The sequence below is a fragment of the Carcharodon carcharias genome, chromosome 16 (genome assembly GCF_017639515.1).
Source record: "Carcharodon carcharias isolate sCarCar2 chromosome 16, sCarCar2.pri, whole genome shotgun sequence".
Taxonomy (NCBI): Eukaryota; Metazoa; Chordata; class Chondrichthyes; order Lamniformes; family Lamnidae; genus Carcharodon; species Carcharodon carcharias.
Genome location: NC_054482.1, coordinates 105,172,491 through 105,316,669, shown reverse-complemented (window position 1 = coordinate 105,316,669; position 144,179 = coordinate 105,172,491). Strand labels below are relative to the sequence as shown.

The 144,179-nt window shown below is 40.9% G+C and overlaps 1 protein-coding gene across 4 annotated transcripts; it reads left to right on the top strand.

Moving 5' to 3' along the window:
• The first annotated feature begins 33,058 nt into the window (after nt 1–33,058).
• LOC121289062 (serine/threonine-protein kinase N2-like) lies at nt 33,059–142,069 on the top strand. Of its 4 annotated transcripts, XM_041208036.1 has the most exons (23): nt 33,059–33,239; nt 33,564–33,680; nt 86,083–86,380; nt 109,762–109,907; nt 113,091–113,220; nt 116,125–116,273; nt 116,365–116,578; nt 122,265–122,450; nt 123,573–123,682; nt 124,635–124,778; nt 124,858–124,933; nt 125,060–125,228; nt 128,838–128,958; nt 130,227–130,363; nt 130,536–130,611; nt 130,711–130,802; nt 131,626–131,802; nt 133,908–133,970; nt 135,993–136,069; nt 137,031–137,173; nt 137,259–137,366; nt 138,223–138,303; nt 139,846–142,069. In XM_041208036.1, exons 2-23 carry the CDS (start codon nt 33,660–33,662, stop codon nt 140,047–140,049), a joined length of 2,922 nt encoding a protein of 973 aa, XP_041063970.1. In that variant the 5' UTR covers nt 33,059–33,239; nt 33,564–33,659; the 3' UTR covers nt 140,050–142,069. The 4 variants fall into 4 exon arrangements, 3 of the variants coding, with proteins under 3 accessions (XP_041063970.1, XP_041063971.1, XP_041063969.1); XM_041208037.1 differs by lacking the exon at nt 33,059–33,239 and having other exon boundaries at nt 33,541–33,680; nt 116,128–116,273; XM_041208035.1 differs by lacking the exon at nt 33,059–33,239 and having other exon boundaries at nt 33,541–33,680.
• Nucleotides 142,070–144,179: the final 2,110 nt, after the last annotated feature.

The following is a 144,179-nucleotide window of genomic DNA, read 5'->3' as shown; positions in this document are numbered from 1 at the left end:
TGTGCAACAATAAATGATATTTTGCCAATTGTCACACGTGTTACAAGAGGATATGCCAAATACAAACTAAACTCCAAATGCCTGCAAAACACAGAGCTGAGGACAAAGGTAGTTATTGTAATATAAGGGTCTGGCACATAAAGGGTTAACGTGGGACTGAGAACATTGCCGCTCACACGGTGATGTAAGAAAACACATGACTCACACCTCGGGGTCAGCAGAGTGTTGGACAGAGCCGTGTGTAGAGGTAAGCGTGGGTACAGCTCTTAGTTTGGACTTTTACTGCACCTATGTGTTGTTATGACTGAGTGAGGAGGAGTAAACTGGCTCCCCTTCTATTCGGCTCCCTAGGTTGAAATTTCTCTTCCCCATAAATGCCTTTTCCTATCTAAATTTATTTATTTGTTAATAAAGAGCCAATCAAACCAGGTTTCCTTGAGTCAAAGAAAGAGTAGGTTTATTAGTTACTAAACCCAAGAAAAAATAAGGATGCAATCACACACACACACACATACACACGGATATCGGAAGTAAGAAAGTTAGAAAGGTATACAATTAAGTTCTTTGCTTGGCTTTGAGATGTAGGCTGCTGAGTATTGCAGCTGTTTGAAGTTAGTTGGTTTCCTGTAAAATTCTGGAATTGACTTGGTTCAGCTCTGTGCTTTGTTGAAGGCATTCTTTTAGTTTCAGAGAGAGAGAGATCTTCCCTGCCATTTTCCAGCAGTGTTTTTAGATGACTATCATGTTTCTTTTCTTCCTGCTTTTTCTCCTTTCTTCCTGCTTGGCAGAACCAATTTTTGAACTCCTGTCTGGGAATTCTCAGAAAAGGAATTTGATTAGCATGTTTCACATTCATTATTGTGAATCTAGTAATCCCATTTTTTTGATATTTTCATCTCCAAAACTTTTGACACATTTCAAGATAGAAATTAACAGAAGGTGGAGTTATTTCATCATCCACAAGGGGTTTTGAGTGTCTGACAAGTATCTGGCTGGTTAGCAGATCCCACTGTCTTGACAGAACTATAGCGGATCAAAGTCCAGCACTTTGTATTATTAATGCCTTCCTTTCAAGAATGTCTATGTTTGAAGTGGACCTTGACACCCCATAGGTGTGAAATGCCTTGCAACAGGTCTGCAGTGCAACTTATAAGAGTTATACAGGGATCCCTATGTTTTTAGTAAAACCAAAGGTCAGCAGAATTCTCCAGGCGAACCTTGTACACCATAGGGCCGATATTAGCAGAACTCTCCAGAATGATCTTGGGGAAAATAAGGGATTGACTGGATAGGAGACAGAAGTGCCAAGGACCGAGCCAGGCTAGAACAAGATAAAGAGATTGGAATTTGAATAATGCGATGTGTACGTGACTAGTTGTGTATAAAAAAGATGGTTTTCCTGTAATTGGTAAAATTCTGTTTTAGCCAGTCTAAGGCATACTCTCCCTGCGCTCACTTGAATAAAATGATCATTCACCTGTATCTAAGTCTCCTGTGGTCGATTCTTAGAAGGCACCACAACAAACTCATTTAGAAACTTTCCAGAAAGGTGGTCAACTTTACAGTATCCGCTGTCAGCTGACTCGTGGCAGCTATTTTTTGATCAGTGACTTTTCTTGTATTTTTTAAAAATAGTTCTCCTTTAAGCAGTTTAATATGTCTGTGGTTAGCTGGTGACGTTGTAGGTAGCTCTCACACAGTCACAATTTCCTGTTGTAAAAACAGTATATAGTTTCTAGTAGTTATTAAATACTTACTGTTGAACTACCTAAGACTGTGAATAGATTTACATAACCCACTGAACTACCCCCAATACCTTACAACAGTTATGAAGGAATTAGTGCAAAATGAGTGTCACACGATATAAGAAGAGCTATGTCTCCTTAAGATGTTAGATAAAATTATCATGGATTAATTTACGGATAATTGTTTTGCTGATTCATTTTCTGATATACTGTTTTAAGGATAGTACTCTGCCTTTGGTAATGCAGTAACCTGAGTAAATTTTAAAGATGCAGTAATTCAAGTAGTTTTAGAAATGCATGACTGAAGTAATTTTAAAATGCAGTATTTTGAATCATTTTAAAGTGTAAACTGCATATCTGAACAGACCTGACTGTCAAAACAGAATGGTGGTCTCAGGAAAGTGCTTGTGATTAGTAACTAAAGCTTGTGAAACACATCAGCAATTATCTGTAAAAGATCAATGAATTGATGCAATAATGGATAGCTGTTGGTCCAAACTAAGGAGGACCAGCAAAAATAGGACACCCTAACAAGATGTTGGATAGCAGCAGGAAGTGACAATGTATAATTGAACTAAAGATGTACGAACTTGCTACATAAACAGGAAAACCAGAGTTTAAGCTTGTGTGGACAAAAACGATTAGACTTGTTGAATCCGATGACGAGCACTTTGGGGTATAAAGAAGAGGGGTTTTGAACAGTCAGATACACCAATTTAGGATAAGGAGAAGCCACGTTACTGTGTATTGATGGTAGCCTAACACCTAGCTAACTAAAGGATCTGGACTAGAAGTAGACAACTCTGTCCAGTGAACTAACGGTTGATCCATGACCTGCTGAGAATTGTAAACTTCTGCTGTGTGTCAATAAAGTTTGCTGTAAACAATTGGTATCAAGTTTTGACCCCTAGAATTCTGACACCTGTAATTGCCACTCCCCCAAGAGCATTTTTTATCCAAGATCACCCAGGTATTTGAAATATTATAAAAATAAACTGAAATGTTTTGCTTTGGAATAGAATGGTGACTGGGATATACAGCATGCTGCCTTCTGGGAAAATAAATCTTGCTGTTAGCTGCACATTTTTCATTCACTAGATGGCCAAATGCACAGCATGCACTTAGATGTGGCTGAGCTGGGACACCAGCATTACCCTGAGGTTGAAAGTTCACCCTAGTATGTTGAAGGCAGGTCATATTGGCAACCTCAGCTACCTCTAAAACACATAGCACAAGTACACATGCCACATGGTGCAGACAATCCTGACCTTAGACTGCTTGATCAATTCTGGCAGCACGAGTGGCTGAGGGCCTATAAAGAATATTGACTCCCATCCCCGCTACCCCAATTTGTTTCCTCAGACATTGAGACTTGCAAGTATAACGATCATTCGAATCCTAAATGGACCGTTAAAGCATGATTTTAAGGTCATAACCTGTGGAACATCGCTAAATCTAACTGTATAGTTGCCATTAATTTCCAGGATAGGCTGAAGACAGGGAGGACATTGTTCTATATATTTTTGGCTGTGCCCTCACATAACAAGAAATGTTGAAAAGGAATGTCAACTGCCACCTGCCTGACATTCCACCGCTCACTCCATCTGGTATCCTGCCAAAGCATCTTTTGTAACTTCTGTGAATCTTCAATTCTGCCTCTACTCTCTCCTGATGGCATTGGTTTCTGTGGTAAATTTTATATATTTGATTTGTCTCAAAGCGATGCGTGAAATTTACATAGAGTTTTACACAATGCTTTAAAATGTCTACTTCCTTCTTCTAGCTCAGCCTTCCTCTAGCTTCTGTGATGGCTGTTTACTTAGCTCTAAGTCAACACCCAGGCTCAATCAATCAAGCAAGGTGAGCATAGATTAAGGCCCACATAATCAAACACAGAATAATTAAACCATTGAACACTGCAGTTTCCAGCTCTCTTAAAGCTGAATGAGTCACTTTGCTGTTCCAATTCTCCTCCTGTTGCAGTTGATAAAGAATCTCAAACATTACTCTATTCTTGTCTGACATTATGAGCAGCATCAAGTTTCAATCTACCAGATTTGTCAGATCCTCCACTCTCTGGAATCCTTTCCATCATCCTCTACAGGCGGCCCATGTCCCAAAATGTACCCACGCCTTAACTTGTTCCTATTATGTACCTTAAACCCCTTCCCATTGAAAATGTCTTCTTACTCTGTCCTTAAGAAAGGCTGATCTTTCTTTGAGGTGATATCACTTCAAAGGGAATTCATTAATGATACTAAAGACACGTTTAAAAAAAGCAAGCCCTTTCTTAACCTTCAAAGTAACCTCTTGGTCCTTATGATGGATACTTAATACTGAATAGAAGCTGCAGTTAAACATCAAGTTTGGTCACTAGAGAAAAACATGAGATTGGAAGAGCAAGAGTGAAGGAATACAAAGAGAAACTGATGGAGTGAGTAAGCATGAGAGAGTGAGAGAGAGAGAGAGAGAGAGGGTGAAATGTGTGATTGAGAGAGAATGGGTGAGAGAATGAAAGTTAGAATGAGCATGTGAGAGAGTGAAGGAGAATATGGAATTATAAAATCATAGAATGGTTACAGCACAAAAGGAAGCCATTTGGCCCATTGTGTCCATGCTGGCTCTTTGCAAGAGCAACTAACTTAGTGCACTCCCCTCCCTTTTCCCCTGAGTCCTGTCAATATTTTCTCTTCAGATAATTTCAGATAATTCAGCGCATTCCATTCACTCTGTAAAAAAGATTTTCCTCATGTTGCCATTGCTTATTTTACCAATCACCTTAAACCGGTGCCCTCTGGCTCCTGACCCATCTGTCAATGGAAACAGTTTTTTCCTAAGTACTCTGTCCAGATTTTGAACACTTCTATCAAATCTCCTCTTAAGCTTCTCTTCTCAGGGGAGAATAGTTCTCTAGTCTATCTACATAACTAAAGTCCCTCATCCCTGGAACCATTCTCATGAATCTTTTCTGCATCCTCTCACCCCTTTGCATCGCCATGTTGTGCAGTGCGCAACATACTATGATGATACGTGAGACCCTTACTGGTTCATAATGTAGAGGTCCCTGGAGCGGTCAAGGCAATGAAGCACATCTTCAGAGTACCTATGGTTTTCTCTATAATAGCCCTTCTGGAGTCATGACTGGCATCGTATCTTTCCTCAGCCTCACTGAAAGGGCTCCTGATGGCCATCATCAGCCATATCCAAAGATTACCAAGGATCCATCCCTTCAGCTGTGGATGCAGGATGCAGCAAGTGTGGCACCTGCAAGTCATGAAATACATAGGCATTGAGGCTGCTGCTTGGAAATCACGCACACATGTACATAATGTGCTTCCTGTGGTTGAATACAATCTTCATGCTGAGTGAATAAAAGCCCTTCCGATTAATGAATGCCTCTGGCTGGTCTGATGGTGCTTGGGTGCAGTCAATGAGACCCTACACACACAGTAAAACCAGCCATGGCAGTAAATCCTATGGACCTCTGGGCCTGGTTCTCTCAGTCTGTATTTGATGAAGTCTCTTGCACTCATGAATAGAGCGTTGGTGATCTCTTTGATGCAATGCTGGGTGGCTGCCAGGAAGACCTTACAACTGAATGCTGGAAGGATCCGGAGGCGTAAAAATTGAGACCTGTTGTGACTTTAAGTGCCACCGGTGGCCACTCTCTGCCTCTCCCCTGCTGTCTAGCTGCCAGGCCTTTCAGTGGGAATAGAGATCAAGGAGGCACAATCTTAAAATTAAAATGTATCTCTCCAGTAACAGTACGTTGGATGTCAAAATCAACCATCGCCTGGCAAAAGCAAGCTTAGTGTTTGGCAGGTTCATGCACAGACTTTGGAAAGAGCAAGGAGTTTGTCTCAGAACAAAGATCAAAGTCTACAGGCAATGATTCTTACATCGCTTCTTTATGGGTACAAGACTTGGACAACCTACCAGCATCGCATAAAACAACTAGAAGCATTCCATCTTGAACATCAGAGATCCGTATGTAACATCAGGTTTCATGACAAAATCCCCAACACCAAGTTCTTGCAAAGCGTTGCATACCTGGCATCGAGAGCATGGTTATCAGAGCTCAGTTTCGCTGGGTCGGTCATGTGATTCACGTGAAGGATTCCCGCACACTAAAGGCAGTACTCTACAACCAGCTCAGCATGGGAACCCACACCACAGGACATCCCAAACTTAGATATAAAGACGATCTGAAAACCAAACTCAGAGCTTACAAGATGGATCCCAATACATAAAAAAACTACCTTGGACAGACCCAAATGGAGAAGTCTGTGTCATCAAGCAATTTTGATATTTAAGAAGACAGTCGAGTGCTTTCAGGACAATTGAGTGTGGTATAAAGCCTAATGCCCCCATCCATTCCTCCAAAACTGACTTCATATGTAATATTTATAGCTACAACACTGGCATCTACCTGGCTATGTGGAAAATTGTTCAGGTATGTCCTGTACACAAAAAGCAGGACAAATCGAACCCAGCCAATTATTGCCCCATCAGTCTACTCTCCATCATCAGTAAAGTAACGGAAGGGGTCATCAGCAGTGCTGTCAAGCAGCACTTGCTTAGCAATAACCTGCTCACTGACACTCAGTTTGAGTTCTGCCAGGGCCACTCAGCTCCTGACTTCATGACAGGCTTGGTTCAAACATGGACAAAAGAGCTGAACTGCAGCGGTGAGGTGAGAGTCACTGCTCTTGACATCATGGCTGCATTTGACTGAATGTGGTATTAAGGAGCCCTAGCGAAGTTGGACTCAATGGGAATTAGGGGGAGAACTCCCACTGGTTGGAATCATGCCTAGCACAAAGAAAGGTGGTTGTAGTTGTTGGAGGTCAGTCATCTCAACTCCAGGACATCACTGCAGGAGTTCCTCAGGGTAGTGTCCTCGGTCCAACCACCTTCAGATGCTTCATCAATGACTTTCCTTCCATCATAAGGTCAGAAATGGGGTTGATCGCTGAAGATTGTACAATGTTCAGCACCATTTGTCCACCAACTACAAGGCACAAGTCAGGAGTGTGATGGAATACACCCCACTTGCCTGGGTGAGTGCAGCTCCCACAAAATTCAAGAAGCTTGACACCATCCAGGACAAAGCAGCCCACTTGATTGGCACCACATCCACAAACAGTCACTCCCTTCACCACTTACGCACAGTAGCAGCAGTGTGTACCATCTACAAGATGCACTGCAGGAATTCATCAAGGGTCCTTGGACAGCACTTTCCAAACCCATGACCACTACCACCCAGAACGACAAGGGCAGCAGATAGATGGGAACACCACGACCGTCTGGAAGTTCCCCTCCAAGTCACTCACCATCCTGTCTTGGAAATATATCGCTGTTCCTTCACTGTCACTCGTTCAAAGTCATGGAACTCCCTTCCTAACAGCACAGCGTACCTACACCACATGGACTGGAGGGATTCAAGAAGGCAGCTCACCACCACCTTCTCAAGGGCAACTAGGGATGGATGATAAATGCTGGCCCAGCAGTAAAGCCCACATCCTGTGAATAAATAAAAAAATAAATAAAATTTGCGATCGGTTATGCAAATCGAGATTCAGCCTAATATCACAAGAGACAATGTCAACCTAGACTGTCAACCAAATTTTTTTTTCACTTACTGAACACTCGTCCATCAAAACAATGGAAGAATCCATCAAACAGTTAGAATTCCTAAAAGGGTTGACCCTTTTACTCATGAACCTGTGATCCAACACGCCATTGGACCTCAGAATCATAGAATGGTTACATCACACATGCCATTCAGTCTGTCAAGCCCAAGCTAGCTTCCTGCAAGAGCAATTTTGCTAGTCCCACTCCCTGGTCTTTTCTCCAGGGAAAGCGGGGACATGTCAAAATTTGGTTTTGTTATGAGACTTCACAAGGAAGATGATACGTGACACTTTGAAGAGACGTAGTCAAGCAAATGAAAAGATCTACTAGAAATGCTTCAAGGGATCTCCTGGTGAATTAGCAGATTAAGGTAGTGAGTAATTGATTCATGCAGACCAGATTCAATCTCCAGCCTGTGCAGACAGAGTTGATTTCAAATAGGGCAGCAGAAACAATTGAATCTTTGACATCTGCACCCAAATCAAACTGGCCTTCCATTCCTGATTTCTATTTAAGCCTTCTCTCTAACTTGCTGTCCCCTTGCTCCTCTTTCTTCCTTGTGAGAAACACTTGCACAAACAATTCCGACACCTTCTGCAGCTGGAGTCTCCCTTTAAGAGACATAGTCTGGCTTTAAGAAGAACAGGCTAACTTTAGGGTCTTGCAAGGTCTCAAGCAGTCCAGTGACCTGTTCTCCAGCTGATTACTAGGGTTGCTGAGGCACAGTGGGAACCTGCTGTCCTCTCTCAGGATGACAGCATTTGTGTTCCCCTCCAATGCCACTGGGCCAGTACCCTTGCTGTTGCCTCTCAGCCAGCCAGTCCAGAGTGCTGCTATCCCACACTGAAGTGGTGCAGCCTGAATTCAGGCCCCATAACCAGAGCTGCTGATGTCATCCTGCAAGGCCATCTGCAGTCTCCCCACTGAAAGTCAGCAACCTTCCACAAGCCATGCTGCAGCCACTGGGGTAGCGCAACATAGGAGAATTGGGGTAGACAAAGGCACCAGAAGTTAGGCACTGAGGGAAAACAGAGGGGTGAATGGTTAAATTTTGCATGCATTATTAGAAATGTTCTTGGATAAAGTTGTTATGCAACGGTTCTCCTGTGGTGGATTTTGGTTCAGCATTTTGACCATGCACCCAAAATCGCCTGACTGAGAACAAACTTTCTGCTCAGGGACATTCAAAATCCACTTAACTACTTGCAGGGATCCAACAACTCATTCTTCTGACTGAAAGAACTTGTGTGAACTCCTCCAAAAAGACATTGCACAATGCTTCCACTAACTCTGCAGCAAAAGTCAAAAGCATCTCACCTGAAAGTTAAATGATGATTCCTTTAAATAGCTCTGGTTGGGGGTAGGGGCGGTGTTGAGGGCAGGGGGAATCCTCTTGTGCATGTTCAGCTGTGCATATTTAATAGAGGGTGTCAACAGGACCAACATCAGACATTCCTGCTCCTCCTGACCCACCATAAGTTCTAAGACAGGCAAATTTTTAAAGCCGACCTTCTCTTCTGGCCAACAGGTCCTCCTGCTGTGTTGCTGTTGCCATGCAACAGACTGGATGGGACATTACTCCCCTCACCACCCCACCGTGGTCCTTAAGGTAATGTCACCACTCTGCTGCTCCCATCAGGTTGCAACTTTTGCATATTAAGTAGGCTCCCACCTGCTTTTAGCAGAAGCATTCTCCAGAGCCTGACACCCAGAGCTTAGCAGTCTGGAGTCAGGATTTTGGATTTTAGGATTTTAACCCCTTGTGAGGGTTAAAATCAAGGTGAATGTGTGTAATTCTATGTGCATTGGTGGAAAATGTAATGCCCTAATGTCAAAGCAGATAGAAGCAGAGACTGCCAGCAGTATCCCATCATGGATCAGACCTTGTCCAGGAAACCACTTCAATAACATTTTTCCTTTGTTGTAATTTTACTCATCCCATCTTTTCCTTCCACAGCAGATTGTTACTAAAGCTATAATCATTGATCACAAACACTGATTATCCAGTTGATTAGTGAGAAACCATTTTTTAATCAGCAAATTGTCACAACGTGATATCAGAGTGCTCTCTATTGCTTCAGAAAAATCCATCCCTATCCCGATTCCTTCTCTGACAATTATGATTATCTGATTTAATTTTTCAAAATGTTATAGTAATCCTTTAGCCATTAAACTCTGGATGTCATGCAGTTCCACCACATTATTGGAATACAGCACAGGAAAGAACATCCGTGTAGGACACTTAATCATTCGCACCACACAAGTGCCCAGACAATGACCATCTCCAACAAGCGAGAATCCAACCACTGCCCCTTGACATTTAGTGGCATCACCATTGCTGAATCTCCCACTATCAACATGCTGGGTTACCATTGACCAGAAACTAAACTGGACTAGCCATATAAATACTGTAGCTACAAGAGCAGGTCAGAGCCTGGGAATTCTGCAGTGAGTAACTCACCTCCTGACTCCCCAAAGCCTGTCCACCATTTACAAGGCACAAGTCAGGAGTATGATGAATACTCGCCACTTGCCTGGGTGAGTGCAGCTCCTACAACACTCAAGAAGCTTGATACCATCCAGAACAGTGCAGTCCACTTGATTGGCATCCCATCCACCACCTCCAACATCTACCCCCTCTGCCACCAACTCACAGTAGCAGCAGTGTGTACCATCTGCAAAGTGCACTGCAGCAACTCACCAAGGCTCCTTCAATAGCACCTTCCAAACACACAACTACTACCACCTAGAAGGACAAGGGCAGCAGATAGATGGGAACACCACCGCCTGCAAGTTCCCCTCCAAGCTACTCACCATCCTGACTTGGAACTACATCGCCGCTCCTTCATTGTTGCTGAGTCAAAATCCTGGAACTTCCCCCCCTAACAACAGTGTGGATGTACCCCCACTGCAGCGGTTCAAGAAGGCAGCTCAGCGCCACCTTCTCAAGGGCAATGAGGGGTAAGCATTAAAAACACTGGCCTAGCCAGCAACTCCCACATCCCATGAAAGATTTTTTAAAAAATTAATCACTGTATCAGATTAGATTAGACAGTTAAAATCAAAATAAGATTAGTGCTGTCATTCAAGATTGCTCTCAAGGTCGCTGGACAATGGATGATATTACCACTAGATGGCCTCACATCTCCTGGTAAATGGTGCACTCTCTCAAAGGAACATTTGGTGAATTCTAAAGTATTGACTGTACTTCAGAATAAAAATAATGCAGGCAAGAAACCACAGAGGTGTGAAAGATAGATTTGCTAGAACGGATTGTATGTACTGTACTGGTTACCACAGGAAATGCATTGGTTTCTGCTATCAATGCATAATATCTTTCTGATTTCTATACTTCAGTATAACCACATGCACTGTAATGGCAGTTTATATGGACCCTAACCATTGGCCTTTTCAAACTGTAACTCTGGCTGCAGAATTGGTAAATACACATTAGATTATGCTGCTCAGCGAAAAATGGCATCACAACGGAAACGAATTTTAAAAATGTACTGAGATTTTTCCACTGCTGGCACATCAGAAGTTCAAGAACTGCATTCCTCCTGGAATACTTTAAAGCCTCAGTTAGATATTTTTTATCATAGTTAGGCACTGACAGAGAACTTAAAGTCACGGCCTTTTCTCTTGCACACAATGTTTACAGTGCTCTTTGAAAGAGCTGACACAGACACAATGGGCCAAATGGCCTCCCGCTGTGTTGGACTATTCTATGATTTTATGTATGTTTAGTTTGCAGGTGGCCTTGTCTTAAACAGTGCTGCTTCATTCTGATTATTTCAAACTCCAGCAATTTCAACCTGTCCTCCGCTACCTTAGCCATTATGAACACGTTGCTACGTAGGCTCAAAATGGACATTGCCATCTGAAACAGCAATGCTAAAGCTTTGTGAATAAGAAACGTCAAAAGCCAAATTTCAGGAATATCAGCTACGAAACGACAACCACTGGAGATGCACCATTTGTTAGGTATTATCCACAAAGTTCCAGTCAATATTTACATTCCTATAAACTTGCTCGTGGCGTTTAATCACAAAAGAGAGCGTAATGGCTTTTATCAAGTAAGCAGTTGGATGTGGAATGGGTTCAGCTGGGCCTCACAGACCTTGATGATTCCTGGAATAAAACTGCTGGAAAAACTCAGCAGGTCTGGCAGCATCTGTGGAGAGAGAAACAGAGTTAACGTTTCAAGTCCACATGACTCTTCTTCCGAGCCATAGCCCACCAGGACACGTCCGCAGAAAGGGGAAGAATGTTATGGTGCAAGTGAATTAAAGAAAGGAAAAGAAGGTGGAGTAAACAGCTTTTCCACTTAGATCTTAGAGTCACTGTTTTACATTAATTGCATAGAATTTACAGCACAGAAACAGGCCATTCAGCCCAATCATTCTATGCTGGCATTTATGTTCCACTCAAGACTCCTCCCATCCTTCCTCCTCACTTTCTTCATAACCTTTATTTCCTTCTCCCTCATGTTTATCTAGCTTCCCCTTAAATGCATCTCTGTTATTTGCCCCAACTACTCCCTGTGGCAGTGAGTTCCACATTCGCACCACTCTTTGGGTAAAGAAGTATCTTCTGAATCCCCTAATGGATTTAGTAGTGACTATCTTATAAAGATGGAATCTGGTTATGTCCTTCTCCACAAATGGAAACACTCTTTCTGAGTCTACTCCTCCTCCTTCAGGTATCATGCCCTAAAAAGGCATTGGAAACCATGGTCCATGATTATGGTGGCAAGGTACTGCGGTAGTTTGCCATTGTCTCCTGCAGTATGGCCAGGAAACTCTCCCACTCTTTACCCCCTGACATAAGCATATTGGAAGGATTTACAGGCTAATACTCACCCTGTTTGCCCACACTATGCATGCACCTTCTGTGGCCATCAAGTCCACAAGTGAGGCTTGAGCCCAGGGGTAGGGATGCTACCCACTGCGCCACAAGACCTCCTCTCTTTTGACCCTTTCAAAGTCTTTCATAATGTTATTAGAGCTTTATTTGGTTATTAGAGCCTTCTCCTTTGAAGAGAAAAGAGGCCCACCATGTTTATCCTTTCCTGATAAAAGAACCTTACATTTCTTGTATTCTTACACATTTGTAAATGGAAAGATGCCCATTACCACCAGGCATTACTTCCACATTCTTCAGTTTTAACTGGCCATGTTACTTCATTTCTCTCGCATTGTATGGCTTTAGCTGTGCTAAAACAAAAGGATGTTAAAATTAACAGTATTGTTCTCCTGTATCAGGGCTCTGGAAGAGAAAGTGAGACAAGGGGATTCTAACTGAAATTATCTTGGTGACTCATAATTTAACATAACGGATCTCAAACATCTAACTTCTGACCACAATTTGTGCCAATATCAGTGAGGCAATGATTTGCTTATTCTCCCCTACACTTGCACTGACTTTTTCTGGTAGTCCGTGCATATGGACATTAAAGTAAGGGAGTATCAAACTCAACCGTGAAATCCTCTCTGAGAAAAATAGTCTGTAAGATCTTCTTCTTAGGCAGTCCCTCGGGATCGAGGATGACTTGCTACCAACCCGGTTCAACAGGTTCTGAGATGGTGGATCAGTCCAATGCGCTATCTGCCAACCTTGCCACATGCGGGGCAGGTGGAGCTTGAAGGGTCAGGGAGATGAGTTGTTTGGAGATTTGTGCGCTCCCTCCAAGGCATCAACTTAGCCTCTGCAGGTTCCCAACTAAGTCTCTTGTTGTGCTCAGTACCTTCCCCAAAGAGCCTTCACCATTTTGGTTCATCAGAAGCTAAGGACGCCCATGAGTTGGTGAGGATGTTTGACCTCTTCGGGGATGCTTTGAGGAGATCCCTAAAGTTGTACTCCTGTGTGTCTCCTGCCGTGACCAAGTTCCAAGTAATGCAATTGCTTTGCGAGTCTGGTGTCAGATATATGGATTACATGTCCTGCCCATCAGAGCTGGTTTTGAGTGATTGGCACCTCGATGCTGCACATGTTGGCTTGGGAGAGGACGCTGCCATTAGACGATCTTTCTTGGCACTGGATTTAGAGCATTTATGAAGGCACCACTGGAGGTGCTTCTCCAATGCTTTGAGGTGCCTGGTTGTCCAAGTCTCCGAAGCATAGAGGGGAGCAGGGATCATTGCTGACTGGTAAAACATGACCTTAATCTGGAGTTGAAATCTTGGTTCTCAAATACTCTTTTCCTCAGACAGCCGAAGGCTGAACTAGCACAATGGACACAATGATGAATTTCATCGTCTACATCTGCCTTCGTTGATGCTCACAAGATATGTAAAATGGTGCACATTTTCCAGGATCTTACTGTTGATCTTAATCGATAGGGGAAGGTGTTGTGGTGTAGGAGCTGGTTGGAAGAGGACCTTAATGAAAGGTCCATTTTCTCACATGTGTCAGAGAAGGAGTTAACAATGACCTGGAGCTTGTTTTCTGAGTGAGTGCACACACAAGCGCCATCCACTTGCTGGAGCTCTATGACTGAAGTTGGAGTCATTTTGGCTTTGGGTTGAAGACAGTGTAGGTTGAACAGTTTAAATCATTTCCACTCCTGTGGGTATTTCACTGGATGTGATGTGCAGTATTACGGCGAGGAAGTTGGAGAGGAGGGTTAGTGTGATGACACAACCTTGTTTGACCCCAGCCTTCACTGAGATAGAATCTGTGGTGGTTCCTTTGGTGAGGATCACAGCTTGCATATCATCATGAAGAAGGCAGAGAATGGTGACAATTTTCTGAGGGCAGCCAAATTTGAGGAACATAGACCATAAGCTTTCTTGGTTGACAGAGTCAAAGGTTTTCGTGGGGTCGGAAGAGGCCATGTACAGCAGCTGTTGCTGCTCCATGCATTTTTTTTAGATTTGCTGTGCAGCAAAGATTATGTCTGTGCTGCCTCTTGATTGCAATCCTCGAAGGATTTCTTTGGCCATTGGGAGAAGGTGATTGAGAGGATCCTGGCAATGACCTTCCCTTTGGCAGACAGCAGGAAAACTACTCTGTAGTTACTGCAATCAGACTTGTTTCCCTCCTTGAATACAGTCACAATCACAGCATCCCTGAGATTCCACAGCATGCGCTCCACTTCCCAGATGAGGAATGTGAGGTTGTACAGTTGTGCCAGGAATGTACCTCTGCATGTTTCAGAATTTCAGCAGAGATTCCATCTGTTCCAGAGGCTTGTTGTTTCTCAGCTGTTGAATGGTTTTTTCAACACTGCTGTGGACCAGGGTGGCGCCATGACTGAGCCGGACAGGGTATTGAGGAATGGAATTGAGGGTTTTCAAGTCGAAGACAGGGTTTCGGCTGAGGAGTACTTCAAAATGTTCTCCCCAGTGAGTGCTGACTGCCTCCACATCCTTGGTGAGCTCTCCTCCATGCTTGGCTCTCATGAGTTTCTTGGGTTCTTGGGCCCTAGATCATCTTGACAGAGCTTAAGAAACCACGCACTTCGTTGGTGTCTACGAGTTGTTGGATTTCCCGTGCTCCTTCAACCCACCATTTGTTCTTTATGCCTTATGTTTTACAGTGCACGTTTGCCTTCAGACGTCTGTAAGACTGCTGCTTCTCTCTTGGGCCATGGTGAAGTCTCCAGTTTGCGAAAGCTTTGTGCTTATGCTTGATTAGGTGTTGTATCTCTTAGTTGTTTTCGTCGACGTTTCTTGGTACAGACCAAGATTGTCTTTGCAGGTGCTTGTTCTGAAGAACAGGCACTATGTGCACACTGCAAGATATGACCATAAAGGTTCACACAATTGCCCTCTAGTACCTCACCCAAAGTGGGGCCCACTCATGCAGTTTACGTCAGCGGGCTAACCAATTGCAATAGGTGCAAGTCAAGCCTGCTCCTGTTATCAACTGACATATCTGGTACAGCCATGATGGACTGAATGGCTTCCTTCTGTATTGTAAGCTTATATAATTTTATCCACACTAACATTCCAGACAGGCTCATGAATAGTGTCCAGGAGCAGGAGTGATGCTTAATTAGTTCCTCTCCCCTAGCCGAAGGACACTGGCATTTTGAATGACTTAACCAATCACCAGAAAAAACTCACTTAGCTCTTGATGGAGTCTATATTTGAGCCTTTTTTTTTCTTGAAATCAATAATACTCCCTCAAAGAAAACAGCAGAAATCATTACCGAGACATTAAAATGGAAAGTTACTGAACTTAATTTAAAAATTTTATTTGCCTTCTGCTCACATTCCAAGTAGTCAATCATCTTACAATCACACTGCTCATCAAATATCAGAATGAACATTTATACTTCAAAGTAATTCATTGCATGATGTGCTTTGATGTGGTAAAGTGCTTATAAACGCAAGTGTTTTTTAGTTTATTTTGGTAAGATCTGAATACAGGTCACACATTCCAGATTTCTTCCGTGACCCTTCAGAGTGGGATGAAGTGGCTATGGAAGGAACTTCAGCTTTGAAGAAAATTAAGTGCCAATGCAAACAACCTAAAAGATGCTTTTTGTCCTTTATTTGGAATATCTAAGTGGTGATTTGCGTTAATACCATATTTTTTCTTACACACTGTAGTTAATTTAGCTAAAAGATTGTGGGGTTAGGCAGCTTTAAGTAGAGTAGACTATAACAAGAATTAAAGTAAGAGTATCAATTTAATTGATTTTATAATGCGAGTTTAAAATTACAGAGCTTGTATAGTCAGCCTGACTGGTAATTGAGGAGTCTTGTCTGGGAGTTACAGTGAAATGTATTGATCTCAAAAGCTGCAAGGATTTTACTCAAGATGAACCAATTTGAAAATTGCCTATAGGCCTCCAATGGCTTGTTATTTTCAGAAAAAAAATGTTATGTTATAAATTCTCTCCATTATAAATTGTGAATTGGTTCCAATATAAATTATTTAATTAAGATAATTGGATTGAATATTATTAACAAACTGGTGAATCTCCCATGGCACTTTTTAAATTTATTCTTGGGATATGAGCGTCATTAGCAAGGCCAGCATGCATTATCCAACATGAATTTCCCTTGAACTGAGTGGCTTTGCTAGGCCATTTCAGAGGGCAGTTAAGAGACAACCACATTGCTGTGGGTGTGGAGTCACATGTAGGCCAGACTGGGTAATGCTGGTGGATTTCTACAACAATCTGGTGGTTGCATGATTTTTATTGGTGAGACTAGCTTTTTTTTATTTAAATTCCAGATTTACTAATCATTTGAATTTAAAATCCCTCAACTGTCCTGGTGGGATTTGACTTCATGCTGCTGGAATGCTAGTCTGAACCTTTGGATTACAACTCCAGTAACATTACCGTGATGCTACCGTTCTCCTGCTCACAGTGACCCAGAGGATGTGCTATTTTATACCAATAGCGATGTTGCATCTTGAGGAACTGGCCCCAATTTTAACTCTGGACCAGTTTTCAACAAGTGAGCAAAAACTCAGCTGCTTCTTCAGAAGTGCAGCCTGGGATATATTGACCCTCATTTAAATCCAGCTGGCCAATTAGCCACCTGCTCAGGCCAGGAAGCTGCAGAAAATGGCACAGCGTGAAGTCCACCTGATGACACGAACGATGCCCTCCTGACTGAACAGGAGAAGTTAAACCGTTTTTAAATGTGCCCTGGCAGCACTTCATTTCCATAAGACCGTAAGACCATAAGACATAGGAGCAGAAATTAGGCCATTCGGCCCATCGACTCTGCTCCGCCATTCAATCATGGCTGATAAGTTTCTCAACTCCATTCTCCCGCCTTCCCCCCGTAACCTTTGATCCCCTTACCAATCAAGAACCTATCTATCTCGGTCTTAAATACACTCAATGACCTGGCCTCCACAGCCTTCTGTGGCAATGAATTCCATAGATTCACCACTCTCTAGCTAAAGAAGTTTCTCCTCATCTCTGTTCTAAAAGGTCTTCCCTTTACTCTGAGGCTGTGCCCTCAGGTCCTAGTCTCTCCTACTAATGGAAACATCTTCCCCATGTCCACTCTATCCAGGCCTTTCCATATTCTGTAAGTTTCAATCAGATCCCCCCTCATCCTTCTAAGCTCCATCAAGTGTAGACCCAGAGTCCTCAAACGTTTCTCATATGTTAAGCCTTTCAGTCCTGGGATCATTCTCGTGAACATCTCCAGGGCCAGCACATCCTTCCTGAGATACGAGGCCCAAAATTGCTCACAACATACTAAATGTAGTCTGACCAGAGTCTTATAAAGCCTCAGCAGCACATCCCTGTTTTTATATTGTAGTCCTCTCGAAATAAATGCCAACATTGCATTTGCCTTCCTAACTACCGACTCAACCTGCAAGTTAACCTTAAGAGAATCCAGGACTAGGACTCCCAAGTCCCTTTGCACTCCAGACTTCTGAATTCTATCCCTATTTAGAAAATAGTCTATGCCTCTATTCTTCCTACCAAAGTGCATGACCTCACACTTCCCCACCTTGTATTCCATCTGCCACTTCTTTGCCCATTCTCCTAACCTGTCCAAATCCTTCTGCAGCCTTCCCGCCTCCTCAATACTACCTGTCCCTCCACCTATCTTTGTATCATCTGCAAACTTAGCCAGGATGCCCTCAGTTCCTTCATTTGGATCATTAATGGATAAAGTGAAAAGTTGTGGTCCCAACACTGACCCCTGTGGAACTCCATTAGTCACCAACCGCCATCCTGAGAAGGATCCCCTTATCCCCACTCTCTGCCTCCTGCCAGACAGCCAATCTTCTATCCATGCTAGTAGCTTGCCTCTAACACCATGGGCTTTTATCTTACTGAGCAGCCTCCTGTGCGGCACCTTGTCAAAGGCCTTCTGGAAGTCCAAGTAGATAATATCCATTGTCTCTCCTTTGTCTAACCTATTCGTTACCTCCTCAAAGAATTCTAACAGATTTGTTAGGCATGACCTCCCCTTGATGAAACCATGCTGACTTTGCCCAATTTTACTATGCACTTCCAAGTATTCTGAAATTTCATCCTTAATAAAGGACTCTAAAATCTTACCAATATCCAAGGTCAGGCTAATCGGCCTGTAATTTCCCATCTTTTGCCTCACTCCCCTAAACAGGGGGGTTACATTAACAATTTTCCAGTCCTCTGGGACTTTCCCTGACTCCAGTGATTCCTGAAGGATCACCACTAACGCCTCCACTATCTCTTCAGCTATCTCCTACAGAACTCTAGGATGTAATCCATCTGGTCCAGGTGATTTATCCACCTTCAGACCTTTCAGTTTTTCTAGCATCTTCTCCTTGTTAATGGCCACCATACTCACCTCTGCCCCCTGACTCTCTTGAACTTTGGGGATATCACTCGTGTCTTCCACTGTGAAGACTTACGTAAAGTACCTATTCAGTTCTTCCGCCATTTCTTTGTTACCCACTACTACTTCTCCAGCGGCCCAATGTCCACTTTTGCCTCTCTCTTACCCTTTATATATCTAAAAAAAACTCTTGCAATCTTCTTTTATATTACTGGCTAGTTTACCCTCATACTTAATCTTCTCCCTCCTTATTTCTTTTTTAGTTATCCTCTGTTGGTCTTTGTAGGCTTCCCAATCCCCTGGTTTCCCACTGCTCTTCGCCGCATTGTATGCTTTCTCTTTAGCTTTTATGCTGTACCTGACTTCCCTTGTCAGCCGTGGTTGCCTCGTCCTCCCTTTAGTATGCTTCTTCTTCCTAGGGATGAATTTTTGCTGTGTCTCCCAAATTACTCCCAGAAACTCCTGCCATTGCTGTTCCACTGTCTTTCCTGCTAGGCTCATCTCCCAGTCAATTCTGGCCAGCTCCTCCCTCATGCCTCTGTAGTTGCCTTTATTCAACTGTAATACCGTTACATCTGATTCCAGCTTTTTCCTCTCAAATTGCAGGGTAAATTCTATCATATTATGGTCACTTCCTCCTAAGGGTTCCTTCACCTTAAGCTCCCTTATCAAATCTGCCTCATTACACATCACTAAATCTAGAATTGCCTGTTCCCTAGTGGGCTCCACCACAAGCTGCTCCAAAAAGCCATCTCGCAGACATTCCACAAATTCCTTTTCTTGGGATCCACTACCAACCTGATTTTCCCAGTCTACCTGCAAATTGAAATCCCCCATGATCACTGTAACCTTACCTTTCTTACACACCTTTTCTATCTCCTGGTGCATCTTGTGCCCCACATCCTGACTACTGTTTGGAGGCCTGTACATAACTCCCATTATGGTTTTTTTCCTGTGAGGCAGCCCTGGAGGAATATCAATGCCACTTCCCATTCAGGCCACTGAGTTAAAATTGCATTTGGGTCCAAATGATGCCATCGACATCCCATGTGAATATGTTAAAAAGGACTGGCTTTGGACAGGTGCCATTGACGCCTGCTCAGTTGTGTAATGAAGTTGGCTGTCAACAGCTGCAGGGTGGGTAAGTAACTACATAGTTACAACACAGAAACTGGTCATTCAATCCACTGGTCAACGGCTGTGTTTATGTTTCATACAAGCCTCCTTCCTCTTCATCGAAACCTATCAGTATAATATTCTAATCATTTCTCCCTCATGTGTTTATCTAGCCTCCCCTTAAATGCATCAATGCTATTGGCCTAACTCCCCAATGTTGAGTCTCACATTCTAATCAAACTCTGGGTAAATAAGCTTTCCCTGAATTCCTTATTGAATTTGTTAGCGACCATCTCATATTTATGACCTACGTAAAGATTCACTGGCATTTTTCATACAAACTGTGCCTTATGAATCTGTGGCAATATTATTGGAGGTGATAATGCATTGTATTGCATTTTACACTGACAGTGGGTTTCTGCATTGATAGCAGATATAAAAACTGCCCAAAAGTACCTAAAATTCCCAAAGAACAAAGAGTTATTTCAAGCCAGTAATTTAACATTGGGATTCAGGTAATAGTTTTGAAAATGTTGAGGTTTTTATTTTGCAAGGAGTTGGGTCCTCCCACTGTTTGGCTGTAGTTCTGATATAAGCAGCAGGGCTTACAGAGACTCAAGGATAGTGCAGTCCTGAGAATGTATCTACTGGGGTTTAAGACATCAGGTGCTTGAAAATTAATGTAAACTTCATGGCATAACATCTAAGGGTAAGCTAGATAAACATATGAGGGAGGGAGGAAAGAATAAAAGGTTATGCTGATAGGCTTAGATGAACTGACTCCATGCACTCTGTTACGTAGTAAAGTCCAACACATAGCTGAGGTTGGCACCTGAAGACCAAGTATAAAGGTTGTCGAAAATTACATCGAGATTACTCTCCCCAAATAGAAACAATAAATGTGCCAGTATTATAAATGCATCTTCTTTAAGTTTTGGCCTTACAGTTGTGCCACCTCCTGTATAGCTGCCACTCAATATTTAACTTGATAAATCAACTAGCTGCATGACCAGTACAATATCAAGCATCTGCTACTGCCTTCAAAAGCTCCTTAATGGGTGTTCTAATTAACATAGGAGGAGCGAACCACCAACACTTTAAAAATGAACTGACAAACTAAACCTATGTTGTTATAATTTATGGTATTGTTCTACAGCCAGCTCCACCTAATGCATTAGAATCAGAAAGAAACTTGTAAAGGATCAATCTTTGGTTAGATGTGGCAAGTTAGTACAGTACCAGCACCAGTTTTAGAACCATGTCAGGGTTCATTGGTATTTTCACAATGACAGTGCTCTATGTATGCAATTAAGTTACAAAGACCAGAAACATCCCAAGTTCAATCCTTTTTATTGTGCTGAGTTTTCTGATCTCAGCTGGGGTGACATTGGGAACTATAATTCAGCTCACTATCCTCCAGATTAGGAAAGAGAGCAAATAAAACTTCATCTAGGGTTCCAATTTTATCTTCTGACTCATTTATATCAATAGTATATTTGCCTTTATATTGTTATTATTTTTTTGGTCTTTATTATTTCAATGTGGGTGGCTAAGCCCCTCCCCCATCATATCTGAATTATCAGCGGTGCCACTTCCTATTATTAGAGGAACCTCTTAATATATTCCCACATGACTGAGCTTTGCCCAATCTCGATACAGTTAAAATAGGGAACCTGTGTCTTGTACATTTCAAGCCAATCAATTCAGGCGGGCTTGCTGTAAGTAGGAACAAGCACACAACCTTATCAATGGGATAGCGAATAAATCACATTATGGATGGCATGAAAACCAGAATGACTGAGATTCAGGTTTGATCCTGAATTAGTCAGTCTCAGTTTAGGCAGCAGTAGGAATATTTTCAATTGACTTATGCATCAATGGGCTAAACAAGAAAAAAATCCAATGAGAGTGAAGTCATTTGTGAATAATGGGTGACAACAATGTTCAATTCTGGGGTGATTATCTGTCACAGATTGACCAAGGTTACTCATGTAGAATGGCTATTTTTTTTAGAGGAACTGGAAGGTTGTTGGTGAGCCTAGAACAGTTCTCCAGCCTTAAGCACTGTCTTCAGGATGAACAAGATAAATCAGGGCTAAGTTCTCAACCAATTACAATTGTGTGATAAAAATATGTAAGACATAACAGCAGAAGTAGGCCATTGGCCCATCAAGTCTGCTCCACCATTCAATGAGATCCTGGCTGATCTGATAATCTCTCAACACATTTAAAAACATAAGCAATTGGAGCAGGATTGGGCCATTGGACCCTGAGTGTCTGCTCTGCCATTCAATGTGATCATGGCTGACCTTCTACCCCAACATCACCATCCTGCATTGTTCCCATACCCTTTTTAGTTGCTTAGCATCTCTGTCCTGATGTACCCAACAACTCTCTTGTATAGGGAGTTCCATAGATTCACAATCCACTGAGCAAAGAAATTTAAGAGAGGCATGTTGCCGCAGCTTTTCATCTTGCACTCACCAGGACAAGCTCAAGGATGCCAAATTTTAAACAATCGCAACAATGTATACTACAGGAGAAAAGGGTGCTGGTTGGAAGACAAGTTGACCCTGATTGGCCAAGGTGTTGCCATGGAGAAAATTACGGAGAATTATAGGCTCCTCCAAGCTCTTGGGTAATGCATTTACGCTTGCTAGAAGCGATATATATTCACACAAAGGCACCCGTTCTCTGCAAAGAGAAAGAATATGTTCAAGGCATATGCCTTTTTTGAATTGCCAGAGTCAGCTTGTCAACCAACACCCTTTTGTTCTACATTATAAGTTGTTGTGATCCATTGAAATTTGGCATGCTTGTGTTTTTCCTGATGAGCACAAGATCAAAAGCTTCAGCAACATATGCCTCTTTTCAGCAATATTCAAGTTCTGTACTACCAAGCGACTGAAGTCTAACTCCCAAGTGTCATTATTCCAAGAGTGTGGCCTCTAATTCTGGTTAACCCGTAGTTAAATAAACCATTCAAGTCAAACTTCACAGTTGTTATGCTAGCATCTTTTTTTAAGACAATACTGGGTGAGAGAGGACCGTTGGTCAGGACAATTGCAATTTGTTGTGATTCAACAATTTCCACAATGTTCTGGAGCTGGGGCAGGCAACTAAAAACACTGTTACCTTTATCTGTACAACATTTCCTATTGCTATTCAACAATACTGGAAAATGTGCAAACACTGAGGAGAACACAATCCAGTAATAAATAGTTTGCTGATAGCTGAGCTCAGACATAGAGATTGGGCATTTGAACAGTGGTGGGTTGGGGGTGGGATGGTGGTGCAGGCAGTGGAATTCTGGAGAGTAGGAAAGGGAGTTTTAAACAAAAGAGAAATATAAAATGAATCTGTTTTCTTGTTTAATTAAACACTGCAGCACAAATTATTTGCATTTATGTCAAAAGCACCAAGAGCCAGTAATAAGAAAAAATGTAACATCTGACTTTCTGTTATAAAGGGGGTAGAAGTGCAATTTTAAGTTGTTGAAGAAAACACAGTCACGACATTGGAAATATACCAGAGATGCCAACTTTAAATCCAATTTTGTCAGTTACATTTCCAAGTGCTGTAATCTACAAATTGCTACATTTCAAAAAGCAATTCATCCTTGTACTTGATTAAATTACATGCTGTATTATTGGAGCATTATTTGTCAAATTATGTTTAGTTTCATAGATACTGATGTGTGAAACCCCAATGCTCTCCTAGCCATGGTTTGTAGGTTTCTGTCCTGTCCTGAGTTTTCATCATGAAGATCTAGGCTGACCCTACCATCCAGTATTGGGGGTCTTGCTGCAATGTCAGGTATGCTGTTTCCTAGAAGAGATGTTAAGTTAAGGCCCCTGTCTGCCTGTTCCTTTGGTCACCTAAGTAGATTGAAAAGATACGGTGGCACTGCCTAAAAGGGAATAGAGAAGTAACCTTGGGGACTTGGCCAACATTCCTCTATGACATCACCAAAAAACAGATTAATTGGTTATCCATTCCATTACTGTTTTTGGAATGTTGCTGGCACAAGTTAGCAATCTTATGGAGCTACATACAACAGCTATGAAATGTTAAACCAATGTCCTGTCTGCCTGTTCAAGTGGATGTTTAAGATCCCATGGCAACTACTCAACAAAGAACCGAGGCATCCTCTTGATGTCCTGGCCAACATTTATCTCTCAACCAACACCATGAGAACAGATTACTGGTCATTTATCTCATTGCTGTTTGTAGGACCTTGCCATCTACAAACTGGATGCTGCATGTGCCAAAATTACAATAGTAATTATGCTTCAAAAGTAATTTATGGGTCCTGAAATGCTTTGAAATACTCATTCCTAGAGTATGAAAAAAGCTATATGAATGTACATTTCACCCCAAATGCTTCTCCAACATTAACACCTCTGGGAAATCTGTGTTCTTGCAATTTTGGCCTTTTCTGTATCCCCAATTTTTATCGCTCTACCTTTGGCAGCTGTGCCTTTAGCAACCTAAGGCCTAACTACTAACATTCCCTATTTAAACCTCTCTGCCTCTCTACCTCTCTCTTTTCCCTTAAGCTGTTCCTTAAAATCTACCTCTGACCAAACCTGATACCTCCTTTTGTGGCTCAGTGTAAAATTTTGTCTGATAACATTCCTGTGAAGTGCCTTGGCATAAGTTAACCACATTAAAGGTGCTATATAAATGAAAGTTGTCATTGTTGTTCTTAGTGACCCTAAAAAGTATTTTGTTTACGTAAGAGTGAAGAGAGATACTGACGCAAATGCATTTTGTAAATGCAAACTTATTATTAAGTCTGAATAAGTATAATCAGCTTGTAAACAGAACAATTTGCAGAAGTGATCTTTTAATTTATATAAACATCGAATAAACATTTATTGAGTGTAATTCTTATGATAGAGGATACCTGATAATATTTGCATCTAATACTGTAAATCAGCATGTAAAATACATCCTGCAACCCACTGTCAGCGCACTACAGGCGATCCATTATTTTGTTTTGTAAATGAATGCAAAACTGGAGATAATTGCGGTTTGACTTTCACCAAAGGATGATACAATACTTTCCATTGGCTACTCTGGAATTGGTGGCACCCAGGTGAACTTTAGGTGTCGTGACAGAGGTTGGCCAGCATCGATGAAACTGTCTCCCAGTTTGAATTGGTACTTTCAGGTGAGGAGAACATTGAGGAGGAAAATATCTTGGAGTACTTTCTCCTTTACAGTTTTATAGGATTTATGGGACACCAAATGAGTTTCTCAACCCAGAATCTGACTTGTAGCTAGAAAACAAATTATTGGAGATTGAGAATTTATTTCAGGTTTTTCAATACAAGAAAGAAGCTCAAAAAGAGACAAGAAGTAAAAACTTACCTTTGCAAAGTGAGATTCAAATATAATTAGTTTCTCTGAGATAATACACTCAAAAATTGTTCTTACTGTTGTTTATAATGGAAGACCAAAGTTTTTAAAAATCTTTTGAGAGACATAATAAAATATATAGTCTGCATCCATCTCACTCCAGACTTCTGCATCATTATGGTGGCCCCAATAACCTGGATTTGCTTATTAAGAGCAGTGCTCTTTAAAGGAATCGCTGGATTGTCAGCTATTCTTCACAACTGTGCTTCAGATCACCCATTAACAATGCCGTAGAAGATCCGCTAATGATACATTCATGTCTTGCCGATAGGAGAGTTTCAAATTTTCAATCAGTCACACTTTTCTGATTAGACAAAATTTACCCTGACTGTTTCCTGGAAAACATTTAAGTCAAACACTATAGACACAAAACAAATACTCAATTTTATCCCTAATTACAAATGTGGGCTGATTGAATTTCTTATGTCCCACTTGACATGATGTATGCCACTTCCAATATTGAAAGTAAAGAGTTTATATTTTTCACTTTAAAATATTTATCCAGTTAACACTCTAATATAAAGAACATTGATACAGGAACATTTGATACTTAGGAAGCAACAATGGAGGATTCATTCAAAAACTTTATTAGAATGTGCTAGTCCATCAAGAACAACTTGCATTTATGTAGCACCTTTAACGTAGTAAAATGTCCAAAGATGCTTCATGAGAGCATTGTCAGACAAAATGTAATACCGAGCCACATAATGGGAAATTTAGACAGGTGACCCAAAGCTGGGTCAAAGGTTTTAAGGAGCATCTTAAAGGAGGGACAAGCGGTAGATAGCTTTAGGGAGGAAATTCAAGAGTTTGTGACTAGAATAATGAAGTCATGGTCGCCAATGTTGAGTCAAAGGAAATCACATGAGGCTCAACAACACATTGCCTAACCCACTGAAGAATGCAGAGTTGTAGTTTTGGGACATTTCATTATGTTAAAGGTACTATATAAATATAAGTTGTTGTTGTTGAGGGTTAAAAAGAGAGGATTTGTAACTGAGTGCAAAAGTCTGGTAACATCATTGTGGTAGGAAAATAACTTTGGTCTGTATATGGTTACCATGGAGCGAAGATCTCTGGAAGATGTGGGAGGTCACTGAACACGCTCAGACTGGGCAGAACATTAGATGGAGGAAGGTTGCAAAATATTGTAAATATTAACTGTAATTGTAAATGTAGTGAGTAACATATTGTATGGAAAGAAACTGATTTGGTTTGCACCTTATGTATTGTCAACTTTGAATGGTCATGTAATGCCCTGTTTTAAATTTTATGAGTAAATTTATCTTTGGAAAAAAAGATTTAGACCAAAATTTTAGAGACTTTTTGGATCAGGAATTTAATAGTTTTAAAGTATGGGAACAGTGTGAGCTTGCAGTTGAGGCTGTCAATAGATGACCTTTATGAAGGTTAGTTTGTGCGGTACAGGGAGCCAATGAAATGCAGCTCTGTTGGTTACTAATGATGGGTGATGCACTCCCTGTGGATTTTAAGCCAACTGAGCGCAATTTATGATAAATCCTTATCATATAAAGATTTTTTTCTGTTAAATGTCACTTTAAAATGTTTACATTCATGAAACTAATTGTTACCTTATGGCTGTCAACCCTCCAGCACTTAAACAACTCCTCCAGTTTTTTCAAGCAGAGTTTCCAGGATTTAAAAAAAATTATAGTCCTTTAGCCTTAGGGTCGTCCATTTAAGACAGAGATGAGAAGGAATTTCTTCTCTCAGAGGGTAGTGAATCCATGGAATTCTTTACCATAGAGGGCTGTAGAGGATGGGTCATTAAATATATTCAAGGCTGAGATAGACAGATTTTTAATCAGTAAGGGAATCAACGATTATGGGGAAAGGGCAGGAAAATGGAGTAGAGGATTATCAGATCAGCCATGATCTTATTGAATGTTGGAGCAGACTCGATGGGCTAAATGGTTTATTTCTGCTCCTACGTCTTATGGTTTTATAGTACATGCTTATTAGATTGTAATGAAATTTTGGATGGATTCATGGAGGCAAAATGAAAAATCCTGCATTATTTATCAGTAAATGCTGTTAGCTCTTTTTGAATGGATAAGTTGGCATGCTCTGGATGTCCTTCCTCATCCATAACTATATTGTGACTGCCCAGAAGTGCACACGTGAGAGAGATAAACGAACTCCCAAAGGATTTAAACGGCCCATTAAGTTTTATAAATGTATGACACTGTTACAATGAAACTAATTTTATTCTGCTTTCACTTTTTTCTGACAATTGTTCTCTTCCTCTTGTTTTTTCTTGAATCCTTTGACCCCTTAATGTGTTGCAGAATTCTGAATACCAGATGCCTTCCGGTATCTCATCCAAGTGGTTATCCTTTATAAATGATTCATGAAAGTGACCATTCCTGGGCCATTGTTCAGGGAAGGCACCATACATAAGCTGCCCCTCTCCTTACCAAACTATCACTTGTGTATACACAATTCCAGGGGAAATACTAGATAGCAATCAATAACATTGTGCATTTATCTAATGCTTTTAACATAGTGAATCATCCCAAGGTGCTTCACAGGAATGTAATCAGACAAAAAGTGCAACAGATCAACAACAAAACCCTGATCACATTTGTTTCTCCTTGACCCAATGATGCTGAGATTAGCTGTAGTGTACCTGCAGCCACCCTACTTATAATCTCATCATTTTTCATAGATTGGGGATCAGGTGCGGGGTTTTCTTAGTCTGTAATCTCACCTAATCATCAATTAAATTCACTGAGAAATTGTAAATTTAAATACATTCATACAGAAAATGTAATGTTACATGGTGGGGTTAATTATTCTACAACAATGAGACTGCCCTGACCAAGGTCCCAAATGAAATCGCCTCTGCCTGTGAGCATGGTGCAATATCCCTCCTTGTCTTTCCCTATCTTCTTGCAACATTTGACATGGCTGATCATGCTGTCCTCCAATCTGCACCATCTCTCTCCATTCTCTAGTTCATTGGAACTGCATTTATATGCCTCCAATCCTACATATTCAGATACAAACAATAGATCTCCAGCAATGCCTTGTCTTCCCTTCTCTACACTGCCACCTCCAAGGGTCTTATCTTGACTCCCTTCTTTTCTTCATCTTCATGTTGCCCCTCTTTAGCATCATCCAGTGGCACAGTGCTTGCTTCTATATGTATACCAACAACATCCAACTCAACCTGTTGCCCACTTCTCTCAACCCATAACAGCCTCCATTCTCCCTGACTAGCTGTCTGATATTACATACACTTATAATTTACAGTATAGAAACAGGCCATTCAGGCCAACTAGCTTATGTTCCACACGAGCCCTCTTCCAGTCATTTTCATCTAACTCTTTCAGCATATTCTTCTATTTCTATTTCTGTCATGCATTTATCCAACTTCCCCTTAAATGTATCTATACTAATTGACTCATCTACTCCTGTGGTAGCAACTTCCACATTCTAACCACACTTTGGGTAAAGAAGTTTTGTCTGAATTCCCTGTAGGGTTATTGCTGACAATGTTATACAGGTATGGATGAGTTACAACTTTGTTCAGCTTAGAGTAAGGAAGACAGAAGCCATTGTTCTCAGCACTTGCCACAAACTCTGTTCCCTTGATACTAATTCCATCTTCCTCCATGGCCTGTCACTCAGGTTTAATAGGATCCCTCCACACTATCTCTGCAAACTTGTTTAACCTTTCCTCCTGCACTCTTTCTTCATTTGGTCTCAACTTTGAGCATGTCTCCTTTATTTTACATCATGATTAGCGTCAGAGCTTTTAATATCTAAGCCTTGCTCTTTGGTTTCTAAACACCCCTCTGCTTCTCCTTTAAAAACCATCTTAAAATCAGTCTGCTTGCTCAGTTGTAAAGTTTCCCTTACCCTTGACATTCCATTCATCTCAACACTATTCCAAAAAGTTCTTTGGAATATTTTGTACTTTAAAGGCATTATATAAATGTAAATTATTGTTCTATTTACTGGTTTATCTCAGTTCATTTTGTGCTTTTATACTACCAGGCGTAAGCAGACTAGGAGCAGATGTGTTCTGGTGAATCTCCTCAGCAGTGACAATTGAGAGTACTGTCTGCATCATCTGCTCATGGTGTCACTGAAGAGGGCAATTTTGCATAAAATGCCTTCTTTCAGACAGTCTTTTGATAGCAGTCTGAAAGCACAGAACAGGTCAAGACTGTGGACTTAAATCAGCGATAGCAGAGAGAATGTTTTTAACTCTTTGCAATATTTAGACATGTAACACCATGCACTAATTCAGGAAATTACTTCTTTTAAAGAGCAGTAAGGTTTTATTTTGACAAATAAAGATATAAAATGGTGACTGGGAATGTCTTTTTTGGCGGGGGGCGGTGGTGGTGGTGGTGGTGGTGGTGGTGGGGGGGACGGGGGGTGGTGCGGCGGGGTTGTGGGGGAGAGACAGGGTTTCTGCCTTTCTGTTTGGTCATAATTCTGGTTTACCTATCTTACTGGAATTTTGCCAACCTTCTAATGAAGTTGCAGTGGAACTTTAGCATAACCCCAAGTTATTTACAGATGCTGACTTCTGTATTTCCAGAATTTCCTGTTTTCAATTCAGATTTTCAGCAGTTGTAGCTTTCCTTTTTAATTCATCAACTGCACCCATAGGTGCACCAGCATTTAGCTATAAGCCAAGTTTAGTTGTATTTGTACCAGTTATCGAAAACTAAACTCACCCATTTAAGAATTGATGTAGTAATAATCATCATATTTATATTACAACAAATAACTCCATCAAAATTAGTTGTGTTAATTGCAGTTTATTTGGTAGCACTCTCAACTCTTGAGTCAGAACGTTGTGGGTTCAAGTCCCACTCCATGATATCAGTACAAGAATCAAGGCTGACACTCGGTACAGTATTAAGTATTACACACAGATGTGTCAACTTTCATTTGAGATATTTAACTGAGGTCCTGTCTGACCTCTCAGGTGCCCTTAAATGATACTCTGCTGTTCCCCCTAAGCTATACAACAACTGGAAAGTTCTTGTGCAGGCTGCACAGAAGTCATCCCATTTCAGTTACTTGGAGCTGTACAAAAACTTTGATGAACCTGCACAGTTAAATGAATCAGCTGCACACTACAAAATAAAATTAGAATTTTATTTTAGAAGTTGATCACATGGTAGTATTTCAAAGAAGACCAGTGTCCCAGGTAATATTTATTCCTGAATCAACATCAAGAAAAATACAGATTACGTGGTCATTAATTGCTGTTTGTGAGAGCTTGCTGCATGCAAATTGGCTGTCCTGTTTACAACATTACAACAGTGACAAGGCTTGGAAAAGTGCCTCTACATCCCTCTACACCTCCATCCCCCACTGGGATGGTCTGAGGGCTCTCCACTTCTTCCTCGAACAGAGGCCTGAACAATCCCCATCCACCACTACTTTCCTCAATCCGGCTGAACTTGTTCTCTCACTGACCAATTTCTCTTTAAACTCCTCTCACTTCCTCCAAATAAAAGGTGTGGCTATGGGTACCCGCATGGGCCCCAGTTATGCTTGTCTCTTTATGGGGTATGTGGAACATTCCTTGTTCCAGTCCTACTTCGGCCCCCTCCCACAACTCTTTCTCTGGTACATTGATGACAGCTTCGGTGCTGCTTCATGCTCTCGTCTGGACCTGGAAAAATTTATTAATTTTGCTTCCAATTTCCACCCCTCCATCATTTTCACGTGGTTCATCTCTGACACTTCCCTTCCCTTCCTTGACCTCTCTGTCTCAATTTCTGGTGATAGACTGTCCACTAATATTCATTACAAGATTACTGACTCCCACAGTTACCTTGACTACAGCTCCTCACACCCCGCTTCCTGTAAGGACTCTATCCTGTTCTCTCAGTTCCATCACCTCCGTCGCATCTGTTCTGATGACACACTTTCAAAAACAGTTCCTCTGACATGTCTTCCTTCTTCCTTAACCAAGATTTTCCACCCACGGTGGTTGACAGGGCCCTCAACCGTGTCCGACCCATCTCCCGCGCATCTGCCCTCACACATTCCTCTCCCTCCCAGAACCATGATAGGTTCCCCTTGTCCTCACTTATCTCCCCACCAGCCTCCACATTCAAAGGATCATCCTCTGCCATTTCCACCAACTCCAGCATGATGCCACCACCAAACACATCTTCCCTTCACCACTACCCGCACCCCCCCACCCCCCCCCCGCCCCCCCAGGTGGCATTCCACAGGGATCGTTCCCACCGGGACACCCTGGTCCACTCCTCCATCACTCCCTACACCTCAACCCCCTCCCACGGCACCTTCCTATGCAACTGCAGAAGGTGCAACACCTGCCCCTTTACTTACCCCCTCCTCAAACACTCCTTTCAAGTGAAACAGCATTTCACTTGCACTTCCCTCAATTTAGTCTACTGCATTCGCTGTTCCCAATGCAGTTTCCTGTACACTGGAGAGACCAAACGCAGACTGGGTGACCGCTTTGCGGAACACCTTTGGTCTGTCTGCAAGCATGTCCCAGACCTCCCTGTCGCTTGCCATTTCAACACACCACCCTGCTCTCATGCCTACATATCCGTCCTTGGCCTGCTGCAATGTTCCAGTGAAGCTCAACGCAAAATGGATGAACAGCCCCTCATCTTCCGACCAGGCACTTTACAGCCTTCCGGACTGAATATTGAGATCAACAATTTTAGATCATGAACTCTCTCCTCCATCCTCACTCCCTTTCTGATCCCCCTTTTTTCCAATAATTTATATAGATTTTTCTTTTCCCACCTATTTCCATTATTTTTAAATGTATTTCCATGCATTGTTTTATCTCTACCTTTTAGCCTATTTTGATCCCTTCACCCCACCCCACCCCCACCAGCGCTACCTATATCTTGCTTGTCCTGCTTTGTACCCTTAATGTCACCTATTAGCACATTTCTTAGCTAACTAAGATCACCACCATCAAACCTCTTTGTCCTTTCGTCTATGACATCTTTTGGCAATCTCCACCTACCACTAGGCCTCTATCCAGAACAAAAACAAAAATACCTGGAAAAACTCAGCAGGTCTGGCAGCATCTGCGGAGAGGAACACAGTTAATGTTTCGAGTCCGAATGACCCTTCAACAGAACTAAGTAAAAATAGCAATAGCAAAAAATAGCCCTCTATCCAGTTCTACCTGTTCCACCACCCCCCTTTCCTCCTTAAACCAGCTTATATTTCACCTCTCTTCTATTTTCCCTTAGTTCTGATGAAGAGTCATACTGTTAACTGTGTTCCTCTCGGCGGATGCCGTCAGAGCTGCTGAGTTTTTCCAGGTATTTTTATTTTTGTCTATGTTTTGAAGAAGAGCCTAATTGGTTGTTAAGTTTAATTGGCTGTGAAAGGCACTATATAAATGCAGTTCTCAGGGTGACATTTTGCCTTTCCTTGGCAAAGGTGACAGAAATTAAAAGGAGGGAGAGGGAGGAAAAAAAAAGTTTGTGGAGGTGTAGTGTCAAAAAAAAAGTTTGCGTAAGTGGCAGAAGTTTATCCAGTTTATCTGTTGGGTTGGCCTTTGTAAAACATTTCACAACAACTGAAACTAAAATATATAAAAAAAACCTGGGGAGTTTTTTTGAACAAAGAACAGGGAAAACAAACACACACACACGCACACACGAGATAGAGTTGTAGCTGGCGGTCTGTTGAAACGAGCTGGGAACAGGGAATCACATGATGGGTTTGTTCATGCGGAGGGAGGGAAGGAGGGACGGAGGCAGGCAGGCAGGCAGGCAGGCAGGCGGGCGGGCGGGCCCTCCTCAGAGGGCGGAGGCTCACGTTTTTAAACACTTGGTTTGTGCCCATCCTCCCTGAAAAGTAGGGGGGAGGGATTAAAAAAAAAAGAGAAAGAAACTGGAGGGGGGAGAGAGAGAGAGAGAGGAGAGAGAACGAACGAAAGAAAGAAAGAAAGAAAGAAAGAAAGAAAGAGCGGGAGGGAATAATTAAAACCACGAAAGAAAACTTTTTGCGCGAGTTTGGGAGAACGAGACGGCAGCAATTAATTCTCTTCATGACTGAAACTCAGAAATTGGAAGTAAATGGCCAGTTGACACTTTTTTTTAAAAGCCCGCCTCCCTTTGGATGTAATTTATTTTTTCTCTTTTTAAAAAGAGTTTGTGTTTTTTATTGAGGGGGTGGGTGGGGAGGGGGTTGTTTTGTGGCAGCCGCCGGCTTTTTGTAAGGGGAGGAGGGGGGAGGAGGGGGAGAGAAGATGCACTGAGGTGGGTCTAATTTTTTTTTTTGGAAAAAAGAAACTTATCTAATATATAAACGAATAACTTAAGTAAACAAGTCATCATCTCTCCCCCCCCCCCCCCCCCGCCCCCCAAATCCCAACTCCCAACTCCCACCCACCCAGTTGGCGACCACTCTCCCTGTTGTAACATAAAAGAGAAGAAAATTGGGATTCTCGGCGACACCGTCATCGTCGGATCCGGGAGAGAGGGAGGCCAAGATGGCGGCGGATCCAGTCCAGGTAAAGAGGGTTCGGCTGTGTCTGTGTGTGTGTGTGTGTGTCTGTGTGTGAGAGAGAGAGGGAATGTGAGAGAGGAGGAGGAGGGAGGGAGGGAGAGTGTGTGTGTGTGTGTGTGTGAGGGAGAGAGGAGGAGGAGGAGGAGGGAGGGAGGGAGAGTGTGTGTGTGTGTGTGTGTGTGAGGGAGAGAGGGAATGTGAGAGAGGAGGAGGAGGGAGGGAGGGAGAGTGTGTGTGTGTGTGTGTGTGTGTGAGGGAGAGAGGGAATGTGAGAGAGGAGGAGGAGGGAGGGAGGGAGAGTGTGTGTGTGTGTGTGTGTGTGTGAGGGAGAGAGGGAATGTGAGAGAGGAGGAGGAGGGAGGGAGGGAGAGAGTGTGTGTGTGTGTGTGTGTGTGTGTGAGGGAGAGAGGAGGAGGAGGAGGAGGAGGGGAGAGACACAGAGAGGAGAGGAGGAGGAGGAGGAGGGGGGTTGCAGAGAAGGAGGTCTCAGGGCAAGAGTGAGAGGGTGTGGGCAACAGGCAACATTGCTCACTTAATTCACACTTGCAATTTGTTTTATTTACTTTTAGTTTTTTATATATATATATATATATGGTTTCCCAACTTTTTTTGTTTTTCTCTTTTTTTTCTCTCTCTCTCTCTCTCTCTCTCTCAAAACCCTCCTCCTGGGCCTGACTTTTTCAAGTTTACAAACTGCTGCTGGAACAACAAACAAACAAATAAGGGGGAAAAAAAAAAGTTAAATTCGTTCCAATGCTTTTCTTCCTTTTTTTTTTTGGTTTTATATTCGTCCAATGAATTATGGTGAGGAAAGTGTTTCTAAGTAGAGCGATCTGGGGCAGAGGGGGAACAAATATTGTGGGGGACGTCCAGCTTTTTTTTTTGTGCTTCTTTAAGTTTTCTTTTAAGTATTTTCTTCTATGCAATTGTGTGTCTGGCTGTGTGCGGGTCGTCTTTTGCCAGCCGCTGTTGTGCCTGTGTGTTTTTAAGTTTTGATGTGTAGAAAAAGTTGAGACCAGTTGATCCAGAAGAGCCTGACCTTCCAGGCCTTGAGTTTGCTTTAATATTAGCCACTGGAGTGGTGGTGGTGGTAGCAGGGGTCCGGGGTTGGTGAATGAAGGAAAACTGTTTAATTGTTGTTGGATTCTTGGCCACCTGCCTAGCACCGAGTCTTTCGTTTCTTTAATATCCTTTAATGGAGGCATAGAGCGAGTTTGCAAATTCCTGCTATGAGAACAGTTTGGTTTCTATCTTAAATCTTTAAATCTGCTTTACCTTCAAGGTGGCTGTTGTGGATAAATTAGCTGGTTTGGGGAGGAATTGTTTTATTTATCTGTTTTGATATATAGTATATTTGTATGTATATCATTTAATTTTTCAAATTGGCAGGAGTAGTGTTTTATTTTGACTAGGGCTTTATATATTTAAGCTTGTCAGTTTTTTAATTAGCACCCTTGTCATTCCAAGTGATTTAGTAGATGGAGGTTTTGTTTTATTGAGCATGATATGTTTTGTTCTATACTGGCTGCATCAGTTAGGAGATTGATATGTGTTAATACATTTTCAGGACTGGGTACTGCTTCATCAGCTGTGGAAAAAGAACAAAAGTATAAATGTTGTCAAAGGTCAATAAAATCCAGTAAAGGCTAAACGTAATGTCTTTCTGCATACACATGTAAGGATCATTACAGATTGATAAGTACTGAAATCCTGTCCAGGAAAGCATCAGGAAACTAAATTTCTAACAGGATTAGAATGAAGTTTCCATTCAAATATTTGAATGATCTCATGTAATTGGAACCTGCTCCCATAGTAAATTTTGCAAATGTACTGTTTGGGGTATCATATGTCCTTACAATAAATGTACACGAGCATAACTCAGTGTGAGTGTTACTTTGTAGTAAAACATTCTTTTCCTGTCAGCTGATGTTACAATCCAAATCTAGTGTCGTAATCTTGCGGATAAAACACAAATCTTCCTGCCATGTGGTACAAAGAGGATCTAAAAAAATCCTCTTTGCGGCAGATTTTCTTTATTGCAACGGTTAATGGAGGATGGAACCAGCACGTATGTTTTACATAGTATTGTTGGAAAAAGAGACATGTTGAAGCTTTACGTCCTGCACTCACCAGGACACTTCGCAAGAATATCAATACAAGGGGAAGACAATTTATACTGAACACAAAGAGAGTGCTAATTGGTAGAGATGTTGTCAGAATGCACCAGTGACAAGTGACTGAAGTTAACTGCCAAGCATTGTTTGAAATTTAAACCAGGCAGCTTGACGCTGATTGGTCAAGGCATTGCCCTGAGGAATGAGTCAGCGAATGACTGTCACTAATTATGTTTAACTGAAACTGGTGCAATGTGTGTATGTGTTTTTTCTGTCTGCAAAGAACAGGGCTCTGTGTATTAATGTATGTAGCTTTCAGTACACACACATGCGCCATTCTGCGAGCCCAGCTGACAATCTTAAATTGGTTGTCAGTGTAATTCTTAGCACACTGAGGATTATTTAGTAAATGTTGTCCAATCGCAGAATCACATCTAATGTTGTACATTTTTTAATTTTGCAACCATGGGCTGGTTGAGGACAGTTTGTACCTTACCTGTTGCGAACAGTGGCGGAGCATTCCGTACATTATGATCTCAATCCTCTGTCCCCTGTGTGATAGGCAGAACGCCCTTTTGGCTTGATGGCAGCTTCCTCATAGTGGCGAATATCGCACAAATGAGTAATGTGGTACATTAATTTCAGTGCCAGCGTGATGCTAGATATGTAGGCCTTACGTCCCGAAGATTGGTGGGTGGTATCAAACAGCATGTCCCAGCCACTGTTCGCAATGGGCAAGGTACAGACTGTACCCAACCAGCCCGTGCTTGCAAAACTCAAAACACGGTGTCCAACTTTTAGATGTGGTTCTGCAATTGGACAACATTCACTAAATAATCCTCAGTGTGCTAAGAGTTACGCTGACAACCAATTTAAGATGGTCAGTCAGGCTCACAGTGTGATGCATTTGTGTGTACTGGAAGCTACATATCTTAATACACAGGACCCTGTTCCTTGCAGACAGAGCATGTACACATTGTGCCTGTTTCACCTAAGCAAAATAAGTGGCAGTCATTCACTGACTCGTTACCCAGAGCAATGCCTTGACCAATTGGGGTCAAGCTCCCTGGTTTAAATTTCAAACAATGTTTGGCAGTTAACTCAGTCACCATCACTGGTGCATTCTACACAACAATGCCTCAACCAGTCAGCACACTCTATATATACAGAGTATACATTGTTGTTTATCCCTTGTATTGGTATTCTTGCAAAGTGTCCTGACAAGTGCAAGATGAGAAGCCTCATCATGTTTCATTTTTTCAACAATACTCAAGTTCTGTACGACCAAATGACTAATTTACATAACGAGAAGCTAATCGCAAAACTACGTGTATATAAATCTTGAGGTGAGGGAGATGAAGAGGAACCACTTGACTTGCTTCACTATCTATTACCACATCTTATTTAAACTCTACCACGTGCCTCTCAACATCTATTAAGCAATAGCATGAGAGACTTACATTCTTTTTAAAAAGATACATAATGTTATGGCTGAGTTTGTTGGTTGTCATAAACCCTTGCAGTTAGACCCAACAAGTTTGATTTTTTTCATTTAATATCAGTGAAATTCAGTATGTTGTTGCCCATACTGTGCTCATATCTACCTGTTGGTCGTTAACTTTTCAAGATTGTAATTTTTTCATTAACAGAAAATGTTATTTATAAATATCAATTTTCATTTCCTATGACTTTTAACTGTGAACTTCCAAAGCACTTGAAAAATAAAAGCATATACTTTCAATATTTAAAAAGTTTTTGTAGGATGTTGGTAAACAGTGGCAGACTTTGACATGTTTCTATGATTGATTACCAGAATAATCATTATGTAAAGGACAGCTTGGAAATTAAGTGGGGATATATTTCAAGCATAATATATCCCCTCTTCATTCTCAAAATTATCATAGTAAAATGCTGTGTGTAAATCACTTGCCTTCTAGGAGCAGTGCCTAATTTTGTTTTGTGTTTGAGCCCCAGGAAGAGGTACTGGGTGTATTTTCTTGGGTGGGAGTGCAAAATGGGTGATAGTGTATTGGTAGCTCGTTTTCCAACATGCGCCATTTTTTTCTCCAATGCTGTCAGTGCTGAAGACCAGTTTCACCCTGCTGTTTTATCTTAACTTTCCTTCCCCTTTTCCCTCAATCTTTGTTAATACATGATTCCACAGCTACTTGTGCCCAAATGGCTACTCTTCATGTATGAGCTTTAGGAACATAAGATCAAGAGGAGTTATTTAGCCTTCGTTCCAGTTCTGCTGCCATTCAGTGAGATTGTGGCTCATCTGTGAATGTACCCTACATACCTCCCTTTGCCCCATATCCCTTTTGGTTAACAAAGATCTATCAATCAGATTTTAAATTTGCAATTGATTCAGGTCAATTGCCATTTGTGCAAGAGAGTTCTAAAATCCTACTAAACTTTTGTGTGTAGAAGTGTTTCCAAATTTCGTTCCTGAAAGGTCTGTCTTTTTCTTTTAAGACTATGCCCTCTCGTCTTTAACTCAGCAACTAACAGAAATCTACCCTCTGTTCCCAATATCTTGGAAACTTTTGAACTTAATTTTCTAAATTCCAGGGAATACAAAAAAACCCTAGTTTGCGTAATCTCTCTTTGCACATTAACCCTTGGAGTCCAGGTATCATTCTTGTAAGCCTATGCTACAATCCTTAAGGCCAGTATGTCCTTCCTAAGGTGTGGTGCCCAGAGTTGCTTACAATACTCCAGGTGTGGTATAACCAGGGCTTTGTGTAATTGAAACATTACTTCTTCCTTGTTGTATTCTATTTCTGTAAATGTAAAGACCAAGATTCTGTTAGCCTTGATCTTACATTTGCCTATATTGAAATCCATTTGCCACAGTTTGCCCATTTACTTAATCTATCAATATCTCATTTGTAATTTTGTACTTCCATCTACACAGCTTATAATGCTGCCTATCAGTGTGTCATCAAATTTGGGTATGTTTTTTTCATTCCATCTAAATTTTTATACATGGTGAACATTTGAGACCCTAACACAGATGATTCCAGGTCACTGATAGTCACATCTTGCCAATTAGATTACCTGCCTGTTATCTCTCTCCTCTGTCTCCAGTCACGCAGCCAATTTCCTAAGAGTTTGCCTTCAATTCCATGAGCTTTAACTTTAGGTAGCCGTCTCTTATGAGGAACATTATTGAATGCCTTCTGAAAGCCCATATAAAATAACATCCAGGAGCCTTCTCCTAGGAGGTCTTATGGTGCAGTGGGTAATGTCCGTACCTCTGAGCTAGAAACACCAGGTTCAAGTCCTACTCCAGGACTTAATGGCCAAGGAAGGTGCGTTCATAACGTGGCCAAACTGATAATCAACTTGTAAAGCCTTCTCTTTCTAACAGCACTTGTAGGTGTACCTACATCACATGGACTTCAGCGGTGCAAGAAGATGGCTCACCCCTACCACCTCGGGCAATTGAGGATGAGTAATAAAAACATATGTCAATGGCAGGTGGTAAAAGTGCATGTTGCCCAACAACTGACTCTTTGGTTCAGTTGGCTGGATGGCTGGTGTGGATCAGATTGGTACCAACAGCACTGGGTTTGATCCCTGTTCCAGCTGGGGTGGATTTGGGACCTGCCTCCTTACCATACCTGTGTGTCGGATCTACCTTCGAGCAAAGAACAGAAGAAACATCCTTCTGTCCACGCTACTTTAGCCACCTCTTCAAAAAAAAATCAATCAGATTTGTCAGGTATAATCTACTCTTTATAAATCTGTGCTAGCTCTCCCTCTTCAGCTGAAAATTTTCAAGGTGTTCAGCCTCCCTTATCTTAATTAGATTCTAGCAATTTACCAACATGTTGAGCTGACTCGTCTATAGTTCCCTGTTTTCCCCCTCACTTTTATAGAATAGCAAAATGACATGCCTAAGCCCAATTTTCCACTCTCAAAGAACAGTTCTTGAATTGAGAGAACTTTGCAGATGCTGTAATTATAATCTTCCAATGTTCTCATCTAAGTTTCTAACCCAGGGTTTTAAAAGATCTAATCTGGGGGAGGGGGTGGTTTGTTACCCTTAAGTGTCATTAGTTTCTTCTTTACGGTTATTTTGCTTGGGTTAATTATAGTGAGTTCCTGCTCCAATTCAATATTAGTTTCTTGGAATATCTGACATGCTACCCTCCTTCTCCACTCATTAATATGAGCGTGCAGTAATTATTCGGCATGTTTGCAGTTCCTTATTTTCATTGACAATATCACCAGTTAACAGTTTTCAGCTTTAATCAAAACACTGGCAGGCTATTTAACCATGGTGGTTTGATAGCCATGCTTAATTCTGTTTTCATCTGAAATCTGTGTATACTTTTAACAGCGGGTGAGACAATAGCCAAATAATCATAGCTATTTCTAATCCCCTCCCTAATTCTAGCACAGCTACCACTGCCCAAGCCAAGAGCAAACTAGCACCAAGCGGGAGTCAAACTTTAGATCTTCCTGGCCAATAAAGATCAGCTACTCACTGCTATAACTAGTTGACCAATTGGCAAGAACCACAAAATCTACCATTTCGGTTCTCCGTTAGGACCACTAAGTCTTGCACTGATACCAGTTGTACACTTGTTAGAGTGGCTCCAAAAAGAATCCAGGATCAATCCAGGTGATTATTGGGAGCAGCACTTGTCTTGCTATGATCTCATGGATCTGTAAGGGGCTAAAAGGCAAAAATAAAACAAAGGATACTTCACACTCAAAGGAAATACATTTATTCATTCAAAAAAAATTGTACTATTATTGATTCAGGAATTAGTGTTCAGGAAGATAGCAACAAAGAACAAACTACAAGTAACAATGCAACCTCAATTTAAAAAAAGAACAACCAAGGTCAGTGAAGCAATGCAACAAAAATATAAAATTAGTGCAGTAAATATGCCTCAGTGCTCCCTTGAAAAATGGCATATCTCAATCCAGAGGTCAAATGCTGAAAGGCATCATTGATTTATGAAAAAAAAGACTGCTGCAAGAAAGCTAAAAGATCTGCAGACAAAATAGAGTAGCCCCAGTGTTGGACAACGAAGTTGCAAGAAACAGAGAAGGCACCTGTCGAATAATGAGGAATTAACCCAAAAAAAAGAAAGAGACTAGAAGGGAAGACTTGGGAATAATAGGAACAGATAGGCATTAGATCACATTTAGGCTACATGGCAGACCAGAGGGATTCTGTAAGTGTAGATACCTATCTATGGCTATTGTGATGTGAACAATCTTTAGCAGCTTCGCAAGTGGCCCACAATCTCATACGTCAAACTAGACTTGTGCACTATACTCTCCTATTGTATTTGGAAGAGTCTGGTGGTTTCTAATGTTGAAGGGTGTGAATGCTGTGCTTGAACAGATTTTTGACTTTGCACTATGCCATTACTTGGTGTAATGCAGAGCGCTAAGATGGCACAAGGAATCCTACAAAAAGCATCACGCACATTGGTAGTTGGATAGCATCAGGGAGTGTTCAGAAGGCAGCTAGAGAGCAGAGGCTTGGACTGGATGACATTTGGTGATGGGAGGGAATGACAGCTTTGGAAAATAAGATTGGAAAGTAGCAAAACGTGATGAGAAAAAGGCAGTCCATCTCAGTTTGGAGGTGGGGGGGGGTGGGTGGAATGATTGGGTTGTGGTGGGGGCTTGGAAAGAAATTATTTTACATGAAGGATTTTGTGAGGGAACAAGGGGCATCTTGATGAATATGTATGAAATGCTAAATAGCTACTATTTACAAACAGACGTGTAGAAACTAAAGACAGCAAAATGCAACAAAGGTAACCAGAGTCAGGCTGTGGGGAAAAAAAAATTATGGTGCAAGGCTGCAAAATAAGCTTTGAGGAGAAAATTGAAGCACTTGTAAGGAGGGAGGTAATAGCAGGAAAGAATTGGGTAGTGTCACTTGAATTTCTAGCAGGATAAGAAAGAAACTGAGTGAAAACCAGCTTAAATTTGGATGTTGTCTTGCCCACTGAAAGTTGCACTAAATCAATAGGACATATACTGTCAACTTTGAAGTAACTAAAGTAGCCCTGATTGTCAGTGACATAAAAAACGATAATTATGTCTGTCTAAATACAAGTGAAGCTCTCCTTTGTATGAAATAACGAATGGTTAGGATCTCTAATGCACTGCCTGAGTGTGTGGTGGAGGTAGGGGCTTTCAAAAGGGAGTTGAATCATTACATGAAAAATAAAAAAATTGCAATGTTACTGGGAAAAGGGGGAGTGGAACTAGGTGAACTGCTCCCTCAGAGGGCTAGCATAGATGACACCTGTGCTGTAACCACTCTTAAAATTCTTTTAGCAATAATAAAGAATGCGCCTCTCTCTCCTTCACCAACCAGATGTAATAAAAGTCCAGATTTCTGCTTATCCACAAGCCCCGAAATGTAGACACAGAAAATACACCACAAATAGCATAACTATCTCTGGCTATGAGGTTGATATGCCAGAGAGGAAGTAGATTGTTCAGTCTTCTAACACCAGTGAGATGAGATGCTGCATGACATTTTGCCCCATAAAAATCCTGGCAAATAATTGGAGCACAGATAATTGACATTCCACTGCAAGCTGCTGGAGCTGAAGTCTTGGTTTGTAAACGGTATTCAGGTTCCGTATCTAGAATTACATCCTTGCACGTAGGTGGAAGAGGTACTTTATACTAAACTTATTCTATTCCCTCCTCCAATCCATGTTCTTTTAATTCAATTGCAGTGAGCAACAGCAGTAATAGAACCTTGGTGGTTTGACCTTCACAAACTAGCTTTGCCCTTGGTGGTTTATGTTGTTTTTTCAATATCTTGTGTTAAAGGTTTGCAACACACTTTTTGGTTTAATTAGTTTGTCTAGAATTATATATACATTTTATTTTCTTTTCCCACATGTGGAGTGATGCACTTACACCCCCCCCCCCCCCCCCCCCGCCCCTCCCCGGGTCAAAAAAACCCCAATCCCAGCCTCTGTTACCAGTTCTGCAGGGAAGACTGGAAGTGTAGGCTATTGGGAAGCAACTGCAAGCATTTTCCCAATGATGTGACCATGAATGGGTTGGAACCATTAGTGTGAATCATTATTTTGAAAATGCATTATAAGCTTCGACAGATTGTGCGACTGTGGGAAAGGGACATTGCAACTGGATTGATTATTTCTTTCCCAACATCCACACACACTGCTTCTAGAACAGAAGGTTGGGCAGCAAATAAATTAGAACACTGCATCTTCCCTCCCCTAAACCATAGCCACTAAAGCCAATTGTAATAACTCTACCATTGCCTTTACTGAGCGCTTGCTCAGTTAAAAAGTAAACTTTGAGCCTCAGACTTTCATAGGTCAACTGATGGCACCATGGATTTGTTTGCATGCAGTTCTTTTTAAAAAAAAATAAACATGGTAAGGGCAAATTTGGCTGCATTATCGAGAAGCTTTTGAATTAACTGAGAAGCTTTTGAATTAAAATGAATGAAAGATTTAATTTATTTTGGGCAACCAAAAAAGTAATTTGGCAATGTGTTCAAAGATGTAACTTGCCCACTGTTTGACTGAGTTCTCTTGCAGATTGTCATGTCGTTTAGAAGCACTTGAGAGTTTGTTGTCCATCTGTTGTCAAATGATTTTGTATGTGCAACTATTAAAATCTTCACCATACTGTGTTCATGGATTAACTTGGCCAAATTAGTAATCTCTTGATGAGGTACATCTTCAATTGCAACCAGTGTAGATCTAAGCAAAGAGTTCTTATTTGTAGTTAGGATGCATTTTTTTTGTAACTGCTTTTCCTTTCACTATTGAGTTGTGATGTAATGCTTGTTTTTGAATCCCCAAGGAATTTGACTCATATTGCTTGGTACAGACAATCTTATCCAGTCTGTCCATATTGTGATTGTAACAGGTTCTTGACAGTCTCTGGTCTGCATCAAAAGTGATCTGTTCAAATTTATAGCAACTTCGGTTGATTGAAAATTACATTTATAATAACTTTTAAGGGCTCTTTTTGTAATTGGCTCAAATCTTGTGTTTGAATGGCATTTCTGTTCCCTACTCTAGCATAAAACCTGTAGGGTTGTCGGTTTAGTAGTTTTATATTACATAAAACCCCCTCTAATAGGGTCTTGGTGAAATTGATTATTGGAGGATTGGTCTTTTAAGTATTTTTGGTTGCTGCAAGTAGGCAGTGATGAAGAGGATATGGTATTGGAAACTAGGCTAGCGGTCAGATTAGATGCCAAGGTTGTCTTGGAGGGGGGTGTGTGGTGATTTGGTTGCTGGAATCGGTGACGAGTGTGGAGACTTAGCAAACTTCGGGTTTATGCATAATGCAATATAAACACATCTTAAGTATCAATGTGTAGTTGCTTTTATAATGCAGGAGTCTCAAGCAGCATTTGGTAACTGAAGTAAACCTAGCAACACAAACATCTTTCTTTGAAAAAATATTTTCCTAAGCTTCCCTTCCTTATGCTGATGGGCTTGTCAACCCTGTCTTTTGTGGATCCACAAGTCTGTACTGGAGGTCAGGGAGCTAACCAAAATCAGAAATAGATCTCCTGGACAGTGGTACTCTACTCTACTGTTGACCTTTCCTCCATTCAGCTCATTGGGTCTACCCTTACTTACTTGCTTCCACTCTGATATGTTCCATCATCTCCAGCAGTAGTTTCTTACCCTGGCCTGCACTGTTGTCTCTGGAGTTCCCCGTAGTCTATCCTTGGGCACTTTGTCACTGAAGGGCAGTAAGCAGGTAAAAGAGTCATCAGCAGCAGAGTCAGATTCCATACAAATGCTGACAGATCCCCAAATCTACTCCTTTTGACCCCCTTGCTGCCTCTGACTTGTCCGATATCCAATCTTGGATGAGCCACAGTTCTCTCCAGTAAAGCATTGTTAAGACCAAAGCCATTGTCTTCATCCTCTGCTGCAAACCTCATATCCTTGCCACTGATACTATCCCCCTCCTTGGTTTAACCAGAATGTTGCACTTTGGCATTTATTCTGAGCTGAGTTTCTAAACCCATTGCTAGTCATGGAGACTACCCAACTCCATCTTGTCTCCACCCCTACCTCAGCTTATCAGTTGCTGAAACCCTCATTGATAAACCTTAGTCACCTATTTGTCTTGACTCTTCAGCACTCATTTGGCTTGCCTCCCATCAGTCAAACTCTGTAAAATTCAACTCTTCCAAAACTCTGCTGTATCGTACACTCCAAACCTGGCTCACCTATAACCCTTTGGTGGTTTTGGTTTCCAGCTTTCCCAATATCTGACATTTAAAACACCTGAACCAGTATTTTCATGATCCCTTTGTGACCATGCCCCAACTATCTATGTACTTCCTGAGCCCTACAATCGTCCTTTCCATTCTCCTAGTTCTGGTCTCTTATGCATGCCTCCTTTCCTTTATTGCCCATTGACTATTGTGTCTTCAGCTATCCAGGTCCATGCTCCAATAGAATTCCTTCCTTAAAACCCATCTGATTTTTCCATCTCCCCATTCGTCCTTTAAGACTCTCTTTCAAACCCAGCTCTTTGGTCCAGCTTTTGGTTACCCTTCTTCAAATATGTCCTGCTTTGGATCAGCACTCATTTTTCCTTGATCTTTGAAGTACCTTGTGATGTTCTTTGTGTTATAGACACTATAAATGAAAGTAGTGTTAATACTTAAAATCAACAATATCTTTTTTTCTTTTATTTGAATTCAATTTTTGTGTTTGTATGCTAATTCAAACATCAGGTTTATATTTTTAAGTCGTGTTTTCTTCCTCCATATTCAGGTTTGGTTCTTGCCCAATAATGATATACATGTCAAAGGTTAAGAATACCATTAGTGGGAATGCTGGATGCCTTGCCTTTCCCCTACTCCGGAGACATTAAGGCATATTGTACCCTTATCACTGTTTGACTTGCTGTTACCCCATTATCTTGACAGTTTACTTGCAATAACAACGGAAATCTGATAACCACTTTCTGTTACAGTAAAGTCTGAGAGAAGTATGCTGTACTGCAACATTTAACTGAGGTTGATGCATTTGATAAACTGGCTATACCTGTGGTCTTGCTGTTGTGCATTTGCACAACCTTGCTGTAAAACCTTAGCCACGGCACATGTGAAAAATCTAGAGGTCTTGATGTTGGTCTTCCGACTAAACCTGTGATATGTTTTACTGATGGCAGCCTGGAAGATAGTTAAGTTAGGTTGTTGCCCTTTACTAAAATGGAGCTGAACTTTTTAATGTAACATTAACATAAAAGCAGGTACAGTTGTGTAAATCAAACGCCACAAAGCTGATGTACCATAACTGCTTTGGAATGTGGGAGTGGGGGCTGACGGTGTTTCCTTGTATGCCTGTAGCTGCTGGACAACGTACCGACTACATGTAAGCAGCAGCTACCAGTGCATGTAGGCTACATCTGCAATTTTGAGTGCTTGCTGCCTTTGCCCTGAGGGTGAAGCCAGTATTATGCCTGCCACATTCCTGACCTGTATAGACCTTCCTCTAGTATGTGCATTTGTTTTAATCTTATTTTTTTGACTCACGTAACTCTGCAGATGTGTAGTTAAATTACCAAATCTTTCCATGGTATAAATGGAGCAAGTTTAGGTGTTTACTTTAATATATCTTCAGATTCTCCCTAACTAAGTTTTGTAAGTCAATCCTCTGATTAGTACCTGAACTTAATGATGCTGTATGGAGCTCTGCAGTTTGTCATTTTCTGATTTGTTCCTTGATGTCTCTGTGGGTGCTATATTTCAGCATTATTGACAGAAAGGTAAATGTCATTGATGAGTGCTAGCGTCATAACTCTTAAACATTTTGTTCTCACATGAATTTGAAAGAGGTTCCAGAAGGCTGTTGCACCTATGAAGTGGGAGGATGGTTAAAGGGGAATTACCACCACACACACACACACACACACACACACACACACACACACACACACACACACACACACACCCCCACCCCCCAGTGAAAAGTGGGTACGCTTGATACTTTGAAGTTTCAGGGAAACATTAAGCCTTATTTTTTTTTTAAACATCCTTTTTTTTGCACAGAATGTGAGAGAATGAAGAAGTAGTACAAAGAACATTAACCCACATAGGTAGAAAGATAGGTAGAAAGGAATTTCAACACTTCAGCTTATGAATTAGACCTTTTCTTGAAGGCCTTCTTGCTGATTTATATAAATTCACCATAGACACAATATTTCATATTGTATTAAAAACCAAAAATGTCGTACAACCTTTTGCATTTAAAAACTGCCTTTAACATAGTTAAACATCCCAAGCCAATTCACAGGAACAAAATTTGACATTCAGCCACATAAGGAGATATTGAAGCAGGTGACCAAAAGCTTGGTCAAACAAGTAGATTCAAGGAGCATCTTAAAGGAGGAAAGGGGTCGAGAAGCGGTGAGGTTTGGGGAGGGAATTCCAAAACTTCACACCTCAGTGGTGAAGGCATGGCTACCAGTAATAGAGCAAGTAAAATAAGGGGTGCTCAAGGTCAGAATTGGAGGAACACAGATATCTGGGAGGGTTGTATAGCTGGAGGGGATTACAGGCAAGTCATGAAGAGATTTGACAACAAAGATGAGAACCTTAAAATCAGGGCATTGCTTAATCAGTCAGTATAGGTCAATAAGCACAGCATGATAGGTGAACAGAACTTGAATTAGGATATGAATAGCAGTGTTTATGGAAGGTGGAAGATAGGAGGTTGGCCAAGAGTGTGTTGAACTAGTTGTGTCTAGTGGCAACAGCCATTGCTGAGGGTTTCGGCAGCAGGCAAGCTGAGGTGAAACAGACCCTGGCAATATCATAGAGGCAGTGGAACTAGGCTTTCTTGGTAGCTTCTGATTATATATCTATGCGAATCTCTGGTTCAAATAGGACACAGGTTGTGAACAGTCTTGTTCAGCCCCTGGCAGTTGCCAGGGAGAGGGATGGAGTTGGTGGCTAGTACATAGAGTTAATGGCAGCAGCTGAAGACAATGGCTTCAGCTTTCCCAAAATTTAGTTGAATGAAATAATCCAGTACTGGCCCTTGGACAAGCCACCTATCTTTAAAGACAGTGGAGGGGTCAAGAGAAGGGGTGTTGAGGTTGAACTGGATGTGGTTAGTGTACATAGAAACATAGAAGCAAGAGTAGGTCATTCGGCCCTTTGAGCCTGTTCTGCCATTCAATATGATCATGGCTGAACCTCTCTTTCAACGCCATGCTCCCCGCGCTCTCTTCATACCCCTTGATGCCTCTAGAAACCCGTTTCCTCCTTAAATATATTCAGTGACTTGGCTTCCACAACCCTCTGTAGTAGCGAATTCCACAGGTTCACCGCCCTCTGGGTGAAGAAGTTTCTTCTCATCTCAGTCCTAAATGGCCTACCCTGTATCTTGAGATTGTAACCCCTTCTTGATGTGGGGAATGGATTGGTTGATGGCACCGAGGGGCAAGTGATGATTAAGAGTGGCCCAAGTATAGATCCTAGGGACATTTCAGAGATGATAGTGCAAGAGCAGGAAGACAAACCACTGCAAGTAATTCTCTGGCTATGACTGGAACCTGGTAAGTGCTGTCCCACCCAGCTAGATGTTGGAAGAAGATGGTGCCGCCAGCTGTGGCAAAGGCTGAAGACAGGTTGTGGGGGGGCCTAGTTTACCACGGTTACAGTCAGATGGGAAATCATTTGTGGTTGATACGTGTTCAAGTACTGTGGTGGTGCAGAAACCTGATTAGGAGGGATTCAACATGGAATTTCCGGAAAGATTTGCATGAATTTGGGAGGTGACAACACATTTTAGGGACCTTGGAAAGGGAGGTTTGAGATGGTGTGGTAATTTATAAGGATAAAAGTGGTCAAGGGTACCCTTTTGGAAGAAGACTTATCGAGGGCGCACTTACAAGCATCAAGCATTGCTCACTTACTGTTTATGTCAGTGTGATGGTCATCCCTGCTGGAAAGTAACATGAAAGAGACACTGTTCAGCACCATGATTTCTGAAATTTTGAGGCTGTGTAGGTGCTGCTACTTTAAACAGGTTTTGAAGGAGATGTGAAGTTTTGCTCTATTGTGGTGTGTTCTTGTTAATGGGGTGAAGGAGGACCGCATGCCTTTGCCATTGCTGATTGGAGTACTGCATGCCTCAGGCTAATGGTGTGTCATTAGTGTTAAACCTCCTCCTTTTTTCCCGTAGTCTCAAGAATATGGGACTTATTTTCCCCTCAAGACATTTTTACAATTTGTGCTTTTTACTTGATGTTTTTGGAGACTGCCCCGTACATTCCTAAAATTGGCTCCTTTAATTGACAAATAATATTATTAATACATATTTTCATGGGTCTATGATCCTGGGGATAAGAGAACAGATAGTAATGCATCATTAATGATTACAGCAAAGGAGGGGGCCGTTTGGCCCATTGTCTTAATGCTGGCTCTCTGCAAGAAAAAATCAGCTAGTCCTACTCCCCCACCCTTTCCCTGTAGCCCTGCAAATCTGTTCTCTTCAGCTGCTTATCCAGTTTCCTTTTAAAAGCCACAGTTAGTTTTAACAATGTAAATGCAGGGAGTTGGCACACAGATTTTTGTCTCTTGTAATCCAAACTACCATAGCACAATTAATAATAAAAAAAAAATTAGTCTTCATGTTTTAAAACCCAAGTTTGGCATTGCATTGTCAACCTCATTGTCTAATACAAAGGGCCCTTCTTTGATGTAGAATGGGCCCTTGATGTTGATTAGGAAGAAAAGAAAGAGTTGTTACAGATTTCATATTTGTTTAATCAGTTTCTCAGCTGTAGCCCAGAATTGTTGACTGTGCTTAAAGTTAGAAGTTAAATTGTTTTCCTACAACAGTGACTACATTTCAAAATTAATTCATTCACTGTACAGTGTATTGTAGCATTGAGGTTGTAAAAGGCACTATAAAAATGCAAATCTTTTTTTACCTGAAACAGTTGTTTTCAACAATATCTTCTATTTATATAGTGCCTTTTAACATAAAATGTTCTAAGGAACTTAACAGGAGCATTATAAAACAAAACTATTGTATCTCTAACATTTCCCAGTTCTGGCGAAGGGTTGCGGTCATGAAATTGTGACTGTTTCTCTCTCCACTGATGCTGCCTAATCTGCTGAGCTTTTTCCAGCATTTTCTGTTTTTATTTCAGATTTCCAACACCCAGAGTAATTTGCTTTTCAATGAAGAAGATAGTTGCCTGTCAGAATGGCTTGCATCCCAGTTGCTAAAGGAACTGGGGGTGGAGATAGCAGAAGGGCTTACCATAATCTTCCAGTCCAAGGCTGAGATACACATTTTTAATCAGTAAGGAAATCAAGGGTTATGGGGAAACGGCAGGAAAGTGGAGTTGAGAGATTATCAGATCAGCCAGGATCTCATTGAATGGCGGAGCTGACTTGTTGGGCCAAATGGCCTACTCCTGCTCTTATGTCTTATGATCTTTAAAATATTACACTGCAAGGTGATATAGGGGCAGATGATCAAATGCTTTATCACAAGTAGGCTTTAGAGAGCACCTTAAGGGAACAAAATGAGGTAGAGAGGCACAGAAGTTTAGGGATTAGGCAGCTGAAGGCATGACCACCAATGGTGGAACAGTTTAAAATCTGGGGTGCTCAGGAGGCCAGAATTAGAAGAGGGTTGTGGGGCTGGAGTAGATTAGAGATAGGGAGGGGTGTGATCAGGGAAGGATTTGCAAACAAAGATGTGCTGATGTAAAATAAACTGAGTGGAATGGGTATATTGACGACATGACACATGCAAGAATTTCCAAAGCAAGTATCTCCTTCACCAGGCTTTGAACATCAGTCTGGGAACGAAGAGATGCATGCCTGCCTACCAAACTGAGAGCCTATAGAGCAATAGCTCTGCCCACTCTATTCTGTGCATGAGGGGTTGGATTGTGTACCAAGACCTTTCACATGAGCTGTTTTTGGAAGCTTCTGAAGGTCAGATGGCCAGGTTTGGGCTGGTCAGGTAGCCAGAATGTGCTTAATAAAGTGAATCTTCTATTGAGAGCTTGACTCTGGGGTGCATTCTCACATGGTCAGAAGTGCTACAAGTATACTCTGAAGGCTTCACATAGGAGTTTTGATATCGACTTGATATCTTAGGAAAGACATGGCATGGATTGCTGCAAGTGGCACACCCAAATAAAAAAAGCGGTACAGCCTCCTTAAAAAGCAAGTGCATATCAGGAGAGGAAATCCTGAGCCAGGAACTCGTCGAAAATGCTGTTGTCTGCGGTATCCTATGCTATCCTATTTGCAGCAGAACCTCCTGGGTGTAAATTGGCCTTAATAGTCACCTTGGCGCTCTACTAAACATCCCAGATGATGAACAAGATCATTTTCGCCTTTAAAGATGAAGAAGAAATGAGTAAGAAGTATTGAAACATTACGATCGATATCAGATGTGATTTTTATTTGATGATTCATGTGTTACTTAAAGGTGTTGCATCATATGAATTATGTTAATAGTGTGGTTAATTCAGGCGTATGAGGAACATCTTTTTAAGGCTCTTGGTGCCTGTGGATATTTTTAAAAAGCAGATCTTCCTGATGACTGACTGATCTTAGTGAATCCAGCAGGTTTATGGTAGTCACCTGTTGCTGAGCAGGACTTGTGATTCAGAACCCGCCCCCCCCCCTCCACAGCCGTCCATTGATGCCAGTATTAAAATGCCTTTGTTGCTTGTTCGGACTTGTTCAGATTTTGGGAGGGTAGTACCTGTGTTCAGTTCTTATGGTACAGTATCATGACTCAATTTTTCACAGGTCCGTGACAAGAGAAATGGGTTTAGCACTGCATGTGGAAATCTAGGAGTGTAGGAAGAATGGTAGGGCATTTGGCCTGTCAAGCCTTTTTCACCATGCAATAAGATTTTGGCTGATTTGTATCCTAACTACCTCTATCCCCTTAGCTCCCTCTCTTTTGATACCCTTGGCTAGCAGAAATCTATCTCCAGATTAAATTAATTAATTAAATTATGTTAAAATGATTAAGCATTGTTCTTAAGTGAATAGTTACTGTATGTTTTCACAAGAGGGGGATGGAGCAGACATTATAGTTGAGGAATATGAACTATTGGATGGGATAAACATAGGGAGGAAATAATGTGTTTATCAACCTTGAAAGTGGCTAAGTCACCAAGCCTGAATGAAGTGTATCCGAGGCAGCCTTGGAAAGCAGGAAAAGGAATAGTGGAGGCTCTGACCATCATTCTCCTATCATCTCTGTCAATGGGCAGGGTGCTGAAGGGCTGCTAATATTTATATAATTGTTTAAAAACTGAGGAAAGGATAACCCTAGTAATCACAGGCCAATTAGCCTAACCTCTGTGTGCAAATTGGGCAAAATCAGATAGTACAAGTTGTTATTTCAGGGAGAGACAGATTAATGAAGGGAGTCAGCATGTATTTTTTCTGGGAAGGTTCTAAATTCAATGATGCTAGCACATTTGACGTGGTCTGCATGGATCTTTAGCAAGATTTTTGACAGACTGGTCAGAAAATTTAAAAGCTCATTGGACCCAAAGTTCACTCAGTGGCAGGAAGCAAAGGGTTATGGTGAGTTGTTTTTGTGACTGGCAGGCTGTTTCCAGTGGGGTTCCACAGGGCTCAGTACTGGGTCCTTGCTGTTTCTGGTACATATCAATGAAGTGAACTTAAATGTAGTGGGCATGATGAAATTTGCAGAGAATATAAAAATTGGTCAAGTGGTTGCTAGTGAGAAAGAAAGCTGTAGATTGTGGGGAGATAGGAATTGACTGGTCGAGTGGGCAGAAAAATGACAAATGAAATTCAATCTGGGGAAGTGATAGGTAATGTACTTGGGAGGACAAACAAGACAAGGGAATGCATTGTAAATGGTAGAATACTGAGAAATGTAGAGGAACAGAGAGGCCTTGGAGGTCTACAGACCCCTGAAGAAAAGGTAGTCAAGAAGGCATATAGGATACTTTTATTGGCAGATGCTTAAAATATGAGGTGTCTTCTGCTCGGACCTGCTGTCAGTTGGAGACTGAGGAGCATCTGTGGCCCAGTTTGATCTAGCTTCAGGAGCCAAAATAAATTGTGGCAAGAGCAAGGCCATGTTCTTTGGGAACTGAGCCCACTGATCCTTTGTCTCCTTTACCATTGGGTCAGATTACTTGAAGATGCTGGGGATTTGGTTCAGGGGGCTTGGTCGTGTGCCAAGAATAGGAAGAGCATATAGCTAAGGTGAAATAGAAACTGGGCATGTGGGAGCAGTGCTCCCCCTCCATTGTGGGTAATACCCTGGTCATCAGGTGCAAGGCGCTCTTGTTTTTGCACTATCATGTGGGTCTGGCTCAAATCCTGCTCCTGTGCCACCACGGTCACCCATGTCATCATCCGCTTTGTCTAGAGGCTGGAATGGACCGTGGACAAATCTCTAGATAAAGTGGGGGAATGTGCCCAATGTTTCCCCCATTCTGATAGCTACCTTTTTTGCACAACTGCATAAAGCTGTATGTATATCCTCACTACACAAACACCCAGTACCAATGCATTCTATCAGTCTCTGGTGTTGCAAAGGACGGGTCTGACCATGTTGTGCAGAAAACTTATTTCAGTTGGACTATGCCGCACCACCTGTCCCTTGTGGAAAACATTGTACAGAGAAACATTTTTTGACCGCAAGCCCATTGGGCAGTGGTCTACACAATATCCTTGAGGCCCTGTGGGAATGGGAGATGCTGGATCCTGTCGAGTGGTTGCCTGAGCAGACTCGGTCATTTTGCAGAATGCCTCATCGCCAGAACTTTCAAACAAACACCAGCACCTAGCTTGGCTGGTGGTGAGAAAGGCCCTCCCAAACAGATTCTTCCACAAATCCCAGATTCTCAGCGCCACCACATGCGGCCTTCTAGGCAACTGCTGTGGGGAAGAAACAATCGTCCATCTCCTTCTGAAACATACATTTGCGAAGAAGCTTTGGAAGGTTGGGTTCATCCAGAGCAGCTCTGCAGCGCAGGACTTGTGCTGTATGGGGGCTGTTCCCAGGGATAAGCTTCAATTACTGTTGGACACTAACTAGATGAAAAACCCTCTGACCTGCTGAAACTTGTTAGTCAACTCTTTGCAGTAGAAGACTATGATTGTATGTTGCAGACTGGCATGTTCCAAAATCCAGGACTACATGTTGAGTGCACTAAGCGTGGAGAAACTGCCTTAAAGGCTCAATGGAGAAAGGCCACAGTTAAGGCCCTCCAGCTATTGTACACCACAGGGTTGAAACTCCTTGGACTCTTTGCATCAGAATGTATATGAAAGACGTGAAGTGTAAATGTATATTTTAAATATAATTAAATGTAGTGAGGTACCTCAGAGTGCCAAGGACTGCAGTTAAAGAAATTGAATTGTATTGTGCTTTACATAACAGTTAAAATTTAACATGTAATGTACTTTGACAAATTTTATGAATATACTTTTTCGAAAATAAGAAGGATGTACCAAATAGCATTAAGCAGCAAGCAATATTTACAGTTAAATGATTCCACAACCAACAGATCAGATCTAAGCTCTGCAGTCCTGCCACATCAGTTGTGAATGGTGATGGTTAATTAAACAACTCACTGGAGGAGACTCCACAAATATCCCCATCCTCAATGATGGGGGAGCCAAGCACATCAGTGCAAAAGATAAAGTTGAAGCATTTGCAACAACCTTCAGCCAGAAATGCTGACTGGATGATCCATCTCTGCCTCCTCTGGAGGTCCCCAGCATCACAGATGCCAGTCTTAAGCCAATTTGATTTACTCCGCATGATATGAGGAAATAGCTGAAGACAATGGATACTGCAAAGGCTATAGGCCCTGACAAAATTCCAGCAATAGTACTGAAGACTTGGGGTGCGACAAATTCTGGAGCACAAGTCAAGCTGTTCCAGTACAGCTACAAAACTGGCATCTACTGGCAATGTGGAAAATTGCCCAAGTATGTCCAGTATACACAAAGGATAAATCCAACCCAGCCAATTTCCACCCCATCAGTCTACTCTCATCAGTAAAACAATAGAAGGTGTCATCAAAGGTGCTATCAAGTGGCACTTGTTTAGCAATAACCTCACTAATGCTCAGTTTGGGTTCCGCCAGTACAACTCAGCTCCTGAACTCATTACCGCCTTGGTTCAAACATGTGGAAAAAGAGCTGAACTCCAGAGGTGAGGAGAGAGTGACTGCCCTTGACATCAAAGCTGCGTTTGACCGAGTGTGGGACCAAGAAGCCCCAGCAAAACTGGAGTCAGTGGGAATTGGGGAAATCTCTCCACTGGTTGGAGTCATACCTAGCATAAAGGAAGATGGTGTGGTTGTTGGAGGTCAATCATCTCAGTTCCAGGACATCACTACAAGAGTTCCTCCGGGTAATGTCCTGGGCCGAACCATATTCATCTGCTTCATTGATCTTTCCATCATAAGGTCTAGAAATGGGGATGTTCGAATCTGAAACTAGGGTCCTGAATCTAAATAAAGGGAACTATAAGGGTATGAGACGCAAGTTGGCAATGATGGATTGGGGAACCTTACTAAAACGATTGACGGTATACAGGCAATGGCTAACATTTAAGGAACGTATGCATGAATGACAACAATTATTCATTCCTGTCTGGCGCAAAAATAAAACAGGAAAAGTGGCTCAACCATGGTTTGCAAAAGAAATTAGGGATTGTATTAGATCCTAAGAGGAGACATATAAAATTGCCAGAAAAAGTAGCAAGCCTAGGATTGGGAGAAGTTTAGATTCAGCAAAAGTGGACAAGACAATTGATCAAGAAGGGGGAAATGGAGTATGAGGGTAAACTTGCAGGGAACATAAAACCTGACTGTAAAAGCTTATATAAATATGTGAAGAGAAAAGGATTAGCAGAGACAAATGTAAGTCCCTTACAGTGAGAAATTATAATGGGGACCAAAGAAATGGCAGAAAAATTGAGCACATTTTGGTTCTGTCTTCACAAAAGAGGACACAATTTCCCAGAAATGTTAGGAAACCAAGGGTCTAGTGAGAGGGAGGAATTGAAGAAAATTGGTATTTAGCTTAAAAAAAAATAGTGCTGGAAAAATTAATGGGGTTAAAGGCTGAAAAATCCCCAGGGCCTGATAACCTACATCCCAGAGTACTAAAGGAAGTGGCCCTGGAAATATTGGATGCATTGGTGGTCATCCAAAATTCTATAGACCATGGAGTTGTTCCTACTTATTGGAAGGTGGCAAATGAAACCCCACTATTTAAAAAAGGAAGGAGAGTTAAAAACAGAATTACAGACCAGTTAGCCTAATATCAGTCATGGGAAAAATGCTATAGTCTATTATAAAAGAGGTGGTAACAGAACATTTGGAAAGCATTAACGGGTTTAGACGAAGTCAGCATGGGTTTATGAAAGAGAAATCATGCTTAAATAATCTACTGGGGTTTTTTGAGGCTGTGACTATTAGAATAGATAAGGGAGAACCAGTCGATGTGGTGTATTTGGATTTCAAGAAGGCTTTTAATAAGGTCCCACATAAGAGTCTCTAGTGGGAAAAATTAAAGCACATAGGATCGAGGGTAATATACTGGCATGGATTGCAAATTGATTGACAGACTGAAAACAAAGAGTGGGAATAAATGGGTCATTTTCTAGACTGACTGGCGATGACAAGTGACGTACTGCAGGGATCAGTGCTTGGGCCCCTGCTGTTCACGATTTATGTACGTGACTTGGAAATATTGCATTTGGTTTCTTCATCCAAATTTGCTGATGAGACAAAAGTGGGCGAGGTTGAGAGCTATGAGGATTTAGTGTGTGTGTGAAGTTATATGCTTCAGTGTGAAAAACAGGCAGAGTATTATTTAAATGGTGATATATTGGGAAATGTGGATGTGCAAAGGGATCTGGGTGTCCTTGTACATCAGTCAATGAAAGTAAACAGGCAGGTGCAGCAAGCATTCAGGAAGGCAAATGGTATGTTGGCCTTCATTGCAAGAGGATTTGATTCAGAAATAGGGATATCTTACTGCAGTTATACAAGGCATTGGTGAGATCACACCTGGAGTATTGTGTGCCGTTTTGGCCTCCCTACCTAAGGAAGGATATACTTGCCATAGAGGGAGTGCAGTGAAGGTTCACTAGGCTTATACCAGGGATGGCAGGACTGTCGTATGAGAAGAGATTTGTTCGATTGGGCCTGTATTCACTAGAGTTTAGAAGAATGAGAGGGGATCTGATTGAAACGTATAAAATTCTAACAGGGCTAGACAGATCAGTTGTAGGGAGGATGTTTCTCCTGGTTGGGGAGTCTAGAACCAGGGCCACAATCTCAGGATATGGGGCAAGCCATTTAGGACTGAGATTAAGAGAAATTTCTTCACTCAGAGGGTGGTCAACCTGTGGAATTCTTTACCACAGAAGGCAGTGGAGGCCGGGGCACTGAGTATATCCAAAAAAATTACTAATTTCTTGAATATTAGGGGCATCAAGGAGTATGGAGAGAAAGCGGGAATGTGGCATTGAGGTAGAGGATCATATTGATCGTATTGAATGGCGGAGTAGGCTCGAAGGGCCTCGTTGCTATGTGCAATCACCAGCAAACATAGAACAATGCTCAGCATCATTCGCGATGACTCCGATACTGAAGCAATCCATGTCCAAATGAAGCAAGACCTGGACAATATCCAGTCTTGGCCAAACAAGTGGCAAGTAAACTTTGTGCCACACAAGTGCCAGGCAATGACCATCCCTGAGAGAATCTAACCATCATCCCATGACATTCAGTGGCCCCCACTATTAACCCCCTGACCAGAAACTGAACTGGACTAGCCATATAAATACGGCAACTACAAGAGCAAGTCGGGGGCTGGGAATCCTGCTGAGTAACTTGCCTCTTCCTGGCTCCCCAAAGCCTGTCCGCCATCTATAAGGCGCAAGTTAGGGGTGTGATGGAATACTCTCCACTTGCCTGGATGAATGTACCTCCAACAGCACTCAAGCTTGACACCATCCAGGACAAAGCAGCCTGCTTGATTGGCACTCCATCCAACATTCACTCCCTCCACCATTGATGCACAGTAGCAGCAGCGTGTACCATCTACATGTTGTGCAGCAGAAACTCACCCAACTTCCTTAAACAGCTACCATCTAGAAGGACAAGAGCAGCAGACACATGGGAACACCACCATCTGCAAGTTCCCCTCCAAGCCACACACCATCCTGACTATCACCGTTTCTTTACAGTCGCTGTATCAAAATCCTGGAACTCCCTCCCTAACATCACTGTGGGTATTCCTACAACAAGAGACTGTAGTGGTTCAGGAAGGCCGCTCACCACTACCTCGAGGGAATTAGGGAGGGACAATAAATGCTGGCCTAGCCAGTGATGCCTACATCCCATGAATGAATAAAAGAAAATGCTAGAACTATATAAAAGATAGTTAGACCATAGCAAGAATACTGTGTACAGTTCTGGGAACCACATTATAGGAAGAATGTGATCTCACTAGAGGGGGTACAAAATATGTTGCCAGGATTGTAGAATTTTAGCTATGAGGATAGATTGTTTTCGTTGAAACAGAGGAGACTAAGGGGAAAAATAATTGAGGAGGATAAATTTATAAGGAGCCTGAATTGAATGTTTAGGAAGGGCCTATTTCCATTAGCAGAGAGGTCAATAACTAGGAAGCATTGACCAAGTAACTTGTAGAAGGATTATTGGGGAATTGAGTAATCTTTTTTTTAATGAGTGTGGTCCGAGTCACTGGCTGAAAAGATGGTAGAGACAGAAACCCTCATTTAAAAAAAAAATCTAAGATATCTGCTTTTGAAGTGCCATAACCTACAAAGCTACAGAACCAGGTGCTGGAAAGTGGGTTTAGACTGGTTATCTCTTTCCCAGCTGGCATGGCCACGGCAGACCAAATAATCCGTAAATCTTTCTATGCTTGTGGGGAAAAAGTTCCACGTTGCTACTACCCTTTTTGAGTATCTTTTGCTAGCCTTTTGTTAGGCAAGGATATTAATCTCAGTTTTGAAACTTTTAATTGACTTAGTCACAACAGCATTCTTTGGTGGGAAGGTAAGAAAGAGTTCCAGATTTCCCCACTTTTTTGGGTCCTTGTCATCGAATTTGAATTGTAAAAGCATCTCTAATGTGATTTTTAGACATTTATAGAGGTGATGTAAAGAAGTTCCTGACTTAATTGGTTCAGTTCCTGTGTATAAACCTGTTGAGAGATTAGGGGACTACCATTTCATCTGGATATTTTGCTTCAAATATTTTTTTCTAAAAATTAACTAGTAATTCCCCAGCTGCATTACACTCATCTACACCAGAAGGGTTCCTTGGACTTTGATATTTGGTGGATGGTCAGCTGGTATTTGGTTTGAGCTGAACCTAGAATCATTTATGATCAATTGGCACTACTGATATTGTGATGCCCTCAATGTTATAAATTGTCTTGATCCTCAATTATTAATTTGAGCAGATCCGGTTTGATCCCCAGCCCCTGGGAAGTTTATCAGTTGGTGTGATTGTAGATGCACCACAATGCCCATGGGTTGGAAAGAGGAGGACCAAAATGTACTAGTATTCTGTCATCCAAGCTCTTGACCTGGTGCATTTCCAACTGCTATTATTGATAACCTGGATAGGCAGAATGACCTGATGTCATTCTGTGCTTGCTTGAGAATCTCATTGTAAAGTTGCTCAGTTGACCAACATTAATCAGGGGGGAGGTGGTGATGGGAAGTTGCTGTCTCATATTTATAATTTCCTGTCTTGAAAACTTTGTCCTCCTTTTAAGATTAAAAGTTGGATTTATGTGCTAATTCTAGCAACACCAACACTTGTTTGGAAAACGTGGACTCTGCAATGGGTTACACATTGGACCTTGGCCTAAGATATGAGGGTGTCCAAGCCAGTAAACAGGTGCATAGACACTGCGCCTGAATCTCGTGCCTTAAGATGGCTGCAGCTGCCTCAGCTGCTCCTTCACTCTTGGCTTTCATTCAGTCTCGTACAATTTTTGCCTTGGCTACTGTGAGAGGAACAGTTAAGAATTTAAAAATATGCAAGCATATGAGTTTGTAAGAGGACAGAATTGGGCAGGGACATACATTTCCTACTTGCAAATGAGTTGTTTTGTAAACTGGGTATGTTTGTGAGCTGGCAAGAATTTGACAGAATTTGCAGATAAATCTACCTTTCATTACTGTAACCCACAGGTTGGCATTATGATTTAGGAAAGGATCTGAGTGAGATAACTGCCAAATTGGGGAGAGTTTGTGATACAAACTCATGCCTACTAAGGACTGGAATGAGACTGCTTGTTCTGATTTAATGTAGGACACTAGCTCATGAGACTTTTTTGCATTAGTAAGGATTTAACCTCCGTCTCAGGGCTGAAAGGATAATGTGCTTAACCTACATTTCTAATGCCTTCCCTGTCTCTCTTTAAAATGTTTTTGCATCATTGAAAGTTTCTTTTTTGATGACATTGACTTTTTGCATTGTACAGTTCTGTTTTTCAGTGGAAAACAAAATCTGGTGAGCTGCCAATTTGTTGTGGCCAGTTTTGCTTTTCCTGAAGCCCAGTTTCGTCCTCGGTGGCTGGCTTTAACGGACATGATTTGTTTTCTTTTTGGGAATACTTAGGCTGTTTATAACTCAGCAGAGGCTGAGGTTCAATCCCGGGGCATTGTGATTTGTGTAGCACTGACGTTGCTAAATGAACAATTAGGACCACTCCCAGACTGACATGGATATATCAGGGGCTTGCCACATGAGGAATTTGTGGTTAAATTGCAACTTAGTCGTACATGCTCAGTGGATTACTGAACGTTTATTACCAGATCTATCAAAACTTCCATTTTAATTGTTCCTAAGGACTGTATTCAGCTTGTTTAATAGAACTCTTAAAGGGGAAATGTATTAGGCACGAATCTAGGGATGACTGAAATGGGTGACTCCTTGCTATGCTTTATTTTAAATGCCAGAATCATAACCAAGCAGAAGGGAGCCATTTGGCCCATTGATCCCATGCTGCCCCTCTCTAGAATAATCCACAGTCCCATTCCCTAGCTCTATCCCTGTTGCCCTGCAAGGTCATTTTCCTCAAATACTCATCCAATTTCCTTTTGAAATCATTAATTGCCCCCTCTGCCTCATAGGCAGTGAGATCATTACCACTCAGTGTTTTTTTTTTAAAAAAAAAGGAAGTTCTTGCTCTCAGCCTCCTCTGTAAGTTGTCCAAAACCTCATGTGTACCAGGTGCTTGTACTGTAAAGCAAGGGGAACAGCTTTTCTTTGTCTACTTTATCTAAACCTGTTATAATCTTACTGCTATTAAATCTCCCTTCAATCTCCATTGTTCCAAGGAGAACAAAACCAGCTTCACCAGTCTAACTTTGCAGCTAAAATCCTCATCCCTGGAACCATCCTGGTAAATCTCCTCTACACCCTCTTCCTAAAGTGTGGTGATCAGAACTGGACAATACTCCAAACGTGGCCTAACCAGAGCTTTATAAAGGTTCAGTATAGCTTCCTACTTTTGTACTCAATAGCTCAATTTATGAAGTCTAACATCCCATATGCTTTGTTAACCACTCTATCAATCTGTCCTTGTTGGAATGTACTTAACCTATACCTGAAAAAGATCATCCATTGCTCTTTTATAGTTTTCCTGTCAATCTTTGTCTCCATTTTACCCTGGCTATATTACCACACCTCGCCCCCCCCCCCCACCCCCGCCCAGCCCCCGCAATTCCACTTGATGTTGGCCTCCTACCAGTTTAGAAGTTTTACCTTAGATTGTTCGTTGCTTTCCTCCATTACAAATCTAAACCTTAAGACATATGGTCACTTTTATCTAAATATTCCCCCAGAGACACTTGGTCCACCCCTTTTCCCCAATCAGATCCAGCAATGTTTCGTTTTTGTTGGGCAAAGAACATACTGGTCAAGGAAGTTCTCAATTCATTTCAGAAATTCTTCCCCCTCTTCAACATTTATCACAGTTGATATTGTGATGTTAAAGTCTCCCAGTATCACACTTTTTTTTCTCTAGTTCTTGCACATCTGTGATTTTTCCCTGCAGATTGCTCCTCTGTCTCTCCCCTTCTCATTATTTGGAGACCTATCAGATACCCCCAGTAACGTGATCCCTTTTTTGCTTCTCAACTTTAACCAAATGGATTTTATCCTTCTCTCTCAAGGACATCCTCCCATTCCAACACTACAATATCGTTCTTAATCAATACTGCCAACCCACCACCTTTTTCTCCTTCCCTATCTTTCCTGAAATGTATCCCTGAATGTATCCTTGAATATTAAAAACCCAATAATGAGACAAAATTGGAAGCCAGGATCAATTGTAAGGAACATTTTTGGAATTATCACAGAAAGATCCAGCAGATAGGCATTTCCGGTGGCTATAAAGTATAGCCAGCATAAATGAAGGAAATGGATGCTATGCCTAACTAATTTCTGATGGTTTGATCCTGGCATATTGAGCTTAGAAAATTCAATGGATGCTGCGCATATCCATTTGGAAAACTTCATTTGATGAGGATCCACAAAGGTGTTTAAATGTCTGGAATAAGGATTTTGTGGCATTAGGGTTGAATATTGGTAACTGAATAGTTGGGTACCCATGAATCAAGTCCTCATGCTGGAAATTTGGGTGTGCTACTCTGGCCTTGGGTCCATGCTTTAAATCTACTTTTCGTGCTATAATTCTTTGAAATTCATTTGAAGTATGATGGTGGGTGAACAAAATGTTCCTAATTCACTTTTGCTACTGAATATTATCAATAGTTCAATTATAGGTGTTCTTTCAAATTTAGGTTGGGTAACACTATTTTGAAGTACTGGTGTTTACATGCCACATGCAATTTGGAGTGATTATCATGCAAAAAGCATATTCAATATTGATATAGTTTTAATACGATATCAAATCAGTCAATACCTTGTTTTTGAAAATGGTCCTACTGTGCATCCCCACATTAGCTTTCTACTGAGTTATAGCCTATAGTGGTGGTACTCGAACACTCAACTTTGATTTTCACATTTGAGTTCCTAGTTCCTAGCACCAACAGAATTGTTCAGTAGAGCTGTTGTCCCACAGTGAGGAAAAACCTGATATTGTCCCAAAGTGCAGTTCAAATGATAGTGAAATTATGTTAGAGAAATTGGGAACATGATTATTTCTTTGCCTTTCCAAAATGCTTTTGTTATTTGACCTGTTGTTAGGAAATTAGCTCCTGGTAGCTGTTGATTACACAATGGCATTTCATAATGTTCTCAGATGGTATTGTGATTTACACTTAATATGCTTCCAAGGTCAAGTTGCATCTTGCTAGAGTGATCTGTAATTTTAAGTGAAAAGTAAGGCAACTCATTCAAAACCATACACAACTTTTAAGGATCCTTATCTATCGTGTTCATCAGTGGGCAATATGACTGACTGACTAGCCCAAAATCCTTTTTATTACATGGGGCCTTCTGATATTTTCCAAGATTTTTACCATTTTTTTGGGCACTGAATTCTGTAACTGCCTATTTTTCCATGAAAACAGTAAGACTTACAACACTGGTAAAAGTCATTGGAATTCTCATTGGAATATCCAAAATTATAAATTGCAAATAATTACTTGATTCTGCCTGTGCGAGATTAAAGATTGTGATTAATTTTGGAGTGGTGTTGATACAGTTAATAATTGATAATCTGCAGCTAGATATGGTTATTTGGCAGTCCGCTGTAATTGTATATATTTTTGCTGGAGAATAATGATTTAAAAGTATGTTAGCTGAAGTAATGTAACCATACACTTTGCAGTGGGTAGTATCTGTAATCTTTTCCAGAAACTTATTTTTTGCAAAACTGCTTCATTTCCCTCTCTGTTCTCCCCATCTTCTCCTTTTTCTTTCCACCCAACGTGGTGATTTCATGATATGGTATGTTTGCATGAATCTCTGTGAACTGAGATAGCACAGATTAGCAGCCTACCTCATCATGCAGGAGGTTACGATAAAACTCAGTGATGGGGAGGGGGCTGGGGAGGACGAGGAGAGAAAGGCATGCACACACTGGAGCTTACTTGTCTGGAGAGGTCTCTGAACAATACTCAGAAGTTTGAACCCATTTGTTTTCTTTATACCTTATATATTTATCTTCCTCCTTTTAGCTCTGGCATGTTGAAGCTAACTATTATATGGATTGTTACTTTGGCTTAGAGCAGTTAACTCAGTACAGGCCAGGGATCAAATATGGGATCCTTCCAACACTGAACAGCGCAAAAAGTATCACCAAGAAGTTCATTTACTCACTGAGTAACTGCTGAAGAATTTCATCTTGCTAAACAGACAGCTGCATCTGGAACAGTGCAGTCTATAATCCTGGAAAGATGCAGACAGTTTCATATTGATCTCTGTCAGGCTTCACCAAATAAGGAGAGCCTACAGTCTGTAACTAGTTCTAATGGTCTAATAATTATTCTAACAATTTATCATCAATATTCATAGTTAGCTTTCCTGATCTGATGTGTGTGTATGTCTGCTGAAGTCTTTTTTAGTTGTTGTTTTGCCAATGTGAACCAAAAAGACAACAGCCTGTAACTTCTGAGCTCCCCAGCGTTGGATTTGGGGGGTACCCCAAAGAAAGCTGTGCAGGGGAATCACTCTGGGAAGTTCACAAAGAAGGGTTTGTGCGGCAATTGCCCAGAAGTGCACACTTCCTTTGGACAACTGCATTACGCTTGGAACCATCAGAAAATTTAAGCCGCAGTTATTAATTAATTTTAGCCAAGGAAGTACATGTTCGTTCAAAGAGATTTTTTGAAAATCTCCAAAAGCACTATTTTGACTAGGAATTCTGTGATCACTTGCATCTATGGTACATGTAAACTGAATTAAAATAGCCCTTTATCATTATAGGTTATTGTAAGTTGAAATTACTGGCTGGATACAATTATGAAATCTGGAAATAAAAGTTCATAATGATGGCTTTATTTTGGAAACTAGACTAAAAGAAGTGATACCATAAGATGACATGGTGCCAGCCATTTGGGAAGAGAGGGAGTCATTACCTATGGAGTCAGAAGGAAAAGCCAAGTTTCTATTTTGCTCCTGGCATCAGCAGGTTGCGCGCTTGGGCATATGGGATGCTGGCAAACAATATGTCTAATGACTGCAGAATAACAGATCTGATGTCCAAAAAACAAAACTGACATTCAATCATCTTTAGTTGGGAGTGCTATCCTCTTACAAATTGAAGCAAAGTATAGAACTGTTAGCACCCTAGAGATGCTACTGATAGTTATCTTCTACATTGAGCATTGACTGATCTGGAGTACATTTCTATATTGTAAAATTGAATATGTTGCACCTTGTATGTTCTTAAATGTTCAGGCTTGTAGTGCAGTTTCTTTCTCTCGCTCACATACTCAAGTCTGATGGTGATCTGCCACAATCTGTTCACGTCTTTCCTGGGTTAGGGAGTACTGAATGCCAGATGCAGATGATAAAGATTCTCTCAGCAGCCTGGAAGGGAAAGAAAAGTTTATAAATGAGCACAAAGAATAAAATGTAATAACCATGATAAGACCAGTTAGAGATTGGGGAAGACACAAATGGTTAAAGAATTGCAAAACTGAGTTTTTTTTTCAACTTTGTGTTTATCTGAGGAAATGTTAATTAGTCTAATCTCTGCAAATGCAACAAATTTACAATATGTGAATTCTGTAATGAGATTATGGTAATCTTTTTTTAGAACAAAAGTGACTGGGTGAGGCTTAATTTTCAGTCCCTTCCTTTGCTTATTAAGTCTTGAACAAACTAGCATTAACCAGTATGGAAAACAAAGCAAACAAGCATTTGCAGCATTGGTAAGACCACATCTAGAGTACTATGTACTTTTGATCTCCTTGTGTAAGACAGGACACAATTTCACTAGAAGCAGTTCAGAGAAAGCTCACTTGGCTGATTTCTGGGATGAGGGGGTGTTATTTCATGAGGAAAGATTGGACAGGTTGGGCCTGTATGCATTGGAGTTTAGAAGAGTGAGAGGTGATCTTATTGAAACATAAGATCTTGAGAGAATTTGACAGGGTGGATGCTGAGAGGATATTTTTTCCCCCTGTGGGGGACAGCAGAACTATGGGACTCCGTTTAAAAGTAAAGGGTCTCTCATTTAAGATTTGAGATGAGGAGAAATATGTTTTGAAAGTCGTGAGCCTGTGGAACTTTCTTCCCCAGAGTGTGGTAGAGGCAGGGTCATTGAATATTTTTAAGGCAGAGGTAGATTCTTGACTAACAAGGTGGTCAAGACATATTGGGGTAGCAGGAAAGTGGCATTGAGGCCACAATCAGATCAGCCATGATATTCAATGGCAGAGCAGGCTCAAGGGGTCAAATGCCTACTCATTTGTCTGCTGATATACAGCAAAGTCCATATTCACAGGAGGAAATTGAAAACCAAATAAAGTACGAGTCTTTGCCTTGGATTGGATATTTTTTAAACTTTCAATTCATTAATACTACATTAGCCTAAGATATCTCTTCAAAATGTTTCTACTTTATACAGTGGATTACATTTAAAGAGTATTGATTGGTCTACACCAAGTGTGGTAATCATTCTGCACCAGAATGCACTAAATACACACAGATAATACAAAACTTGGCAAATACTGAACAGAAAAGAAACAGACTTCAAGAGGACATAGACTGGTAAATTAGGCAGACTCATGGCAATTTACTGTGGGTTAGCGTGAAGTAATGCATTTTTTGAGAGGCATGAAATGGAGAGGCAGTATATTTTGATGGAGTGGTGCAAGAATAGAAGACACCTGGTGTGCATATTCACAAAATCTTTGAAGGTGGCTGAGCAAGTTAATAAGGCAGTTAAGAAAGCATATGGGATAATTGGTTTTGTAAGTAATGACATTGAATACAAAAACAAGGAAGTCATGCTAAAACTTTACAGATCACTGGTTAGGCCTCACTGTCTCACAACAGGTGGGCAATAGGGTTTCATTCGTATGTTGGTATACAGCAAAGTCCATATTCACAGCAGGGAATTGAAAGCCAAATAAAGTACGAGTCTTTGTCTTGGATTGGATGTCCATGTCCAAATGCAGCAAGATCTGGACAATATCTAGGCTTGGGCTGACAAGTGGAAAATAACATTCGTGCCCACATAAGTGTCAGGCAGTGGCCATCTCCAACAAGAGAGAATCCAACCATCGCCATTTGATGTTCAGTGGCATTACCATCACTGAATCCCCCTATATCACACACTGGGGGTTACCATTGACCAGAAACTGAATTGGACTAGCACATTGTGGCTACAAGAGCAGGTCAGGGGCTGGGAATTGTGCGACGAGTAACTCCTCCTGACTCCCCAAAGCCTATCCACCATCTACAAGCCACAAGTCAGGAATTTGATGGTATCCCCCCACTTGCCTGGATGAGCGCAGCTCCCACAATAGTCAAGAAGCTTGACACCGTCCAGGACAAAGGAGCATGCTTGATTGGCACCACATCCACAAACAGTCGCTCCCTCTAGCACTGACGCACAGTAGCAACAGTGTGAACCATCTACAAGATGCACTGCAGGAATTCACCAAGTATCCTGAGACAGCACTTTCCAAACCCACTACCATCTAGAAGGACAAGGGCAGCAGGTAGATGGGAACACCACCACCTAGAAGTTCACCTCTAAGTCACTCACCATCTTGACTTGGAAATATATTGCCGTTCTTTCACTGTTGCTGGGTCAAAATCCTGGAACTCCCTCCCTAACAGCACTGGATGTACATAGACCACAGGGACTGCAGTGGTTCAAGAAGGCAGCTCACCACCACATTCTCAAGGGCAACTAAGGATGGGCAATAAATGCTGCCCCAGCCAGTGAAGCCCATGAATGAATAAAAAAACTTATGGGTGCTGCACTTTATGAAGCCTTTGAGAGGGCAGAGAGGGTTAAGGGACTTTAGTTGTGTGCAAAGATTGCAGAAGCTAGGATTGCCTCCTTGGAATAGAGGAATATTAAGGAAACCCATTTGGAGGCACTTACAATGGGGTAATTTTATAGCGTAAGTAGGAAGAAGTTGTTTCCTCTGGCAAGTGAATCTGTAACCACAGGTCATAGATTTAAAATGCTTGGCAAAAAAATTAAAGGGGAAATGAGAAATATCTTCAGTGTTGTTAAGACCTGGAAAGTGTTATCTGAAAGAGTGATTGAAATCTGGTGGTGGAAGGAAATTTCAGAAGGCAATTGGTCATATACTTGAAGTGGACTGATGTGCATGGTTATTGGGAAGAAGCTGGGGTGTAGGATTAAATTGGACAGTTCTTTCAAAACCAGTACAGGCAAGATGGTTGAATGGCCATCTCCTGTACTTGCAAGGTGGTTCTTGGATTCTAGTGACTGGTTGTTGCTTTGTTTTTGGTTTTGGGTAGGAATGGCGAACTTGTCCATCCACAGGAATAAGCAGACAGGACCCTAGGTTTAATATTTCATTCGAAGGATGGCACCTTTTGATGATACAGTTCTCCCTCTGTACTGTGCATAATTGCCAGCCTAGCAAGTACGGTATTGTTAACTGGTGGTAATGAATTAAGTTGTCTAAAAAGTTATTTGCAGAGAAATTTTAATGGTGCCTGTGTGCAAAATTAAGGAAACTAAGCACACACACGAAGATAGCAATGTCTAGTTATGGTGCTTCACCTCATAGAACATGTTTAAATAAAATGCTTCATGCTTGATTGAGCAACACAGTGATACCTTCATTATCTGGCATTCCAATTACTTTGCAGAAACTTGGCATGTCAAAGTCTTGACCAAAACAAAACTCTTATTTTCCAACCCATCATCTTGTGTGTGATATGAATCAAATTTACTTTCCAAGAAGGATAAGGTTCATATTGTTTTTTTTGTATTTTTGTTTTTCCTATGACTTGGCTATTGGGGATTCTCAATTATCTACCAGTTTCCACTACCTACCTGGGGGAGAGGCTTTCCTTTGTAGAGTTAAGGCTGATTTTTTGGTTGGGTGGTGCTTTTGTTGAAAAAGAAAAATGTTTGGTTATGTTTCTGGGATCTTAATGTGCACAAATTGGATGCCATGTTTGCTGACAAAATAGTGTGTCCCCTTCAAAGTAGCTCGCTGAATGTGAAGCACTTTGGAATGTTTGAGATGTGTGGAGTGCTCATTGAAAGCAAGTTCTTTACCAGAGAAAAAGGATGTTCCATTGGGCATTAAAATGTATTTTTTAATGCAGGGTTTTGATAGGTCTGAAACGTCAGATGTTCCATTCTCTCAGACCAACTGGACATTCAAGGGATATGTGTCACTGGCAAGGACAGCATTTATTGCGCATTATTAAACTGGCCCATCTGTGACAGCAACTTCTGATGTGTTTAAATGTGTATCTGTGCTTGCTGTCTGACTTGTGCATAAATAGAGAGCATCATTAGGCTTTTTTCTTTGCAGTAAAGTCTGGCCCATGATAATAGTGTCTTTTTGCGGAATTAATGTTTATCTGATTAAGCAAGCAGGTCATATATAGTTGACTGCGGTTTGTTACTGTTTTTGTAAATGGAAACAATACCAGTACAGTACTTGGCTCCAAATTTTCAGCATAAATAGCACTGCAGAGCTCAGTAAACACTGAGGATGACATGTTGGCTGAAAGGTGGTCCCTTGGTGTATATTGTATACTTCCATTGTTTCAGCATCATATGCATTATTGCTGTTTTTTCAAAAAAATGTTGAATTTCCCCCAAATATGTCTAACAGCTGTAATGAAACCTGAGGGCTGTTTGTCTTGTATTGCGGCAATAGATGATTTTTCTGATTTAATTGAGTTCATTACTTTCTACCATATTTATAACATTCAGTGCTTCACCCCAATTCTGTACTGATTCAAATGTATCTTTTCAGTGCCAAAGTTTGAAAGATTAAAATTTATAACAGTACTGCTGGTGTTTGTACCGTTCAAATGGACATGGTATGGAAATGTCATGAACTTAAAGCATAATGGTGGGATTGGAATGGGTTAACTTTTAAATGCCTGGTCTTCATTCCACCTGTCTGGCATTTGTGTGGATGAGTTAAGCTCACTTGCCTCATTCACTATTGTGTTTAACATTTGTATGATTTTTGAATTTGACGATGGAGTTCAATAACATACCAGTTTTTAAACTGGGCTTCAAAAGTGTTTACAAAATGGACTTACTTCCATCATTTAAATGTCACCACATTGTGCTTGTTATATTGTAGCCTAATTTGTCATTAAACCTGATTCTTTCAAACCTGGATTCCTCAACCCTTGGGAATGTTAGAACTCCAGTTCTCCCCCAAGGTCATTGGATTTCTCTCTCTCACTTTAGATATGGGGTGATGTCAGGCAACACTTCTCCACATAAACACTGGTGAAGAGATTTCGCCTCTCAAAATTGTTGAGGCTAGGACAATTGCAAATTTCAAAACAGATTGATTGATAGATCTTTGGGTAAGGGTATTAAGGTATCCAAGGTTCTATTTTTCTATCTGCAGAATTAGTTGAATGTTAAGGCAGCATTTTTACTGGAAATTTAAAAAGCCTAATATGAAGCTTGTAAAATTTGTTTTAATTTTTTGTATGTGTATTGTACTCTCAATTTTGGCAGTTTTTGACTAAACTTGAAGACTTGGTGTCAAATGTGGGAGTAAGCTAGATTGGATGGAATAAAGAAGTGGGGGATTGTTGAGCAGATTGCCTCAATTTTGTAAACAGAGTCATGTGCTTTTATTGGATGGGATACAACCTCTAGAAATACAGGCACAGGAGTAGGCCATTGGAACCTGTTCTAGCATTTGGTGAGATTATATCTGATTTGTATCTTAATTCCACATACCCGCTATCACTCCATATCCCTTCATCCCTCTTTGGTTAATGGAAATGTATTCATGATGTTATGATCCCAGTAGGGATATGAGAATCCCTGAACTGATTTCCTGCAGCAAGGCCCATAGTGGTAACTCCTTCCTTAAATCTCCACAAACCCATCTCTTTGAATAAAGAACAAGTTTCCAGCAACATTTTGCTTGGTGGCTAACACGCAAAATATAGTCTTTTCATCTGCCTTTTGCAGCAGCAGCTATTTCTCTCCCCTCCTCCAGGTCTCTCTCCCCAACCCTCTTTTCTTAAGGAAAACAGTCAATCAAGTGATAAGCTCTCTTCCCTTGACATAACAGAGGCAGCTGTTTTTCTGAGCTAATTTAGCTCTGAAGAAGAGTCATACAGACTCGAAACATTAACTCTGTTTTTCTCTCCATAGATGCTGTTAGACCTGCTGAGTTTTTGCAGCATTTTCTGTTTTTGTTTACGATCACACTATCTCCACCTCCCCATCCACTCAATTGTGTTTTACCTTTAAATTAAAAGGAGCCAGCTTAAAGCATAACAGTCTCACGTTCATAACAATGTTGAATTCAAACTTAATAATTGACCCAGCATCAATGTGGGCAAGAGTTCCCAGTTTCTACGCTTGCATGTTGAAGTATTATATAACTTAACTAGTGAAAGTCTATTAATTTGAGCCAGACAAATGTCCCCTAGTTCTAGACTCACCAACCAAAGGAAATACTTAATTTCTAACTACCCTTCAATTCCCCTTAATGTTTTGAAAGCTTTGATCAAGTTACCACTAAATCTTCTAAATTCCATGGAATGCAGTACTAGTTTGTGTAATCTCTCCTTGCAATTTAACCCTTGGAGCCCAGATAAAATTTTAGTAATTCTATACTGGACTCCTAAGGTCAACACAACATCCTTGGTGTCGTGCACAAAACTGCTCTCATTGTTCTAACTATTGTAATTAACAAGGGCATTATAGCTGAAACATGACTTCGATCCTCTTCTACAAATAAAAGTTAGAATTCTATTAGCATTTTAATTTATTTTTGTACTTGGTCATAACATTAATGATCTTTGAACATGGACTGGTAGTCTCTTTGAAATCTCCACATTTATTTGGCTCACATTTGCAACAAGTTTTCCCCATTCACTTAATCTATTAGTATCTTTGACATTTTATGCTTTTGCCTATATGGCTTACAATGTCACCTTTCATTGTCAATGGAAAACTTGGATCTGTGACTTTCAATCCCATTATCTAAGTCATTAATGCATAGTTGAGGCCCCAACGCACCGCTGAGACACCCCACTGGCAACATCCTTTCAATTAGTAACTGCCCATTATCTCTAGCCTGTCTTCTGATTGGCTAAGCAATCTCCTAACCAGGTCAATAATTTGTTCTCAATTCCATGAACTTCAATTTGTTAACTGACTCTCCTGGGGACTTTATTGAATGCCTTCTGGAAATCTATATATATAAGCAACATCCATAGACATTCCACTGTTCACTGTATTAGTCATCTCTTCAAAAAGTTTCGAGCTCATTGGGCATAACCTACCTTTTACAGACCCATGCTAGGACTCTTTGATTAACTGGAAGTTTTCAAGTGTTCATTCACCCTATCCTTGGCACTTTCTGAGCCAACAGATATTAGGCTGACTGGTGTATAATTTCTTAGTTTCTCCCTTCACTTTTCTTAAATAGTACAGTGGCATGTGCAGTTTGGGGTGGAATGGATACCGTGGTCCTGGGGATTTGTCACTACATATTACTGTTAATTTGCTTACGTTAATTCATGAGTCTCTGACCCTGATTCAATATTGTTTTCCTTGAGATGTCCAATGTGTGGCCTCTTCCCTTTTCTGTGAATAAGTACTGATGCAAAGTAATTATTTTAACATGTTCCACATTTCCTTATTTTTGTTTGTCACAAGTGTCAATTTTTAAAGGACCCAAATTATTCTTAACCCTCTTTTTCCTAATACAATTGTAAAAGTTTTTCATGTTGATTTTAATATATCTTTCAAGTATTTTTTCATGCTCCTTTTGTATAGCTCCTACTGTGTTCTTTGTACAGGTATCTTTCCCATTCATAAGGATCTTTGCTTTTTTTTGCATCCTTGTATGCTTTTTCTTTAACTTGTCCCTTACCTCTTCAGTTGTCCTTGGCTTTTTTTGGAAAGTTTTTGGGAGTATAAACTGGTTCTGTATTGCATTTAATTCTTTTGACACCTCCCACTGATTTTCTGCCATTTTACCGATTTTAGTAGATTTTTTCCAATTTGCTGTGGACATTCACGGTCTCATTTTAGTTGTTAATCTTTAGCTGTTTTATGTTTCTCCCTTTCAAACACTGAATTTAACCGTCACATAGTTACTGTTAGATATATGTTCACACGCTGTTGGGCTGTAAACTCAATCTGACTCATTGCTAATCCAAAACAAAAACAGAATTACCTGGAAAAACTCAGCAGGTCTGGCAGCATCGGCGGAGAAGAAAAGAGTTGACGTTTCGAGTCCTCATGACCCTTCGACAGAACTAGTTCTGTCGAAGGGTCATGAGGACTCGAAACGTCAACTCTTTTCTTCTCCGCCGATGCTGCCAGACCTGCTGAGTTTTTCCAGGTAATTCTGTTTTTGTTTTGGATTTCCAGCTTCCGCGTTTTTTTTGTTTTTATCTCATTGCTCATCAAATCTGTTCTGACCTAGCCCCTTGATCGAAGGACACATATTTTCAGAAACATCCAAGAGATTCAGTAGGTATCCACCATGAGCTTTTCATTGAAGTTAAATTTCCCCGTTGAAACCACTCTGCCTTTACTGCATGCTTGTCCAATCACTGTCAATACATTTTGACACATGACAGTTGCTACTAGGGGCCCCTGTATACAACTCTTACCACAGCCTTAAATCATAGTCATAAAATAATACAGCACAGAAGGAGACCATTCAGCTCCATCATATCCATGCTGACTTTTCTTACTTTTCCTATTAATTTTGCCTTTTAACCTGCCTGCCTCCATTGTTATATCCTCTCTTATCATTGAATAATTTAATCCTTAATAACCTAAGGCTACTCATTTCCACTCTACCAGATCCCTATCCTCCTGTAGACCTAATAACTTGGCCTGACTATCTTGCAGTCATGTCTTAGTAATGGCTATCGTCATAGGTTCCAAGTTGAACTTGTGCCTGCAATTTGTTCCTTGTATTCTGTGCATTTGTTTAATGAACACTTTGGACCATACACTCTAACCTGACCTGTTCTAATGTGTTTTCTCTCTCTTATTTTTCTCCCCTGATTTAATTATTTTACAAATTTAAGTTTTCATTTTTACCTGCAACAACTGACTAATCTTTTTGATTTGTTTTATAATTGTTAACTTTGCTACCTCTAAGTCCTTATGTCCTTGTGACCACCCTACTTAACCTTTTTTCTGTTAGGATCCTAGTTCAGGTGCAGTCCTTCCCAGTGGAGCTGTTCCTTCCTGTAGCTGTGCCTAATGTAATGGAACCCCTCTTTTAGCCACATGTTCACCTCCCTAATTCCCTTTGCCAGTTTCCAAGTGAATGTTGGTTAGAGATTATAACCCTTGAGGTCCTGTTCTTTAAATTCCTAATGCTATGATACTCCTAAATAGATAGCAATTTCTATGTGCTTTTTATTGGAACACTTGCTGAAGGAGTATACCAGAATTAGCTTTCACAGGTTTGTAGGTGGTATTCAGGCCTTCCAGTTTACAAGTATTGTTTTTGTTCTATTTACATTCTCCAGGATTAGTAATAAAAAAAAATACCTGGGAGTCATTATAAAGCAGTAACCTCATCAAGGGATTGAAAGGACGTCTGAAATAACAAGCATGAGATAAAGGTGGTTGGAATGCCATCTCAGCTGTTTTTGATAATGGACGTGAAATGAATTTCTAGGTTTCTATTTTTCCCCTTTCCTCTCTTATTCTGGGTTGGAAGTTAATGTTATGGTTCAATGGGTAAATAAAAACAGAGTAATGGAGAAACTTTGCAGGCCTGGCAGCATCTGTGGAGAGAGAGCCCAATGTGACACTCGTTTCTTTCCCCACAGATGCTATAGACCTGCTGGCTTCTGCATTATTTTTATGATTCCATGGGTAGCAGTTGCCCTCCGTACCTTGCCCACGTGCTGTTATCTATATACAAACATACGAAATGGGAGCAGATGTAGGCCATTCAGCCTTTCGAGCCTGCTCTGCCATTCAGTGAGATCATGGCTGATCTGTTTGTGTTTCGAATTCCATATTCCTATCTACGACCAATAACCTTTTGATTCCCTTATCTAACAAGAATTTATCTGCCTCTGCCTTAAAAACATTCAATGACCCCGCCTCCACTGCCTTCTGAGGCAGAGTGTTCCAAAATCGCACAACCCTCTGAGAAACAGTGGCCCATAATTTGAAAACAGTGGCCCCCTTAGTTCTGGACTTACCCACGAGGAAATATCCTTTCCACGACCACCTTGTCAAAACCATTCAGGATCTTATACAATTCAATCAAGTCACTCCTTGCCCTTCTAAGCTCCAGTGGAAACAAGCCCAGTCCGTGCAACCTATCCTCCTAAGACAACCCACTCATTCCAGGTCAATCTAGTAAACTTCCTCTGAACTGCCTGCAACACATTTACATCCTTCCTTAAATAAGGAGACCAAAACTGCACACTCTATTCAAGACGTGACCTCATCAGTGTCCTGTATAACTGAAGCATAATATCTTTACTTTTATAAAGGCAAAATACTGCAGATGCTGGAAATCTGAAACAAAAACAAAAAATGCTGGAAAAACTTAGCTGTAACAGCATCTGTGGGGTGAGAAAGGCAGAGTTAACGTTTCAAATCCGTATGACTCTTCAGACCTTACTTTTATGTTCAATTCCTCTTGTAATAAAGGATAGCATTCCATTAGCTGTCTTACTTACTTGCTGTACCTGCATACTAACATTTTGTGACTCATACACTGAAACACTTAGATCTCTCTGCACCTCAGAATTCTGCAGCCGTTCTCCATTTAAGTAATACTCTGCCTTTTTGTTCTTCCTGCCAAAGTGACCAACTTTACATTTTTCCACATTATATTCCATGTGCCAGATTTTTGCCCACTCACTCAACCTATCTATATCCATCTGCAACCTCCTTATGTCCTCTTCACAACAAACTTTCCTACTTATCTTTGTGTCATCCACAAATTTAGCTACCATGCCTTCACTCCCCTTACCTAAATCTTGATCTAAATTGTAAAAAGCTGAGGCCCCAGCACAGACCCCTGTGGGATTCCGCTCCTCAAACCCTGCCAAAAAAGACCCATTTATGCATGCTCTGTTTTCTGTCAGTCAGCCAATCTTCTATCCTTTCTTAATAAGTTTTGATGTGGCACCTTATCAAATGCCTTTTGGAAATCCAAATACAGTACTCCCCTTTATCCACAACTTATTACTCCATCAACAAACTTCAGTAAATTTGGTTAAACATTTCCCCTTCACAGAACTATGCTGACTCTTCCTGATTACCTTGAGTTTTTCTAAGTGCCCAGCTATAACCACCTCAATGATAGATTCCATCACTTCCCCACGACAGACGTCAAGCTAACTGGCCTATAGTTTCCTGTTTTCTGCCTCCCTCCCTGTTGAATAGAGGGGTCACATTTGCTACTTTCCAGTCTGATGGAACCGTTCCAGAATCTAGTGAATTTCAGAAAATTAGCACCACAAATCTGCCACATTAGCCGCCTCTTTTAAAAACCATAGGACGAAGTCCAACAAGACCCAGAGCCTTGTCAGTCTGCAGCTCCATCAGCTTGCTCAGTACTGCTTCCCTAGTGATTTCAATTTCACCAAGCTCCCCTCTCCCTTTCATCTCCTGATTTACAGCTATTACTGGAATGTTTTTGCATCTCCTTTAGCGAAGGCAGAAGCAAAATATTTGTTCATTTCATCTGCCATTTCCTTATTATCTATATTAACTCCCCACTGTCACTCTGAGAGACCAACACTCATTTTAGTTACTCTCTTCCTTTTTTAAATACCTGTTGAAACTCTTAATATCCGTTTTTACATTTCTAGCTAGCTTCCTCTCATACTCTAATTTCTTCCTCCTGATTTAACCTTTTAGTCATTCTCTGCTGTTCTTTATATTCTGATCAATCATCTGACCTGCCACTCTTCTTTGTGCAGTTTTATGCTTTTTCCTCAAGTTTGTTATTTTCCTTAACTACTTTAGTTAACCACAGGTGGTAGGTCACCTTAGAATTTTTCTTTATAGTAGGAATATACTTATTCTGGGTATTCTGAAATATCCCCTTAAAAGTCCGCCATTGCTTCTCTATTGATCTGTCCTCTTAGCCTTGTATCCCAGTTCACTTCAGCTAGCTCAGCTCAGCTTTGATGCCCACATAGTTGCCCTTATTTAAATTTAAAATAGTAGTCCTAGACCCACTCCTCTCCCTTTCAAACTGGATGTAAAATTCAATCATATTGTGGTCATTGCTACCTAAGGGTGCCTTTACCCTGAGATCATTAATTAATCCTATCACATTACACAATACCAAGTCTAATATAACCTGCTCCCTGGTTAGTTCCCGAATATGCTGCTGTAAGAAACTATCTTAAAAGCATTATATGAACTCCTCATCCTGGCTACTTCTGCCAATCTGATTTTTCGGTTTATATGTAGATTAAAATCACCCATGATTGTTGCCGTCCCTTTATCATAAGCCCCCAATATTTCTTGTATACTTTGTCCTACATTGTGAGCACTGCTAGGGTAGAGCACTCCCATTAGTGACTTCTTTCCCCAACTATTCCTCATTTCTACCCAAACCGATTCTGCATCCTGATCTTCTGAACCAAGATCATTTCTAACAATTGCACCAATGCTATACTTAGTTAATGAGGCATCCTCTCCACCTTTACCTAGCTTCCTATTCTTCTTGAATGTCAAATATGCGAAACCAAACAGTGAATGTTAACAGGTTTTCCAACTCAGAATGGGCTAACTATGGCCAAAAGTGGTTCCGGCAGGAGTTGTTGTTTAGTGATTTTGGAAGCAGGAATATTGACTAACCTTTCTTTCCCACAGACTTTGTAACAAATTTTAGTGCGTGCCTGATAAGGATCAGTCGGCTTGGTGGATCAGGCAGTGTGCTTGGAACTTTCCTGGTCTGTATACCTTTGAGTCATTGCCGGGTCTTTTTTTTTTAACGCTGTTTTATTCATGGTGTGGTTTTATTATTTTTGGCAATAGGTTTTGTGACTGATTATAGATAACCAGTAATTCTTTGTTGATATGGAATGACTTGCTAAAGGAGTAATCTCTGCAAGATTGTGAAAGACTCCATTGTAGTATTTTGAAGAGCAGGGGAGTCATCCTCAATGTCCGGTCTAATGATTATCCCTCAATCAACATCACAAAAATACCTTATCAGGCCATTATCACACTATTGTTTGTGGGAGCTTGCTGTGCACAAATTGACTGTTGTGTTTCCTACATTTTTTTAATTCTTTCATGGGATGTGGGGGCAAGGCCAGCATTTGTTGCCCATCCCTAATTCCCCTTGAACTGTGTGTCTTGCGACATCATCTGCACATGTGGGTAAGTTTCCATATGTACGATGAGGGAAGTTAAAAGTCAACCACATTGCTGTGGTTCTGGAGTCAAATGTAGGCCAGACCAAGTAGGGACAGCAGATTTCCTTCCCTGAAAGACATTAATGAACCAGATGGGTTTTTATGACAGTGGTAGCAGATCTCCATTACTGAGACTAGCAATCAATTCCAGATTAATTGAATTTAAATTCCACCAGGTGTAGTAATGGGATTTGAACTCATGGCCCCAAGATATTAACCTGGGCCTCTGGATCACTAGTCCAGTGACATTACCACTATGCCACCCTGTCCCAATAAATTACAATAGTAGCTACACTTCACAAAGCTCTTTACAGCCAATGAAATACTTTTGATGTCAGGTAGTCATGAAAAGTGCTATATAAAAGCAGGGTAGGGGTTTAGGGAGAGAATTCCAGAGCAAGTAGCCTAGTTGGTTAAATGGTCACCAATTGAGAGGTGAAGGCGAAGGATGCACAAAAGACCAGAGTGAGGAGTGGAGAGTTTCGGGATGACAGTGTTGTAGGGCTGGAGGCAGTTTGAGGGAGGAACAGCAAAGCCCTGAAGGAATTTCAACATGAAATTGTGTGTAAGTGGGACTAGGTGTAGAATCGAATACAAGCTGACAGTGAATGGAAAATGAGAGGCTGGCCTGAGAGTATTGGAATGGCCAAGATTGGAGGAGACAAAGGCATGTGGAGACTTCGGTGACACGTGGACTGAGATATGGCTAGTGGCAGACAACATTACAGAGATGGGGGTTAGATGGGTCTTTGTATTATTGAATCGGAAGCATAACTTGGGATTGAATAAGGTGCCAAAGCTGCTAACAATCTGTGACAGTGAATGAGGAGGGGATGGAAACAATTGAAGAGGATGCGGAGTTTGTGGCAAGGGTCCAGGTATATGGCTTCAGCCTTTCTAACATTTAACTGGAAGAAATTGCAGCTCACCCAGGACTGCTTATATGATGTCTGGCAACACTGCTATCGTGGAGAGGTCGAGGGTGCATAGGTAGAGCTGGGTGTCATCATCGTACATGTGGAAACTGACTCATGTCTGCGAATGATGTCACAAAGGGCTGCATGCAAATGAGGAAGAGAAGATGGCCGAATACAGATCCTGGGGCGTTCCAGAGGTCACAGTGCATGGGACGAAGAGAAGTCATGCTGAAACTTCTTTGGCTGTTAGATAAAATTGGAACTCAGCCAGGATAATCCCACTGAGCTGGATAATAGAGGAAATACATTGGAGGAAGTCTGTGATCTACTGTATTAAAGGCTAGAGATTTGAAGGGATATAATGCATCTTGTTCAAGTCACAGTTTTGATTAGGGCCACATCAGTGCCATGGCAGGAATAAAATAATTGGTGAGATTGAAACATGGCATTGCAAAAAACAGTTAATATGGATTTGGGAGGCAACATGTTCAAGGGCTTTGGTGAAGATAGAAGGTTGAGAAAGGGTGGTGCTTTGCAAGGATAAAAGGGATAGTGATAGCAATTTTGAAAGTGAGGGGGAAAACTGAGGAGAGCGAATCATTTAAAATATCAGCTCGCATAGTGACCAGCAGTGACAAAGGGGCAGGCTGTTGATGTTAAAGGGATGATCAGCTACTTTCTTTATGAAAGCATCAGTGCTCCACTTTAGAGAGGTGGGGCGGTGTTTGAAAATGGAGAAAGATTAACTGAGTCGTGAAACATGAAAGCAAGAAGGGGATGTGAAATAGTCAGACCTAGTTTGGAAGTGGTGCCAGGGAGAAGCTGGTAGATTTAATAGAGGAATTGTTGAGGACTGAGGTGGAGGCATGTGAACAATGTGCATCTATATAGCACCTAACTACCCAAAGATGCTTCTGGGAGCATTATCAAACAACATTTGATATTAAGCCACATTTATCAAAGAGGTAGGTTTTTAGGAGCATTTTAGAAGCAGAGGAAAAGAACCGGAAATGTTGGAGGAAGGATTCCAGAGCTTAGGACCCAGACAGCTGAAGGCACGGCCACCAGTGGTGGAGCGTTGAAAATCGGGGATGCACAAGAGGCCAGAATTAGAGGAGTGCAAAAATTGCTATAGGTTGTAGCGGCTGGAAAAGTTAGAGATGGGGGCAAGACAAGGCCATGGAGCAATTTGAAAAGGGTGAGAATTTTTAAATCGAGGCATTGCCAGATCAGGAATCGATGTAGGTTAGCTAGCATGGGTGAAGTGCGACCAGGATTTGGTGAGAGTTCAGAATTGAGCAACAGCTTTTGGATGAGTTCAAGTCTTGAATGGGTAGTGGGAGTGGTAACAGGACACTTGTAAAAACACAAACCATGTTAACTCAATCATATTATGAAAAGAAAATCATGTTTGACAGAGCTCTAAGAATTTTGGGGATATAACTAGCAGGGTAGATGAAGCGGAACCAGTGGATACAGTAATCTTGGATTTTCAAAAGGCATTAGGTAAAGTGCCACACAAAGTTGTTCCACAATATAAAGACTCATGGTTAGAGGATTTGTTAAATGACAGAAAACGGAATGGAAATAAACAGGTCTTTTTCAGGTTGGCAGGCAGTTACTAGTTGGATGCTGCAAGGATCAGTGCTGAGGCCTCTGCTTTTCCTAAGTCATATTAAAGACTTGGATCAAAGGGCTGAGTGTAGTGTCTGTGTTTGCTGATGCATATAAAAGCAAAATACTGCCGATGCTGGAGATCTAAAATAAAAACAAAGTGCTGGAAAATCTCAGCAGACCTGAGAACGAAGTAGAGTCATATCAGACTCAATATTAACTCTGTTTCTCTCTCCACAGATGCTGCCAGATCTGCTGAGTTTTTCCAGCACTTTGTTTTTATTTGCTGGTACAAAGCTGAGTAGGAAAGCTGTGAGGAGTCTACAAAGGGATATATTAGGTTAGTTAGGGCAAGAAGATGGTAGATTAAGTATAACGGGGAAAATTAGGTTATTTACTTTGTTTCTCACCATTTAAAAAAGGTAGAAAAACTATTAAATATTGGTAGTGAGAGCGATTTGGATGTCCTTGCACACGAACAAAGTTAACATGCAAATACAACCAGTTAGGAAAGCAAATGAAAGCCTTTATTGCAAGAGGTTTGGAGTACTTTTTTTTAATTCATTCATTTATGGGATGTGGGCTTCGCTGGCTGGGCCAGCACTTATTGCCCATCTCTAATTGCCTTTGAGAAGGTGGAGGGGAGCTGCCTTCCTGAACCACTGCAGTCCATGTGGTGAAGGTATAACCACAGTGCTGTTAGGAAGGGAGTTCCAGGATTTTGACCCATTGGCGGTGAAGGAATGGCAATATATTTCCAAGTCAGGATGGTGAGTGACTTGGAGGTGAACTTCAGGTGGTGATGTTCCCATTTATCTGCTGCCCTTGCCCTTCTAGATGGTAGTGGTTGTGGCTGTAAGGGGCTGTTGAAGGAACCTTGGTGAATTCCTCCAATGCATCTTGTAGATGGTACACACAGCTACTACTATGCATCGTTGGTGGAGGGCGTGAACGTTTGTGGATGTGGTGCCAATCAAATGGGCTGCTTTGTCCTGGACAGTGTCAAGTCTTGTATTGTGGGAACTGCGCTCATCCAGGTTAAGTGGGAAGTATTCCATCACACTCCTGACTTGTGCCTTGTAGATGGTGGACAGTCAGTTACTTGCCACAGAATTCCAGTTTCTGATCTGCTCCTGTAGCCACAGTATTTATTTTCTGGTTCAGTTTCTGGTCAGTGGTAGCCCCCAGAATGTTGCTGGGGTTTCAGAGATGGTACTGCTGTTGAATATCAAAGCGAGAATCGTTAGATTCACTCCTGGCATTTGCGTGATGCAAATGTTAATTGTCACTTGCAGCAAGACTAGACACCATTCGGACTTGGGCTGTATGAGGGTACGGACTAGTTCGGTATCTGAGGAGTCGTGAATGGTAGTGAACATTGTGCAATCGTCAGATATCTTCAATTTTAGCCTTTTGAAGAAGGGAAGGCCATTGAAGCTGCTGAAGGTGGCTGAGCCTTGGGCACTACTCAGAGGAGCTCTTGCAGCCGTGTTCTGGGGTTGAGATGATTGGCCTCCAACAATCACAAACATCTTCCTTTTAGATGAAAGGTATCACTCAAACCAGTGGAGAATTGCCTCCCTATCCCCCTGATTTCCACTGACTTCAATTTCTTTGCAGTTCTTTGATGCCACACCTGCTGAAATGCTACCTTGATGTCAAAGGCAGCCACTCACCTCACCAGAGGGCTCGACTCTTTTGTCCATATTTGGACCAAGGGCTGTAATGGAGTCGAGTATCCTTGGTGGAACCCAGACAATTATTGGTGAGGAGGTTATTGCTCTTGGGAGGTGTCATTGACAGTGCTATCATTACTTTGTTGATGATTGAGAGTAGAAGTTGAGGTGGTAATTGGCAAGAATGGAAATTAACATACTGTTTTTCTTGTCTAATTTAAGTGCAAGCCTTAGTTAAAAGTCCGTTAGAGGTGAAGTGTCTTTGGAGGGATTAACCTACAGTTTCTCTGTTTTGAATGGTTGAGCTAAAATGAACTGAAAAGCCTATTGATCTTGTGATTGGTTTAAGATTGCTGCTGATTATTGCAAGTTGTCCCTTACACATTTGGTAAGTACCAAGAGAGGAGAAAAATGGGTCAAACTCAAGAGAGAAGTAGCCAAAGTAAATGGACAGATTGGCTTTATTGTGCTTCTGATACAGGCTAAGTTTGTCAATGACAACATGGAAGTACCTACAAGAAAACATGACAATTGAAAATCAGTCCAACAGGCATTACAAATGCTCCACATAACTTCAGGAAAAGGCTTTCAATTCCATGAGCTGCTTTATCATTGCCATTTACTACAGAGTTCAATCCCAATCAAAACAAAGAATGACATGGATGAATCCTGCATTTCTATCACTACTGCGCAGTTGAAATATTCCAACCAATCTCGATCTTCTAGGACTAACAAATGTGATTGCTGGAGGAAACTAACATGGAAATCTCAATTATTACTAGTATTTTTTCAAAGTCAGCTTGCCATTGTCAAAATTCATAAATAAAACAGTGGTAGTTTGCGTAAGATACTGTGGAATTACACTCTAGTAAGAAAAGGCAAACGAAAGAAGTGCTTGGATCTGGATAGCTTTTCTAATGTAGAAAAATATTCCAAGGAACTTCACAGAAGCATAATCAGATAAACATTGCCAGTTATTAGAAAAGTTGATTTTAAAATTAGCCACAAAGAAGTAGATTTATATGAGGGCCTTAAAGGAGAAGATTTAGGGATGGGGGTAAAGGAAATGGCGTTGCACAAAAGTCCAAAGTTCTGAGTATTATATTGGCTAGAAGAGGTTAGAGATGGAGGCACCAAAGATGTTTGAGAATGAGGTTGAGAATTTTAAGTTGGAAATGTCGGACAACCAGTGTAGGTCAACAAGCAAGAGGTAATGGCTGAGTGGGACTTGGTATAGGCTAGGATACGGACAGCAGAGTTTTGAATGAGCTGAGATTTATGGAGGAAGGAGGCAGCCAGGTGAATATTGGAGTAGCGACAGTAACAGATAGATGGGAACACCACCACCTAGAAGCTCCCCTCCAAGCCACTGGCCATCCTCACTTAGAAATATATCGAGCTCTTTCACTTTCACTGGGTCAAAATCCTGGAACTCCCTCCCTAACAGCACTGTGGGTGTACCTACGTCACATGGACTGCCGAAGTTCAAGAAGGCAGCTCACCACCATCTTCTCAAGGGCAATTGGGGATGGGCAGTAAATGCTGGCCTAGCCAGTGATGCCCAAATCCCATGAAAGAAAAAAAAAGTCCAGCTGTGGAATATGCAAATATTAATGTTCATTAATGAACAAGGAAATATTTTTTTTTTAAAAATTCACCTCAGTGTCAAGATAAGGTACCATTGTATCAGGCTGAACGCAACTGTTAACCATGCCTTGGGAAGGGGATGGAATTCATGGCTAGAGCCGTAACACTGGCTGGATGAAATTGTTTCGTTCAAGACTGGATGTCAGACAGCCAGTGTGACAACGATGAGGCAGTGGATTGGATGGTGGCATTCGTGTGAAAGGTAGCCAAGTGTTAGGAAAAGGCAGCATGATTCTCATTTTATTCTTTTTCTGCTGAATTAACTAGTTTCAGGCTGTGTATCCATTTGGATGCTATAATTGGTCATAATATCCTGAGCTAAGAGAGAGAAAATCAACTGGTTTGCACTCTTGATTGGGTTTTGCTAAGGATTGTGTGGATTTCAGTTGAGAATAGGATCTGTCTGGACTGTGGTGCCTTCCAAAGCTGAATAGTATGCTACCACTCAATTTCTGAACTTACAAATAAAGTGGAGCTTATAAGGCTACTCCCAACCATAAAAGTAACCTGGCAGAAACAGGCTTGTTCTTTTATGTACAATTTTTCCCTTTTAGTAGAACCCCCTTTTTTTGTGAAAGCTTATACCAAAATTTGGAATGTTTTCAGCTCCTCTTCCAAATTACAAAATTATATTTCAGTAATTTGGCCATCTTTGGAGTATATGCCCACAAGTTTGGCATAGGAATACTTTATTATGTGTGTAGTGAAACAGGAGCTGGAGTTGGCTATTAAGCCCTTCAAGTCTCAATTCCAACTCAGTTTAGATCATGACTGATCTGTACGTCAGCTCCATTTTCCTTGAAACCCTTACCTAACAAAAAGTTGGGCACTAACTAGTAAGAACTGAACACAATTTAAAAACAAAATTACATTGGCACTCTGCTACACAACAGTTACCATCTGTAGTTAATAACTTCTGTCATCACCTGTTGCAATGAGGTTGCATAATGCTGTCCATTTTGGGTGTAGTTGGAACAGAAATACTTGTGCATGCACTTTTCAGGGCCAGCCAGATAAAAGGAATGCTGATTTCCATTTGTTCTGAATTTCCACATTTTTGTCATGCTTGCGTTGCATGTCAAAAGACAGATTTCTAAGCTGCTTCAGTTTTGATGAAACATAACTGTACAGCAGCCATTGTTGTGCAAGTGAAAGCTGATCACGCAGGAATATTTTCTGTGCCTAAGCTAAGTATGTGCTATGTGCAGCATTGCTTCCTTAATCTAAATTTATTTTAAAATTTGTGTATGGTTGCTTCCTGAACTATCAGAAATTCTGACAGGTCTGAAACGTTAACTCTTGTTCTTCTCTCCACACATGCTGCCTGGCCTGCAGAGTATTTCCAGCATTTTCTCTTTATATAATCAAATTATCTAGTTTATCCACAAATACTGGTGCTGCATCAGTCATTTATTGTCGGGTTAAGCAGGATTTAAACTGCATATACTGATGTTTTAGGATATTTTAATTACAAATATCCTTTTTTATTGTTTATACACTATGGTGAGTTAAGTACAATGTGATTGTTTTTGACCAGTTAAGCTGATCTTTTGAAAAATACTTAACATCAGAAAAAGCAGATTTGGACTTTTTGCACTGGCAAGGGATCACTTGCAACATTTCTGGTGTGTCTTTGGTTAAGTGATTTTAACTTGTAACCTGTGTGTTTGAAATATTGCACTTCTTGAATGGTTGATTGTACTGTGTTCAAATGTACTGTTAATACATTACCAAATGGTTTATCTGGTTAAGTGCAATGAAATAGTTTTAGCAGATATTTTTCCAAGTTTAAAAATGACCTAGTTTTTGCACAGGATCAAAGTTTCTTAGAAATGCTTGCTTTAAACTTCCTCCTTTTACAGGGTGATGGCCGAAGTCATCCAGTCTCTGAGTGTTTGGCTTTGGGCCAGAATTTGGATCTGTCGGACACCATGGTGCAACAGAGGCTGGACGAAATCAAGGATTCAATCAAGCGAGAGATACGGAAGGAACTTAAAATTAAGGAAGGAGCAGAGAACCTTAAGAAGGTCACAACTGATAAGAAAAATCTAGCCTATGTGGAAAATATGTTAAAAAAGTCAAACAAAAAGCTCGATGAGCTTCACCAAGAGCTGCAAGAGTTGAATGCACACATTGTTGTGAAGGATCCTGAGCTGGCAGGTAAATGATATACAGTGCTGGTAGTATTTTTATGATTTTTCTTCATATGAATTTAGTGGGCTGAGAATGTGGGATACACAGACTCGCATAAACAAGGAATGTGAAAAATAAGAATGAATTTCAACAGCAGCTGCAGTACAAGTTGAACTACAAGCAGTGCTTTTACAGTGCAGCTCAAGTTTTGGGAGAGGTCTGCTGTGCCAACCTTTTCCCACTGCTTATCCCACTTACATTTCCAACTGGTAAGATTCCTTATCAGATGGCAGTTAAGACCAGAGCTGGCAAGACCCACACAAAAGCGAGTCTGCTGCTGACAGAACAAAATAACTCAACCCTTTTTCTCTTTCCAAGTGCAACTGGCAAACCCACATGTTAATCATCAACTGCCCATTCATAACGTAGCAGTAAATGTAATAGTTGCATTTTATTCCGAGGGATTGGTCAAAAGACAAATAAATGCGTGTTCTGACATGCAATTAACTCTGCCTACTCTTAACCAGCTTTCATGACCTAACTAGCCAGATGCTGTTGGCCACAACTTTCAGCAGTAAATTTTCTTAATTTCCATTGAAGGTTAGTACAGAAAGAGGATATTAGGCACGAGATTGTGTTGCATAGCTAAGTCAAGTTTATGATTCAGCGTCGCCATTTTTAAATTGTTATGCATTACACATTACATCCCTGGTTGAGAGCGCAAATAGGAGTGACACTCCAAGTCCAACTAATTTGGCCATATAACAGATTTCCAGGGAGTGTGTAACAAGCCAAACCTGTTGTTTCCTTTCTCCTTCTTTCCCCACCACCCCAGTTGGGGGAAAAAGTTCAATTGTAATTCTGCTTGATTCTGTGAACACACGTTCTATAACTCCATGGCACCTTTATCAGTATTCCACATCACTGGGCCATGCCAGTTAACATTTTCAGCTAGATGCAGATAACAGCCCAAGCCATATTGCAATAAGTACAGATATTTTGAGCACTCTATTTCCACTTTCCTACAGTTTTTCTTTTTTTAAGTTACTAGTTGTGATCAAACTTTCTTTCTATACCTTTTTTGGCTCTTTTATCCTGCAGTAACTTTGAATGCAGATGCATTGATGCCAGTTTTACTGCTAGCTGTAAGAAAATTGGACGGTGTCAAAAACATATGCAATATTCAAACTGGACATCTTTACTCAGTCTTTAGTTGTCAGTTTTATGTTTGTCTATTCCTCACAAAAGTAATGTCCATGTATCTTCCTGGTACTAGGTGCAAAGAATACAGAGTGCAACATTTTTGTTAATCACTTTTCTGCAAATGTTTTATTTTAGAGGTTAGATGTTGCTGTGTAGAATAATTGAGTACTAAATTGAAGCTCATTTGCTATTTTTAAGCAAATTACCTCTCGATTATGTATTGTTTCTCTTTCTCAAATGTTTGTTTTTCCTCTCCTGGTTCCTGCTGCTCATACTCGTTGTATTTCACAAGAGATGCAATAAATATTTTCCCTCTAGAAACATCTCACCAAGAAAGAGTGACAATAATTAGCAACTTCTGATTTGCATTTTCTTAATTTCCTGCAAAATTCATGTTTACCATGTCCATTCACCTATCCAGTGTCAGGTCTCAAGCATTTGAATGCCTCACTGCCAACCAGCAAATCCTGAGGTTAAATTTTAGGTCTAACAGTCAAACATACCATGTGATATATAAATTTGATCTGTTTACTGACTTCTGAGTATAGAGTGCCTGATTTTTCTCCCTTAAATCTGGCTTCAATGTAACCAATGAACGATTTCTATTGGTAGTCATAAATAAAACTACAGATAAGATCTTTCTTACCAAAAGTATAGATGTCTTTTCATATTTTTAATTTTTATATTTGTTTTTCATGAAGGCTTCAAAGTCACTGTCAGCTGCAATGATGATAACATGAGTATTCCACAGAAACAAAAGATTTTTAAAACAGTAGTGAATCCCAGTCATTGATGACAAAAGTTCTCATTCTGAACTGAAGTAACAATAAATAGAACTTCTACACTCAGCTGCATAAACTTATCTCTACAAGGGATTCCCCAGAGCTTTGACTTTACTAAAGTTCATGCTGACCAAGCAGTAAGGATTTCAATGAATCCAGCAGGCAATCTGACTTGCAACAGTGCTCATGTTGGAAATGTGCAGTCTGAGGAGTAGCGTTTACAAGTGTACAAACTAAGTGGTAGAAGGGTTTAATGGTAGGTAAAGATGATGCAGCAGCAAACGTAGCACCTTGAATATAGAAGAAGTGACGGAGTTGGAAAAGCAGAGAAGTTTAGCAAGGAAATTCCAGGTTTTACTCCCTATACAGTTGAATGCTTGGCCATAAGTCACAGTATTAAATAGTTTGTGGCTACAAAAGACTTTCACTTAAAGCACTTTTCACAACCTCAGGACTTCCTAAGCGAACGACACCCAATGAAGTACTTCTGAAGTGTAGCTACTACTGTAATGTAATATGTACAATGTCCCGATCCGATCAGCAATTTTTAAATTCATTTTCACAGCATATCCCATTGCATGCATGGTTAAAATGCACTGCTATTATTCAGTTATCTAAGTTCTTTGTTTAGGGTGGGCTGCTTACATGTAGGCTTGAAGTGCATGGGCAAAAAGACAACCTACTTAACTTAGTGAGGAATTATTAAGTGCGTTTCCCACTGTATCCATGGTGAAGGGAGGATTCATAGAGTCATAGAGGTTTACAGCATAGAAAAAGGCCCTTTGGCCAATTGAGTCTGCGCCGGTCAAACAAGTACCTAACTATTCTAATCCCATTTTCCAGCATGAGGCCCATAGCCTTGTATGTCATGGCATCGCAAGTGCACATCCAAATATTTCTTAAATGTTATGAGGGTTTCTGCCTCTACCATCCTTTCAGGCAGTGAGTTCCAGATTCCCACCACCCTCTGGGTGAAAAAATTCTTCCTCACATACCCTCTAAACCTCCTGTCCCTTACCTTAAATCTATGGCCCCTCGTTATTGATCTCTCCACCAAGGAGAAAAGTTCCTTCCTGTCAACCCTATCTATGCCCCTTATAATTTTATACATCTAAATCGTGTCCCCCCTCAATCTTCTCTGCTGCAGGGAAAATAACCCAGGTCTATCCAATCTCTCCTCATAACTAAAACTCTCCAGCCCAGGCAGCATCCTGGTAAATCTCCTCTGCATTCCCTCTGGTGCAATCACATCCTTCCTATAATGCGGATTCCAGAACTGCACACAATACTCTAGCTGTGGCCTAACCAGCATTTTATACAGTTCCAGCATAACCTCCCTGCTCTTATATTCTATGTCTCGGCTAATAAAGGCAATGGTCGTCTTAACCACCTTATCTACCTGTACCGGTACCTTTAAGGGACCTGTGGACATGTGCACCAAGGTCCCTCTGATCCTCAGTACTTCGCAGGGTCCTACCATTTATCGTGTATTCCCTTGTCTTGTTTGTCCTGCCCAAGTGCATCACCTCACTTATCCGGATTAAATTCCATTTGCCACTGATCAGGCCATCTGACTAGCCTGTCTATATCCTTCTGTAATCTAAGGCTATCCTCCTCATTATTTACCACCCCACCAATTTTCGTGTCATCCGCAAACTTACAGATCAACCCTCCTACATTCTAATCTAAAGTGTTTATATATACCACAAAGAGCAAGGGACCCAACACTGATCTTGTGGAGCCCCACTGGACACAGGCATGGAGTCACAAAAAGACCCCTCGACCATCACTCTGTGCTTCCTGCCACTCAGTCAATTCTGGATCCAATTTGCTAAATTGCCTTGGATCCCATGGGCTCTAATCTTCATTGTCAGTCTCCCATGCGGGACCTTATCAAAAGCCTTGTGAAGCCCAAGTAGACGACGTCAAATGCATTGCCCTCATCCAAACACCTAGTCATCTCTTTGAAACATTCAATCAAAATTGGTCAGACATGACCTCTCCTTAAAACCATGCTGACTGTCCTTGATTAATCCCTGCCTCTCCAAGTATAGATTAATTCTGTCCCTCAGAATTGCTTCCAATAGTTTTCCCACCACTGAGAGACTGACTGGCTTGTAAGTTCCCTGGTTTATCCCTTCCTCAGTTCTTGAATAACGGTACCACATTGGCTGTCCTCCAGTCCTCTGGCACCTCTCCTGTGGCCAGAGAGTATTGAAAATTATTGCCAGCGCCCCTGCTATCTCCTCCCTTGCCTCACTCAACAACCTGGGATACATTTCATCCGAGCCTGGAGATTTATCTACTTTTAAGCCTGCCAGACCACTTAGAACCTTCTCCCTTTCTATGCTAATTTCTTTAATTATATTACAGTCCTTCTGCCGATTTCCATACCCACGTCATCCCTCTCACTTGTGAACACCAACACAAAGTATTCACTTAGAACCCTACCTATGTCTTCCGGCTCCCCACACACGTTACCACTATGGCCCTTAATGGGCGCTACTCTTTCCCTAGTTATCCTCTTGCTCATTATGTACTTGTAAAATAACTTTGGATTTTCCTTTATTTTACCTGACAATGTTTTTTCATGCTCCTTTTTGCTCTCCTAATTTCCTTTTTAAGTCCCCCCCCCCTTACACATTCTATACTCTGCTAGGGCTTCTGCTGTTTTGAGCCCTCGGTATCTGCCATAAGCCTCCCTTTTTCTCTCTATCCAATCCTTTATATCCCTCGACATCAGAGTTCCCTGGATCTGTTGGTCCTACCCTTTGCCTTTACTGGAATATGTTGGCCCTGTACTCTCCCCGTTTCCTTCTTGAATGAGTCCCACTGCTCTGACACAGATTTACCTAAAAATAGCTGTCCCAGTCCACTCTAACCAAATCATATTTCATCTTATTAAAATTGGCCGTCACCCAATTTAGAACTCTGTTTCTGGCCCATCCTTGTCCTTTTTCCATAATAACCTTGAATCTAACACAGTTATGATCACTATCTGCTAAATGTTCCCCCACTGATACCTCTACCACTTGCCTGGCTTCATTCCATAAAATTAAGTCCAGGACCACTGGCTCTCTTGTAGGACCTTCTATGCATTGGCTTAAAACGCTCTCTTGGATGCATTTTAAGAATTCCACTCCCTCTAAATCACACTATGACTAACCCAGTTAATGTTGGGGAAGTTGAACTCCCCCACTATTATTACCCTATTATTTTTACACTTCTCTGAAATTTGCCTACATATCAGCTTTTCTATTTCTCTCTAACTGTTTGGGGGCCTATAGTACACTCCCAACAATGTGATTGCTCCTTTTTTGTTTTTCAGCTCTACCAATGTGGCTTCATTTGAGGAGCCTTCTAAAATGTCATCCCTCCTTCCTGCTGTAATTGATTCCTTTATCAATATTGCAATACCCCTCCTCTTTTACCTCCTTCCCTGCCTTGCTTGAAGGCCCTATATCCTGGAATATTGAGCTGCCAATCCTGCCCCTCTCTCAACCATGTCTCTGTGACAGCAATGATATCATACTTCCATGTGTTAATTTGTGCCCTCAACTCATCTGTCTTATTTGTCAGACTCCTTGCATTAAAATAAATACCATCCAACTGTGCCAAATTCCCTTGTGCCTTATCTGGCCTATAATTTCTATACCTTCCAGACTCAGTTCTCTTTCTCTCTCCTAATTTTGGCGGTGCATCTCTCCCTGCTGAAACTCCTTTCAGGATATCCCATCCTCCTGCCAAGTTAGCTTTAACCCTCCCCAACAGCACTAGCAAACCTCCCCGCAAAGATGTTGGTCCCATTACGGTTCAGGTGCAACCCGCCTTGTACAGGTCGCACCGCCCCCCCGAAACGGTCCCAATATCCCAGAAATCTAAAACATCTCTCCAGCCACGCATTCATCCAGACTAACTTCCTATTTCTATACTCGCTAGTGCGTGGCACTGGAAGTAATCCAGAGATTACTATTTTGAGGTCCTGTTTTTAATCTGTTTCCTAGCTCCCTAAATTCTGCTTGCAGGAACTCATCCCTCTTTCTACCTGTGTCATTGGTATCAATATGCACCACGACCTCTGTCTGTTTGCCCTCCCACTTTAGAATGCCCTGCAGCTATTCAGTGACATCCTTGACCCTGGCATTAGAGAGGCAATATACCATCCTGGAGTCACGTCTACAGCCGCAGAAATGCCTGTCTTGTTCCCCTTACTATCGAGTCTCCTACTAGTATTGCTCTTACCCTCTTTCCTCTCCCCGCTGTGCAGCTGGGCCACTCAGTGCCTTGAGCGTGGCTGCACACCCCAGAGAAACCGTCACTCTCACCGTTTTCCAACACACAAAAACAGTTCTCAAGCAAGATGCACCCTGGGGATTGCCTGACACCTTTCTTCTGACTGGTCACCCATTCCCCCTCCGTCTGCAATCCTGTAAGCTGTGGGGTGACCACGTCTAAAAATGTGCTATCCACGAAACACTCAGCCTCGTGGATGCACCGCTGCCGCTCAAGCTCCGAAACCTGGAGCTCAAGTAGCTGCAGCTGGTGGCACTTCCTGCACATGTCGGTCAGAGTGCAAGGAGCAACTAGAATGCAGGCGGTACATAACACAGGACTGAGCTGCCCTGCCATGCCTCTACTTGAAAAAAACTCAAGTTAAATACAGTAAAAAAAAAGTTAAATTATTTATGTACTTTAAATAAAAACTAGAACCCTTACCTTTCCTTAGCTTAATCTTTTTTAAGCTGGAGCACAAGAGGCTAGAGTTGGAGAAATGCAGAGATCTAAGGGTTGTAGGGCTGGAGGAGGTTACAGAGATGGGGAAGGGTGAGGCCTTGGAAGGTTTGAACACCAGGATGAGAATTTTAAACTTGAGGCATTTGTGGACTGTTTGCCAAGGTAATTCAGTGAACATAGGGGTAATGGAAGAACGGGACTTGCTGCAAGTTAGGGTATGGTCAGCAGAGTTTTGAATGAGTTCAGGTTTATGGGGGTTGGAAGTTGGGAGGCCAGCCAACATTAGAATAGTTGAGTCTGAAGGTTAAAAAAAAGCATGGATGACAGTTTTGGTCAAGGCCAAGGTAAAGATATGTGATGTTACAGGTGTGAAGTAGGCAGCCTTTTGATGGAGAGGATACAAGGTCCGAAACTCAGCTTGGTTAAATAGGATGTAGGTTGCAAACAGTCTAGTTCAGCTTGGAACCATGACCAAGAAGTGGGGTGGAATTAGTAACTAGGGAACAGAGTTTATGCTTGAAATCCTAAGGCAACAACAGTGGTCTTCCCAATATGTAATGGAGGAAATTTCTGCTCCTCCAACATTGAATGTCGGGCAAGCGGTCTGACGACACAAAGACAGTGGAGAGACCTGACCTGTTTTCAGATGATGTGGCTGAAGGCAGCATGTAGATGAAAATTGGGATGGGGCAAGGTTTGGGGAACTCAAGAGCCACCAGAGCAGGAAGAGAAGTCATTGGAGGAGATTCGCAGACTATGACTAAATCAATGAAAGCAAGGGCTATCCCACTCAATTGAGCAACAGGGAGGAGGCATTGGATGAGGGTAGTGTCGAAGGTTGCAGACAGGTGGAAAAGGATGAGGTGGGATTGTGCACCATGGTTACATTTACATTGGATGCTAATTAGGGCTTTTTCAGGGCTGTGACAGGAGTTTCCACTCCTGCTAGCATATGAAAATGATAGACAGGAAAAAACCCTACTGGCCCATCCAATTTGTTCTAGTCAGCTTTTATGCCTCTTGCAAAATATATACACTCTCCAGCCACCTGGAGAGTGTTTTGAAAGTCGGGCCAATTAGAAAAACAAAGATTCCTCTTCAAGGCTCTAGGGCAATTGATATCCAGGTGATCAAATAGGCTGTGATTTATGTTACATGATGCCTACCTCATGTATGAGGTATTCTCTGCCCTGTCAGAAATAGGTCCACCTCATGCTTGAAGGAATGTAGTGAGCCAACAACCTGTTCACTGCTCTCTTGGGGGAAGAGCTGCCTAATATCCAACCTAGTTCCACCCTTAACAGAACTTGTAAACATGGCTCGTAGTCCTCCTTAACCTATTCTGTTAGAATAATTTCTCTGACAATCTAATCTTCATTTTTTAATCGATCTGTATCAAGTCACTCTTTGCTTTGCTAAAGTTATTGCGACCCAGGTTATTGAGGCTTTCTAGGTATCTAAGGGTTTAAAATTGCAAATTGATCTTGAGGCCCTGCTCTGCAAACCTCACCATATGAGTAGGAGAAAGCTGGGCACAGTGTTGTAACTAATCAAGGTCTTGTACAAGAACAAAATGGAATGCTTTGCTTTTTTTGTGAAATGTTCTGTGATTACACTCTAGAACCCTGTGCGCTTCTTCAGCTATAGTTTCATGGCATTAATCATTGATATGGAGAAATTGATGCACTAAAACACAAAGATCTTTCTCTTTGAACTCCGGCTTTCATTCTTTCCTTATGGGGGTGTATGTATGTTTAGAACTTGACCTGCCCACATGCATAACAATTTGAGTTAAAGATATTGTCAAACACTAGCCTATTCCCCCAGCACTTATACATCTGCTTGTGGTAGTTGTGCATCTCAACAGTCCTAACCCTAGCAACTATCTAGATGATATCCACAAACTTGCAGATCATTTTCTCCCCCAATATCTACAGCTAGACTATTCAATAAAACTTGGGGTACCACTGGGAACTCGAGCAAATGTCAATCCATTAACAGCCGCTTTCTGCCCACAATCATTCAATTCACTGTAGCGGATGACCACCAATTCCACAAGATTTTCTTTTAAGGAGAAGGATGAAGTACTGAACAGAGGAGGCCATTCAATGCGTGCTCACACTTTCAAAGAGCAATCCAGTTAGTCCCACACTTTGTTTCTCTAAATTTCTTATCCTTCAAATATTATCCAATTTCCTTCGAATCTGTAACTACCACCCTATCAGGCAGTGCATGTCAGTTCCTACCTGCTTGTGGCATAAAGTTTCTCCCCATGTTGCTTTTTCCAAACACCTTAAATCTGTGCCCTCTGGTTATCAACCTTTCAGGCTTGGGAAATAATTTCTCTTTTTTACTAAGTTTATATAAGCCATTCATGATCTTAAGCACATTCAATCTCTTAACCTTTTCTACTCCAAGGAAAAAAACTCCGGCTTCTCTAGTCTCTCAACACTATCCCTCATTCCTGGAACTATTCTAGTAAATCTCTTCCATACCCTTTCCAAACTTTTCAAGTACTTCCTGAAGTGTAATGCTCAGAATTAGACACTAGTTCAGCTGGAGGCAAACTAACTTTTTTGAAGATTTAGCATAACTTTCTGGCTGTCTCTATTTATGAAGCCCAGGACCCCATATGCTTTTTAAAATTGTTTTTGCTAACCTATCTTGAGATATTTGTGCACCAATGTGCCCATTTCTCTCTGTTTAATTAGCATATGCCATCACTCTTCAAACTTCCCACTAGAATTCAACCCTCATGCTTTTCTGCCTCTTCAACTGAATTTCATCTGCCATGTATCCATCCATTCCACCAGCCTGCCTGTCCTCTTGAAGTCTATTACTATTGACCTCACTATTTACTATGCTTCCAATGTTCATGTCATTTGGAAATTGCGATTGTATACTGGACTTTTAAGTCCAAGTCATAATGGTTATCAATAACTGTAAAGGTCCTAATTATGAACCTTGCAAACACCACTGTATATCTCCATCCATTCTGAAAAGCAGCCATTCAGCACAACTGTTTCCTTCCTTTAGGCAATTTTGTACCTGTGCTGCTCCCACTCCTTTTATTCCATAGGCTTCAATTTTGCCAACAAGCCTAATATACTTCTGCCTTTTGAAAGTCTCCATAACATAGCAACTGTACTGCCTTTATCCACCCTCAACTGTTACTTCATCAAAAAAAACTTACTTAGGATAGCCAAAGATGATTTCCCCTTAACAAATCCATGCTGGCTGACCTTTATTAGGCCGGCCATCTCCAAGTGGTTTTTAATTTTCTCCCATGTGATTATTTCTAAAAGCTGCCCATCACCAGTGTTAAACTGGTCTGTAGTTGCCAGATTTGATCCACCCCTTTTTTGGTATAAGGGTGTAACTCTTGATACAATCCTCTGGTCCTGTACAGATAATGGCTAGCAGCTGCAATTTTTTTTATTCATTTACAGGATGTGGGCATTGCTAGCTTGGCCAGCATTTATTGCCCTTGAGAAGGTGCTGGTGAGCAGCCTTCTTGAACCACTCCAGTCTCTGTTGTGTAGGTACACCCCAGTGCTGTTAAGGAGGGCGTTCCAGGATTTTGACCCAGTGACAGTGAAGGAATCGCAATATATTTCCAGGTCAGGAAGGTGAGTGGCTTGTGAGCACCACCACCTGGAGGTTCCCCTCCATGTGTCTGCTGCCCTTGTCCTTCTAGATGGTAGAGGTGTGGGCTTGGAAGGTGCTGCTTATTGAGCCTTGGTGAGTTTCTGCAGTGCATCTTGTAGATGGTACACACTGCTGCCACTGTTTGTTGGTGGTGGAAGGAGTGAATGTTTGAGGAAGGGACACCAATCATGCAGGCTGCTTTGTCCTGGATGGTGTCAAGCTTTGAGTGTTGCTGGAGCAGTACTCATCCAGGCAAGTGGAGAGTATTCCATCCCACTCCTGACTTGTCTTGTAAGATGCTGGAAAGGCTTTGGGGAGTTGGGAGGTGAGTTATTTGCTGCTGGATTCCTAGCCTCTGACCTGCTTCTTGTAGCTACAGTAGTTATGTGTCTAATCCAATTCAGTTTCTGCTCAATGGTAACGCCCAAAATGTTGATAGTGGGGGTTCAACAATGGTAATGCCATTGAACGTCAGGGGTGATGGGTAGATTCTCTCTTGTTTGAGATGGTCATTGCCTGGCACTTGTGTGGTGTGAATGTTAATTGCCACTTGTCAGCACAAACCTGGATATTGTCCAGGTCTTGTTGCACTTGGACATGGACTGCTTCAGTATCTGAAGTTCTGAATGGTGCTGAACATTGTGCAATTATCAGTGAACGTCCCCACTTCTGACCTTATGATGGAAGGAAGATCATTGTAGCAGCTGAAAACGGTTGGGCCTAGGACACTACCCTGGGGAATTCCAGCAGAGATGCTCTGGAGCTGAGATGATTGACCTCCAACAACTGCAATCATCTTCCTTTATGCTCAGTATGACTCCAGCCAGTGGAGAGTTTTCCCTCTGATTCCCATTGACTCCAGTTTTGCTAGGGCTCCTTGAGGCCAAACTCGATCAAGTGCTGCCTGGATGTCAAGGGCAGTCACTTTCACCTCACTTCTGGGGTTCAGTTCTTTTGTCCATGTTTGAACCAAGACTGTAATGAATTTAGAAGCTGAGTGACACTGGCGGAACCCAAACTGAGCGTCAGTGAGCAGGTTATTGCTAAGCGAGTGCTGCTTGATAGCACTGTAGATGACCCCTTCCATGACTTTATTGATGAACGAGGGTAGACTGATGGGGCGGTAATTGGCCAGGTTGGATTTGTCCTGCTTTTTGTGTACAGGACATACCTGGGCAATTTTCCATGTTGTCGAGTGGATTTCAGTGTTGTAGTTGTACTGGAACAGCTTGGATTGGAGAACAGCAAGTTCAGGAGCACAAGTCTTTAGTATTATTGTTGGATTGTCAGGGCCCATAGCCTTTGCACTATTTCGTGCCTTCAGCTGTTTCTTGATATCATGTGGAGTGATTCGAACTGGCTGAAGACTGGCATCTGAGATGCTGGGGACCTCTGGAGGAGGCTGAGATGGATCATCCACTCAGCACTCCTGGCTGAAGATTGTTGCGAATGCTTTAGCCTTATCTTTTGCACTGATGAGCTGGGCTCCTCCATCATTGAGGATGGATATTTATGGAGCCGCCTCCAGTGAGTTGTTTAATTGTCGACCGCCACTCATGACTGGAAGTGGCACAACTGCAGGGCTTAGATCTGATTCGTTGGTTGTGGAATAGTTTAGCTCTGTCTGTTACTTGCTGCTTCTGCTGTTTGGCAGCTAAGTAGTCCTGTGTTGTAGCTTCACCAATTTTAGGTATGCCTGGTATTGCTCCTGGCATGCTTTCCTGCATTCTTCATTGAACTAGGATTGATCCCCTCCCTGGCTTGGTGGGAATGGTAGAGTGGGTGATGTGCCGGGCCATGGGGTTACAGATTGTGGATGAGTACAATTCTGCTGCTGCTAATGGCCCACAGTGCCTCATGGATGCCCAGTCTTGAATTGCTAGATCTATTCAAAATCTATCCCATTTAGCACGGTGATAGTGACATACAACACAATAGAGAGCATCCTCAATGTGAAGACAGGACTTCGTCTCCACAAGGGCTATACAGTGGTCGCTCCTACTGATACTGTCATGGACAGATGCATCTGCGGCAGGCAGGTTGGTGAGGATAAGGTCGAAGTACGTTTTCCCCTCTTGGTTTCCTTACCACCTGTCGCAGACCCAGTCTAGCAGCTATGTCCTTTAGGACTTGGCCAGCTCGGTCTGTGGTGGTGCAACTGAGCCACTCCTGGTGATGGACATTGGAGCCCCCCACCCAGAATACATTTTTGCACCCTTGCCAACCTTGGTGTTTCCAAAGTGTGTTCAACATGGAGTTGATTCATCAGCTGGTGCGTGGTAATCAGGAGGTTTCCTTGCCCACATTTGACCCGATGTCATGAGATTTCATGGGTGCTGGAGTCGATGTTGAGGACCCCCAGGATAACTCACTCCCAACTGTATGCCACTGTGCTGCCACCTCAGGGATGGGGACTTTGCAGTGTCGACAGGGCTGGGTTTGCCATTGTTGTTTCCAGTCCGATTTCATTCCTTTTTATTGACTTGTTAGCGGTTTAATACAACTGAGTGGCTTGCTAAACCATTTGAGGGCATTTCAGAATCAACCACATTACTGTGGACCTGGAGTCACATGTAGGCCAGATCAGGTGAGGACGGCAGATTTCCTTCCCTAAAGGACATTAGTGAACCAGATGGGTATTTATGAATTCAAATTACAGCATCTGCCCTCAGTGATTCGAACCTGGGTCCCAGAGCATTACCCTGTGTCTTTGGATTACCAGTTCAGTGACAATACTATGCCACCACCTACTGTTACTTCCCTCAGGAAAATAAGAATATATTATCCAGACCAGGGGGACTTATTCTACAGTAAACTTTTAAGTACTGCCTGTATTATCTCCTCCAGTTTCCCAGCAACTCCTTGTTGACTCTGGCTTTGGCGAAGTCTCTGCCTTGGTAAACACTGATGCAAGTACTAACTTTAGTACCTCAACCACATCTTTTGCCTTAGTTCTCCACTTCGGTCCCCAATTTGCCCCACCCCCTCTGACAATCCTTTTACTGTTAGTATGCCTAGATCTTTGGATTCTCTTTTATATTAGCTGACAATCTCATACTGTCTCTTTATTTCCTTTCCTTCCCCTCTGTACTTCCTATATTCAGTCAATCTCCCTTGTATTATCAAGCTGACATCCACCATGTATCTCCTTTCCAATGAATGCTTCATCCAACCTTCCCACTCTTCTATCTTCAGGGGCCTTACCCTTTCCCTCTTGTAGAAATGTACCTAGTCTGCACTCAAACCATCTCTTTTGAAGGTTGCCCATTGCCCTGTAACATTTCTGCCTCCCAATCTTTGACCTGAATTTAAACAGGGCAGATTCTACTACCACCTCCATTTGCTAAAATTAGCCCTCATCCAGTTAAGTATTTTTGTTCTAGATTATTTCTTGTTCTTCTCCATATTAATCTAAACCTTATCATTATTCCTGAAGTTCTCCTTGAATGTGACGTTCTCCACTTGATCGACCTCGCTCCCCAGGATTAGATCCAGCAATGCCTCCTTCCTTACTGGGCCAGAAACATACCGATCAAAAAGGTTCTCCTGAACACAGTTCAGAAATTCCTGCCTTTTTTTAGGTCCTTTAATACAGTCACTGCCTTATTCAAAATAAAAATGGAAAATGTTGGACATCTCAACAGGCCTGGCAGCACCTGTGGAGAGAGAAACAGAATTAATGTTTTGAGTCCATTTGACTCTTCAGAGCCATTGAGTCTACAGACTGAATGTTAACTCTGTTTCTCTCCCCACAGATGCTGCCAGGCGTGCTGGGTTTTTCCAGCATTTTATTTCAGATTTCCAGAATCTGCAATATTTTGATTTTATTTTACTGCCCTATTCAATGTTGGGGTAATTAAATGTCCCATTATTACTACTGTGATTCTTGTGCCTTTCAGAAATTTCTTTGTATATCTGCTCCTCCTAACTCTCTCCCACTATTTGGTAGCCTGTTTTTTAAAAAAAAAAGCAAATAGTATAATTGCTTCTTTATTGTTTTCCAGCTCCAACCCCCAGATAGATTCTGTTTTTGATCCCTTGACATTGTCTCCTTATAGCACAACAATATTTTTCTTCAAAACAGCTACCCCTCCTTTTTTTTACTTGTTCCTGAATACCTTGTATTATTCACTCCTCCCCTTTTTGTGCCATCTGAGTTTTTGCCATTACATCATATCCCCACGTGGCTACTTGCTCAACAACCTTAGTAATCACATGGTCCATTTACATGCCTTCCCAACCTGACTTTGTACTTTCTATGATATTGGTTCCAGCTCTGTCCCTGTGTGACCTGTCCCATCTTGAACAGGTCTCTTCTGCCACAGAACTGGTCCCAGTGCCCCTGGCAACTGAAGCCACACACACACACACACACCCACCCGACCCCCCGCCCCGCCCCCCCAACCACCACCATATCTCTAGTTGTGCATTAACGTGCCATTTTTGCCGTGAGGCGCATGCGACTCTGGGAGTGACCTAGATGTTACAATATTTTGAGGTCGTGTTTTTTTAACGTCCTGCCTTGTTGCTTAAACTCTGACTGCAGGACGTTAACCAACTTCCTCCCGTTGTCATCGGTTCCAACATGGACCATGATTTCTGGCTTGTCTGCACCCGCTCAGTAACATCTTTTTGCCCTGGCACTATACTATAGAGAAGTAACATACCGTACGGTTCTCCCATTGACAGCAACAACAAACTGTCTGTCTGATTTGGCCCCATCCCCCAACCAGACTACAGATCCTGAACTATTACTGCATTTCTATACCTTGTACCATCTTGCCTTCCCCTGGAGTCCTTTACTCCTTTGTGTCAGGATCAGGACTGCATGCTTTGAGATGTCATCGACCTCACCTGTATTCAGTGGTGAATAGCAATCTTGATTGTGCCACAGTCTTGGAGGATTCCTGCACTGTCTGCCTCTTCCTTCTGGCCCATTTGTTGGCCACTCATTTGCTATTCTACCTCCTGAATCCTCTGAGCAGGAAACATTCAGTCACCCCCAAGTCCTGCACTGAATCCTGTTGCCTCATAGTCAAAAAATTCTCAGCATGTGTTTGAGCTGTTGGAGGTATTCCCTGCAAATGTGGGTCCCTGGAGCACATGAAGTGTCCTAGAATTTTCACATGGCGCTGGGATTTCAGGCAGCAGGTCATAGCTGTTGCTCCGTTCTAATTTAAAAACTTAAATAATCACTTTGAAGAAGTTTTATATAACAGGTGTTAACTAGATCTAAATTACACTGCTACTTTTTCTATTTGCTTCTCAAAGCACACTAACCAAAGACTAAACTATTTACTTAAGATTAACGCGAACTGCTTCGACATGAAACACAAAGACCTTAGATATTTAGGGATCTAGATATTTAATCTAGAGGAAAGCAAATTGCTGGAAACACTCAGAATCTGGCAGCATCTGTGGAGAGAGAGAAACAGTTAACACTTCGAGTCGAATGTGACTCTTTCATTACTTAACCTAGATAATTATAGATTCCTCGGGTCCTGCAGCTCCACTCCTTTTGAGTCGGCATGAGAAACCATGTTTGTACCATCACCAAATTTTTAGCTTCCCTTTGTCATTCACTCCAATTGCAAATCTTCCCAGCTCCAAGAAGTCTCTTATGCAAATTGGTGACTTGTTCAAAAAAATTTCAATCAGTAAGACAGAAACTTCTAGTGAGCAGCGTTGGTTGTCCTTGATGCAGCTGCCTTATTTCTATGGGGTCATAAATTGCATCCCTAACAATTCAGCGGAGTGTATTCCCTGTTACTGGCGACGAGATGATTACCAGGTTCTGTTTTTAAAAAAAATGAAGCTGCGTTAGTTAGCCGCCTCCCATTTTAAGGGAATAGTCCCCAACTCCAGTGAGTGATTAAAGATGAGGACAAAGAGTTCACATAGCACAAGTCTTGTCTCTCTAAGGAATATAACAGGGTTACATCTGAGCTGTTAGTCTGATCTCTTATTTTTAAGATTCCTCTTTTGTGAAAACATCCTCACTATTTTGAGTGGTGGAGGCAGATTCAATTGTGGCTTTCAAAAGAGACTTGTATCATTATCTGCAGAGATATGGGGGAAAGATGAGAATGGCACTAGGTGCATTGCTTTTGCAGAGAGCCAGCACAGACATGACAAGCTGAATGGCCTCTTTATGTGCTGCAGCTATTCTATGATTTAACAGCATTTTTATGTTAACAGCGCTGTTCAGACCTGTTAGTTGCATATCTTCAACTGTGCACCCTGATGCTATGCTCAAAATAAAAGCAAAATACTGCAGATGCTGGAAATATGAAACAAAAACAAAAATAGCTGGAAAAACTCAACAAGTCTGACAGCATCTGCGGAGAGGAACACAGTTGACGTTTCAAGTCCGTATAACTCTTCATTGGAACTAAGGAAATAGAGAAATGAGGTGAAATATAAGCTGGTAGATGGGGGTGGAACAAGTAGAGCTGGATAGATGGCCAGTGATAGGTGGAGGCAAAGAAGAGATTGCCAAAGATGTCGTAGACAAAAGGACAAAGGAGTGTTGATGGTGGTGATATTATCTAAGGAATGTGCTAATGGGGACATTATAGGGTAGCAATCAGGACAAGCAAGTGGCAGATGGCTGTAGTGGGGGTGGGGTGGGGGGGAAGGGATCAAAATGGGCTAAAAGGTGGAGATAAAACAATAGGTGGAAATAAATTTTAAAAATAAGTGGGAAAAGAAAATTTTTTTTTTTAAATTATAAATTATTGGAAAAAGGGAGATCGGAAAGGGGGTGGGGATGGAGGAGAGAGTTCATGATCTGAAGTTGTTGAACTCAATATTAAGTCCGGAAGGCTGTAAAGTGCCTAGTCGGAAGATGAGGTGCTGTTCTTCCAGTTTGCGTTGAGCTTCACTGGAACAATGCAGCAGGCCAAGGACGGACAGGTGGGCATGAGAGCAGGGTGGAGTGTTGAAATGGCAAGCGACAGGGAGGTCTGGGTCATGCTTGCGGACAGACCGAAGGTGTTCCGCAAAGCGGTCACCCTGTCTGCGTTTGGTCTCTCCAATGTAGAGGATACCAAATTGGGAGTAGCAAATGCAGTAGACTAAATTGAGGGAAGTGCAAGTGAAGTGCTGCTTTCACTGCTTTCGAGTGAAGCAGCACTTCCCTCAATTACAGCAGTAGAAAACGGATTTTAGTAAGGATAATCAAGCTGCAGAAACACTAGAATTATGCAACAACATGAAGGATGTAATACTCTTTTGGGAGTTGTTTACATAGCACAGTTCTAAAGATTGCAGGGGCAGAAGGACCTAGTGGTTCACGTGCACAGATCTTTTGAAGGTAGCAGGATATTATTGAGAAAGCAGTTAAGCATATGAGAGAAAGCATATGAAAGCATATGAGAGAAATATTGAGTACAAAAGCAGGGAAGTTATGCTGAAGCTTTTTATAATATTGCATCCAGTTCTGGCCACCACATTTTTTAGGAAGTGTGTTGAATTTAGCTACAAGGTTAGGCTGGAGAAGCTGGGGTTGTTTTTCTTGAGGCAAAGGAGATTGAAGGGAGATCTGTTAGAGGTGGCAGGGTTAGAAAAGGTAGACAAGGAAAAGCTATTACCATTATTGGTACAAGGGCTAGTGGACACAGATTTGAGGTTTTGGGCAAGCAAGACACGCGAGGAATTTTTTAATGCAGTAAGTGATAACGACCCGGACCTCGCTGTCTAGGAGTGTGGTGGAAGCAGAGATGCTTAACGATTTCAAAAGGAAATTGAATGGTACTTGGAAATAAACTTGCCAGGCTATGGGAAAACTTAATATGCCAAATGGCTTCTTTCTGTGCTGTTATGACTGTGACCTCCCGACAGTAATGTAATAGTAAGATATATAAATAAGAAATTAAGGAAATGTGAAAACAGCAGATACAATGGGAGATTTTAATTTTCTCAGACTAGGAGAAGTAGAGTAGTTCAATAGTAAAGGCAAGTGTATTGTTGGAATATAATTTGGACAATTTTCTGGAACAATGTTTTAGAACCAAAATGGAAATGACGTACTGGACATGATGGGTAATGAATCGGAATGTTAAGCAATCTGACAATAAAACGTTTTTACTAATAGTGACTATAATGTGATTGAAGCTGGTATTAGATTTGAAAGGGGAAATATCAAACCAAGATTATTAAATTGGATTGATCTGTTAGTGGGCAAAATACAAATGGATACATCGAATTAAATATTTGATACAATACAAAACCAATTCATACTCCTAAAAGGCAACAAATGAGGAAAAGGATTAAGTCCTTGAAGGAATACAAGGAAAAGTAGAAATCTAATGGATTACGGTTTTTTATAATTCCTGAAGGACTGCAAACTAATGTTCAAAGAGAGAATACGGAAAGCGAACATGCAGGAAATATTAAAGCTGATAGTGAATATTTTCAAAAATGATAGAATGTGTAAAGGGGATTGTGGACCCATTAAAGAAGGATCCAGGTGACCTATAAGGATATGACAAACTTGTTGCCAGAAAGGAACATACTCTATTTGGCAACGGGTGGTATGCCCCAGGACCTGTGCTGTGGCCTCAGATTTTCCTCAGATATATTAATGATTTGGATCAAAGAATAGGTGTGTTATCCAAGTTTGTGGATTACATTAAATTGGAAGACACAGTAAGTGTGTAGATGGGTGCAGGAACAGAATAAATGAGTGGGCAAAACTGTGACAGATGGACTTCAATGTGAGTAAGTGTGACATCATCCATTGGATCCAAGAAAAAGAAATGATATTAACAGTACAAGATGAGCAAACAGATTTGGGTGTTCATGTATGTAAATCTTTGTTTTTGTACCAGTGAACTAGCTTTTAATAAAAAGGCTAATGGAATGTTGGCCTTTATCTCAAAGAACGTGAAGTACATAAGTGACAAAATGCTGCTTCAGTTAATCAGAGCTTTGGTCAGGCCACATCTGCAATACTGTATCTGTTTTGAGCACTAAACCTCAGGAAAGATATATTGGCTTTTGAAGGGGTATAGTGCAGATTCACCAAAACAACGCTGAGGCTCGGGGCAAATTTGTGAGGACAGGTTACATGGGCTTTGTATTTCCTTGAGTTTACATGGTTGAAGGAGTCTAATTGAAGTGTTTAACATTGTAGTAGTTCATTTGGGAAGATATAGAAAAACAGTTTCCGCTGATGGGGCAATCCAGAATGATGGGGCATGGTCTTGAGTTAGAGCTAGGTGATTTCATGTGTGAAATCAGGAATCAAGCACAAAGCTGTGGAAATCCGAAACCCCTTTCCCAAAAGGCTGTGGATGCTAGGTCAGTTGCAATGCTCATAGTAGAGATAGACTTTTGGTTATGTAAGACACAAGTTGGGTAAATAGAGTTGAGCTACTGTGCTAATTGAATAGATTATTGTTTAGCTGACATCTTGGATCAGGCTTGAACGATCCAGTGCTCTACTCCTGTTCTCCTGTTTTCCTGTACTTAACATGTACTTAACTATACTTATTACACTCATGGATTTCTTTGTTACCAAGATTTAAGACCATCTGATCAGCTCCCTCTGCCAAATTCTTCCCTTTCCTTAGTCTGCCCGACTTTTTCAAAAGCTCCCCCTTACCTTACCCTGAACTTGTATTTTTTTCCTCACCTATCTTCCGCATGCCCTTTCCGAGCTCATCTTGCATACGAGACCCAACTCTTGTGTTCTCAACCCTATTCCCATTGAACTAGTTACTACTGACTACCCAACCTCTCTTGCTGGCTCTCACATTAGCTGACATTGTTATTGATTCTCTCTGCTCAGGTTCTGTTATGCTTTCCTTCAAATCTGCCATCATTGCCGCTCCTCAAAAAAAAACAACTCTTGGCTCCTCTGTTCTTGCAAACTATCTTCAACCTCTCTTCCCTCTCAAGCCCTTAACCATGTTATTGTCTCCCAGATCCTTGCCCATCTTTCCCACAACTCTCTCCAATCAGGTTCTGCCCTGGCCCAGTACTGAAATGAAAAGTCCCAAATGGCATCCTGTGAGACAAAGGCAAACTACCCTTTTTGCTCCTTTACCTGTCTGTAGCCCTTAACACAGTTGATCAGACTATCCTCCTCCAACGCCTTTCCACCGTTGTCAAGTTGGATAGGGCTGCAGTTGCCTGATTCCATTCATACCTAATTGTAGCCAGACAATCACCATTACCTCAGGTGTCCCAAGGATTTATCTTTGGCCCCTTCCGATTTCTCATGTACATGCTGCCCTTTGGTGACTTATTCAAAAATATCAGTTTCCACGTGTACACTGATGGCACCCAGCTTTGCCTCTCTTGACCCATCTAGTGTCTATAATTGCCAGACATCTTGTCCTATATCCAGTACTGCAGAAATCTCTCCAGTTAAATATTGGGAAGACTGAAGCTGTTGCCTTTAGCCCTTGCCACAAACCTCACTCATTCACCTCGAGTCCATTCCACTCCTTGACAACTGTCTGAAGCTGAACCAGACTGTTAGCAACCTCAGTGTCATAATTGACCCAGAAATGAGCTTTCAGCCGCATCCTTGATGTTATGAAGACTGACTCTTTCCATCTCTGCAGCATCATCCCACTCTGCCCCTGTCAGCCCCTCTGCTGTTGAAACCCTCACCCATCACTAAACTTGACTATTCCAATGCACTCCTGGCTGGTTTCCCACATTCTACCGTCCAAACCTGATATTATCCAAAACACTGCCCATGTCCTAACTCGCACCAAATTCCATTCACCCATCACCCCAGTGCTCACTGTCCTACCTTGGCTCCTGACGTCTTTTTTTAATTCTCATCCTTGTTTTCAAATCCCTGCATGGCCTAGCTCCTCTATCTCTATAATCTCCAGCCCTATAACCCTTTGAGATATCTGCACTCATCTGATTCTAGCCTTTAGAGTAAGCCTGATTTTAATCTCTCCACCATTGATGGCTTTCAGCTATTTGGGTTCTAAACCACACCACCTCTTTCCTTTAAGACACTCATTTAAAACCTACCTTTTTTTGGCCATCTTCCCCATCATCTCCTTAATGTAACTGGGTGTCTTTGTGTTATGCTAACTGTCTGGAGTTCTTGGAATGTTTTATTACATTAAGGTACTGTATAAATACCAGTTACTGTTGTGGGCCATCCCTGTTTTTATGAATAGAAAATGTTGATTCTTTTGTCAATTTTTATTCTCTTTTTCTCCTTGGTAATAGTTTTGAAGACCAATGTGTAGCCCAAGAAAAATGAATGGAAGCCACTCAGTAATTTTACTTGTTCCAATCATATCCTTGATAACCATATCATGGTTGCTGGGGACCAGTGAGTAACAGTTACCACAGACCAATGACTCTCAGACAAATTATAGTGCTCAAAATCAATGGACATTATCTACCACAGCGACATGGTTACAAAGGACCATTAAGCCATTACTATGTGAACTGAATCACTGCCCCCTTTCCTGGCTTGCCTTTACCAACATTGACTCAAGATATGTCAGCCACGTAACAATCTATTTGATTACAAGCTAATTAACCACAATGGAGATTAGAAAGCAGTGTGAAAGCATGATCACTATTGACCATTTGAGATGTGTCTCAAAAGATTCTGTTAGTATTGCAGAGGGGCATGTTAGTGGGGTAATGAAAAAGGCATATGGGACACTTGCCTTTATCAATCGAGGCATAGATTACAAAAGTAGGGAGATCATGTTGGAGTTGTATAGAACCTTGGTGAGGCCACAGCTGGAGTACTGTGTGCAGTTCTGGTTGCCACGTTATAGGAAGGATGTGATTGCTCTGGAGGGGGTGCAGAGGAGATTCACCAGGATGTTGCCTGGGATGAAACATTTAAGTTATGAAGAGAGGTTGGATAGGTTGGGTTGTTTTCGTTGGAGCAGAGAATACTGAGGAGTGACCTGATTGAAGTGTACAAGATTGAGGGGCATGGACAGGATGGATAGGGAGCAGCTGTTCCCCTTAGTTGCAGGGTCAGTCACAAGGGGACACAAGTTCAAAGTGAGGGGCAGGAGATTTAGGGGGGATGTGAGGAAAAACTTTTTTACCCAGAGGGTGGTGATGGTCTGGAATGCGCTGCCTGGGAGGGTGGTGGAGGCGGGTTGCCTCACATCCTTTAAAAAGTATCTTGATGAGCACTTAGCATGTCTTAACATTCAAGGCTATGGGCCAAGTGCTGGTAAATGGGATTAGGTAGGTAGGTCAGGTATTTCTCACGTGTCAATGCAGACTTGATGGGCCGAATGGCCTCTTCTGCGCTGAGATCCTGCGATTCTGCATTATTTCACCTTTTCCTTTGCCAAGACTTGAGCTTCAGTAATTTTCAGTTATTGAACAGGAACTTTGCTGCTTTATCAGTTGCTATTTCTATCCATAAACTGAGAAATTCCAGAGAAGGAAACAAGGTAATTTTGTGAATTGGAAACAAAAGGTTAGGGTGCTTGGCGATGGTTGTGCATGGTTTTCGGTGGTTATGTGCTCTCAGATCATTGCTTTTATTTTGCTCTGTGTTCTGATAATGTGGCGTAGCAAATATTCTGCCTGAGGCAGCGTAAGCACCAGAGGATTAGAGCTCTCTACAAATGTCCTTAGTTTAAGTTGCACTCTTTGCATTTGATATTGTTGAGCTAGCTGACTATCTTTTAAGCATTTGCGTGGATGGAATCTCTGACCACAACAGGTATCAATCTTCCCCAAGCATCTTGATTTCTTAGATGGACTCCGTTACTTAAGTAGGCAGGATCATTGAACTCCCCATCACAAAGTTTAAGTTCTCCTGGAATGTTTGGGATGGAGATCATTCATGTGGGACATGCGAAGAGCAATCAGGCTTTTATTCCCCTCCTTTGATGAAAGTGGCATTCTCCTGTTGGTTAGGGGAGGAAAATGAACCTTGCTGAGCAGATTCCCATTGGGTATCACACTAGGGGATTGCATTGTGACAATTCTTTCAAAAAAATTTGCAACAAACAATTAATATTTTGCCCAGCACAAAACATTTATGGAATTCCATACACAAGTCCTTTATGATTTCAGATTGTCCACGAACCCCAGATACTCCTAACCCTGAGTCTGCAAATAATAGCCGCATTGCTGCCTTGAAGAAACAATTGGACATTGAGCTGAAAGTGAAGTTGGGAGCTGAGAATATGATTCAGATGTACTCGAATGGATCATCAAAGGTGGGTTAATGTGCTAAAATACACCTGCAGGATTGTACACAATAGAACCGTCTATATGCAAACACAATCTATTCAAACTAGACCATTGTTGACTTGCATACTTGCTAGTACATCTATTTGCTTTCAACTTTTCTAGCAGAAATTGAGCTCCATTGCTAGCCTTTCAACAAAATAATTATAGGAAGTGAATATTCTGTTCAGCTCATGTCAGCTTTTGCTGCATTCTGGAATTTTAAAAAACACTTTTTATAACAGGTGATATCTGCCTCAACTCGTGGGTCATGCAGCTGCAAATCCAAAGTAAATTTGTTTGCATTCTCTTAAGAGCATTTTTGCCAGGTTAGTAAGACCCATCAAGTTTATTTTCAGGTAGCAGTCAGCTGTGCTCTGCTCTCCACGTGACTGTCCTTTGTGTGAGCTTGCTTACTGACTATGCAACGTTTTGATCATGGAAGGCATTATAGCCTGAATTTTTGTCCTTACCTGAAATATAGCCATAGACTTGTCCAATATGGATTGCTAATTAAAAGTGGGGAAGCAGGAGCCCTAGATTTGCTTCTCCTCCTAGTCCTTAACCTGGTTCACTGGAGCTAATGAAGTGCCCCAACTGAGGTCTTGACTGTGGTTAAATAACACACAAAAATTGCAGTATAGAAGCAGCTAAACCAATTTGACTATACTAAAGCCAGACTGGGATGGATATCTCCTCTACTGGCTCTGAAGGTTGTACTGAAATGTGTGCGACTATTCTCAATCAAAGCTCTGATGGGCGCACGTCCAGTGCATGATTATTGCTGGCATGAGAGGGGCTGGGTTAAACATTGATGCAGCACAGGGTGTTCTTGTGAAGTTGGGACTAGGGTACACTGTTGAAACAGTGTAGTGAGATCATTACTCTGCGTCTGAGTCCTTGGTGGTGCTGTGATGCTCGAATGGAAAGTGTTCTACTCCCTGTACCGGCATCGTTCACCTTGATCTCACAAAATCACCAACAAATTTAAACTGATAGTGAAGTTAATGCAGTAACTGTATCAAAAAATATTATATGGGGAAGATTATTATGGGTATAATTCTAAGTGTTTTTTGATTATTCCAAAATTTCAGCCACACCCTCACTTTGTCCCTTAAGTTGTTCTGTTGATTTATGGGCAGTAGTTTACTGCCGATCACTGGGAGCTCCCTGGAGTTCATCCAAGTGGTTTCCAAGCATTCTTGATATGCACAATTTGCTGTCACAGAACATGGTTTAATATTTTAAAATATATCTCTGTGCTATATAACTTGTGGCATAATACTAAAGGAACTGTGGTTTACCAAAACCAAAATAGCCAGATCTTTGCAGGTTTTCTGTTTGACATCACTCAGTTTTATTTGCATTGCAGTACACTGCTGAGTACAACTGATGGTATTCTGTATGTTCTCTTTTACTTTAAAAGTATGTAAAGGTATTCTCTCTCTTTCCCTATTTCTCTTGAAGCTACTGATATATAGCTGTGCAGGAGCTGGCAGTATCCAGGACCTCAACCATGTGACTGTCCTTTGTGTGAGCTTGCTTACTGACTATGCAGCTTTTTGATCATGGAAGACATTATAGCCTGAATTTTGCCCTTACCCAAAATATAGTCATAAACTTGTCCAATATGGATTGCCAAATAAAAATGGGGAAGCAGAAGCCCTAAATTATTTTCTTCTCCTTAACCTGGCTCACTGAAGCTAATGAAGTGCCCCGAATGTTTTCTTGACTATGATCAGCTTATTCCCAGGATTGAACCCAATACCTTCTGGTTCCTGTGGCTAAATAACACATCAAATATACATTTGTTCATCAAGCCATCTGGGAAGCTGATCATATTCTCTTCGGGCTAAACTCTGTTGCATATTTTGCTTGGCATAAATGCAGGGCAATCTCTCGACTACAGCTGTACTGTTGAAATCACAGTGCCGAAGCATCATACATCACCTTTTTTTCATTGAAAGGCAGTACCAGTTTCTTTGTGGCTAAAGGTTTAAAGGGTTCTGCCTGACTAGACGACGTATTCACCAAACTAGACGACTGTTTGTTTTCTATAGAAACCAAAGCTTGGCTGAATCTAACTTTTAAAATTAGTAAATTCAGTAATAGAACACATTACGCCTTGTAGTTTCGGCCCATGAGGGAATAACTAGGTAAAATTGAAAGTTTGTGATCTGAGCACACATTGAAAAACGTTGGGATTCTACAGCTAATTGCCTTGCATGTAGCATCAAAAGATACATATCATTAAAAACGGTTGTTGAGAATTTTTCTTCCCATTTTTATCTGACCCTTGAATGACTTAATCTTTTGAGTACCACAGAAAAATTTACTTGATGCTCTGACAGACTGAGGATGACAGACAATTATACTTCTGAGCTGTCTTACATTTTAAACTAAAAATCCATGTTGCATTGGTACTTTGTAGGATAGAAAGCTTGCTGTGTATTTTGGAGTCAAACAGATTAGCACAAGTTTTTGCTGGTTGCAAATTAGTAACAGGGAAAAGGAAAACTGGAAATGCACAGCAGGTCTATGCATTTGAAAAGAGAAAAGCTCAGGTTAATGTCTGGTGTGGACCATTTGACTTCACCGTGTATTTCTAGCACAATGTTTTAGTTTCAGGTTCTGGAATTTGTAGTGGATTTTTCTCTTTGTAGTGTATTGTGGAATACTTTGCCTTGAGAGGGACAAAGAGAAGAGCAAAGGAGCATTTAACATGAACGTTTATGCAGTGTTAGAAAGCCATAATAAAGTATGAAGTTTGTAAACAAAAATGACAATTTTCATTTCTATAGCATTTTGTTCAAAATGTCCAATTGCAATTAATTATTTTGAAGGATATAGTCACTGTGATGTAGGCAGAGGAGACAAAATGGTTGTGAAAATGGTGTTGGTTTTAAAAAAAAACACTTCAGTCCTTCAATTTCTAGACATTAATTCCATTTTGCTTTTTATATTTATGGAGTCCATTTGGTGATTCTGTACATGCAGAAGGAATCTAAATGCCCTGGTGTACTTTTGGTGTCAAAACCAGGCTGGTTTAGAACAACACTTCACCAAATGTCAGTTAATTTATTCTAAGTCAGTCACTCTTTGCAAGTGCTGTATTAAAATGTTACCTGTAAAGCTTTGAATACTGGATTAAGCATCTTTTTATTGTTTTCCAGGATCGAAAGCTATTAGCTGCGGCTCAACAAATGCTTCTGGATAGTAAGACAAAAATAGAAGTTATCAGGATGCAAATTCTTAAATCTACACAGACTAGTGAAACAGCCTTTGAAAATTCAGATGGAATAGGTAAGGCCTATAATTAGAATATGAAAAATCTGTTCTGTACCATTATTACAGTAGGCTTTAAAAGTTATGAAAATATAATAAAATTGAGGTGTGAACTGCTATCTAGTAAATTATGATATAAGGATTAGCCCCAGTTGCCACTGACGTACTTCAGACCTCTGATGTAACAGATTTGTATACTCTGTCCCTTGTAATGATGTTCTATTCATATATCTTCCAAAAATAGAGATTGTCACCAGGATTAATTATGGATGCTTAGGTAGGTATTGCCCGGTGCTGTGTGTCATTGCCTGTGCCTCGTGAAAACATTTTTAAAAACTGCAGCTATAAGTATCTGATTAGCTCAAATTCCTGGGGAACTTTACAACATATCAAATAAAGGACATGAAAAGACCAGCTGGCCCATTGAGTCTGTTGGATACTGTCATAGTGTAACTTCTACATCCCATCACTCCATCTTTTTCCTTCCCAACCCTGTCAACAATGCAATATCCTAGGAGATGCAGAAGGTCTTGGATCAATTTTTGGGGGAAAAAGTCTCTTGGAAATTCTTCTGCAATCCCAGAAGTGCTCAGACAAGTTCCAGGTGACCACATTGATTGGGGGAGACATCCCCATTACTTTCCAAACCTTCCAAGTTACATTGGCCACACTCAAGACCTCCTCCAACTTCCTTTTTGAATGCTTGCAGCCATACTGCATTTACTGCACAATCAACAGTTTGCTCTTGAGGTTGATGTCTCTCTCTGTAATGAAGTATTTCCTACCATTTAAACTAAACATCTAAAAGCAGCTCGCCAGCACCTTCTCAAGGGCAACTAGGAATGGGCAATAGATACTGGCCCAGCCAGCAAAGCCCACATCCCCATGAATTAATTTTTAAAAAAGCCTATGTTTGTGTGATGTTCCTGGTTGCCCCTTACCTGTCTAGTTTGAATACCTTAACTAGATTGATAGAAGTCGTTAAACAATGAAACGATTAGATCAAAGCCCCTTGGAAATTTGTTTTACCAAGGGAAAAAGCTCCTGTTATTGAGGTTATAGGAGCACCTTTAAACTAGATGTCATTCTAGCGGTTTTCTGAACCTTTTCTATGGCTGCTATATTCCCCATTGTGTGAGGGGTCTAAAACTGCACAAAAAAACTAGATGAGGTCTGGCCAAGGCCTTGCATAGGGACAGATTAGTATTTCTTATTTTTTATTTAATCATCCAGGCAACACATCTGAACACTGTTTCCTTTGTATGAGCCTCACAGCATTGGTCATGGACTTGAAATGAGTCATGCACCACCACTCAAGTCTTCCTGCCATCCAGCTTTGAGCAGGCGATCCATCATGGTTTGCAAACGCTTGGTGTTGCCCTTATTGAAGTTTGTAACACTATGCAAACGGCCTCTCCGCACCCCCCCCCCCCCACCCAACCACTATTGCATTGATATCTGACTGTAACCTGTTTTTCTTATGCATTTTCAAGTGAATGATCTTTTATTCAAAATGACCCAGAAAAGGTGTCCAATTTTTAACCATCCAAACAGAGCATGATGCAGAAAAGCTGTTTAAGTGCATTTGTTGTAATCTTTTTGTCCTTCCTCCTGGGTTATGTGGGTGCCAGAATGCTGGAATCTTACCAAATCAGCTTTCGAATTGCTGTCCGCAATTTACGATAGATCAGAATCCATCCCATTTGCTTCTGACATTCTACATGCAACATTCCTTGCCTCTGTAGATTTGAAAATTATTGCTAAAAAAAGGATATAAGGAAACATTAGAGAGATGCACTTAATTATTAATAATTTCTGTAATTTGAGTATAATAATGTTCTTTATAAAAGTAAACCAATTAAGATGAAAAACTGGGTCGTCTTCAGGCTTTACATGTCGAGCATTGAAATTGTATAAATGAAGTTGTATCAATGATTTCTGAAGAAAATTGGATTGGGACTTGAACAAAATAAATTTGCAGGGCTATGGGATAAAGGGGGAAAATGAGACTGGCTGGATTGCTCTACATTAGAGCTGGCATGGACTCAGTGGGCTGAATATTCTCCTCCTGTGCCATAATGACTCTATGGTCGCAATGTGAACTCCATTTTAAAATGTATTGAGACATGCCTGGTGAATGCGCTGATAAACTGTAAAAAGGGCATTTGGTCAGGATAGGATTCTCCAATCAACAATCATGTCTCATCAACATTGCTGTGAACTCCAACCTATTGATTGAGATGAAGAAACATTGGTAAAACTTCAGAAAATAAAACAGAGCTTTCTCCTGATCGGCTTTGTAAAATACTAATTTTTATGTTGTAATGAGTAAATTTATTGTGGTGCAGAGCTGGATGGATATAGAATGCCTCAAGTTCAGTCTCTGGTCTGGAGTGAGTTTGCTAGTCTTAGCTGGAGGGGGAGTAGCAATGCTGCATTTGGCCTTGGCACCCCTGGGCTTAAGAAGTGGAATTATGTCCACTTGCCCTCAGGTGAGGCCAAAGTTTGATTAGGCTGTGAAGCTCCCTTTTGGTCAATTAGCCCATTGTTCAGGCTTGAATGACCATCTAGGTGTGATACTGGAGGGCGCACATAACCTCAGCATAGAAGATTTGTTTATAAGTGTCATCTTATTCTTAATGACATAGTAACCTACTTTTTTCAAGCATTCCCTTGTTATGGATTTAACAGCTCAGTGTTGTTTAGAGGGCCTAAGTACAAAATATTACCTTTCACACAATGTTGCTAATTTATAATTAAACTTTTCAATTCAAGTAGAATTCAACTTGTATCTTGTCTATTGGGTTATGTGCGCGCGCATGTGTATGCATTTTTTCCATGATGTGTGACTTAATGACTGACTCCTTTTTATCTTAGTTGTATAGTAATGATCTGCATATATTAAAATTGTTTTCATTTAAGCAGCGAAACCTGTGATAAGCCCCCTGGAGCTTAGGGTTGAAGAGCTCAGGCATCACTTCAGGATAGAATATGCAGTGGCAGAAGGAGCAAAAAATGTTATGCGACTTCTTGGGTCTGGAAAGGTTCCTGACAAGAAAGCACTTTCAGAGGTAATTAAAGTAATCTATAGATATTGCATATTTATTACTGCAAATCTTGAGTACATTTAGTTAAGTATTTTCTCTTCTCTTTGTCAACCAGGCACAAGCAAGATTTAATGAATCAAGTCAGAAGTTGGATCTTTTAAAATACTCATTGGAGCAAAGATTGAGCGAGCTTCCAAAAAACCACCCAAAGAGCAGTATTATCAAAGATGAATTGTCAATGGTTTCATCACCAGCCCTCAGTCCCCGTCACAGTGTGATTTATCCACAGAATCAGTACAGCACACTGTCCAAACCTGCTGCATTAACAGGTGTGTAATTCAAATATCTTACCACCATTATAGCTATTCTTAAGAGTATGGTTGTTTCACAGGGCAGTAGTGCTAGTCATAATCACCAATTCAGATGCATAGAGAAGCTCAATTCCGTGGTCGTGAGATTACCATTATGTGGTTCACTTTTCAGAAGGGTAGCTCCATCTTAAAGGTACATGGATCTGTGGCATGCTGGGGATCTCTAGCACCATTAGCCACCTCTAGTATGGTATAGCGAAATACAGCATTGGTAGTATCGTACGATCGTATCCTCTTGAATGAATAGGTAGATGGTCAGATTGGAACAACAGTTGAGAGAAAATGAGTGATGGATTGGGGGTGGGGAAGTAGGTGGGGTGGAGATGGAGCAGTGGATAATAAGGTGACAAATATCCAAAAGAAGAATCTCACTTGGTAATTCATATTGCAACCAAGTTCAACAAAATAGCTGCATGTGTATATATCACAGATGCACGCTAGTGTTTTGTAGTTTGGACTTGCATTATACTTTCATTTGCATAATCTCACAGTATCACAAAGCCATATTGATGATTAAAATGGTAGAGCTGCCTGAGAGATACGCAATTGCATAATTATCATCTCTCTTCTGAGGGCTATCAGCTTACAGGAAACTAAAAGCAATAAAGTGTGTATTTCTTATTTGAACAAATAGTTCAAGAATGTATTTAAATTGGTTAGATAATTGGTGTGTCTCTAACCTGTCCTTTATTGTATGTATTGTGGACCCACCACCTTGCATAGTTCCTTACCACTTAGCAAAGTTTTTACCGTTATTGTGAACTTTCTTTTCCCCTGGTATTGTTCCCCATCTTCTAAGATGTTGTCATAGAATCGTAGCACCTCACAGTCCAAAAATGAATGCCATTGCTCTGTGCTTTCTCCATTGCCTTGTGCAGCACCATTTAAGTTTTTTAAAGCCTACTTTACCAACTTATTATCCCATTCAATTACTCGTAAGTTCTCAAATGCTTTATTTTTGTCCTACTGTGTGACTGCCAATCTCTACAACTCGCTCTTTAAATGGCTTTATTTTCAATTCTGTCCTACACAGTGCCAAGATCACCCTGGTCAAAATTGCCACCATTCTGTGACTCCAAACCATGGTGCCCTATGATGCCTTGACCTTTCTGATCCCTTTGGTTCTACACACACACACACACACACACACACACACACACACACACACACACACACACACACACACACACACACACACACACACACCCATCCCGTCTCTTCCATGGTCACCTTCAGTGACAGTGTCCTCTCCTGATTCTATTCCAATGCAGCCAACTCATGGCCCCCAATGGTTTTTTATTTTCATGTATGCATGCGTCTGGTGTGCTCAGTCTCCATTTTTCGACAATCTCCTGTTCTTCATTTTCACATTGCACTAAGTGATATGAACAGCAAATATGGAGCCAGATTCTATATTTACAAAAGTGACACCCAGTGCCACGCCTTTGCTGCCATGCTTGATTCTTTTGTCTTGCCATGCATCTGGCTGTACCTGATATCAAGTCGTCTTGAACTAGAACATTTTTCAGCTCTATACTAACAAAATCAAAACCACCCACTCCATTCGCAACAGAATCTTTAAAAATCAGGTGCTGGTTTCGTTTTCTACTGCAGCTGGCTGTTTGCTTAAATTAAACCCAGTGGACAGGTACAGCACGGGGTTAGATACAGAGTAAAGCTCCCTCTACACCGTCACCATCAAACACTCCCAGGACAGGTACTGCACGGGGTTAGATACAGAGTAAAGCTCCCTCTACACCGTCACCATCAAACACTCCCAGGACAGGTACTGCACGGGGTTAGATATAGAGTAAAGCTCCCTCTACACTGTCCCCATCAAACACTCCCAGGACAGGTACAGCACGGGGTTAGATACAGTGTTGTTTCTGACATTAATCTGAGCTTCAACCTGCACATCTTAGCCCCACCAAGGCTGCTTACTTCCACCTCTCAGAATATCACCTTCCTGTGGCCCCACCTTACCTTAGTGTTGTTGAAACCTTCAGCCACGTTTTCCACCAGCTCAGCGGTCCACTCCTCAAATACTTTCCTTGGCCTGCCCATGCCACCCTAGCAAACTCCAGCTCATCTGCACCTAGTATCTTGTCCCTCACACCCATCACCCGTGCTGGCCTGCACTGGCTCCCTACCCCAAACACCGACAGCAAAATCCCTATGTTAAGAACATAAATAGGAACAGAGTACACCATCCGGCCCCTCGAGCCTACTCTGCCATTCAATAAGATCATGGCTGATCATCTTGTTTCAATTTCTACATTCCCATTATACCCCTGATAACCTTAGATTCTTGTTAGGCAGGGGAATCAGTCTACCTCTGTCTTAAACATTCAATGACCCCCACTTCCACTGCTTTCTGAGGCAGAAAGTTCCAAAGTCACACAACCCTCAGAGAAAAAAATTCTCCTCATCTCTGTCCAAAAAGGGCGACCCCTAATTTTTAAACAGTGCCCCTGGTTCTGGATCACCCACAAGAGGAAACATCTTTTGATGTCTACCTTGTCAAGGCCATTCAAGATCTTGTATACTTCAATCAAATCACCCCTCACTCTTCTAAACTCCAGTGGAAACAAGCCCAGTCTGTCCAACCTTTCCTCATAAGACAACCCACTCATTCCAGGTATCAATCTAGTAAACCTCATCTCCAATGCGCTTACATCCTTAAATAAGGAGACCAAAACTGCACACCGTGTTCGATGTGCGGTCTTACCAATGCCTGTATAACTGAAGCATAACATCCTTACTTTTATGTTCACTCCCTCTCATAATAAAGGATAGCATTCCATTAGCTGCCTTAATTACTTGCTGTACCTGCATACTAACTTTTTGTGAGTCATGTAACTCTTTCGAGTACAAACCCGTTTCCATCTGTTTCAGATGAAGTTACATTGTTTCATAGTTTGCCATTGTGAGATTTGAACTCTTGATCTTGGGGTTACAAACCCAGTACTAGAACACCTAGATCCTTCACCTCAGAATTATGCAGCTGTTCTCCATTTAAGTAATACTCTGCTTTTTTGTTCTTCCTGCCAAAGTGAACAACTTCACATTTTCCCACATTAAACTCCATTTTCCAGATCTTCGCCCAGTCACTCAACCTATCTAAAACCATCTGCAACCTCCTCATGTCGTCTTCACAACAAACTTTCCTACCTATCTTTGTGTCTGTCATCTGTAAATTTAGCTGAAAATTAGTATGTTGTATGTACAAAAGGTGAAGGGCAAGGAAAGGAGCAGCTGGTCCATGAAGCCTGGCCCATACATCTTAATTTTCAACCTGCGCTACCTGCCAACAACCATGTGATCTACTGGAGAAGACAAAAAAAACTAAATTAAATTGATCTTAGATTTTTTTAGGGAGGGGAAATATATGGAAAATTTCTCTCTGGACCCCCTAAGGCAATAAAAACCATTAAACGAAGAACCCACAATGGTGTATATTGATTATTTTTCCATCCTCTTTTTTGTGTTGTGATCTCTGCTTTGATTAACTGATCCAGTTCTCTGAAGATATACAGCAAATCTGATTTCAATGATGTTCCATATGCCACCTAATTGCTGACAGAGGAGTACTTTCCTGACATATAACCTAGGTCTAGTCTTGTGCCTCAACCTTTTCTAAACCATCTAATTGAAATGAACCATGTGTACTTGATCTGCATCTTTAGTTTATTTAAGAGCTTCTATCAGATCTGTGATGCTCAAAAGTAAGTATCCCCAGCTTTTTTAAGCTGTTTCGTTTTAAGCCAGGTGCTGGTGTGGCTCTCCTCTGATCCTTTCCAAAGCCTGTAAATCACCCACCATAAGAGAGTTCCAAAACTTAACATCATATCCAAGTGAGGCCTAATTGGCCTTGGCAGTGTATCCTAATTATTTGCTTTGGTTATTGCTCCTGTGCATTGGTCATGGACCTTAAGGTATTTAAGTATAATAATACCAAGATTCTTGTTCCTTCTTGACCAGCTTGGGTTGTTTACACTGTACTATATATTTGTTCATCTTGTCAGTGTGCACTACATTGCCATTAACAAATATGGGCCCAGTCTCCCATGGCATCAAAGTTTGCTCGGGAAGGTTTATTCTCATCTACTGTCCTAACTCTGGTTCAGATTTTCAGATCACAAACTTGTGAACTGCTGCCTCAAAACCTGTATTCACATCATTAATGAAGATAGCAAAAAAACAATGATCCAACCTCTACAAGACACCACTGGTAACCAAGCAGATCCAAGCCATCTATAATAACTTTCTGCCTACAGGAATGTAGCCAGTTCTTAATCTGCTGTGAAAATATTTCCATAATTCCACAAACTTTTACCATATTTATCATATTGCATTATCAAAGTATTTCTGAAATTCTTAAGTGTACAATATATATCATCTTCCCCTTGAATATCTCCAGGACCTTGTTTGTCTATACCTATAACTTTCTTCATCCGAACATACAAACTAGGAGCAGGAGTAGGCCATGCAGCCCTTCAAACCTACTTCACCATCCAATAAGATCATGGCTGGTCTGATTGTAACCTCCCTTTCACCCCCTTGTCAAACAAGAATCTATCCAGCTTTGCTTTAAAAATATTCAAAGACCCTGCTTCCACTGCCTTTTGAGGAAGAACATTCCAAAGATTCATGACCCTCAGAGAAAAGTTTTCTCCTCATCTCTGTCTTAATGAGTGACCCCTAGTTCTAGATTCTCCCACAGGAGGAAACATCCTCTCCACATCCACCCTGTCAAGACCCCTCAGAGTGTTAAAGGTTTCAATCAAGTCACTTCTTAACTCTTCTAAACTCCAGTGGGTACAAGCCTAACCTGGCCAACCTCTCCTCATAAGACAACCCACCCATTCCTGGTATTAGCCTAGTAAACCTTCTCTGAACTGCTAACGCACTTACATTTTTCTTTAAATAAGGAGACCAATACTGTACACAGTACTCAGATATGGTCTCACCTGTGCCCTATACAACTGAAGCATAGCCTTCCTATTTTTGCATTCAATTCCCCTTGAAATAAACTAAAACATCCTATTAGCTTTCCTAATTGCAGTACCTGCATACAAGCCTTTTGTGATTCATGCACTAGGACACCGATTCCTCTGAATCAGTGCTGTGCATTCTCTCACCATTTAGATAGTATGTTTTTTTTTATTCTTCCTGCCAAAATGGACAATTTCACATTTGCCCATATTATACTCTCTTTGCCAGGTTTTTGCCCACTCATTTAACCTATCTGCCACTTCATAGCCTCCTTATGTCCTCTTCGCAACTTGCTAAGTTTGCTGACAACACAAAGATAGTAACCATACCATCTGCCCGTTCACCCAAGTCATTTATATAAATTGCAAAAATTTGGGGCCACAGCACTGATTCCTGTGGTATATCACTCGTTACACCCCGCCTACTTGAAAAAGACCCATTTATGGCTACCCCTGTTTCCTGTTAGCCAATTTTCTATCCATGCCAATATATCCCTACACCATGAGCTTGTGCCCCTGCTTTATAAATGTGTGATGTTGATGATGTTGAATGATCAAAGTGTCTTAAGTTATGGATTTGACTAGCTGAAATGTAAATATTAATTTGTGTTCCTTGTGTGAAAAATAAATATTTGATTATCTGTCAACAGGGAGCCTAGAGGTTAGGCTTATGGGATGTCAAGACCTGCTAGAGACAGTTCCTGGTCGATCAAAAAATACATTTGTTCCTTTACCTGGTTGGAGCCCAAATGAAACCAGATCCTCCTTTATAAGTAGAACTAGCAAAAGCAGAAGTGGGAATAGCCGGTATCCTGTCAAAACGGAAGATTTGTCCAGTTGAGTAAACTTTTTTAAATGAATGTGTGTGTTGTTACAGTGCTTTATGTACGGTTAGTTAGTCTGAGCAGTAGAGGACTTGACCACTTTTGTGAACTTCACACTACAAAAAGTTGCTTCATACTTGGAGAAGCCATTATTTGTTGAGACAGAACATAACGTACTGACTTATGTATTTGAGCATCCTTGCTTTGTGTCGCCTAACCTTAATAATATAAATTAGAATTTTGCTCCCTCCCTTTTTCACCTTTCATCCAAAAGGTGACATGATGGCACATGTTTTTGAAGCCCTTTCTTACCTTGTTTTATTAACATAATGCACATAGGAAAAGCTGAAATCCTTTAGTGGTTCAGTGGTTATTTTGAAGTTCAAAAGACCCGCTTAGCTTTAAGTTAGCTGCATTAGCTGTACATGGTAACAGTTTTGTTTTTGGTTTGACTTTGTTCCTAGAATAAGTAACTGAACACAGTCTAGTATGTGTATATGCGTGAGAGAGGTGTGTACGTGTGTGGTGTGTGTGTGTTGAGAAACCTAGGTCAAAGGTCAAGATCCCAGGCCCACCAACATGGTTGAGATGAGTAGAACAAAAGACCAGCTCCATGTAAAGTAGTGGTTATGTGATGCCAAGCTTGGTTTAAATTCTCTGATTTATAGGAGGAAAGGAAGTATGATGGCTAACTTGTATTTACTTTAGGGTTATTGTGGTAAAATGCTGGGTGGGGCATCCTAAAGGCGAAGAGTGGAATGCGCTCCCTAAACTCATCATTCATTTCAGACTATGTAAATCTGGATAAAAACAAAAAAACTGCGGATGCTGGAAATCCAAAACAAAAACAGAATTACCTGGAAAAACTCAGCAGGTCTGGCAGCAGGTCTGCTGCCAGACCTGCTGAGTTTTTCCAGGTAATTCTGTTTTTGTTATGTAAATCTGGAAACTTACTGCTCCTGGCCAGTGATGAGAGTACACATTTAGTCAAACTTTTCTCCGCCACCCAAGCTTGCAACACAAGTCCTGTTAATTTTACTTCTAATTTGTTAAAAGTTGTGTAGTTGGAGAGACCTCCATAAGAGAACAAATCGTCTTGCACTATCTAACTGAGTATTTATTATTTCTGTACAGATGAGATTGGTGCTGTACTGAAGCTGGACAATACAGTTGTTGGGCAGACTAGTTGGAAACCTGTTTGCAATCAGTCATGGGATCAGAAGTTTACATTAGAGCTAGATCGGGTAAGCGAGGGAAACTGCATGCCTTTCTTTCTTGGAAGTAGGACATTTATTAATGAGGGCAAGCTCTAAGCTGGGATTTAATCATTGCAGTTTTAATACTTGTCTAAACTGTAAATGAGCAAATAGTGCCATATGGAATTTAAATCAAAAGCCTGGCTGCAAAACTAAATTAGTCGTAACATTTTACATAGTAGCCAGCTTTTAATTGGGTCATGTAAAAGGATAAATGTAAGGTTGAACTCTATACCAACCACCCAGATGTTTGCACCAGCCTTGCTTTTGAGCCTGTTAAAATAGTCCATGTAAATTTTCTGTGCAAGCTGAATATCTATCATCCATAAAACTGACAATTTTTAAAGGACATCAATTTTGCAACAGTGACACTCCCCAAGCACAAAGTCAGAGAAAGGATAGGAACTTTGACATGCTCTAACATGTAAACATGGGTGTTTGTCAGTTAAGGATAAAAGTTGGTTTCACAACCACATAGCCTCCTTTGACCAACTAGACATTGACATGCTCTGGAGCCCTGTTAATATTGCTTTATAATCATTTAAGTTTGGATGCATGAGTATTCTGCATCAACCTTCTCACTAGATTTTCCCCTCGCCCCCTTGTGAAGGTACTGCATGTTGTCTTAGCTTTCCAAGGAATAATCTCTGACACAAACTCAAACCTTACCATGCCAAGGCATAGAGTGGTGGATAAGTCTGTCATTGTACCGTTAGCAGCTCTGCACTTGTGGATATCTTCACAAAGAAATATTAGGAGTGAGACCAAATTGCAGCCCACTTGAAAATATGGAGTGGTGTACTTTTCAGAGAGATCAATTTTAAACCATCACAGCAAGTGACTCTAAATGAATGAAGCTTGACATCTTTCAAATGTTGCTGAATTATGAGGGAGATTCTGTTCTTCAAGTAACCAGATTTAATTTTAAATTTTTTTTTAGTCACGTGAACTGGAAATGTCAGTTTATTGGCGTGACTGGCGTTCCCTCTGTGCTGTGAAATTTCTGCGATTAGAAGACTTCCTAGATAATCAGCGGCATGGAATGTGTCTATATCTAGAGCCACAGGGTACACTCTTTGCAGAGGTATGGATGATCTAAAATTGTAACTTTTTTTTGTTCTTGTGTTTGTTCCATGAATGATGTGTTGGATCATATTTTCCAGGTCACTTTTTACAATCCAGTCATTGAAAGACGACCAAAACTTCAAAGACAGAAGAAGATTTTCCCAAAACAGCAAGGTAAAAATTGAAATCAAAGTAGAATCTATTTTAATTTATTCCCTGGCATAGAAAGTGTGTGCCTGTGTTATGATAAGGCATGTAAAATAGCTGCCTTATTCACGCTCTATTTTCTCATCACTATAGGCAAAACGTTCCTTCGAGCTCCTCAAATGAATATTAATATTGCCACATGGGGGCGATTGGTGAGGAGAGCTGTTCCTACAGTAAATAATTCTGGCACCTTCAGCCCTCCAGCCTCTATTCCTGCTGCGGTACCAACGGTTTCTCACTCAGAAAGAACAGATTCAACTAGGTATGTTTCCTGTTGGATTTATTTTTAAAAAATGTTTGGAAAGCAATTTGGTTATGTTGTAAGTCTATAGAATTTTTTTTTGACCCAAGTTCCCAATTTCATACAAAAAGGGGCCAAACTTGATTTACCTTAAGATTGAGAAAAATTCAATTTAGTTACTTTTAAGTTACTCTTCTTAGCTTTGAGCAACTTGCATGGTGATTGCAGGGAGTAATCCAGAGTGGCTCTGTTGAAAGCATTAAGAATGTATGTTAATTATTCTCCTTTGTGCTTTGATTAAGTTTTGGACAAAGGCCGTCCATGTTAGTTGGTAGACAAACTTTGGTCTGACCTAAAGGTGTCATAAAAGCTATATCTGACATGCGCTGCAGTCAGGACCATTTTGATCCTGTCAAGTTGAACAAAAAATAGGTTGTGTACTCTGAGTTGCTAGGAGTTTTTCAGTCATTTGCATCCTGTGGGGCTATATACTGAGCATATTGTCTTCAAAGTATGCTTTGTTTTGTGGAGTGGGAGGAATTTCATACAAGTGTCAGCTTTGGCTGAGTTTTTTTTTATTCTTTCATGGAATGCAGGTCTTGCTGGCTAGGCCAGCGTTTGTTGTCTGTCCCTAATTGCTCTTGAAGATGATGGTGAGCTGCTGCCTTGAACTGCTGCAATCCATGTGGTGTAGGTACACCCATAGTGATTTAGAAAGGGAGTTGTAGGATTTTGTCCCAGTGACAATGAAGGAGCAATGATAAAGTTCCAAGTCAGGATGGTGTGTGGTTTGGAGAGGAACTTGCAGGTGGTGGTGTTCCCATGCATCTGCTGCTTTTTTCCTTCTAGGTGGTGGAATTCATAGGTTTGGAAGGCTGTCAAAGGAACCGTGAAATGTTGCTGCAGTGCATCTTGTATGTTGCACACACTGCTGCTATTGGGCGTTGGTGGTGGAGGGAATTAATGTTGAAGGTGGTGGATGGGGTCCCAGTCAAGCAGGCTGTTTTGCCCTGGATGGTATTGTGTTTCATGTGTTGTTGGAGCTGCACTCATTCAGGCAAGTGGAGAATATTCCATCACACTCCTGATTTGTGCCTTGTAGATGGTGGGCAGGCTTTGCGAAGTCAGGAGCGAGTTACTCACCACAGAATTCCCAGCCTCTGACCTGCTTTTGTAACCACAGTATTTATGTGGCTGATCCAGTTCGGCTTCTGGTCAATGGTAAACCCCAGGATGTTGGTAGCAGGAGTAGCAATATGCTTCCCTCAGAGTCAGGAGGCTGGGTGTTCAAGGCCCACTTCAGTGACTTGAGCATCATCTACTCTCTCATGGATGTCAAAGATGCAGTAATTGAAGAGGAAATGGGGAGTGTTTGGTGTTTCTTGGATGACAGCATGCAAGCATAAAATAGCAGAAGGCAGCCATTTGACCCCTCAGGTCTGCTGTGCCATTCAATAAGATCTTGGCTGACTTGTTTGTGTTTCGAGTTCTACATTCCCATCTACCTTAGGTTCTTGTTGGACAAGAGAATCAATCTACCTCTGCCTAAAAGTATTCAGTGACCCCACTTCCATTGCCTTCTGAAGCAAGGTTGCAAAGTTGCACAACCCTCAGAAAAAAATTCTCCTCATCTTTGTCTTATAAGGGCAATCCCTAATTTTAAAACAGAGCCCCCTAGTTCTGGACTCACCCACAAGAAGAAACATCCTTTCCACGTCTACCTTGTCAAGCTTATTCAGGATCTTGTATACTTCAGACAAGTCACCCCTCACTCTTATAAACTCCAGTGGAAACAAGCCCAGCATGCCCAACCTACCCTTATAAGACAGCCCACTCATTCCAGGTATCAATCTAGTAAACCTCCTTTGAACCGCCTCCAATGCATTAACCAAGGAGACCAATACTTCACACAGTATTCGAGATGCATTCTTACCAATGCCCTGTATAACTGAAGCATAAAATTCATTCTTTTATGCTCAATTCTTCTCGTAATAAAGGATAGCATTCCAGTAGCTGCCTTGATTACATGCTGTACCTGGATACTAACTATTTTGTGACTCATGCACGAGAAAATCTAAATCCCTCTACACCTCTGAATTCTGCACTAAAATAGATGACCGGATCATTTCTCCCATTACTGTATGTGGGGCCTTGCTATGTGCAAATTGGTTACTATATTTTTCACCTTAATTTAGTGACTAAACTTGGAAAAATTTGAAATGGTTTGGGATATCCTAAGTATATGAAAGGCACTACATAAAAGCCAATTAGTCTGATAGTTGTGGGTGAATTCTTAGAATTCATAAGTACTGAATACTTACAAATTAGGAGCAGGAGTAGGCCACTTGGCCCCTTGAGCCTGCTCTGCTATTCAATAAGATCATGGCTAATCTGGTTGTGGCCTCGCTGCTGCTTTCCTGCCTACCTCTATACCCTTTGACTCCCAAATTAGTCAAGAATCTGCCCCTGCCTTAAAAATATTCAGTGAGCCTGCCTCCACTGCTCTCTGGGGGAAGAGAATTTCACACTGTCAAGCCCCAGAGAAAAAGTTTCTTCTCATCTCCATCTTACATGAGAGATCCCTTATTTTTAAACTCTGTATACTTGGAAATGAACAAGATAATATAAAATAGCTGGCATAGATTTGCTAAAGGCAAGGCACAAGCAAAAATTGCTGTGCGATGATTAAGCTTGCAATGTAAATATACCAGCTCTCTTTTTGACATTGGGTCATGCCCATTGTTGAGCATGTACAATCTGGCCTGTGAGCTCCTTTTAACTGGTGCTTTAAGTTCCAGGTAATTCCATTTACATAGAAAGCAACATAGGACTAGGAGTAGGCCAGTAAGTGCCTCAATTTTTCAACATTCGATTCATCCCCAGCTGCAAAAGTTTTTTTCTGGGCGAGAGTTTGATTTCCATTACCCCTTCTGTGAAGAAGTGCTTTCGGATTTCACCCCGAAAAACTTAGCTCTAATTTTAAGGTTATGTTCCCTTTTTCTGGACTTGCACTGCTCCTCCCTCCCCCAAGGAAATAGTTTGTCCACCTTATCTGTTTGACCATTCACCCTATCAACTCCTTTAATAATCTCAAACACCTCAATTAGGACATCCCTCAATCTTCTGCACTCCAGGGAATGTCTTTATTTCCTTACATCATGCAAATGCCTTGGGGTGTTTTTCTATAGTAAAAGTGCACTGTGAATGTAAGTCGTTTTACAACTGCTTCTGCTCAGACTTTTCTTTAGACTTCTTCTCAGAACTAGAAAATCCACAATCAGGATATTGTTTTTTGGACTGGAAATTTTAAGAGCTGAGAGACTGGAGCTTTCATGTTTCTGAACTTCGACTTTGACATTAAAGAGGAAAGAAGGAATTGTTTTTTTTTAATTTGCAGTTCAGGGTTCTGATTTCCATCATGTGGCCTAGTCAGTGGCCCTGATATGTATGTGGCAACCAATTCCAGAAAAGTTGAATCAGACTTAATATTGTAGAATGAGTACTGCACCAAAGGTGTGCACTTTATCTGTTACACTTCTCCAGTATTTTAATTAATTTAAAGTCTGGTGCGTGAAATGAGCTGAAAGTTTTAGCATTTAGATTTCATTTATGATTGTTAATGCTTTACAGAGATCTGCCAGTAACAAAACTAGAATTTGAACCGGAACCACCACCTGCTCCTCCACGAGCTTCATCGCTTGGAGAAAATGGAGGGACCACAACAGAAGTAAGGATTCCAGACAATGTACAGGTATGAACTTGAAGCACTGTTTAAAAAGAGAGGTTTAATGTAATGATGAGAAGGTTTCCCTTGTGTTGTCCTTCAACTGTGCTCTGGAAAAGTATTAAAAGCTGATTCCAGTTTGTCTGTTCAAAGCGCTCCTTTGTTTTACTGTTTGTCATTAGGCCTCCTACACCGTAAGGACTTCTTCCTGTTGAGTGATACAAAATAATACTACAAAGGCGCACAGTTTTGTTGCCTGCCATGAATGGAAATAGTGGATCATAGTCAACACTGTCCATTGTTCCTGTAACAGAAGTTTCAGTTATCCTCTTATGGAGGCTTTGCATAGAAGGCCTATTTCCAGACTGCCTCAAGCCACCAGATTTAAATCTTGGTGAAAACGCAGGGCTTTGGGTCCACCAGTCTGTGTATATTTTAAATAAATGTGAATTTACAGGACTGGACTTTGCACAGCAGTGAAGCTCATAGTAACCATCCAAGCTGTTTTAAGTCAGATTGAGTATTCAGATTACAGCCATAAGTTGTTCAATAACATTCATAGTAACGAAATCAGGGTGGGAGAATGTGAGCAAAGTGGAATTTAATCACAAAAGGAGACAGTCAATGGCAACTAATGATCTGAAATTAGAATCATCGAAAATTGCAGCACAGAAGTAGAGCATTTGGCCCGTCATGTCAGTTCAGTGCTGGTTTTTTTTGAAAGTGCAGTTGTACTCAATGCCACGTCCCTGCTCTTTATTTATAAACCAGTAAGTTTCATACCCTCAAGAACCTGCCTAGCTCCTTTTTAAAATTTAGATAATCCACTTCCAATAATTTTTAAGGGAGAGCATTCCAAATCCTGACAACTGAGTGGGGGAAATAATTATCATCTTCCCTGTAAATATTTTGCCAATGATTTTAAATCTGTGATCTCTGGTTATTGATCTACTCGCCAGAGGGGATAGTTTTTCCTCTGTGCTGTCAAGCCTCTCATCATCTTGAAAGCCTCTCTCTATTAGGTACCTGTTGGCCTTCTTTCCAAGGAGAACTTTTGTCACCTTTCATCAAAGTTAAATGAGAAGTGTAAACTTCTCGAGGGAAATGAGGCTTATGACTCTCAACATTGTAATTTGGGAGACTGAATATTTAGAAATGTACAATAATCTGTTAAGTTAGACTTTTTTTGTGATGCTCTTGCTATTCATCCCTGTTACAAAACTTTTTATTCAACATCGTATTTTTTTTTATCTTGAAACGGAAATAGCACTGATTGTTTGACTCTCCTTTTATAGGAAGCGCTCTCAACTTTTGATTTTCTAAATGATAGAAACAATATTGTTTCTAAGGTAGAGAACAATATCATTTCTGTACCTGAGATACCCCATCCAGAACTAGACTTTCGAACACTCCCACAGTCGGAAGATAAACGGTATGGTGTTTAAATTTCTACTTCTATCTTTTAAGAGCTGATAGATTTGAAGAAATATTTAAATGTGATTGTGATCAATTGTGTGAGTAACTATTAATATGATCAACTTCAATCCTGAAGGGAGTAGTTAAGATTCATTATAATGAAACCTTTTATTTTTTTAATTCTTCAGAATGCAGCCAAGATTTCAGTTCAGTCTTCTTGACTTCAGGTGTGTTGCTGTGCTTGGCAGGGGGCACTTTGGAAAGGTAATCCAAAATTGAGAAATGGAATGCTTATTGCCTTCACTTACAACTGTTCAGAGCAGTGAAATAAATATTTGACTCTCAATCCCGTATATAACACAGGTTCTTCTTTCTGAGTACAAAGTCACTGGCGAAATGTTTGCTATCAAAGCCTTGAAGAAAGGAGATATTGTGGCTCGCGATGAGGTCGACAGGTAAGTTTGTAAGAAACGTATGCTGTCAAAATACTTTCCTGTAGCCTATAAATTTGTGTTATGAAAGAGATCTGTACTCGAGCAAGGACGGCATCAGGATTTTTTTAAAATGGAATTTCCAGCAAGAAGCACCTTCCTTTCCTCTTAATGCACCTTTGGCAAGAACCTCTAATAAATCACCTTCAGTTATTTTTGACCTATCGCTGACATTGGGTGACATTGCAAACACTAACCTCTGAGGAAAGCCACCTCTTTTGCATTGTGCTTAGTTGATGTGATCCAGGTTTATTACTTTTTAACCTTAGAACCATGTTTTTAATTCAGTTGTAAGCAACACGCCGTAGATAGCCAAGCAAGGAAGTCAAAGTAATAAAACACCTAGGCTGATGACCAATAGGTAAAGCATCACCAAACTAATTGCATCATGCCCATGGCAGCACTGTGCCATCCTCCTTTTAGCAATGGAGATTTTCACCCTGCTTCAGATTTCATTTTTAACGATGAAATATAAGTCTTGCATAGATATGTCTCAGCTATAGCAGACATTTGACTACATGTTTGTTGCCCATATTTCCACTAGCAGATCATAGCCTCAGGTTTGAGCCAGTTAGAAAACAATGTTTAATTTAAAATGAATTATTGTTGCAAACTAACACTTTAGATTTTTAAAAATATATATGGAACTAATTGTTGCATCTAGAATGTTTGTCGAGTTCGATAGTAAATAACTATTTTGTATTTTTTGATAAATGCTTTTAGAACTGCATTCATTGCTGGAGTGCAGAACTTAATTGTATTCTTTTGTTTCCCCTTCTATCTGCAGCCTCATGTGCGAGAAGAGAATTTTTGAGACTGTGAACAGTGTGAGACATCCATTTTTGGTCAATCTCTTTGCCTGTTTTCAGACCAAAGATCATGTATGTTTTGTAATGGAATATGCTCCTGGTGGGGATTTGATGATGCACATTCATGCTGATGTTTTCTCTGAACCCAGGGCTGTGTAAGTACTAACTCATACTGTACCTGACTCCCTCTGGCTGTTCGTTTACATTTTTTTAACACTTCTGAGCATTGAGTACAGGAGAACTTTAATGACTGCATTACAAATGTTGAATGTAAATCCTTGCTGAAACTTTGATCTCCACAATTTCCTTAAATATCTCCTGGTGTTTATCTTCCTGCCACTAGTTCACAAACAAAAATATCACATGATAATCAAATCAGTCTGTGCTGCTTGTACTATGGCTGTTTAAAAAAAAAAAGTAATTATTTCCCCGCAAAGCTTATTAGAATATTAGAGGTGGGTTTCCTATGCCAACTTTTCACTTTTAATCACACCAAGAATAGATTAATGGACATTTTTTTGTTGCTGTTTATGGGACTTTACTATGCAAAATGACTGCCATGTTTTCCTACATAAATGACTGTACATCAACATAACACATGGGAGCTAAAGGGTTAATGCAGAATTATGCATGTAAAATAAATTGCGCTTAAAATGACTGTTCAGTCTTTTTACATGAACATGGAAAGCTATTAGCTTGCGTGCATGATAATTTAGAGTTATGGATCTCTTTTCAAATGTAGGTGTACCTATACCAGATGAACTGCATTGATTCAAGAAGGCAGCTCGCCACCACCTCAAGGGTAGTTAGGGTTGAGCAACAGCTGTTGACCTTGCCAGTGAGACACTCATTCCCGAAACATTTTTTTAAAAAAATAATCTTTCTAGATGCAGAAAAAAAATTTTCTCTCAGCCTTAGTGCTTCAAACAATTACAAATGCATACATTTTTCATTAAGCTGACAGCTCTGTACACCAAGTTTGGAAAGAATCTAATTTATACACTTGCAAGTTAATTGCCATAGCTGTGTGTCTCCCTTGTTGTAGCATTAAATGTTGCTGAAAAGAGGGAAATGTTATTGAAGTTTTTCACCTTGCACGCAGGAAGTATGCCAAATTTCTGTCAACCAATTCAGCACCCTTTTCCCTGTAGTATAAATTATTGTGGTTGTTTGAAATTCTGCATTCTTTTGTCCTGATGAGTGCGAGATGAAAAGCTTCGACAACATGTCTCCTTTTTCAGCAATATTCAAGTTAATGACTACATTACAAATGTAAGCAATTGTTGTAATATTGTGTAACATCACATTCCTGGTTAGCTGATGCTATATTTTGCCTTTAAACTTAAACTGTGCCAAGGAATGATGGGGTGCAAGTTCTTCTAACACTTCCTCAGTAGTTCTTATGAACATGAAATAACAACGTTGTGTAAAAGCAAGAACATTTGGGACTAGGAAGGAGCTGGAAATGGGAGAGGAACTAGAGTATTGTGAGCAGTTCTGGTCACCACATGTTCGGAAGGAAATATTGGCCTTGGAGGGAGTGCGGTGTAGATGTACCAAAATGCTACCTGGACTCCAAAGGTCAGCTTTGAGAGATTACAAAAACCAGGGTCCTGGAATTTGGAAGTTGTGGTGATTTGATCAAAATTTTAAAGATATTAAGAGAAACAGGGTAGGAGAGAGAAGCTATTTCTGCTGGTTGCAGAGACAACATAGTCTAGAAATTAGAACCAAACCTTGCAGGAGTGAAATGAGAAAACAGGAGTAGAAGTTTGGAACTCTGTTCCATAAATGCCACTTGATACTAGGTAAGTTAATTTTAAATGTGAGATTGGTTAACAAAATCTATCAAAGGTTTTTTTTTAAAAAAAAAAAGGTATAAAGTTACTCGGAGGCAAAGGCAGGTATATAGAGTTAGGCTGCAGAACCGCCTTGACCTCATTGTAAGGTGAAGCAGGCTCAAAGGGCTAAGTTCCCATGTAAATAGATTCCAACTGGTTTCTTGTAGTTTCCATGCTGCCCAGGCCTGGGAGAGGCCATGTAGCCTTGTAACTGATAGCCTGAGCAGACATACTGTTGGGGAGGATTGGTCACACTATTGGCAGAGCTTGTGGGAGGCAAGAAAAAAACACTTTCTTTAAAAAAAAAGCTGTGGATTTTTCAGTGTCAATTTAGCATATTGCCTGAGGAAAGTACAATTGTAATTACAGCATTATTGTTTTATTTATATTAATTGTCAGCTTGACTTTTCCTGCAACAGGTTTTATGCTGCTTGTGTGGTTCTTGGTTTGCAATATTTGCACGAACACAAGATAGTTTATAGGTGAGTATGAGAATGATTATTATTTGCTAATGGTCTACTTTTAGATTCAATTTTTATTAGAAGAGCAGTGCCATCATGTATTAATCCCAATTCTGGAGTGAAGCACATTATTTCAGAACTGTTACAAACACAGCTTTATTAAAGAGTTTAATATGTCCTTTGTGTTTTGGGGGTTTATTTCTCTGTTTTTGAGAATGCTAGCATTTGCATGTATTCTTAGATTTCTGATATAATTGAGCAGCAAATAATTGCACACTTGCAATAATATTGAATCATCTAATAAGCACACTATTGATAACAAGGCCAGCAGATACATGGAAGCACCACCACCTGTAAGTTCCCTCTAAGTCACTCACCATCCTGACTTGGAAATATATCGCGGTTCCTTCACTGTCGCTAGGTCAACTGCCGAGGAATTCCCTCCCTAACAGCACTATAGGTGTACCTACATCACATGGACTGCAGTAGTTCAAGAAAGCAGCTCATCACCACCTTCTTGAGAGCAATTAGGGATGGGCAATAAATGCTGGCCTAGCCAGCGATGGACGGACACCCACATCCCACGACCGAATAAAAAGTTCAGCTGTGGAATATGCAAAGATTAATGTTAATGGAGTGAACAAGGAAATACTTTTTTAGAAAAAATTCTCTTCCTGGATGAGGCTCTGTGAATAATTTTGAGCAGTGAGGCAACCTTCCTAACAGTCAAAAGAACTGTGTGTCATTAAACAGAGGGCCCAGCACGTCTGGGAAATAAACACTCTGCATGGATGTTATGTAAGGTTAACAAAATTACTACATATTAATGTGCAGTTACCCACATAGCTTTTATGCTTGGACAAATGAAAGCCCAAAAGGTTTGAAAACTGAAATCTACCTTTAAACAAAAACAAAATACTTCGGATGCTAGAAATCTGAAGTAAAAACAGAAAACGCTGGAAAAATTCAGGTCTGGCAGCATCTGTGGAGAGAAGACAGAGTTAGCTTTTTGAGTCCATCTGATTCTTCAATTCTAATGAAGTGTCCTATGGACTCAACGTTAACTCTGTTCTCTGTCCACAGATGCTGTCAGACCTGCTGAGTCTTCCAGCATTCTGTTTTTATTTTGTACCTTTAAACAGTTGTCATTTAAAATCTGTAAAATCATAATGACAGATTCATGACAGAAGAGAAACTGTTTCCAGTGACACCAGTAACCAGAAGATACAGATTTTACATGATTGGTAAAAGAATCAGAGGCAACAAGAGGGAATTAATTTGTATCAGTTTGATCTGTTTTGGATGGCCCCTGTGGACTCATCGTGTGGTACTTGGTTACTGGTATGCATGACCTATCTTCCCTTAGACTGTAGTCATACTCTGGTACCTAAAACTGGTTCATTAACACTACATCCAAACAGGTCACAAAGTAGGTATGTTGCTCCTGAGCACTCCGTGTTCTAACCTGAGTCTAGAACATGGCTGACCACTGTCAATGATACATTATCTGCATCATGCATTAGCATATCCATTCCTTATACTAGATTATCCAAAATGCCTTCTATGAAGGGTAATAGAAGCAGATCCAGTAATAGTATTCAAAAGAAAATTGGATAAATGCTTGAGAAAAATATTACAGGGCTATGGGAAAAGGACAGGAGAGTGGGACTAATTGGGTAACTATATCAAAGAGCTGACATTGACACAATGGGCCAAGTGGCTGCCTTCTGTTCTGTATAATCCTATGATTCCATAAAATCTGCTGTTTGGCTATTTGTTTGATTTTAATCCTGGATGTAATCTTTTAAGGCTCTGCTAGTGGTGAGCGCGGGTCAGAAAGTTGGAGTTACAATGTTGTAGCATTGTCTCCACTTGCTGCTAGCAAGGCTCTATGCTCAAGAGTACAGCCTGAGAAAATTACAACCTTTACCTCTCCTATCCTTCATAACCTTGATGGTGTTGAGTAGAAATGGATTGGAGCAATTTTTTCCCATATGTTTAGCAAATGTATAGTGAGTTGATAAAGATTTTGCCCTCTTCCAGGGATTTAAAGCTAGATAACCTGTTGTTGGATAGTGACGGCTATGTGAAGATTGCTGACTTTGGTCTTTGTAAGGAGGGTAGGTATTAAAATTCTTGCTGTTCACTGGAAAAATCCTAACAGTTTGAATGTATATTTATTGTCCCATAATACTGTTTCTGTATTTTAACACAGTTACTGCTATTGATCTATAGCAGGATGCCTTGTATCGTTGATTAATTCCTTCACTTGCCCTGTCTGCATTATAACAACAGAATATGTAGGTGTACATTATCTCAAATTAAAATGCATGCCAAAATATTTTTAGAATTAAAATCATCTAATGTAAATCACATTGTAAGTTGCGTGTAATGTTACAAATCTTGGTATTGATGATGAATACTACTAAGTAGTGAATGTCTGCAAGTTCCTCGTCAATTTGCTACTTATGAGCAGCCTAAGGGAAGGAATAACTTGTCCAATATGCTGAATTAAATTGATTATATGCTATCAATGCTGAGTAATGTAAGCACAATGCAGTATAGGCCACATCAGCAGTGGGTATCTGATCATTTTGTTAAAGCAATATACAATCATGATTTGGCCCAGGCACCTGGCTGTAGTGCAGTGGGAATATACAGCCACATAGGCAGTAATTGTACACTAATAACAGCCTGGATCCAAGCAGATCACCTGATTACATTCATTACACTCTACAGTTATAAATGTACCCCACAATAATACTAAATGGCATAACCAGTAGAGTAGATTTTGATTTATTGCATGACTGTTATGACCATTTTTAAGTTTTTTGCCTAGAATATTTCTATGTGGCCTGCCAGATTAGTTTCTGTTTTGAATCTACTTGTACTGAATGCCGTTTAGAGCTTGTCTGACTGTGAATTTGTAAATACAGTTCCTACATTACTCACTTTATCATATATCATTGCTTAAGATCATTTAAATGATTTAATGGCATGTTACATAAAAGATTATACTATTTTGAATTTGTTTTTTAAATACTGGCAAGAAATTGGTTCATTTGCCATAATTTATTTCAGGTATGGGCTTTGGAGACAGAACAAGCACGTTTTGCGGCACCCCTGAATTTCTTGCTCCAGAAGTATTGACGGAAACTTCGTACACACGGGCTGTGGACTGGTGGGGACTTGGTGTTCTTATCTATGAAATGTTGGTTGGTGAGGTGAGCACAAGTAGTTGGAGTGACTGTTGTATTATGTATGCTGGATTTAAATAATATCAATTATTTTTTTCTTACCTCTTCTCAGTCGCCATTTCCTGGGGATGATGAAGAAGAAGTTTTTGATAGTATTGTAAATGATGAAGTGCGATATCCAAGATTCTTATCTACAGATTCCATCTCCATCATGAGAAAGGTACGCTTCGATAACTGATTTAATTTGAGAGCAAAAATTAACTTTTTTTTTACAAGTTTGCCTGCTTTGAAGCTCTGAAGTGTAGTCAGTTATATTCCACTTAGGGTAGGTCATAAAAGCTGTATGCTTACATTACCTCATCATCTGCTTCCTCAATCTTTAAACATTCTTTGAATTTGTGCTCATCAAGCTGATGGGAAATAAAAATGAGCATTATGTAAATGTAGTCATTATAAAATAAGGAAGAAATATTCAAAGATGCCGGTTTTGAAGTTGTTCAGTTTTTCCTCCTTCATGTTAATGGGAGCAGACAGGAAAGTGGAGTTGAGACCACAGTCAAATCAGCCATGATCTTATCAAATAGAGCAGTGGATTCAGGAGAAATCTTTCTTCACTGTAGGGGCAGTGGGGAAATAGAAAGATAACATGATATCTTTAATATCTTTGATATCTTTCATACCTGATTGATACAACTTGAGCTACACATTCAAATCTCAGCAGGTCAGGTTTAAATATTACCGTTCCTCAAATAAACTTCATAGGTGTATGGCAGGATCCATTGAAATAGGTAAACTTTTATTATCATGAATTGTTGCTGAAAATTCTTCCATTTACATAAGCGTGTTGTACCCTATTCCTGTTAATGACATTGAACAGCAAAACTGAGAAGCTGCAGGGTGCCATCATCAAAACTATATGAAATCTAAACCCCTCCGTGTAGAATAAGGACTAGTGTTGATTTCTACTTGGTTGTAATTTGTATGTTTAAACTTGTTATTTCTACACATCTCCCATTGTGGATCCTTTTATGAAAGGAGTTCATGTAAACACTAATTGGCATTACTGTTGTCATTAGCTCCTAAGGAGGAACCCAGAACGGCGTTTGGGTGCAAGGGAAAGGGATGCTGAAGATGTAAAGGAACAAGCATTCTTCAGAGTAGGTGTTTATATTCTGATCATTTTTGAATTATGTAATTTTATGGGGCATGGGTGTGAGTGTGACTGGTTAGGTGAATGAGTTTTGCGTAACATTAATGAACAAGTTCCAAAAGTAGCAAATATATGATTGCTTAATAAGGTGCGAGGGAAATGATCTGTGTGTGAATATAACTGACCGAATCCTGTTAAAATAGAAGGCTGCAGTTGCAAAACAAAATAGCTTGTATAAGAATATATGACAACTTAAGTGATGCTAAGATACCCCAGTAAGCCTTAAAAAAGTCAATAACTTAGAATGCAAATTTGGGAAACATTTCCAAGGGCAATTTAGAAGAAATGAAATTCAAAGAAGGGCGAGAGAATGAAAACTTAAGGTGTTAGGTTAGCTGTGAAAAAGGTAAGAGACAAGACATGTTGCTAAAGCTTCGTCTTGCACTCATCAGGACAAATGCAAGAATTCCAAATTTCAAATGATCACAACAATTTATACTACAGGAGAAAAGTGTGCTGATTGGCTGGCTAGTCAACCCTGCTTGGCCGAGGTATTGCCATGGAGAAAACAACAGAGATCAATCGGCTCCTCAAGTTTGTTAAAAGTGCCACATCTTCATACACAAGGACCCTTTTGCTGCAAACAAAAAGGAATATGTTCGATTATATGTTTTGAATTACTCGGGAGCTTCGGGAGTTGATTGGTCCCTGCTGGTTTCTCCGTGACAATGCCTTGGTCAATCAGCGTTGACTAGCCAAGAATCAGCACTCTCTTTTCCTGTAGTATAAATAGTGATCATTTGAAATTTGGCATTCTTGTATTTTTCTGATGAGTACAAGACTAAAAGCTTTGACAACGTGCTTCTGTTTTCAGCAATATGGAAAAGGTGTTTATGCTGCAATTTTATTAATGCAACACAGCTACAGCATTGAAGCGATGCTTGGAGTTGCAGTATAGGTGATCGCCTACCTCCCATGAGTACAGAGTAAGATAGTCTGATCATTTGGGTTTGGGGTTTGACACTTAATGCATTATAATGCCAGTATTGCTTTTATAGTGCTCAGGGAATCCCTTTGAGAGGAGCTTGAAACGTCTGCTGTGTGCAGATGCTCCTGTGGTCTCTAAGCATTGACACTTACATGGCCTTGAAGGGAGCTGAGTGTGTACGTACAAATACTTATGTGGTGCTCTCTCTTGTGGAGAGCAGCTATTGTGGATAGGAAGTATAAATAAGTTATATGCCATCATTAGATAAAAGAGGAAGGAACATGATCTAAACAGTTAAAGTAATAATGGGACTTGATGTAGTTATCCTGAATTATAGGGCATGACATATAAACTAAATGTAAGTTCTTGTCAGGCTATGGATGCTGCTTAAGATGAAGCAGGCAAGAATTATAACAATTCCACAATTGACTAGTAGATAGCTGGATGGACTGTAACCTTTACTCATCGCAGTTACGTGACCCATTTCAATTGTACTGCAGTAGACATGCTTATTAACTCAAAACATTTCTAAGCATTTTTTTAATCCCTCCCTTTTAACAGGCTGTTGATTGGATCGCTTTGTTGGCAAAGAAAGTAAAGCCCCCGTTCCAGCCCATAATTCAAGATAGAGAAGATGTCAGTAACTTTGACGAAGAATTTACCTCAGAGGCACCGATTCTTACACCACCACGAGAACCAAGGGTTCTGGTTGAGGAGGAACAGGGAATGTTCAAGGAGTTTGACTACATAGCAGATTGGTGTTAATGCAACAAGTACATTTTCATGGAGTAGAAACTGTGAATTCATAGCTGACTGTAGCTCACAGAAATGCCCTTTGTGGCAAATAATGGATACTTCCAGCCTTTTACTGCAGTCTGTGCCATCTGTAGTCCTCCAAATTCATATAACTGAAGCTCCCTGAAAGACCATCATCACCACAGCGAGAAATGGCAACTTTGAATCCTTCACCTCTAGGACCATTGGGAAAGCTTTTTTTTGTGCTCTATATCATTGATTTCCTCTGCAATGCTCAATCTGGCTGATGTCAGGGAATCCCAGTGTAGACTTGCACTGTTCTTTCTTGTAACTGTACTAAAGAATCTCTTACTATGATCTGTTCACTTTATAACTGGTAATTGTTGCCTTAATTAGGAGAGGGTGTCGTAAGAATCATTCCTTGGGCTGAATTGAGAACTACTTTCTTTCTGCCACATTACCACTTCAGTTTGAGGTGCTATCAGCTGATGACACTACAGTATGGTCTCACCTGGCGTAAGGCAGCTACTGTCTTGACTGCTGAAACAAAATAATTACTGTGTGTGGCCAAACAATGTGCATTTTAAACAAACTGATTACCCCGCACATTATTTGGTCCCAGATAATGATTTTAAAAGCTAGTTTGATGCCTTACCTTAATGTTGTAAATTTTAATTGTATTTATTATGTAGAATTGCAATATGCCTTAACATTGTGAGACAGCACTAAGTGCTTCCAGACAAATTTCTTTGCAGGTACTGAAAGCCTACCAAAGCCACTTGCCAAACAGCAATGTCACCTCCACGCTCCTGGAACTGTATGTAAAATGGTGGGCACTGGCCTATTAGCTTCATGAAGAGAAGAAAGTCTGTATTTTTTCATGTTTTGTCTGTAAGTTTTAAGTCTTAAGTGTGAAGAACTAGCCATGAGTGAGATCCTCTTCTTTTTCTCACACTTCTGAAGTTTCCATAACTCAAATTATTACTTATGATGTATCATGATCAAAGAACACGAAAAAGATTTTTAATAGTTTATATATCATTTAGTCAGTGGATCATTTCCTCTTATCTGCTGTACATGACAACAGTACTCTCGGCTTCTAAGTTCTTACGGAAATGTATACATTCTGTCGATGTAAGGTTGATATAGTATTTAGTTTACATTCACACACAATTTATAGTGTTCACATTTAATACACAGTGGCCATGTGAAAATGTGTTTTTAAAATATAGCTGATCAGTATGATTTCTAATTGTTGGGCCATCTTAGTGCATAGATCATGCTATGACTCAGCAACACACTCCGTACTGTTGATAATGGTTTGTATATTTTAAGTTGAAAGAAACCCCTTTTTGCTAACCACAGCAGGCTCCATGTCAGAAACTGCACAAATAATAGCCAAACAATTTAAACATAAGCTACTGTTTCCCTTTCTTCATTGTTCATCCTGTCCTTGTTGTCACGAGAACGTGGCAATAGCAATAAATACTGCAATATTTGAAACAGCAAATGTACATTTTTATAAAGAACAGTACATGTAAATAAGCAGGGTTAATTAATGAAAGTTTTAAATAGTTTTTTTTTTAAAAAGTAGACTGCTAGAGAAGGTCTGTTTCCAAAGTGTATAGAGAGAAGAGAGACGTTTTTTAAGAGAAAATTAAATCACTAATGTTGTAGAGGGCAGGGTGAAAGTACAGAGATGAGCTCAAAAGCACTAATTTTATCTGACATTTTTTTTTAAACGAATGTTTTAGTCCAATTTCAAATTATTGAATATTTTACATTGTACATGGTATATTCATTATAAAGTGGCTGCTTAGGCACTTTGTATGAAAATAAGAAGGCATGTTTTGGAATGGTACACTACTATGCATTTATATGTGCCCAGCAGATTCTATGGTTGAGAAACACTGAAAAGGGTTTTGCAGTCATTACATTTAAATGCACAAAATTAAAACATTTTAAGTAGGGTATGTTTGTTGTATTGTCCTCCTTTATGTGTACCTGCAATACAATTCCTTTTTTTAAACTCTTTGCGATTATTCCTCATTTTTGGCTTCCAATCATGTACTCATCTTGACATTTACACATGGGCACTAGCAGGGACTCCTGCCTGCTCCTTCCCTCCCTCTATCTCTCCCAGTACCCCATGCCCCCCCTCTCTCTCTCACACTCTCCAGATGAACAGACCACATTCACTGTCTCTGGGTTGGTAATATTTGGAATTTTCTACCTCTGAGACTAAGTGGATGCTCAGTCAATGAGCATATTCAAGACCAAGGTCTATAGATATTTTGGCACTAAGAGAATGAAACATTATGGGCATTGAATAGGAAAACTGGGTTGATGTAGAAATTCAACCATGATCTTAATGAGGGGATCTGTGGCCTCCTTCTATTTCTTATGTTAACTCTGCATCTGGGTTCAAACCTGTAATTTTCTGGTTTGGAAATTTTCGCACTATGCTCTTGGCTTTACCCATCAACCTGCAAAAGAGCTCTGAAATATGCTTTTGTAACATTCTATATGCCTCAGCATCTGAAAAATGATTTCTTGCATGCTTATGTTTATTTTGATCAAAGGCAAGCTTCTCTTTTGTACTGTCAGTCTTGTTCTTGATTATTTTTAAAAATCTTTTAGAATCTAGAAATGGTTTCCAGAAGTATTCTTGTTTGTATCATTAGACTGTCAACCCCGTTGTGGGACTTCTTCCTAGAATCTGCAGCAACTTGCATTTACGATGCACCTTCAACCAGGAAAGTGTCTGTCAGCACTTAGAGGCATAATCTGACAAAATCAGAGTCAAAGATAGAGCTAATGGGAGGGGTAACTAAAGACTAAATTTAAAAAATATGGGTTTTAAGAATGTTCTTCAAGGAGACGGAAGCAAGATTTAGTCAATTCCAGAGCTTTAGGCCTATGATTGAAGGCACAGCTACCATTAATATGCCAAAGGGTGTTTACGTGGATTTACAACACCGAAACAGGCCATTTGGCCCAGCTGGTTGTTGCTGGTGTTTATGCTGCACACAGACCCATTCCCACCCTTCTACTAGTCCAATCTGCATCTCCTATTCTCTCCTTATATACTTGGCTTCCTCTTTAATGCTCTTACTCCATGTGGTAGAAAGTTTCATGTTCTAACCACTCTGGGTTAAAACAAAAGGTTTATTTTTCTTGAATTCACTATTGGATTTATTAATTACTATCTTCGTTATGTCATCTAGTTTTGGCCTCCTTACAAATGTAAACATCATAACTGTCTGCCGTGTTAAACCCTTTCATAATCTTAAAGATCTCTTTCAAGTCACCCCTCAGCCGTCGTCCTAGATTTCAGGATGTACAAGGGGTTGGAGTTGGAGAATGCAGATGGGAAAGGTTTGTGGCTTTTTCTATCATAGGCTCACAGAGGGGCTCAATAATTGCACAGCAGTTGATATTCATTCCAATTTTCATTCATTCACTACTGCTGATGATTACAACTTTTTAAAAAAAAAGACCTACTTCTCATCCAGCCACAGACCCTTTCACTTTGTTCCCCAACATCATGCCTTCCCTGATCATTTCTACTTGACGCTACCTTCCTTCCCATCACTGAGCAGGCTTGAGTTTGACTTGACTAGAGCCCACAAACCCACTCTGCCTGCCTTTTATTTTTTGCTTTTGCCAAGTGCCCGGAAGTCACTGGTTCTCTCAGCTGCAACTTCTGTTGTCTCGCCCACTGCTTCAAGCCGTTATCGTGCTTTTTCAGGAGTTAACCTTCCCAACTTCCTCCACACCTCACTTTCCTTTTCACTAAATGCCATCTCTCCATCGAGAGAGCATCAGTCTGGCATCTCACTTGGCATCACTCAAATATCCACTCCCAAGCATACCCTTGTTATCCTTTTGTCTTGGAATCCTAGCATTGATGCAAATCCTTCTATTTGTTGAAGTCTCCCACTTTATTTCCTCCACATGACCAAATCACTACAGAGGTAATGTTGTCCTCTTTACTATCTCTACCTAGCCTTGTCTACTCTGGTACCTTCTCCACCTTTTGAAAACCTCACCCTCTTCCATCCTTTCCACTTCAATTATGCTTCTTTTTCCCCCACTCCTTCGTGGAATCACTGAATTGTTGCCGTGGACAAGGCGGC

Excerpts from the sequence above, each read along its gene's own strand:
- LOC121289062 (XM_041208036.1), top strand. The coding sequence starts at position 33,660 with ATGGCGGCGGATCCAGTCCAG. Across the intron at positions 125,229-128,837 it reads GAAAGAACAGATTCAACTAG|AGATCTGCCAGTAACAAAAC; the intron begins GTATGTTTCCTG and ends AATGCTTTACAG. Across the intron at positions 130,803-131,625 it reads GCTCGCGATGAGGTCGACAG|CCTCATGTGCGAGAAGAGAA; the intron begins GTAAGTTTGTAA and ends TTCTATCTGCAG.